At 41.6% G+C, this 105,674-nt stretch overlaps 1 protein-coding gene across 4 annotated transcripts; it reads right to left on the reverse strand.

Moving 5' to 3' along the window:
• Nucleotides 1-743: 743 nt before the first annotated feature.
• Nucleotides 744-92,863, reverse strand: ITGB6 (integrin subunit beta 6). 4 transcript variants are annotated; one of them, XM_054971855.1, is made up of 16 exons: nucleotides 92,755-92,863; nucleotides 55,058-55,120; nucleotides 54,551-54,627; nucleotides 46,469-46,673; nucleotides 43,724-43,970; nucleotides 42,848-43,013; nucleotides 36,839-37,000; nucleotides 35,420-35,515; nucleotides 27,816-27,905; nucleotides 20,829-20,963; nucleotides 17,150-17,567; nucleotides 12,941-13,163; nucleotides 9,436-9,533; nucleotides 5,910-6,029; nucleotides 3,470-3,636; nucleotides 744-2,146 (listed from the first exon to the last, which is right to left on the reverse strand). In XM_054971855.1, the coding sequence occupies exons 1-16, from the start codon at nucleotides 92,777-92,779 to the stop codon at nucleotides 2,048-2,050; spliced, it is 2,391 nt and encodes a 796-aa protein (XP_054827830.1). In that variant the 5' UTR covers nucleotides 92,780-92,863; the 3' UTR covers nucleotides 744-2,047. The 4 variants fall into 4 exon arrangements, with proteins under 4 accessions (XP_054827830.1, XP_054827832.1, XP_054827833.1 ...); XM_054971857.1 differs by lacking the exon at nucleotides 92,755-92,863 and adding an exon at nucleotides 53,831-53,910 and having other exon boundaries at nucleotides 54,551-54,790; nucleotides 55,058-55,092; XM_054971858.1 differs by lacking the exon at nucleotides 92,755-92,863 and adding an exon at nucleotides 53,831-53,910 and having other exon boundaries at nucleotides 55,058-55,085.
• Nucleotides 92,864-105,674: the final 12,811 nt, after the last annotated feature.

Genomic DNA, 105,674 nt, shown 5'->3' on the forward strand with positions numbered 1-105,674 from the left:
GATCACCTTTGAGGTCATTTATATTAACATTTTTTTAAAATCTGTGTGACTCACTCTGTTAAAGCAATTGTTCTTTTAACAATTTTTTTTAAAAAAAGAAAAGATTACATGTCAGTTTTTATTTCAATTTAATACATGCCATTCACAAATACATAAAACTCCCTTTGAGCTCCAAAGCAATGCCCAAGATTCCAGTGAGTAGCAGTATATTTACTGACAATATTTTGCCCCTGTTTAAGGTCCAGCCTTGGGCCAAAATTATTTCAATAAAAATAACAAAAAAAGTTCCAGTGTCTCCACCAAATATACGCGTACATTCATTGTTTGAATAACATTACGGTGAAAGTTTGTCTTAAAATATCTTCATAAAATGAAATGTTAGAATCTGGCTAAAAACCACACATTTCTCTTTTAACTAAAAAGAAGAAGATGGCCCGCCTTCTCTGGCTGATGTATTAGAAAGTGCCATTGAATGCTTGCACCTGGGATTTTAGTTGTTGGACTCTTGGATCAGTGAATCTAAGAGATGGATCCAGACAGGGCTTTTTTTCTGGAAAAAAAGGTGGTGGAACTCAGTGGGTTGCCCTCGGAGAAAATTGTCACATGGCTAGTGGCCCCACCCCCTGATCTCCAGACAGAGGGGAGTTTAGATTGCCCTCTATGCCTCAGTGGCGCGGAGGGCAATCTAAACTCCCCTCTGTCTGGAGATCAGGGGGTGGGGCCACCAGCCATGTGACCATTTTCAAGAGGTTCCGGAACTCCGTTCCACCATGTTCCCCCTGAAAAAAAGCCCTGGATCCAGAGATGTGTCAGTGGAAAGGAAATGTATTTAGTACAATTCCACTTGCACAAGCAGTAGCACATTGGCTGCAATGACACATAACACTTTAACGGAATTCTTGATAAAATACCAATGTGGATATGGAGCAATGGAATGGACAACAGATGGCTCCCATGATTTCAATTTGGTTTTGAAATTGCATCAGAAGAAATTCCTAGTGCTGTGTTGTGTGCACTTAGCACAAGCAGAGAAGGAAGAGTAATTTTAGCATTTCCAGCAGGACTGTTACACACATGGAAATCTTCTGTGGGATCCAACCCAATAAAACCTGCCTTTGTTGAAACTGGTTGCTTTTAGTGTTGGATTTTTTTCTTTCTTTAGCGGGCTTTAATGATACATGAGACACAAACATTCAACAGGTGCATCTTTTCCTGGCTTGGAGATGCAGTAATGATATATGGTTTTAAAAGTCACAGGAATCGTGCCAATAACAAGTGCCAACTTTATGCCTACCAATGCCACTGTTATTTCTGAGTAAAGCTACATCCTGTTTCATTTATTTACTACTGTGATTTCTATAGGTTTTAATTAACACTTTTTAAAGGCTTTCGAATGACGTATGTGTATCTGACTTAGTGAACTGTCTCCCAATTTGTATATTTTCAGAGCAAGTGCAAACTACTGTTTGCGATTTTGGATTTTAATTTTTTAAAAAACTTCATTTATACCCTGCCTTTCTCCCCAATGGGGACCCAAAGCAGCTTACATCATTTTCCTCTCCTCCATTTTATCCTCACAATAACCCTGTGAGGTAGGTTAGGCTGAGAATATATGACTGGCCCAAGGTGACCCAGCAAGTTTCCACGGCAGAGCGAGAATCTGAATCCGTGTCTCCCCAATCCTAGTCTGACCCTTTAACTACCACACCCCAGTGGCAACTTACGCTTTCCTGCAAACCAGAAAGTAACTAACTAGATTGCAGCATTTGAGAGGAGGAGGAAGAAGGTCTTTCCAGGCTTGTTCTTGTAGTGTCAAACTTTGATTTTCTATTTTTTCTGAACCAATCTACTGAAAACGGGCTCTCCGCCTCTGATTATGTCCAAGCACCAAGGGCCTTCTAGCCATGTACTCTCTGAGCCTGATCTACAGTGCCATGCACAATATGTTAACCAACCTTCATTTAAAATGGTCGGTTTAATATATCAGTATTTTTGTAACAAACTTTCCGCCCTCAACTGCTAGTTCAGGACTGAACTTTCCTGAGAGCTAGTAAAGATCTGTGGCAGATCCCACTTGCTTTTCTTTATGCTTGTATGTTACGTTTTTAAATGTTGTTGTTGAGCCTCTGTACAGTGGGTTTGTTCCCTAGAAAAAGGAAAAAAAAAACAATATTCAACAGGTTTATTTTTTACTTTGATACTGTGGCATGCATTGTTAGTTTTAGCCTAACAGTTTCAATACGACTTGCTACACTTTTTAACTTGTGTGAAGAATAATTGGCTTTGTGACCTAACTCATTCATAACACACTGTCTAATTGTCAAATCATTGTTTCTGTAGATTATAGTAAACAGTTTCTCTCTCCATGCCCCCTCTGGGTGGAATCTGATGGGGGGAGGGGGACTGTGTAGTCCAGCAACTAAGGAGTTAAAAGAGCTAGCCAAAAGCTTCTTTTCTTTTCCACCCCTCCCTCCCAACTCTTTATTTTACAAAAAGAGTGAATCTTTCTCTCTCTCCTGCAATCATTTCCAGTGGCACAGAGTGGTGCAAAGTGGTAAGCAGCAGTACTGCAGCCCAAGCTCTGCTCACGACCTGAGTTCAATCCTGGCGGAAGCCGGGTTCAGGTAGACGGCTCAGGGCTGACTCAGCCTTCCATCCTTCTGAGGTCGGTAAAATGAGTACCCAGTTTCCTGAGGGTAAAGTGTAGATGACTGGGGAAGGCAAGGGCAAACCACCCAATAAAAAGTCTGCCAAGAAAATGTCGTGATGCTACGTCCCCCCATGGGTCAGTAAAGACTTGGTGCTTGCACAGGGGACTACCTTTAAATTACAAAATCCAACACATAAACAGCACGTGCCAGGCATCACTGTGTGGTGAGACCCTAATCAATAACCTTCTCCACTATGATGGGGTATACAGCAGCTTTCACACTGAGCTGTGTACTGAACCCTCTTCTCTAGGCTTCCTTAATAAGGATATGTTGGGTTAACCTGTATGATTCTTATGTAACGGGGAGATTTTTATTCCTGAAGATGCCTTGCAAAAACAAATTGGTCCATGTTGCAGAGTTAAAGGTATAGTCAAGATAACTCAATCCTCCTGCTCCCAATTTCCCCTTAATGTTGGAACTTCAAAAAGTTAGCTAACTCATATGAATTCTTCAGAGATATGAATATCTTTTCTACATACCTGAAGGATTTGGGGGGAAACTCTGAAGCGCCCTCAGCTATCCCTAATTTTCTTTTAGCCTAAATGATGGACCTCAGGCAGGGGCTGTTCTTTCCCATAAATCTTAATAATAGTACTACCACACTGAATTATTGTTTAGGAAGTCAATTGATTGCCATGCAGAACATGTAGATATTTTCCAAAAAAGTGTAGCTATTTCCCAAAGTATAAGATGTAAGCTAAATATGTGGTAGTTATGAGTTTTCCGCTGAATATAAAAGATCATAAAATGCTACATACCGTTTGCCATCTGGCCTTTGATCTCTCTGCTTCAAACTTAGCAACTTCCTTGCGATCTTGAAATGAGATGAATAATTTCCATATGCAAAGTAAGACAACCCCAATGAGGAAGATTGCAATGGACACACCCAACATAATCATGGGAATGTTTGGAGGCTGTGGACAGTCTGCGGAAATAAAAAGGAAGCCGTGGTAGTGGATCCCAAGTGGGCCTTCAAGTTCAAAAGAAACTATATAATTTCTATGGAACAGAACAGATGTTCTGAACTGTTTTCATTTATAGAAAAGAACCTTGATCGACATTCCTGTGTCTTGCATGCTGTTTCCCCAGAACCATCTTGCATGTGACTGCCCCATTAATTTCAGGGGACAGAACAGTTCTGAGTGCATGCCCAGCCATAAGAACATAAGAGAAGCCATGTTGGATCAGGTCAATGGCCCATCCAGTCCAATACTCTGTGTCACACAGTGGTCAAAAAACCAGGTGTCATCAGGAGGTCTGCCAGTGGGGAAGGGACACTAGAAACCCTCCCACTGATTGCCCCCCCCAACACCAAGAATACAGAGCATTACTGCCCCGGACAGAGAATTCCATCTATACCTTGTGGCTAATAGCCACTGATGGACCTCTGCTCCATATGTTTATCTAATCCCCCAATCCACCCAAAATTAATAAACAGGGAAGCTCACGAGGGAGCCCACACCAAATCACCAGAGCGGAATGATAATTCTGTCATCAAAATAATCTGCAGCTATATAGATGTACAATTAAAGAAAGAGGAAATTAATAATATAATTAAATATAACTAAAGTAGAATGAAGACAAGATATGTAGAAAAAGTAATATACAGAATATAAGTTAAATTGGTTGACTTATATGAACGCATGGATTATATGGTTTATATGGTATATGGTTTATAGAAATATTTGAAATCAGGAAGTTATGAAATTATGGAAAAAGGGACAAATTGTTTGTCTAATACGGAAGAAGGGACTTAAAGATAGGGTACAGAGTTAAAAATAGTTAAAGAATTATTGCTTAGATTAAAGGGAAAGTATATGTTTGTTAGATAGACGAATTTAAAATGAGTAAGGGAAAAGGGACAAAGGGTTGGAAAACTGTTGGAAGTCTACAAAAAAGGGGGGAAAGGGAGGGGGTTAGAAATTGGGAAACGGGAATTGATTGTAATGTGAAATCAAATGATTCTAATTCCAATAAAAATTTTATTAAAAAAAATAATAATCTGCAGCTTTGATTGTTTTGGCCCTCTTTAATCTCCATACTGGCTATCTGTCACTTTCTGATCCCAAACAAACTCCTCAGTCATCCTTTCAAAGCCTTCCATGGCAATGCCTTCTTTGTAGTTCTGCTCTCCTGTTCTGTTGCCTATATCCTTTGCTCCTCCAGCTCTGTTATACTCAACCATCCAAAAGCCTCTGCCCATTATCTCTCACAGCTTCTTATTCTTGGAACTGCCTCCCAGGACGTGCATGATGCCACCTCTCCTTCCTTCCTTCATATCCCACATTTGGAATGACTTTTCCCCATAAAGCCAGTGGCACAATGCACTGAAACTAAGCACATGTGTGCTGCCTCCCTTTCCTCTCTTTCTCATCTCCCTGGTGTCAAAGTATAGATAGTAGGTGCTGCAGGAAAAGGATCTATGTTCTTGTACTGTGTTAAGTGCTACGCACATTGATGACATTATGTCAGAAATATATGACAATAAATTAGTCCAGCATCATCTGCATTTCTTCTCCATATGACTTTTAATCCTGCACATTTTCTATCTATTAACATTTTATCCCATTAGTCTTTGCACTATTTAACCTTCAGAACAACACAGTGACTAGGCTCCCAGAGAATGACTAACTAAGGTCATCCAGTGGCCAGGGCCAGCTGTCCACTAGTTGCAGCCAGGAGTCAACTATTGGGAGGCATGGTGCCACAGCCCTGCCCCCAGGGGGCAGAGGAGGACCTGCAGTAGCTTCCCCATGGAACAGGAGGAGGGTGGCAAAGTAATATGCGTAAGGCACCAAAAATCCTTGGGGCAGCCCGGATCGAGTAGGGACTGGAGTTCAAACCCAGGTTTCTGGATCCTTCTGGAACCTCCACCCCACAGTGGCTTGGATCGATTTTTGCTGATTTTTCCCCTCCTGCAGCAGCCCAATATTTCCCCTAAATGATGTTCTGTGAGTCGGGGCGGGGGGGGGGGGGTAATCTGAGAAGAAAACTGGTAAAAAGCCCCCTATGCATGCTTAGCAATTCTAGGCTGGATGCAAGCTACTGACACTTATTCATGATGGGCTACAACGAACAAGAATTTCAGGAGCATTTTGCCACTAAAGTTAAATATTAGACAACACAGAACACATCAAGCTGACTGTTTTAAGTTGGTAATGTATATAAGAGGTGATTTACCAAGGCCAAGCGACCTACCTTTCTGCGTTATGCTGTGAATGGTTGCTTTTCCTTGTTCATCATCTTCCATTACAAACGTGATAATACATTCATTCTCCCCTTGTAATAAACACTGGACAGATTTATCTTTGATGCTATCTGTGAGGGAGGAAGAAACCCATCCTGCAGGTCAGACTCAATTCATCAAGCACTAGCCATGAAGATGAAAGGATTTATAATACCAGGTTTGTGTTCAACAGACAGTAAAGGAGGGGAGGCTAGAATACCTAAAAGAATTCCATACAATACTTTTATCCCTAAAAGGTTTTTCGTTGTGATTTTTTCCTTGTTAGACTTTCCACTTAGATTTCAGATGAGGTGGCCCAGGTGTTGTCAATCTACCTTGACCATCAAATCTGCAGTAATTTGAAATTCAATGAATTAGAAATACTTCCAAAAGAGTTGTCATTGCTGTCTAGGGAATATAATAGCCCTGATTATAGTACAAAGTAAACTATATGTTCTCTTTGTCTTTTTGGTACTGGTAGAATGTCTAGACTGTGGTTTCAGTGTTGCATATTCCCACATCAAATGGATACTGATCCCTTTCAAAAGATCTGCCACTGCTCCCTAAATGCTGTTATAAAGGGTAATGCAACCTGGATTCTTATAACAATTAAATATACATTCAGAATAAAAAATGAGAACCACTGAATAATCATAATGATGTTTGGCAAGCAGAACATTAAAAGGAATAAAGACGACAAACTCCCCAGTTTTAGTTTCTTCACTGAGTTGAATGTAGTTCTGAGAGAGAGAGAGAGAGAGAGAGAGAGAGAGAGAAGGAAAGAGAACTTTTCACCTAAACTTTCCCAGGTAGAGAACCTTTGATGCTCATTCAAAAGGCCCTGGAAGGGGTGGGGTATGTGTGAGGGAACTGTGATAGATTACAAAAAGGACATGAGAAGAATGGAATCTGAAACTACTGGCTCTAATGCCAGGAGTACCAGAGCCACAATGTCTTGACTGAGGCTTTGGTCCACAAACTCCTTTTTAGATAGCAACCATTACTGAAGTTCATGTGAAATCTATAGCCAAACTAGGAAAAGTAACTTATTGAGATAATTCCATGGAAAATAGTTTGTGTCACCTCACCTGCAAGTAACTTCTTGCCTTCTGAAAATGTCGTGTCTCATACAATGTAGTGTTTTTATTTCTTCTATTAATTTTTTTTTAATTGAACACCAGTTTAAATAAAACAAACAAATTTAAATATCGGCATCAGTGAATTTTTGGAGAAGTGAACAGAAAAATATAATTAAAACTTTTTATTTGTAATAATGACATTAGACCAGAATATAAATATCATTGAATTGCTTCCACCAGTGTCTCTTAGAAATTTTGGGCAACCATCTTTATATGGCAATACACTAATAGTGCAATCCTAAGCAAAGTTACTCCAGTCTAACCCCATTGAAATCAATAGGCGTAGACTGGAGTAACTCTGTTTAGGATTACACTGTAAATGCACCTAATTTGGGTGTTTGACCTAATTATTATATGTCTGATATAAAGGTGAGATCACGTCTGTACGGCATGGATAGTATCCTTGACTGTATTGCAATTACGTCTGGTATTCATAGTTGTTAGCAATGGAAACAGAATGTTGTTTCAACAGTAGATGAGAAGAAGATAAAGCAAAAAGCCCTCCTCTTCTTTTCTTTTAGGGCAGTTGTTTTCGTGGGTCAGTGATTCAAGGTCCAGTGCTCTACTAGGAGTCCTTACTGATTCAAGTGAGATTATTATGTAACCTTTTGGGAAGAAGAATTTAGCACTTAGAAAGTAAAATAACTCTAAAGATGCTACGGGAGGGGGGGAGGAGAGACTCTGGCCATTTCCACACACGTTGAATAATGCACTTTCAATGCACTTTCGCAATCCTTTGGAAGTGGATTTTTTGTTCCACACATGGAAAATCAGTTTCAAATGTTCACTAAAGAGTATTGAAAGTGGATTATCCAACATGTGTGGAAGCAGCCTCTATCTGGTCAGGTAGGCACCCTTTTCACACTCCCCCCACCCCCACCAGTGCCAATGTGTCTTACTACTGATAATGTATAGGATCTTCTTAGTGCAACTGGTATAGAGATTTTTCCCCACATTGAGTGCAGGGGTCTCCATGAAGGCACCTGCCATATGTGTACTATTACCAGCCTCTAACCAAGAAATGGCCCCAAAGACCTTTGTGAAACTATGTGAAATTAAAAAACACTGTGGCCAGGGGAGTGGAAGAGGTAAAAAGCCCCAAGGAATCAGAAAGTGTTCTTTTTTACAGTCCAATGGCCAGAAAGGCTGTTCATGTGTCTACAAGCATTCTTGCTGATCCAGAATGACTACTTATGCTCTTAAAATACGAAAATATGCCAAAGTAGTAGGATTGCTTGGAGACCTGTGGCAAAAAGTGTCCAAGTGAGCTGTATAGGGGCACATCAATAAGAACTAGGTAATATAAAAGATCTCTATCTGATGTCGAAGGCAAGAGGTAGTCAGGGCCGGCCCGCCCATTGAGGTCAGTGAGGCCACCGCCTCAGGGCGCTAAGACATCAGAGCGATGCCAGCCTGGGGGCAGGGGCGCATGCCGTGGAGCTGCTGCCGGCGCCACCAGCCAGGAGCGCGTGCTGGCGGCAGCAGCGTGGGGCAGCTGAGTGGGTAGCCTCCCGTTCAGTTGCTCTGCGGGCCAGGCGCAGCCAGCAGTCAGGGTGGCTGGCTGCGCCTGGCCCACAGAGCAACTGAACGGGAGGGCTGGAAGGCCCCCTGTGCGCGCGCCAGCCCCTGCGTGATGATGTCACACACAGTGATGTCATCACGCAGGTTGGTGTGTGTGTGTGCGCACGCACGCTCATACAGAGGCAGCATTAAGCTGCCTCAGGTGCCGGCGATGCTGGAGCCGGCCCTGGAGGTAGTAATGCTGCTAAGCAAGTAAGCTTTTAAATTCATGGAAGTAAATGAGAGGAACAACTTCACAGACTTCATGTTTGCATGTTAGGCAGCAGTGAGACACAAGAACAGGGCTAGTAAAAATGCGCTGCCTTACTTCTGAGCTGTTGTAGCCTAATTCTCTTTGACTAATGTTCTGTTCCCTGAACACAGCACTACCATTCAGGATATTTATGGATTCTAGATTTTTTAACACTGAAACATTTCCCCCCATCTCTCTTCATATCTGATCAGACTGTTGACCATTCATTTGGTCACACCCTATATGCCAGACTTAATCTTGGCTCAATAAGCTAGTCAGAATACTGCATTAGACTGCATTTGTATTATTTGTCCAAAGACTGCATTTATATTATTTATTTTATACATTTTTGAGTTACTTTAGATTGCCTTGTATCACGGCGTGATTGACATACAAATATAAAAACACACATTAAAAATGAAAAAAAAAATCTACTAAAACAATAAAAGCATAAGTAGCCGCAAGGGGGCTACACTCCCTTCCCAAACCCCACAGAAAGTCTCTGTTAATACAACTACAGAAATATAAATAAATAAATGTACCAACCTTCTTTGCTAATGATGGTCACATCAACCAATTTACATTTTTCAGCGCATTCTTCCTGTGACGGATCATTAGAAGCTAAATAACATTCTACACAGGTCCTGTGAAAAACGATGCAATGGCTCATCAATCTCAGTTATGAGGCCATGGGAACAAAGAGACTACATATGCAGCCTTCATCTATAAGAAGTACATTACATAGGATCTGGTGGAGGGCAGTCAATGAACAATAATGTTACATGAATTGCATTTAAAAAGCAGAATATATGTCTCATGGTACAGATTATCTGTGCTCTTTCTGTCCCTCCAAGCTCCCATTAGATATTAAACAAATGCATGGCAACATCATACATGAATGTGGTTATGTGAACACAACATCAGTTTCTAATGTACATTATATTTTTTGTGTTATTAAGAGGTTTATACAGAAAACTTTAAGAAGACAGAAGATGACTACAATGGAATACATTTCTTCCACACTTGATTGTACCCACAGAAAGTGATCATAAGCTAGTCTTCTTAGATCTTACTCAGGTCTACTCAATGGAGCTTACTGTCAGTAAAGTATTCTTAGGATTATATTGATATTTTTTTCCACAGTTTGTTTGTTTGTTTTATTTATACCCTGTCCTTCCCACGAATGGGTGGCTTACAACACCCATAAAATACAGTAATTTAATCATAAAACTATAAAATCAGTAACAATCTTAAAACAGTCATTAAAAGAGTCCAGGCACCTTATCCATAGACTACTTAAATAAACAGTCAGGAGTCTGTATATAGGCATACATATGGGCATAGCACATGGCCGAGAGCAGTCCCAGAAAAAGTGGTGGTCTTTGGTGGAAGACACTCGTTGGCCCTCAGCCAAAGGCCCAGCGGAACATCTCCATTTGATAGGCCCTGCAGAATTGTAACAGGTCCCGCAGGGCCTGGATCTCCAGTGGGAGAGCGTTCCACCAGGCCAAGGTCAGGGCAGAAAAAGCCATGGCCCTGGTCGAGGCCAGATGGATGTCCTTCGGGCTGGCAATGCCTTGCAGGGGACATAATGGGAGAGGTGGTCTCGCAGGTATGCATGTCCCAGTCCATGAAGGGCTTTAAACACCAAAGTTAACACCTTGAACTGGATCCGGAACTTCACTGGGAGCCAGTGCAGCTAGCACAGCACAGGATGAATGTGTGCTCAAATTGGTGTTCCAGTAAGGATGTGTGCCGGTGTTCTGGACCAGCTGTAACTTCTGGGTCAGGCCCAATGGCAGCCCAGCATAGAGTCAGTTGCAGTAGTCTAGCTTGGAGGTGACTGTTGCACGGATTACTGTAGCCAGGTCCTGGGGTGAAAGATAGGGCGCCAGTTGTCTGGCTTGTCAAAGATGAAAAAAGGCAGACCTGGCAATGGTCATGACCTGGGTCTCCATTGAAAGTATGGCATCCAAGGTCAGGCCCAGGCTCCTCACCATCAATGAAGGTTTCAGTTGTACCTCATTGAGGGTTGGGAGCTGGGTCCCCAGCTCCATCACCCCACGACCCAGACACAGAACCTCCGTCTTCAGGGGATTCAATTTCAAGCGACTCTGACATAACATGCCATCACGACCTCAAGACCGTTGGACAAGGAATCTGGAGCGAGATCAGACTGGCCATCAGCAGATAGAGCTGGGTGTCATCCGTATACTGGTGGCAACCCAGCCCAAAGCTGCGAACTACCTGGGCGAAGGGGCGCATATAGATGTTAAATAGCATCAGGGAAAGAATTGTCCCCTGAAGGATGGCGCATACCAAAGAATGGCAAGTGGACACATCTGTTCCCCGAGTGCCACCGTCCGTTCCCGATTGTGAAGGAAGGAGTTCAGCCATTGCAGGGCTTACCTACGAATCCCCACGTCGGCGAGGCAGTAGGTCAGAAGATTGTGATCGACCATGTCAAATGCTGCTGTAAGATCTAAAAGTATCAGCAGTGCCGACCTTTCCCGATCCAGGGAAGGGGGTTAACTGCACCTCATTCTCATAGCTTCTGACCTATTTAGTATCAGCCTGGGGGCCTAATTTACCCAAGTATAACAGCAGTGGAATAATGCCATAGTTTTTTTCAGGGGGCGTGTATGATTCTCTTAACAGATGTTGCTAATCTATTACATGTGTTGGAAAGTAAAAACATGTATGTTAAAATAAAATGAGATTGTTGATTAAGCATAATTTAACTCACTGAATGACTGGATGAATGACTAAGAGATCAAAAAAACAACGAAAACTCTGAATTACTCTAACACTCACGTAAGTTAATAGAAAGGTTCTAAATTATTCATCTGGGACAGAAGCCAGCTTAGGCTTCCTAGTGAAAAAAAAACCCAGTGACATTAATGTATGAAAGTTATTTTCATACCATATACCAGGAAAAAATGACTAATCAAACAATAACTTGTGCGGAAGTTCAAATTCAAGTAGAAGTCAAGCAGTTCAACTTCATCCTATGAGCAACTATTCCAGCAAATGTGTGTATGACTGTTTTACTCACAAAGCATCATTACCCGAGTTATGGTCTTGATACTGCAATCCGCAGTAGATGGTGACATAGACCAGTTCTGTGAACATGCAAAGCAAGTGAGTTATGTTTGCTGTTTTGATTGTAAAATTGTCAGTTATCAATGACTTGGATTCCAGTGAAGAGTTTCCATGGAGACAAGGATTTCTACATGCTGATCTCAACTTTCTCACTTCCTCCTTTCCACTGCAGCCCAAAATGCTCTCTGAAATGCTGTTCTGTTATAGAAATGGGCTTGGCTTGCGAAACTCCCATCATTTTGTAATTGACTCTTATGGCGGCCATTTTGTGTGTTGTCCTACCTTCCTTGGAGGCCATTTTATGGTTACAGCCACTGCTCTTTCACAAAATTCCAAAGCTACTGTCAGGATTACAAGATATGTATATGGGGCATTTTGAACACTCAGAAAATATTATATAAATGGTAAACACTTAAATTAGCATTAGTTTTCAACTTTCCTAGTATTATTTTTAATAAGGTTTATGTTTTATCATCTTTTTATCATATACATGTGATGCTGCTTTTTTACTTCCCATTGTACTATTATAGTAAAATATTATAACCTTTTTAAAACATTACTTTTTATATAACTAAAAAGTGTTATGAGCCTAACTTTAAAATTTGGGGGGGGGGGGAGTTCAATTATTGCAGTTGTTCTCATACTAACCCTGCTGCTTCAAATACTAAATACGTGGGAGATAATCTAGTCTCATAAAAATAATAATAAATGTTGTCAACCCAAAATATTCAATTTAAGAGATGAGAAAAGGAGGCATATGTATGGAATGTATCAATTATATGGCTTAATGTGTGAAATAATTATGGGAAAAGATATGGTAAGCATAGAAAATATGAGGGGAAAATACTCTTCAGGTTTTGATAAATCAAACTCAGTTCCTCTAAAATATTCCTAGGCCTTTAAACATGAGACAAAAAATATTTAAGTATATATGAGAATATCCATTTACCGTTTGGAACTACAAGGATCGACATAGGTAGTATATTTTTCACATGTGCTTCCAGAAATCCCAGGATTCGAGCACACACATTTTCCACAAATACATTCACCTCTCCCACTGCAGATTGTGCCATCCTCAGAAATACAAGCTTCATTGTCAGTAGTACAGTTGCAGTATTCACCCGTCCAGCCACTGTGGCAGATACATTCGCTGCAGTCACAGTGTCCATTGCCTGAGGAAAGCCATGGAAGTTTATATATTATTTCTAACCTAGTCCAATCTAAGGCTTTGATGTCCCCTAATCCTTCTCTTGTACACCAGACTTCCAGATTGTTCTACTGTTACTTTTACCTCTGCAAACAATTATAAAATTACTTGTCCAAGAAGCTATGTTATTTGTCAAAATCAAAACAGGAACAGTATCATGTATCAGGACCAATTAAAATCACAAAGCTATAAACTGGGTTTTGAATCTCACAAAACTCTCCCTTAGGATCAATGTTAAATAAAACGACAAAGTGTGAGAGAGGCAGGGTTGCCAATTCCAGCCTGGGAAACTCTTGGAGATTTGAGGATAGTGCCTGTGAAGGGGGGAGTTTGGAGAGGGATTTCACCTAGAATTCGTGGCATTCTACAGAGCCTAATCTCCGAAGCTGCCCCCTCCCAACTGATCTCTGTATTCTGGAGATCAGCTGTTAAACTAGCAGAAATTCAGGCCCCACTTAGAGGCTGGCAACCCAAGAGGAAGGAGAGACAAAAAAGATAGTGTTGATAGACATATGATAGCTGTGCCATATGTTGCATTTTTAAGATGCTAAATCATAGATTTGAATAATTGCTTTTTTGAATATTTTCAAATTTAGAGAAGCCATTGTGTCACTGTTCCTCTGTGCCTTGTTCCTCTGTGCCTTAGCAACATGTGATCGTTGCTGCTGTGCATTAACCTACGCTTCACCACGTTAAGAACATAAATGGAACAGCATCAGTTTGATGCTGTTACCACGTTAAGACATAAACCACGTTAAGAACATAAATGGAACAGCATCAGTTTGCATCAGCTGGAATTCCAGGTTTTTTTTTTAATTTAGTTAAAAACCATTTGTTCATAATTTTTCTGTCTAAAATTTGAATTATATGAAATTATATGAAATTTGAAGTAAATGAAAAAGTACTGAAGCATTCAAAAGCAACATGGGAGAAATATTTTTTCTAGCATATCACACAGAATTTATTATGATTAATTTATGGAGTCCTTTCAATATTATTTTTGTGAATAGGTCTTTGTAGGGCTCAGAGGTTACCCTGTTGCAGGGAGTCCATAAGATATGGCAATGTGGTCCATTCTAGGGTAAAGAGGGCAAGTATGTCAAGGGATGGCTCAGATGAACTCCACAGTGAAAAGCAGGCAGACCATGGCGGTAGTAGGGGACTATGGCTTGTATCCTACCAATCCAGTCAGCAAAGTTTGAAGCCTGCTTCCAATCTAAGTAAACTTTCTCTGACAGAAGTGGGATACTAAATGTAGGCAGCTTGGCGGAATGTTGGACAAGTGACAGTTGAAAAGTCCATTGGACAGCAGTCAGAGAGCCAAGCTGCAAGACTAGGATGACTACATTTCCCATCAAAACTTGAGGGAAGCTGACAAGTGTCCAACCTGTGCCTTTTGTCACTTGTAGTTCCGCTCCTAGAGGAAGAACTACTTCCTTAAGAAAAAGATTCCTTAGCCTGGAGAGAGTATTCAAACTGTCTTAGTGGTGGGATATAAGCCTATGTATTCCTAGCAGCGAAAACCACTCTCTCAGCCAATGTTCCAAAGTCCTCCCCCGCCTTTTTTTGGTATGCTATCAAGTCGTTGCTGACTTTTGGTGACCTCATACAGTTTTCAAGTCAAGAGACATTCAGAGGTGGTTTGCCATTGCTTGCCTCTGCACTGCAACCCCAGCCTTCCTTGGTGGTCTCCCATCCAAATTCTGACCAAGGCTGACCTTGTTTAGGTTCCAAGATCTGTTGAGATTGGGCTACCTGGACCATACAAGTCAGGGCATCCAGGGCTTCGAGACCATTTTTACATCGATTTTTGGGGGGGAAGCTAATTTTGAATTGATTTTTTCCTTGTGTATAATGTTTCAGTTTTATTTGTCCTGTCCATTCCCATTCACTTACAAACTACTTTTTGATAATTGAACATTCATCATTGTCAAACCACTCCTCCCTCACCTTTCTTTCCCTCTAATCTGGACTCTAATCTGGAGAACTGGGTTTGATTCTTCACTCCTCTGCTTGAAACTAGCCGGGTGACCTTGGGTAAGTCACAGCTTCTCGGAGCTTTCTCAGCCCCACCCACCTCACAGGGTGATGAGGATAATAATAATACACTTTGTAAACAGCTCTGAGTGGGCATTAAGTTGTCCTGAAGGGTGGTATATCAATAGAATGTTGTTGTTGTTGTTGTTACCGCTCCTCCTGGTTTTGTTTTATATCTTTTAAGAAAAAATAGTTGATTTCATATCTCTGTATTGACCTGCCATTGTAATAACAGATGTAGCAGGTTCTCTGGATACTCAGCTTTCTTGCTTTCTTTTTTTAAAGCTTTCTTCTTTTTTTAAAAGTAAGTCTCTAGCCCATTCCATTGTGGAGATCTGCCTCTTTCTTTATATTGCCACAAGGGAAGGAGCTATAGACTTGCCTTTTTAAAAAATGAAAGTTGGGAATTCAGAGAACCTGGTGCATCTGTTATTACAACAGTAGGTCAATATAGCAATTGTCATTGCTGTATTGGCCTCTTTGTTATCTCTAAGAAATATGCGCTTTCACTTCTGAGTGACCTTGGGCCAAAGCTGCAGCTGTGTACTGAGATGTATCTTTTCACAGGTGGGAATGATTCCACTCTGTACTTTGTCTAGACTAAACTACTTTGTTCCCATGTAACTTTTTGGGTTTTCGCGCCTGAATGCAAAGGGTGGGAAAACATTCCCTATATCAGTAGTTCTATTGTTTGAATAATCACTTCTGCCAGCTTCTACCTATGAGTGCATACCTGAACTGAATAGATGTCTAAATAAAGTTTCTTCAACCAATGCACCTGCCTGCTTGCTGTGAGGGACTTGGGGATCTAACTGCCAGGGACTGCCGCCCTAGGACTGACAGCAATATGAAAATGATGACTTTAAAAAAATTGCAAAAGCCCTGGTGGCCTAGGGACATGTGGCCACATATGGTGCCCAAAAAAGTGTGTTTTGAAAAGCTCATTGCCATTTCTATTTCATTCTATTTAATTTATATTATGTATAAATGCAGTATACACAATATATTTGGAGGGGGGGACAAATACCAGTAACCAAAATGGATGAACTGAAACCATTCACAGTGACAACATAGCAGGGTGGGGTATGAGATGAAACAGGACATAGTGGAAGATCGGCCATTTAACTCACAGAGGAAGTTTATGGAGAAGCTCATTGGTCTTCATCCTAACAGAGGTTGGTTTGCCCCACCAGTGCCAGCCTGGATGGAGCTCTCGAGTTTGAAACATGGTGGTAGGGGTGGATACTCAGCTTTCTTTCTTTCTTTTTTTTAAAGCTTTCTTCTTCTTTTTTTAAAAGTAAGTCTCTAGCCCACTCCATTGTGGAGATATGCCTCTTTCTTTATATTGCCACAAGGGAAGGGAAATGGTGGAGTTGCTCCTGTTTTAGGCAAAGTTCATTTTTGATCTTTTTTAAAAAAATTCAGCCCTTATATCGATATAATGATATAAGCATATGAAAAAAATACAAAAGAGGGGGGGGGTGCTGTGATGTCACTGGTGATGATACCACTCATGATGACAGCACCCTCACTTGAAAATCCTGATTATTTAAAGCCATGTAGAACAAACCAACTCCACAACTGTAAACATGCAGAGGGAGAGCAGACATGCGGAAGAATTGTACCCAAACTGATTCTACAGTTTGTGGATTGACTGCTAAGAAAATCAGGAATAAATGGAGTGTGTGGAAAGGACTGCAGACGTGTAGAGATGCTTATAAGTAGCAGAAAGAGGGAGAGGCTTTGAAAAGGAGATCTCGTGAAGTGCTTGAAGATAAAGAAGTGTTGTGTTTGTCAATTCCTTTCTTTCTGAAGCCTGGGGAGGCCTCCTAATCCACACAAACTATATTTTGAACTGCTATTTATGCTCTTTGACCTGCTTTTATCTTTAAAAACATAGATAAGGTGACCTACCTCCACAAATCAATCCTCTGAATCTCACACAAGAGAAATTGTCGCATTCACAGTACGGTCCATAAATATGCCCATATGCCGATAGATGGCAAATGCACTGTCCACAATAGCAATCGCCTCTGCCACTACAAGAGCTCTGCTCTGGAGAACGTCTACAGGGATCTGAACTCGGTGAGTCGTTTTCACCACATTTGCACTGCGGACCCATGTAACCAGGGTTGCAAGCACATATACCACACTCCAGAGATCCGCTCCCATTGCACATGGAACTGTTCGCCTCAGCTTCCTTCTGACAATTGCAGCTGCATTCTGGCTGGATTTCAATTTCCACAGCTTCACTCAGGCCCACAGGCCTGATTATGACATTCCTTTTACTTTCCTCACAAGCAGACAGACTTAATGTCACATTGAAAGTCACCTAAGAGGAGGAAATGCACAGTATCTGTATTTAATTATTTGTCACTTTGGGCACGTGAACTGCAGAGAAGTCAGAATAAAAATTTAAAATCTAAACTAAAAAAAAAATCACAGCAAATTAAATCAGAGTGCTGCCCAGATCAAGGACTATAAAGGTGGTTGTTTAACCACACAAAATGCACCCAGGAGACAAGAAGCATTGGTAACACCAAAGAGTGACATATGAGAGAGACCTGAGGGAGTTTCATAGTTTTAAAAATCATTGAATGAGCTATCCAGTGTGAAAGAAAGAAAAATTTTTTAAAGGAGGGACTATAATTTGGGAGTCAGAAATTATATGTTGTATGTTCAAAACAATGCCAGCTCCGTCCAATGTCTGAGGATCCTCTGCTGGATGTCTGTGATTGGAATTCCAGTATCTATAAATAACAATGATTAGAATGGGAGTAAACCCATGGCCCATACTTTTTCTCTAAGGTGGAGACAGCATTTACCCTGGTAGGAGAAACATATAGGAAAGGTACATTTTCTCTACAAAAGAAATACTTCCCCTTTTCTTTGTTGGGACAATTTAATTTGGGGAAAGGGCATGGGAGGGAAACAGGGAGATCTCCCATTTCAGCAGAGACATTCCACCCTCTGCCCATTCTGCCAGCTGCTGCTTAGCTGGGCAGGAGAGGAAAAATGCCAGAGAAAATGGGAAGGGGTGATTGGCGGTATGCCAGTGCCATGACATCACTTCCAGTGCATCCCAAAAGTGACATCATGGTGTTGGGCGATACTGTAGCATTAGCCAAACCTCTATGGTTTAATTACACCAGAAGTGACATCATGGCACTAGTGTGCCACCAGAAAGGTAAGTTCCTGCTCTCTGCCATGATCTCCCACTGGTTGCCAGCCCTTAATGGGCAACCCTAGAGAGAAAAGTTAATCCTTTCCTTATCCAGTGCTATGATCCTAATCCAAACTGGCTCCCTTGCTGTTTAGAGAAGGTTAAAGAGCCAGAAGATCCAATCTACAATGCTTGCTCTATTTTTGCCTTAAGTTCTCTAGCTGTGGAAAAATGGGGATTGTGCAGATAGTTCCACAAGTGGGAACTGTTGTAGCATGTGAAAGTAAAACAAGGTAGAGAGCATTCCCAGAAATCTATTAGGGAAGTCTGTTTGCTACTCTAACTATACTATATACAAAATATTTTTTCTGGCTCCACAAGTAGGCAGTTGTTATTATAGCTTGAGTCAACAAATATACTTTCAGTTGTAGAAGATTTTTTCCCTTTTTGCACAAAGAAGTTATGCCCTGCTTGCTAGCTATCATCAACTTGTTAGTAATCAATGCAAATTTTGAGCCTATATAAGTAATTACAAGTTAGAATGGGAGGCATTTCCTAGGTGGTGAATGACTGATGACTTCTGAATATAGTTAATTTAAGATAACAGTGTACATTGGCCCAAGGTACTGGAATTATGAGAGCGGGAGTTTCCTGAGACATACATGCATTTGTCTTTTTATTTTAAGAACACTTTGTTGCTGAAAAGCTTATATATAGTATATAAGCTTTTCAGCAACAAAGCTTATTTTATATTCTGTACATTTATGTGCAACATTTTTTTCTTTTCCCTGATATCAGGCTGTAAGTAGGGTTAAGGTGAGAGGCAATGTTGTGCAGTCTTGGACCAGGTTGCGGTTCAAATCCCACACAGCCATGAAGTGTGGGTCAAACACATTCTTGGCCTAATACACCTCCTAGGGCTGTTGGGAAGATAAAAAATGCAGAAGGGAGAACCATGCTTGCTGCTCTGGTATCCTTAAAGGAAAAGTGGGATAAAACTGCATTATGACATGAGTCATCACAAAGACCCAACCTAGATCCAGCCAGATATCTAGGAAGTGGAGATGGGGGCTAAGTGGAAATTTAAAGTGCAGCATGGGCAGGCAGGCAGGAAGGTAACACACACACCCCATACAACCCAAACAGCCTTTTAAATCTATTTTTCTCCTGTCATGGAATGCCACGTGATAAAAAAATGACCGAAAAGCCATCTGGGAGGGAAGGTTCAGTTGACTCCTCCTGCTTGCACATAAAGCACTTTAAATCTATCTCCATCTCCTACTTTTTAGGGACTAATCTATTACTGATACACAGGGACTCCAGGTCCCCTGAAGGGGGTGGGGGAAATCCACCACTCCCACCCTCTGCCCTGGCCACCACTCTCTTGACTGACATGGGGGAAAGATGGCGGAACAGGCCATATGGGCATGCTCCCAGAGCGGCGCGACAATGTCACTCCCCGAGAGCACTCCTGGGCCTGAGCAATGATGTCACTTCCTGGAGCAACAAAAAAGTGAGTGTTCAGTCCCCCCTCCCACTGGGAGGGTAAGGGGACCTGGCAAACCAACTGACATAGGAATCTGCTACAGTCATGTCTAGTCTTGCCTTCAAACTCAGCCCTAAGCTCTGGTGCAAGCAACAGTGGTCTTGCACAGCTCCTTGAAGCATATCATTCTCTTTTTCCAGAACCATGCACATGCCATGTGCGAGTCCTTCCATGGAAATAACAGGATGAAGAGGGGAAGAGAGAGCAGCCTGAGATGACCCCTTATATGTCATTCTAGACGGCTTTCAACCTTAGTTTTAAAAGATGGTTTGTTTATTTAGGGAGTTCAGCTGGCACCTCTCCAAATTTCTGTTTGAGATGGCTTCCAAGCTTCCAAAATAATAAAACACTATCCATTATCAAGATAAAAAATAAGCAATTAAAATAAGCTATGGGTTTAAAAACAGCATGAACACCCATTAAGCAACCTTAAAAAATTCATAAAAATAGACTTCAAACCAGAACAGAAGCAGACAACTGGGGAGATAGAACCACTTAATCAAAGGTCTGGGTAAAAAAGAAATGTTTTGGCTTGGTGACAGTGTGGTAGGTGCTAGAAAAGCCTCAAGAGGGAAACCATTTCAAAACCAAGGTGCCACCACTGAAAATGCCTTGTCTGTAGCTGCCATCCATCTCACCTCTGAAAATGAGGATACAGAGAGCAGAGTGTGTCAAGCAGATTGCAACTGGCAAGATGTAAAGTATGGGAGGAGACTGCCCTTCAAAATAGATCAGAACAACACTACATCCATTTTTCTTTGGATTTGCTCAATATGTTACTGCTAATGTAGCTCCTTTGCAGGATACATATTTATAGGATCTATCTGCAATTAGTTTCATAATAAGAAATGGCATGGAAATATACGAAAATACAATTTACTTACTGCTTCTCCCACTTTAACATGAGAACACTTTTTCTGGTGTGGAAACACAGTGCCATTGGTACAGATTGCAGTAAAAGTAAGATTTAGTCCATCTGTATCTCCTAAGATTTCCAGCTCAATTTCAGATCGAATTGCCTTAAAGACACAATATTGGCAAAATATCACTGGGAAATTAATGCTTTTCAGTTGGTTTGACAGATAATTGTAGTTATCCTCTTAACTATTCATCCTGGAACAGAAATTAAATCATGGAATAACGCTGCTAGTATTATAGTATAAAGAAAGAACATGCAATCTCATTTCCCCATTCCCTTTTGTTTTTCTTCTTTGCCTAACCTGGCAGTACCTACAGACTCTCCCTTTTTTCCCTTGCTATATTTTTCTGTTTCTACCCCTTACCCACCTTTTCTGTTCTTCAGCTTCTCTTACCCCCTTTTCTCCTCTAACCTCCAGCTTCATCTTCTCTGTCTCCTATCTTTTATCTTATTAGGCCTGTCTATTTCTACCCTTCCCCACAGTGACACCAACTGCAGCTTGGAAACCTTGGCCAGGTCACTTGGGAGAGCTGCCAGGTAATTCCCAAAAGGACCACCAATCTCACACAATGTTGTTTTGCAAGATTTCAGTGGCTATATTTCCTTAAAGAAGCAATGTAAGAAATGTAAAAAAAAAGTTTAAAAATGTAAAGAAGTATAAAAATCTAAAATATGTTTAAAAACAACAGAGGGTTAAACCTGTAAAATAATAGAAAAAATATGTAATTTTCAGAGGTTTCTTTTGCATTTCCCTTTTTTATGCAAACCTGGGGTTTTCCACAAGCCAGTAGAAAAATTCTATCTGTACCTACGTGGCCCCATTTTGTGGTTTTTTTATCATATCCTGAGGCCCCTGTTTAGAATTAGACATAATGATTACATGCTCCAGCTTCTCTAAACAGTGGGACATTCCAAGCACTACCTGGACTGAGTGTCACTGGAGTAGAGAGCAAGAAAGTGTTACAACATTTTTGTAATATTTGTATTTATGTACAAATATACAGGCACCATTCCAAAAGCCAACATGCCCTCTTTTCCACATCAGATCCCTGAGGGGAACAAGGAGCTCTAGCCAACACACAGCTGGCTCTGGCTCTTTTCTCTGTGTTCCTAGTTCTGAGAGCCAAGCTACAAGTGATGCCTGACACAGGTTGGACACTTGTCAGCTTCCCTCAAGTTTTGATGGGAAATGTAGGCATCCTGGTCTTGCAGCTGGAATGGAGAGCCAAGCTGTAAAACCAGGACACCTACATTTCCCATCAAAACTTGAGGGAAGCTGACAAGTGTCTGACCTGTGTAAGGCGTCACTTGTAGCTTGGCTCTCACACACACTTCCCTCCTTTTGTCAGGTCAGGTCTGCTGTTTGGAGCTCCTTGGAGGAAGTGTGGCATAAAAATTGTATTAAAAATAATAAATATCTAGATCTTCTCATTGCATACTCAGGGTGCAAGCTCTGGATTGTGAAATTTTTGGAGATTTTGAAGGTGGAGCCTAAGGAAGGTGGGCTTTAGAAGAATATAAAGCCATAGTGTCTATCCTCCAAAGCAGCCATATCTTCTAGGGGAACTGATCTCTGTTCTCCAGAGCTCAGTTGTAATTCTGGGAGATCTCCAGCCACCACCTGAACGTTGGTAATCCTACCCACACAACACTTATATGAATTAGGAATAAGAGGTTTTTCTTCAGGGGATTCAGGGGACTCTGACCAGGAAAAGCAGTTTTCATTGGAAAAATTAAGCATGGATTATAAAATCATTTTTTTTAAAAAAAAACTTCAATTAGGATGATTCTGTTTTGCTGCTATATCAAGTCTTTGTTTTGACTTTTCAAAGAGTTCATTGCCTGGTCACAGGGTTAACACTGGGGGGTTATCATCCTGAGAGGTTTTTAAAAAAATCTTTATGTGAGAAAGGCTAGAAAACCAGCTCTGAACGTGTTAGTTCCCCTGGGGAAGGCACTAGAATTTTTCTGGCTTCCTGGATGCAAGTTATCAGGCAGCAGGAAAATTTTGCTCAGTAATCTGACTGTCAGCATTCCCGAGGGCCTGTTTATAGCTGAAAGAGTCTTGAATGAAACAAGAACTCGCCTTCCTTCCCACCAGGGCTTTTGTTTTCAGTTGAACTTACTCCTCTTCATCCTTACATATCAACTTAGCTACTAAAGGGACCATGGGCAAAGAATGGAGCTCTTTCCACACTTATTTTATAACTTGTTTTTTTCCAGCCTAACTTTCACATAGATTTTGATTGAAATGAGGGCTCTGAAAACACAAAACATTAGTATAGGATTCTACAGCTTTTAACCTCTCAAGGCACGTACCGACACGCTCACTGAAGGCTGTGAGTCACATTAGAAGGGAATATGAGAACACCTTATAACAAATATTTTGACAGCTCAGACTTCCCTCGTACGCTTACTTCCTCAGAAGAATTAAAAAGCCAGCACATCTGTGAATAATAATACCTTGCGTTTGCGCCACAATTTTCAAGTAGAAAGCCCTAAATACTTTAAAAACTTTTGGCATGATTATCCCCTGGAGGCAAATGATTGCGATTCCTTTAAAAAAAGGCAGGGGTGGAATAAGACAGAATGGTGAAATTATGTTTCTTAGATCATACTGAATTATGATGTGGGGGAAGGGATGGGAAGGGGAAAGAACCACATCATGTTTCTGTTTGGACTACAGCGAAGTGAATGAGAATATTGATATAAAACTGCCCAATCAGTCATAGTTAGAATTTCTGAAGGAAGGGTTCAAATATTCCAGCTACCCTGCTGACTCTGCCAGTCGAGCTTGGCAGGTAATACATTTTTTCATTACGATTTATTTATTTGCTTCATTTATACCTCGCCTTCCTTCCCACCAGGGACCCAAAGAGGCTTAAAGTGTCTTTCTCTCCTCCATTTCATCACAACAACTCTGTGTGGTAGGTTAGGCTAGAGGCTGTGTGACTGTGTCACCCAGCAAGCTTCCACAGCTGGCTGTGCTGGCTGTGCTGGCAGCGTCACCCAGCAGAGTGTGGATTTGAATTGGGCTCTTCCAGACCTTAGTCTAACATTCTAATCATTACCACACTGGCTGATGAGAGTTAGGTCTAGGTGGTATGTGTGTGAGGAAGAAACAATCTTCCTCTGGTAAATTTCAGTAGTCTGGTCCATTGTTAGGCGATTGAGAGCACTCTGTGGAATCTCACGCCCCTCTCTTCTTTATCCTACACACAGATATTTTCTCTCTTGTTCAATAGGATTAAAATGTCCTGCACATTCACAACGATCACCTTACGTGATCGTGAAGTGAAATTTTAGATTTCTAGAAGATGTCAAAACCTTCTTCCAAGAATGAGGGAGGACTGAAACCAGTCAGACAATGACATAGCTTCAGTTCTTTGCTATTTGAATTTGGCCAAAGAAAGAGAACACTGAATGTTTAAATTTTTATGGGGAAAAGGCCTCTAGCTGGTAATATAGATGCTCTAGAGGTACAGTGATTTGGGAATAGGTCTGTTTACTATGGCTGAATCCACATTACCTCCGCGCGTCCCAGTGTTGCACTAAATGTTCGCTAAACACCCGGAAGTATAGCGTCTTTCTAGCGAGATTCAGAAATCGTGCTTGAAAGACGCTATACTTCTGGGTGTTTAGCGAACATTTAGTGCAACACCGGGGCGCGCGGAGGTAATGTGGATTCAGCCTGTATGTCTGCTCCCTCGTCCCTGCTTGTTTGTGTGTGCTTGTGACACAATGCACTTTAAAGAAGGTTCCCTAAGTGCAGCACTCAGAGAGATGGAAGGGAAGGAGTTAACAATTGCCTGGAATGAGAACTTGATTGCTCTCCCCTCTTTGATTGGCCAGTCAGAACTAGCCTTCAGGATGACAGTTGGTTGATGACAGGTTTTTAAGTTCACTAGAGTGTGTGTGAGAGTCTGACAGGGAAGATCAGGTTCCCCTCTGGCATGAGGGAAATCTTTTGCCCTAACTGTAGCATCATTGTCTTGAGGAAGAATTCTAGTTAAGAATTCTAAGTGAAAAAGCCAGCACAAGATGAAACCCATTTATACAGCCACAATAGAATGGGGGGGGGGTGTTTTTGGCACTGAGTGATTGGGTAGTAAGTGAAATCTCTCATTCAAACGAAATGAAGAAGGGTTATATCTTCTTAGATGAAGAAGATTAATTCCTGTCCAGTGTCTAAAGAGGGTTTGGCTCTGAGAAGGACCCCATATCTGTTGTAAAGGGAAAATAGTTTTGAACTAACATCAGGAAATCTGAGTTGTAAAGGGGAACTCTGTGAAGAAACGTAGTTGCTGTAATCAAAGCATTAAACAAAACACTTCTCGCTTTTAAGGAGTAAGAACATAGAAATTAAGCTTCAAGAAAACTATTTTGCCTGTGACTTCTGTTCTACCAGCAATTTTTACCTCAGCTCTTTCATTCCCTGATTGCCATTATTCCATCCCTACCAGTTCAATAAAGTTGTTTCTTTTTAACATTATACAGTCTCCAGTGCCATTTCCTGTCATTCCTCCATCAAGTTTCTGAGCTGGGTTAAAATGCCAAAATTATAACTACTTATCAGGGTGGGACACAATGAGCTTTCAAACCACAAATAGAGGCACACTACTTGGGGCTGCTCAACCAAAGCAGACTAACTTGGATTTTGGCAGGAAAATCTGCCTCAGAGTGGGAGAGTGAAGGGGGGGGGGTCTGTTATAGTACTCTATAAATAAATAGGCATTACCAAAAAAATAATGTTTTCTGTATTCTCTCTCTTTATGGTGACCTAAGGGGAGTCAGTTTGATGTAGGAGAGCCAGCTTGGTGTAGGAGAGCCAGTTTGGTGTAGCGGTTAAGAGCGTGGGACTCTAATCTGGAGAACCAGAATGGATTCTCTACTCCTCCACTTGAAGCCAGCTAGGTGACCTTGGGTCAGTCACAGCTCTCTGGAGCTCTCTCAGCCCCACCCACCTCACAGGGTGTTTTGTTTTGGGGATAATAATAACATACTTTGTAAACCACTCTGAGTGGGCATTAAGTTGTCCTGAAGGGCGGTATATAAATCGAATGTTGTTGTTGTTGCTGTTATTTGGAGTGTAGGGACAAAAGGTGTTAGATAGCCAAAAAAAAGTGGGGAAATCTTTACTGCTTTCAGCAATAAAAACCTTGCATGCCATGTTTGTTTTTTTTTAGCCAGGACTTTTAAAGCAGAGGGGACCTCTGAGGAAAAGCTAACTTCCATTGTTGTTTTTTAATGTAGTACTGGCTCAGCAGTTTAAGGGTAGAAGCTGACTGCTCAAAGAAACGTAGATAAAAGAAAAGAATTTATTTAGAAACAAATAGTAAAAGCACAGATGAGATTTGGGGATAGGCACAGTTCAAATTGGAGAGCCAAAGGCAAAGGCAAAGGTAAAAATAAAACTCAAAGAGAAATAAAATGTAAGTATTGTTTTACCAGATGGACTACACACATTTCCTAGCCTTAATCTAGTGCATCTTGATGCCGATGGAATAAACACCAGAATTCAGCCCCCTCCTTGCTAGCCCAGTGATGATCAGAAAAAGAACAAAAAATAATGGCTCGGATGCCCTTTTTGTTGATTATTTGAATTCTATGGGCACTATTCAGAAGTTAGCTGGGCCAAAACTAATGTATTTCCTTGGATTGCTAGACTTTGGGGCATTTCTGTCACTCTTTTTGGAAGGTTACTTCAGTCTCCTCAATTAACATTCCTTGCCTGCTTAGATGCAGGTGGGGCTTATTTTCAGGGGGAACGTGGGGGAACGGAGTTCTGGAACCTCTTGAAAATGGTCACATGGCTGGTGGCCCCGCCCCCTGATCTCCAGACAGAGGGGAGTTTAGATTGCCCTCCGCGCGGAGGACAATCTAAACTCCCCTCTGTCTGGAAATCAGGGGGCGGGGCCACCAGCCATGTGACCATTTTCTCCAAGGGCAACCCACTGAGTTCCACCACCTCTTTTCCCAGAAAAAAAGCCCTGGTTGCAGGTACCTGAGGTCTGCAGACACAGTCAGAAGAAAGGAGCTTTGGAGAGGGTCATGGTCCTTGCCACATTCTCAAAGAATACTGATGTTTGAAAGTTACTTTTGAACACTCCACTGCTTAGGAAGTTTGAAACAAAATGGAAAGCTGAGTAAGTATAAAGCATTCGTTTATATAGAGAGACTTACTGAAGTGCTTCTGAGCCCAGGCTGGCCCATTCACTAGGCAAACTTAGGCGATTGGCTAGGGTGCCTGCCAGAACTGGAGGGGGAGGGAGCTGTGCCAAAAGAATTAAGAGGACCACAGGCCACTTCAGGGGTCCAGGGAGCAGGGCAGAGTGGAAGCCAATCTAGCACTCCTCCTAGCATGCCTACTATGCCTACTATATCCAAAAGGATTTACTCCCTGGTAAGCATTCTTAAGATTGCAGCCCTTGGAATGAGCTGGTTGATGTTTCATTATTTGGATTTCCGCCCTTGGAATGAGCTGGTTCTGATGTTTCATTATATTTGTGCATATGTATTTTGAATAGGTTTTTTTTTCAGAATTCACCACCGGCTTCAAAAACCCTTGGGTCAGCCCTGTTCTGGATGAATAGGCAAAAGTATGCTTTGCAACTGGTTAAATGTAGAAGGGACAGAAAGCTGTATACCTCCAAGTCCTTTTTTGGCAGACAGCTATAGGCAGATAATTATCTGGAAGAATGAAACAAAGGCTACATACAAACAGTTTATCAGAAGTGAGAGCTGTGAATTCCCAAAATTTCTGCCATCCTACAATTTTACCAGCTGTAATGCTATAGCCATACTATGATAACCAGTCAAATATTACAGGAAGTGGCCTTCTTCCCCTTTAGCCCTTCCTTCAACATGGAAGATCTTCAGTCGTACCTATCAGATTTTGCCTCTAGGTTGCAGAGCTGTCTAAACTCACATTCAAACAATATTGTTATCATACCTTATATGCATCAATAATCAACTGGAGGACATTTCCAGAATCCTGCTGAAGTAGTCCAACAGTAGCCCCAGGAATAAGATCAGCATAGTTCTATATACAGAATTTTGGATCAAAAATAATATATTAATTAATTGAAAATATGAACTAATCACAATGAAAAATTAAATACCTTTGAATTCCAATGAAGACAATAATTTGTGTGATTTGAAAAATATATGTAGGCTCTAATCCAGCAACAGTTACTTGTGACGAACAGTACAATCCTCAGCAGAGTTACTCCTGTCTAAGACCATGGATTTCAATGGGATTAGGCTGCAGTAACCCTGTTTAGGATTAAGCTGTTTGTCTCCATTGAAATTAATTGGAAAAAAATTAATCTCAAGAAGTACCATCTCAAGTATCGTGGAATGAACAATCTGTTCTTACCAACACTGGCTTAGAAATAAGTCTAGTTGAGGTCAATGGGTTGGGTCCCATGGAGGATTTCAAGAATGGGAGGTTATTTTCACCAATTCCTTCTGCCCACTGCCCACTTCCGACTCCCCTCTCATGCTTTTGCGGGTGTCCCTTGTCCCCTCAGAATATCACTGGGGGCATTTTTGGTCATAGAGCCTAGGACGTTTAGCTCCACTGATGACAATTCTTTCTGTCAGTGGAAATTTAATGCAGGGTTCAAGGTGACAGAATTTGCATCATAGTAAAGTGATTATAATTGGAGATTTTTCATGACAACTTTAGGAGAATTCAGGTCAAATTGTTTAGGAATACAAAAGATGATTAGAAATAAAAAATATTAACAAAAAGAGATACTAACATAACGGAGCTGGAACCTGAAAACAGTATCTATTTTCAATGTATCAAGTAAATCCCCAAATCTCTTCTATTTACAGATCTGATGGACATTCTCTTCTGTATAGCAGCAATTACATGGAAATAAGTTTAACATGGATCAGCCCAAAGTAGTTGATACAACATTGTGGCAAACAAAATATTTTGCTATTTTTTAAAAATTCAAAACTTTTGAAAATAGACATTGTAAGAGAATTTTCACAACATTAATGTATCTTTGAGCCTCTCTTACACATTACTTGTTCATGTGTGAATGCTGTTAATGTCGACTAAAATCCACAATGCATTCTAGCTAATATAATATATTCACATTTCAGATACAAATGCAAAAAGCATGGAGAGCATTTCGTGACAAAATACCCCAAACATGTCTGTAAACATGGAGAATTTGAATTCCTCATAGTCCTCTTGAGCTTTACACTGTCAACAGTGTTATTATTATACTATAAATCTAGGGCATGAAATACCATACATTTATTACATTGCTAAAATGGTATGCTAAGTCAGCAGGATTACACATATTTTATGTACAAGCAGATAGTTGTGCATGCATGCCAAAATCTTGTGACTTAGTACTCTGAAGGACGATTCTTAGGATATATTGCAGCTGCATTTTGGAAAAAAATGACTGTGCCTAGACTGACTGCAAATAAGAAATTGTGAAGTTAGACCTTGGAGTATAGCTTATTTTTATCTATATTTTACCAAACTCATAAGGGCAGTTAATTTACATTGCTTAAGTGTTACCGAGCAGGAATTCACTACTTGAAGTTCCCATATTGGACATACTGAAATCCATTTGAGAAAACACTTCGATAGGCATAAACACTTCCCTATCTTGTGTATATCTGTAGGGCAGGATCCAGTGAACCACACAATTAATTTCATTCACATAACAGAGGCATTAAACTTTCTTTCCTTCAACTGTAGCCTTCATGTGCTACATGAAAAACTGCTTGAAGTGAATTTTGAAATCAGTTTTTAAAAACTCAGAACAATCCCCCTGCATATGTGGAGGATTTGGATATAAATAAAGTACACCTTTGAAAACTGGTCACCATGAGGTTGGATGGAAGAGACAAAGAAAAATTGCAGGCTTTTTGCAGCCTCAATACTCCTCAGGGCCATGCAGAAAAGATAGAGTTAACCCTTCAATTTCTGCTTGGTTTTATGATTTAAATCAGGTGTTCCTCCTCTGTATTAACATTTTAAAGGGAAAGGATGAGTGTTTCAAAGGACATATTTTTTTCTCCTTTAAAATGCTCATAACAAAGTGAGGAGCCTAGTTTCAAAATAGTAAAAGAGCAGAGGTTAAAGAAATACCCTGGTTTCTTCTCTATGTAGCCTCAAACCATACTGAGACTGCATAATTCTATCATTTGCTTTTTATGGAGAACCATTACATGATCTTCATCTTCACCTGTTTGAGCCCTATATGGCAATGTCCCATCAAATAAATACCAGCCTCAGGCTACTGCTTTGGGGAGGACTGTGGCTCAGTGGTACAGCGTCTGCTTGGCGATCACCTGACATATCCAATTAAAAGAATCATGTAGAAAGTGTTGTGAAAGACCTCTACCTGAGACCCTGGAGAGCTACTGCCAGTCACGTAGATAATACTAGCCTTGATACACCAACATTCTGACTCAGTATAAATCAGCTTCATGTATCCAATATACTACACTACTCATGAAGGCTAAAGAAGAAAGCGCCAAAGCAGGATTACAACTGAACATCAAGAAGAGAAAAGTAATGAATACTGAGGAATTACACAATTTTAAGGTTGACAGTGAAGAAACTGAAATTGGTCAAGATTTTCTATTCCTTGGGTCAATCATCAACCAAAAGGGAGACTGTACCCAAAAAATCAGTTGGAAATTGAGACTTGGAAGGGCAGCCACGAAGGAACGGGAGAAGAACCTTAAAGACAAGAATGTGTCACAGGGGACCAAAATGTACTATGGTGTTGGCAGTTGCACAGCAATTAGATATAAGTTTGCAGAGTTGCAGAGTTTGATAATAGCGCAATGGAAATAAGTAGACAGACTTCTGTGATTCTAGCTCTATAAAAATACTTTACTACATAATAGGGTAAAAAAGGGTACATTTGGTAGGAAAAACAGCAAACAGTTTCTGACTACATCTTGATAGTCTCAACTAGGTCCTAGAGAGAGAAAAACTTAGACTGCATGGTCTAGTGAAGTAGTAGTAGTGTAGTGGCGGCAGATGACCGAACAAAGAGCAATAAAACCTTAGTATATATTGCTAGCTAATTGCCCCCCAATAAACTGGCTCATCCAATAGACATTCCTGGATTCCCTCATTAAGATTAAAGACACTCACTTTCTCTGGCGGGAACTTCTCTCGAAGCCTAAGTGGTCCTATGTTAACTAGCTATCTGACTAAACAAACAGAATAACAATTTAACTCTTTCATGACTGAACATAGGACACTTGCAAAAATTCCAACATATGGTATTTCCCATTACTATGTATGATTGTGAAAGCTGGACAGTGAAGAAAGTGGACAAGAAGAAAATTGATTCATTTTAAATTCATTCATTCATTGATTCATTTTAAAGAGAGTGTTATGGATTTCATGGATGACCAAAAGACAGATAGGTGGGTTCTAGATCAAATCAAGCCTGAATTCTACCTAAAAGTTAACATGACGAAACTTTGGTCACATCACGAGAAGACAAGATTCTCTGGAAAAGTCAATAATGCTAGGAAAAGTGGAAGGTAGAAGCAAAAGAGAAAGACCCAAAGTGAGATGGCTGGACTGAATAAAAGAAGCCACATCCTCCAGTTTACAAGATTTGAGCAAGTCTGTTAATGATAGGACATTTTGGAGGTTTTTCACTAATAGGGTCACCATAAGTCAGAAGCAACTTGACAGCATGTAATGCACACATTTTCTACTTCTTTTTAAACAGAAGCCAAGATGTCATCCTCATCAACAGCCAAGGGGCACGCCACTCAAGTTAAAAGAGCAGCGACAAAGAACAAAGAATCTAAAGGCTGATAAATAATGTGGAGGAAGGTAAAAGGATATTATTGAAATTATCTACTGAGAGAGAAAATGTATCTTAAATCATGTCACTCATTCCTTCAGCTGGTAAACAATTCTGTGAACAAAGCACGGAAAATAAGACTGTAATTAGTTCTTCTCTTGACAGGCCAGCCCCCATTCAAGTGCAGACCACCAAAGGAGCATAGTTAGCTGTATGAATCATCTGATTTATTTGAACAAGTCGGAAGCATGTACGAGTTTGAAAAGCAAGGCTTTGATTTCAACAAGGTACAAAAAATTACAAATGGGAGTCACGGTTTAATCTTGCTTTAGAATTCCCAGGGTGGGGGGAGAAAAATGTGTACAAGTGCCCATATTCAGATGTCATAGTAAACTGGAATTGACTGAAGACTTTCAAAACCAAAAGGCTTCAGTCATGCTTTACACAAGATGGAAAGAGGTAGAGAGTGTATGAGTACAGTAACAAGACAGAATTGTGTCATGCTTCATGAGCACACTTCTGTTTGTTTGTGATGTCTAAATGCACCAACTGATCCAGCCTCAGCTATGCAATGAAAGGAACAGTTGTAGCAACTGTATTCAATTGTACAATGTGATTTGTGGAGAATTCTGTATCAGCTACAGTATAACATCACTCTCAACCATTCTTCAGAAAACAAAATCTTCTCAGTGCTTCTGATTACAATTTCTTTAAAACGTGTTCAGAATAGTACATTTTCAAGCTCTTAAGATTCAAGACCCTTGGAGACCCTACCCGTGTTTGGTCGGTTTCAGTCTGCATTGGTTTCTAGGGAAAATATGTATGGGAAGGAACTGTGGTTAGTGCCAGCTCTTTACAAAGATAGCCTTCTTTATGTACAGAACTCCTGTCACATAACAATACAATCTGATTGACACTAACTGGAAACTGAGCTTTTTGGAGGCAAACTTTACAGTTTACATTCATACACGGTGGTCTCCCTGATATCTATTCACAGAGATATGCTGAGGGCTTCCATTGAATCTCTCTACATCTAGAGTGACAACTATCGTCTAACTGCATCTGTTACTGTACCTTACTGAATAATGAGTCCTTTATTCAACAAAAGATCCTTGCCCCTGGTTGTAGAAGGGATATAGATTTCAGTCTCCTAATGTCACAGTTTTTCTCAAAATGGCTCTGCTCCTAAGGTCTCTTTTTTCCACATACAGTTTTCATTAAAATGTCCCCAAATCCACTCATAAATAACAGATAGACTTGTTGGTTAATTGGCCCCCAGTTTTTCAGTGCACCACATGCCAACAAGATATAGTATCATAGATGCACAAAATTGTTCGGCTTGCGTTGCGTATGAGCTGAGATTGTTTGAGAACCCTGGTTTGTTTTGGTCTTTTTTTTCTCTTCCGCCCCCCCACAAAATTCTAATTCATTTCTATTACCAGCCCACAGAGATAACAAAACAAAAATTGCTATTTTATGTCACTATCTGTTTCTTTAAACATGCACCTAAGCTACCATATCTTAGTTGTCTTTTTTCTCTTGACATTGACTGATGGAAATACGCTCAAAAGGATCAGGTAACAGGCAATGTGAAAGATATCTACCCAAGGTCCTGAAGAATCCCTGCCAGTCAAAGCAGACAATACTAACTTTCATGACCAATGGTCTGATTCAGTATAAGGTAGCTCATGTGCTCTTATTACAAAAATATTAAAATGTGATTTATTTCAATTAGCTCAAAATATTTCACATACATTACCTTAACCATCTAAGAATAAATCTACAAAATTGGTCAGTGATATAGGATTGAATCCAAGATCCTGCAAACTGAATGAATTTCCCCCCAGCAACCCCCTGTACAGCCCACACCTTTGAACTGGCCTTCTAAAATGATACACAAGGGGCTGATGATGATTATGGGCACTGTGATAGGCTGCGTATTTGGGGCTAAAATACACAATACATTTGTTGATAAGTCGTCTCAGCGTTCACCACTTTGAGCAGAGTCAGCTCCAAGAACGTAACTCTAAAAGGTGATGTTGCTGATGACAGGCAAGATGGGTAGAGGGCGGCATGGGTGTGACACTGTGCCACTCCAAAGTTATGCAAATAATTGCCACGGGGGGGGGGGGGGTTCTTTAGGCTCAGGAAAAAAGGAGGAAGCAGGAGGTGCTGGCATATCTCTGAGTTACACCAGCTTTATCTCCACAGCACGTTTCCACATTATGTTGGCATGAAGCTTAGTTGCCATCCTGGGTTTTACAGACTGGCTTTTGGATTACTCTTCAAAGTAATCAATTTTTGAGCATATGCCCACAGCAACTACCAACTTGACTGATCTTACAAATGCAGACAATTCAGGCATAAAGTGGGACATCGCCTTGCATCTTATCGCCATGCATCGCCATGCATCTTATTAATTATTAAGGGAATAAGAGTGCACAACTTGCCATTTAAAGATGTTACTGGAAGCAGTCAAAATTTATTTTGTGTGTTAGGGCAGGAAGGTGAGAAAGAAATAGTTCAATGCCTTGCCACCAAGGACTATCCATCCCCTATTTTCTACATACATACAAAACCTGCAGTGGAAGGCAAATTGGTTTTGTATTTCTTTTGTTTAGGCACATTCTTTTGTGCATTGTGCATTCAGAACTGAAGAGTATTGGGCCGAGAAATTCTTAGATAAGGAGTTGCTGGCTCCTTAACTACAACAAAATCACTCTTTCCTTTGAAAGTTGACATCTCTCATTCCCTGAGTGTACTACCATTGTTATAATAAAAGTCATTGTATTTGGGTACATTTTGGTCAGTTTTATCCTATTACCAGAGTTTCCAGTGACCTTTGTTCTGCAGAAATACTATACCAAGTTTTTATACCAAATTCTCATTCTATTGACATATCAGCGTATCTACGGGACTGTCCCTCCCCATATATTTCCCGGAGGACACTCCGATCAGGGGACTAACAGCTGTTGGTGGCCCCTGGCCCCAAGGAGGCCTGCCTAGTGTCGACTAGAGCCAGGGCCTTTTCGGTCCTGGCTCCCACCTGGTGGAACGTTCTGTCTGCTGAAATCAGGGCCCAGCAGGACCTACTATCCTTCCGCTGGGCCTGCAAGACAAAGTTGTTCTGCCAGGCATATGGCTGAGGCTGGGCCTCTGCTGGCCTGGAAAAAAAAAAGGGGGTGTATAAAATCTTAACCCTCCCTGTGAATACTGTCCACCATCCTGTTTTAAATGTATATGGATTTTTATTGTATTTTAATATGTTGTTTTTTATTGTATTTCGTATTTTAATATGTTGTTATCCGCCCTGAGCCCGCTCGCGGGGAGGGCAGAATAGAAATTTGAAATAAACAAACAAACAAATAAATAAATCATTGATGCCATTTCTATTCTCTTATTTAAAACATCACAGCAACTTTTTGTGGAACATGCCTCTGTTGTACTCTTGGTTGCATATTTTTATTGTTGAATTAGACTGTGTTCCTGTGTGTGCTAGATTTGTCCCACTTTAATGAGATTAGGATTTTTAACTGGGGAATGCTGGAACCTTTACACAGCCATTTTCATATGAAGGTCATATGAAAATTTTAAAAAATCATAGTTCGAGACCAATTGAGAACTCCACTGGAAAGCATTTTGTGTTATATTTGAATTACAGAGAAACCAATCTGGAGAGCCACCATTTTTCTTTGTAAGGTGGACTACACAATAAATCAGTAAAGACGATTTGTGCTCTTACCTCATACAAGTGAATCTGCTTCTCTGTTACTGCAAATATTACTAAAATATTGTTTTTAACAATCTTGTCTATTAACTGTCCAAGGGTTGGGTATTCCTGAAGACAGACATAAAAAATAAATGAATCCTAAGAGAATGGATTAACTTTTAAACAATGATTCAAAAGTACTGTATATCCACTGCCATTTTCGGAATGCTTCCCTGGATGTAAGCCCAACTGAACATACCCAAGTAGGATTCTGAGTAGATCTGCTTAGGATGGCATCGTTAAAAAGGTCTACCCAGGATCCTACTCTGGCCTATTCAATGGGGCTTACCCCCAGGAAAGTGTTCTGAGGATTGCATTGTAAGTCTTCTCTGTATTCTCATCCTCTCTGAGGGCTATTTGGAACGGAGAAGATCCTCCACTGCCCTATCCTCCTTTGACAGAATACTCGGCTTTTTTTAGTGGTCTTGCTTTTGGCTCTTTACTATCCAGCTTGCAACTCATTAATTTATCAGGTGAAACATCCCTCAGTTACCTATCTGCCTAGAAAAGCTGCGCCTGCTAAATTTCAGACTCAGAGCCAAGCTACAAGTGATGCCTGACACAGTTTGGACACTTGTCAGCTTCCCTCAAGTTTTGATAGGAAATGTAGGCATCCTGGTTTTACAGCTTGGCTCTCCATTACAGCTGCAAGACCAGGATGCCTACATTTCCCATAAAAACTTGAGGAAAGCTGACAAGTGTCCAACCTATGTCAGGCGTCACTTGTAGCTTGGCTCTCAAGTCACAAAAACAGGTTTGGGAACAGGGAAAAAAAACCCTAGGGATGATTGAGCAAAGCACCTGAGGAATGAGCTTATAGAACTTCTACATTTGAACAACAGTGTGATCTGCAGGGCTTTTTTCTGGGAAAAGAGCTGGTGGAACTCAGTGGGTTGCCTGCATAGGGGGCAACTCCTGGCGGGAGGTGGTGCCCCTGGTACCACATGTGCATGCACAAAGTGCGCACATGCTTCCGGGACCACGCAATGACTTCACTTTGGGTCAGCTGGAATAAGGGGGGAGTTTTTAAAGTTTAAATCAGCCTCGGCGAAAATGGTCACATGGCCAGTGGCTCCGCCCCCTGATCTCCAGACAGAGGGGAGTTTAGATTGCCCTCTGCGCCAGTGGTGTGGAGGGCAATCTAAACTCCACTCTGTCTGGAGATCATGGGATGGGGCCACTGGCCATGTGACCATTTTCAAAAGGTGCCAGAACGTTCCACTGCGTTCCAGCTGAAAAAATGCCCTGGCGATCTGTAAAAGAAAACTTGGTTGCTACTTCTTTAAAATAGGAATCTTGATATGCAGTCACCTTGTGAAAATGGGTATGAAATATTTCTTATATGAGGTTTCTCTAGATTTCTGTGATTGGGGGTCACAAATAATTTCATACCAGAAAGGTTGACATGGAGTATTCATTATTATGGTCCAAGTGGCATTCTCCATCATTTGGAATAACGATTCCAGCTAGTTTACTATCCATCCCAAAATGGGAATCAGCATCAGTCACAAACACCAACAGATGTAATGAAATGTTTCTCCACCCAATTCTTTCCTGGAATGAAAATGTAAACAGTTTTGGTTAACAGTAACACTGAGATGCTGATACAATATATGATGAATGACAAGATATGATGCAAATGTGCATGGCACTTACACAAATATATAGGGAAATCTGTCACTTCTGTTAAAATAATGCCATATCCTACACTACATAAACTGAGTATAAGAATCACAATTACTAGTAGTCTCATGTCTCAAGACATGAGACCCAAGAAATATGCATTTCATATTAACAGTTATTTATTTAATATTTAATAATATTTTCGCTCTTTATACATCACTGTGTATGTTGAACTCAAAATAGTTTTCACTGGCAAGAAAAGAGGCCATCAACTGTTCTTTACCTCTGTTGACTGGCCTGTTTATGTATTTCTGTTCCAAGGAAGTTGTGTGCTACTGTTGGCATATCAAAATCTGTGTTGCTGTTTTTAACTGGAACTTCAATACCAGAAGAAAGGCAGTCCTCAGGCTTTGAGCAGGTCATGCACCTGGTGTGCAGACTGGTGCTGGCTTGCTTGTCCACTAACATACTGTTTTCAGCAGGATATACGGTTGCCAGGGACCTAGAGTCCCTCAACGGGGGATCCCCAGGTCCCTGGACTCTCCCAGTGGGGAGTTGGGAGCCAGTACTTACCCCGGCTTCCTTCTTTGAGTGTGCACGCAGCACGTGTGTGCTCCCAGCTCACGTGATGACATCATCACATGGAGAGTGTCATCATGTGGGGTCAAAGGGTGCCCCCAGTCAAAGGCCCTTGTCCTCACTGCTACCGCCCACTCTCGCCGCGACCGCGGCTCACTCTCATTTGGCACACAAGGGCCACAGCAGTGAGAGCAGGCAGTGGCGAGAGCAGGCGGCAGCAAGAGTGGGTGGCGGTGGCAGCGAAAGTGGGCAGTGGTGGCAATAGCGGCTTGCTCTTGCTGCCTCCACCCGCTCTCAACACTGCCGCTTGCTCTCACCACCACCATTCGCTCTCGCTTCTGCCACCCGCTCTCATGGCGTGGGAGTCTGCCCTCCACCTGGGGGCATGCCATGCTGCCCGGGGAGGGGTGCCCTAGGGAGCGAGCTCCCCCACCAGCCAAGTAAGTGAGCATGGGGGGAAAGGGTGGGGTCGAGGATTCCCCCGCCCCGGGTGGGGGAATGGCAACCCTAGCTGGATATTTAGCTCATTAGGACAGCGTCAAAAATGCATTATCTCACTTCCAGACAGAGAGGTTCTTCGCCCTTGCCCTGGAGGCCCGCTGGAACCCAGATCCCTTTCCAGAGGACCTGTGGCAGCTTGATGTCACACCATAATCCAGGAAGTATTAGCTTTAGTTGCCCAATCTACTCTGCAAGCCTATCAGGGGGCTTTAGCAAGCTTTCTGGAATTTTCTGGCACAGTTGGGGGTGAGGCCTCTCTGCCCACATTTGAAACCATGGTTTTGCTGTATTTGGCTTCCCTTAAGAAGTGGGGTCTGGCTCTTAAGGCCATGCACAGTCACCTTGCAGCCATTACCTTTTTTATCAAGGCCGAAGGTTTCCCCCAACCTTTGCAGCACTTTTGCCGAATGCCAGGCCATTGAGGGCTGGCAGAGGTGCCACCCTCCCCCAGCAGACTACAGCAGGCCCATCATGTGGCTTGTCCTCAATGGCATCATCCAACAGCCCCGATGGTTTGCCATTCCCCATTCTCTTTAAAACCGCATTGATGCTGACTTTCTTTGGGGCCTTCAGGCACAGGGAACTGGTGATGGATTCCTGCCACGACTCCTCAAGGCATGCACTGGTGTATGGGAATGTGGCCGTGTGGGGCCCTTGGGCCTTCATCTGCCTACACCAGTCCAGGACTGAACAGTTGGGGTGGGGAGCGCTCTTCTCCTTTAGCTCCATCTAGGCATAGCTGTGCCCTCTGCGCTTATTGACGGCCTATCTTGAGGTCCTCCCAGCCAGTGAGGGCACCCTGTTGATCCATGCCAATGATTCCCTTCTCAACCGCTTCCAGTTTGTCAGCATACTCGGGCCCTCTCTGGCAGCAGGAGGCTTGCCTGTGGGTGAGTTCAGGGCCCACTATTTAAAGATGGGGGTGGCCATGGTGCCTTGGACCTGAACCTCACACATGAGCATATTTAGGTGATGAGTAGGTGTAAGTCGAGTGTGTACAGGACCTACATATGTCTGGATCTCTCCCTTATTCCTTCTTGTTTCTAGTTCCTACAGGGTGATGGAAGTCATTGTGGATTTGTGGTCACTGCATTGTCCATTGTGCTGGTCACTATGCAGTAAAATCTGGATGGGGGAGGCATCTGAGACTCCAGTGAGCCATCATCACCAAGTGGACTGGCATGCGAGGGATATGTTGGGATGCCTTCATCTCCATGGTGCTTTGGCATGTACAGAACTCTGGGCCGCTGGATGTCTTGGTGATCCAGCAGGGAGAGAATGATATGGGCATATGAATGGGCTTAGACTTATTGCACGGCATCATACAGGAGTTGGGTGTGGTGCCTCAGCGTTTTCCTGGGATTCAGTTGCTATGGCACTTGTGGCAAGGCACTGCTTCACCAGGGAGAGTGGACTTGGCAAGACAACTGCTGTCAAAGGCACTTTGTAGAAGCGGAAAGGGTCTGTGTTATTTACCATCTGGACATTTCATTTCAACTCAAGATCTTGTACTGTCCCAATGGGGTGCCTCTGTCTACTTGGGGGCAGAACCTTTGGTTATAGGACATTCAGGGTGGACCGAGGAGTTGGTTGCATCTTTAGGAGCTTTGGTGGGAGCCATTTTTGGCTCTTGTGGTGGTTGGGCATTGGGTACGGATCCATTTGGGGGGGGAACAGCCGGCAGGCACTGTTTCGCCATATCTGGATATCCCCTTATGGGATCTTGAGGGCGAGGCAGGGCAGTGACATGCCCAGCTCAAGGGCTGTTGGGGCATGCTCACTCTCAGGTGACAGGAGAACCACGCAGAGGTGTATGCCCAAGTGGAATCCCACTTATTATCATCCCATTGTGCTTCCCTCAGCTAGCGGTCTGAGGGGAATAGGGGGTCATTGGCTGGCAGGCGGGTCGGCCAATCCTGGATACATGCCCCATGTGGCACCAAGGCTCCTGTAAGCTGTAAGCAATTAAGTTGTGGCCTTTTAAATTCCATCCATGGTCTCTGTGTCTCTGCCATTATCCTCACCCCTCAGGCTGGCTCCACAAAAATAGATACTGTCATAGAATAAACAGGATTCATGATGACTAAAATGATGCCAGGAAGTTACATACAGAGATAGATCACAGACTGCTTAGGGGATGGGATTCAATTTGCATACTAAATAACTTAAATAGATAGGTCTTGCTCCTGCTGTGAGCATGTTTTCTGGGAGCAGAGAAAAGCCAGGGTTCTGATCCTGAACTGGTCTAATTATGTTGTTTGGAAATATATAATTGGGACTTTAAACAGTAGCTGTGCATGGTAAGTATGCCGTGCTCTAAAATAAATGTCAAAGCTTGAACCATGAACAAAGTAACCGATAATTTTCTATTATTTTCTTTAAAAGCCTCTAGCTAATATGTCCCTTTCAGTTTCTGAAACCAAGTAGTTCTTGATTTGATGGATTTGCTGAAATGCTCGCTGTAGTTCTGATTCTTTTTCTTTGATGTGAGGTAGTGTTCTATAAGAACTGGAAGGTAGAGCCTGCAAGTTCTGCAGCTACGGCCTAGATCCTTTGATGTGTGCTAAGTGCTTCTAGTTGATGTTTTCATACATTTGGGTTGCTCAATGGTATCTAATTTACTTACAACAGGGGTGTACACTGGTGTAAATCAAGTATAGATCCCATGGTAAAACCCAAACACTGAATCCTCCTTGATTAGAATGTAAAAGTCCTACCTGAGTTTCTTGGGAATTATATGGTAATTACCTTATTAGGAAGTGATTCCATAACAAAGAATGAGAATAATGTTTCAGACATTAAAATAATGTTTCAAAAGCAAATTTGCTGTGTCTAAGAAGGCACATAAAACAGCAGAGAAAAGAGCAAATGGACACACATCCCCATTTCTTTGAGGAAAGCTGTTCTATTTCCATTGATGTCTTAACTCCAAATATTAACTGGTTTATTGCTATTTAGCATCTATAAAAGTGGATCCCTCTAAATAATGACAAATGTATAATGGTAAAGGGCATAGGATGAAGCAGCCTACAGATAAAACATAATATTGATGCTGTTATAATATATAAGAAAAGGAAGAGAATTATTACAATGGTTGTTGTGGGTTTTCCGGGCTGTATTGCCGTGGTCTTGGCATTGTAGTTCCTGACGTTTTGCCAGCAGCTGTGGCTGGCATCTTCAGAGGTGTAGCACCAAAAGACAGAGATCACTGTGACACTGAGAGATCTCTGTCTTTTGGTGCTACACCTCTGAAGATGCCAGCCACATCTGCTGGCGAAACATCAGGAACTACAATGCCAAGACCACGGCAATACAGCCCGGAAAACCCACAACAACCATCGTTCTCCAGCCGTGAAAGCCTTCGACAATACATAGAATTATTACAATTTAAATAGATATTTAGTAATGTCATGATTCTTTGTAACTTTAGTACGTATATATGTTTTGATCTGTTCTCTTTAAAGTTATAATCGAGCTGCTCTAAGAGAGAAAAATCTAATCCAAATCCTATTAAACGGTTAAGCTAAGACAAAAATGGTTGGAAAAGAAAGCTACCTATGAAGGTAAAAGCTGTAGCACAGTGGTTAAGTGGTTTGCCTGCGAATCATCACTCTACTGGTTCGAATCCCACTACTGCTATAGGTGGTCTTGGGTAAGCCACTTCTCTCAGCTCCCCAGCTGTATTGTGGGGATAATAATAACACTGACTTGTTCACCACTCTGGGTGAGGCACTAATCTGTCTAAAAGAGTGGTATATATGAGAGCAGTTGTTGTTATTCGAATTACACGCAACACAATCAATAATAAATAAAGATTGCATGTTATCATTGGTTGGGTTTGCTGAGCTGATACAAGTTTCCACCAGAGAACTAAGTATCAGCCAGGTATCGGTGCAATACGTACACTGTTCCAAGTAATGCTGTCTTTTGCATTTCTGTAGGTGTTATGTCAGAAAGCTGCAGTTTTTCCATATAAGTTGCAAAATTTTTCAAAATAGTTCCCAGTGTACCAATGACAATGGGTACTACTGTTGTATTCTTCATCCATAGTCGAGTGGTTTCTGTTGCCAGATCTCTATATTTAATCATTTTTTCTTGTTCTTTTCTTCGACACTGGCATCTCCTGGAACTGCAATGTCTATTATCCAAACTTTTCAATTTTCCACAACTGTTATGTCTGGTGTATTGTATTCAAGGTGTTGATCAGTTTATATTCTAAAATCCCACAAGATCTTGACTTGTTTATCTTCTTCTTCTTCTTCTTCTTCTTCTTCTTATTATTATTATTATTATTATTATTAATTGGGGCTGGTATGAAATTCTGAATGCAAGGATGTGGCCTCAGAAGTCTTAGATTGCCACTCTTGCCTGAGTTGACGTGAAGGCTGAAGAAACAAGAACCCACTATCTGAAATTTTTCTGAACATGCCCAGTATTTATATTTTCATGCTCAAAAATAATACAGGACTGTGATATTAATTACAATTATTATTATCTATTTTGGATTCTAGCAACGCAATCCAAAGTCAAGTTACATCCATTATTCTAAACTCTACTGATTTCAATGGAGTTAGAAAGGTGTGACTCTCCTTAGGATCTCAGTCTCATGTTTGGAATTTCTGGGGCAGTTCTTGAATGAAGGGGAAACAGCATGAACTTTACAGTTACAATAAATATTAAATACATATATTTCCTTACCTTACAAACAGCTGCCTGCATAATTGCATCAAAACCTGCCTCTGGAGTGTCTATATTCGCACTAATTTTCTGCTTTTTCACAATTTCGTTAAATCTTTCTGAGTCATTTGTCAGCGACAGAATGTGCCTGTATCCAAACGTGGGTGAGCAGTCATCTGCAAAAGCTCTGTAAAACAAATGGCAAATATACCTTGGGGTAATGCTGCAAATCACATGAATCAAAAAGGCAGTATGGTCACATTCAGTGGTCTACATATGCTTAAAGAGTGTCATATGCTACTGAATAGCCCTAGGAAGCATTTTAGACTTGAGATGTTTTTGGTCAGCAACAGAACTGAACGAGATCTTTAACATTTTTATTATTCTGTTTATATATTTGCTCTCAATATACTATGGTGTCTCAGTATATGTAGCAAAGACTTATGAAGCAAAGACTTCCAAAGGTTTCATCTGTAGCAGAGACTTTCTACAGTGACCTAGTATGCCACAGCTGAAGTGAGATTTGAACCGATCACTCCCATGTAGAAGACTAACATAAATTATCCACCAAACTATAATGTTTCTTCTAGCTTTGCCATTTGTCAAAGCCCTAAATTAATAACTAATGTTTTGGATAATCATTCCCTTCCTCCTTCAGATAAATTGTATTGCAAAAAGTTTTAAAACAAATCCAGTCCAAAACATATTCCATCAGGGAAGAAAAGTTTCTCAAAGAAAGAAGAAAAGGGCAAAACCCTTGTCAAAATGATTAAAGCAACAAAATCAGTCAAATTATGTTGTCAGAAAAATGCACTTAAGTTCAGAGGAAATACTTGATAAGACCGAAGAAAGATTATGGCCCCAACAGTAATTGATGTCGATCCCTTTGCTGCCAACCTGCAAGGATTCTGTATTTCTTCTGGCACAGTTTTGATGAATGGTGAAACTGGTTTTTCTACAAAAGACCCAAAACCTAGCTGAAAGTTACTCGTGAGTTTAGACATTTCTTTAGAAAGCTTAGAACCTAATTCCTTTATTGTATTCAGGTCATCGATCATGGAACCCGAAAGATCCATGAGGTAGTAGAGGTCAACTGGATAATCTTCAGTTTGGCGAACACTAATTTGTATTGTTTCTTCATTTCCTAGAGAAAACAACAGGGGAAATAGAAAACAAATTAAGACAGCTGCAGTTACTCAGTGAAAAAGGAAGTTCAGTATTGATAGAATTAGTTTATTTTTGACACCACAAAGTATTTTTAGGGGAGGAGATTAACACAAAATAGATTTCAACAATATTATTGATACTCTACACTGAAGCTTACACTTAGGGTTGCCATCACTTGGTTGGAGATTTAGGGGTGGAGCCTGCTGACGATGGAGTTTGAGGAGGCAAGGGACATCATCAGTTCATAATGCTGTAAAGTTCACCTTCCAAAACAGTCGTTTTCTCCAGGGGAACTGATCTCCATGGCCTGGAGATCAGTTGCAATTCTAGATTTCCAGCCACAACCTGGAGGTTGGCAGCCCTGTACTTCACACATTATGCTGGTGGCATTGAGATCCCCTATTATTGATTAAATTAGCCCAGTCACATACTTACAAGCATTTAACCCAATTATGCCAACATCAACTAGGCCAAGGGAACATCTTTCTGCTAGAATAATGCGTAAAGCAGAGCTCAATCTAGGGCCATTTCCGCACGCTATTAAAGAGACGGCCAACTCACTGAACTCTGGCGGGTTTTTTTTTTCACTCACTCCATACATCTCCAGTTTCAAAGTGGAAGCAGGCAGTTTGGCTTCCATTTTTTTGGCGTCTTTTAGCTGGCACAGGAAAGTGTGGGAAATTCCGTTCTCAGAAAAGTTGCCGAAAAAACCAACACCTGGGCACAGCCCTGAGGATCAGCCTGTAGTCACCCAGCTGACTCACCCTTTTCCTGTAGTTGCCCAGACAGCTCAACCTCAGCCAGATCCACAGGAGATTGCCAGCAATTCGAGCTGGGCAGGCACAGGCCCTAAGCTGCCAAAGGAGCCACTGAAGAGGCTCCAGAAGCAGCAAGGGCAAGCCAAGCAGAGAACAGAGCAAACACCCTGCCCTAGGCAGGGATGGAGTGGGTGGGGCTAGGAGACTGCAGAGTCTACCCAGCTCTCACATCAAATAGGCTGGGGAGCAGGGCCAGTCAGGGAGGCTAGGGGGAGATTGGGAGAAGAGCCAGGGAGGTGAGACAAGGGGAGGCCTTTAAAGTCAGGTTCCTGTGAAGGCCAAGGAGGAAGTGTAGGGAAAGGCAGCTGGAACATGCTGTCACTCCCAGGGCAGGAGAAGGAACAAGGTGGTGCAACCCCTTCCCTGCCCCTCTGAGGTCAGAGTATGCACTCCTGGGGAGCTGGCAGGATTGCAGACCGTCAGAGGGGGGTGCCAGTGAGGGCAGTGTCTCACAGTAAGACATAGATGTGCACTTAAGAAGCCCTGAGCGTCTAGTTAGCTTTCCTAAATCAAATCACTAAATTCCTGGCCAGAGGTACACCCACAGATAATGTTTTTGGTTCATTACTGGATACTGTACACAAATAATACTATCACAGAGCCTCTACTTCCATTCTTAGCTTTTAATATTACAACATGATTATTTAGCATTCTTAATAACAACAATCAATAGAAAACCATACCATAATAGATCATTAAAGGAGGGTCCAAAAAAGTATCTCCCCCAAAGATAAGAAGGTCACGGGTAAGGAGACCCTTTTAAGAGGAAGCTCCCAATCAATTCAGCTTGTCATATTTATAGGGTTTCAGAACCCTCTCCTTACAATAGCTGTTTGATCTGCTTCAAAGGGACTCACATTGTTGGCTAACTTATTATCATATAACTTCAACCACCAGACTAGGTTATCCATATTTGAAACATCTTCTTAAGATATATAAAAATATTTAGTTCATTATTTGTGGTTCTTATCTTAATCAAGGCTATGTAAAATTAGTGATCGATTACAAGTTTCTCATACAAATGCGTATCTTTTGGCTGTCAACCAATACAACTATCCTTGCAATGGGAACGGATGTGCCCACTGCATAGATGCAAAATTCTATGTCTAAAAAGAAAAATCTCTTGTCTAAAAAACTCCCTCTTAGGCTTGCCAATCCCCTGGTGGGGCTGGGGGATCCTCCGCTCCAACCCCTCCTCCCCATACCACCACTCACCTGGCTGGCAGGGAGTAAAGGTATGGGAATGGGTCTCCTGGGGCACACTCCTGGTGTGGCACAACAACGTCACTTCCAGGAGTGACATCATTGCGCAGGCTGCAAGAGTGCTCCTGAGCTTCGCACCAGGCTAAGCTGGGCCCCAAACAGGCCAGTTATCAGCCTGGTGTGAAGTGTGGAAGCACTCCCGTGGCCTGTGCAACGGCCTTCGAAGGGTGAGTGCCAGGTTCCCTCCCCTGCCCTCCGGGAGAGTAAGGGAACCTGGCAATCCTACTCCCTCTGTCTTACACGTATCTATTCAATTTGTCCTACACTCAGCAAAGTGTTCTTAGGAGGGCACTGTACATCAGCTATGTTACTGTGACGGCTCATTTCAAACTCCTGGATTTAACCTAAACAAAATGAAAGCTACAAAAGTAAAAGTTTACATTTATGAACTTACCTGGCCGCAGTAGAAGAGTTAATTTTTGAGGAGAAATCTGTGTAACATCTGAGTTATTTTCTTGCGGCCCTTCACTAAGGGGCTTGTTTTTGTGGATTATTATTTTAGAAACAGGAAATTCAATGAAATTCAACTGGCATCCTTTTGACACAAGTTTCTCAGGAGTGTCGCATCTTATATGGATTTCAGATGTGTCAGTAAAATTCTAAAACCAACAGGGTAAGAATAAGCAAAACAAAGGGGAAAGAAGTGGATGAAATTACTGTACTACACAAAATGTTAAATGTATTGACTTGATTGCAGAGATGCTTTAATTTTATTGTTTCATTTTTCTCTTAGATCACCTTTGTCAATAAACAGGGATACATAGAAAAGTGATATAAATATAGCACTTCAAAATGATCTAGTGTACTTTACTGTTAATTATTGGCTTATTTCATTTATTAGTCTTTTGGCTATGCCTCTACCTTTCAACAACTCACTGTGCACTCACTGAATAGATAAATCAGTACATCATGTTATTGTTTATAATCACATAAGTCATGTATCCTTTTCCTTAGCACATGAAATCGGTCACTGATGTTTTCAGTGCCCTAGAATTCAATACATGTTACGGAACTTACAGTCTGCAAATGGTGGCTCTCATCTCATTATGATTTAAATCTAACTCTCAGATTGTACCCAACATCTGGTTTCCAAAAGCAGAAAACAAAGAACAAGGGAAAGGCCATGCAATAACCATCATGAACAGAGGGGTTTTGGGGTGCTTAATGTTGATCTCAGCTGGGTGGAGATGCTGTGCCGTTCCAAATACATGTTCCATGTAACTGTTTATTCATAGAAACTGTTGTGTTTGTTTTATAATCATTTCAAAACTTTTTTAAAATCTTAAAACTCTTGATATAAATCAGCATAGCAGGTATTATTATTTCTGCAAGAAAACTGAAGCTGACAGGGCCAGCAATCTATATTAAACTACATGGATTTCTGAGTTCCTTCTGATAAAACATTTTACATTTGGAGGGAGTCTTTGAAGTATCACAAGAGAGCAAACGTGAAAAAATATTATGTCAGCAGGTAGTGAATATTTTCTGGAAAGATTCATGAGCAGTAACAGGTGAGGCCTAGTATCCCTCAGCCTTTTTCTGGGAAAGACATGAAAATGAACAAATTTTTATATGTGAGATCTGTGAGAAGATCCTCCATAGGAATAATTATAAACATATTCTTATGGAAGAATGTTTATATCACAATCAAAATTTTATTATTTATGGGTAAAGGTGCTTATTTTTCCCATTATGATTTTTTTTTGCAGTTGTACTGTGATTATACTGCAACAAGACCCAAGTACATCTGGGTCATTTTAAAGGCCTGGTATGAATAAGTGTGTGGATACCATAGGGTTATGCTTACACTTAAATATCAGGCTGAAGCATGTTTGGCCTATGATACATTTCCTCTTTCTTACAACAATATACCTGAAGAAAGAACAGAATGCCCCTATACGTGACTGTTTGCCATCCTGCTTTTCTGTTCGTTGGGAGGGTGATAGGCTTGCCAGACCCCCACCATAGTGTGGTCCCCCACCCCCAGCCTTTGCCACACCTCCACTGACCTGGCCGGCAAAGGGAAGGGGCACTGGAAAGACCAGAGGCAGGCCTGAGGTACATACATGAAGTGCACGCCCATCCATCACACCAGAAAATGACATCATTTCCAGCACAACAAAGTTGCAAGAGGTCACGCCAGGGGGCAGTTTTCTAAAAACCAGCCCCAAACACCTACAGCTAGGGCTGATTTTTGGAGAATCACCCTCCTTTACAACCTGTTGCTTTTGCATTGTGCTGGAAATGTTGTCATTTTCCGGTGTGAAAGGTGGATGCAGGAGCAAGTGTGCATTTTGTGCACAAGTGGGGTAAGGGCCTGCTGCTCCCACTGCCCCCATCCCCTGGTTTGGTTCCCAGGGGACCTGGCAACCCTGGTGGGTGACCACAGCATCTCTTCTGTGGTGGTCCCTGAGTTGTGCTCTTCCGTTCCCATAACTATGCACATGGTGTTATGTCTATTTTGCTTTTGGCACTAGGTTAACATTTTTATTTATTTTGGCCTTTTCTTTGTTTTTTTTTTTTAACGAGGCTTCTTCCAATCTAGCTTTTTAATAATATTATCATTGGCCTCTGTCCTCTGCAGCCTCTGAAGTGTTTTTCTTCTGGGTTTTTATTATTTTAATGGTATCTATTCATTATTTAATGACTGATTTGTTACTATTTAAGGTTATTGGCCATGCTGTTTTTAATAGTGGTTTTATACTGCAACTAATTCTTAGTGTAATGTTTTATTGCTGGTTATTTTAAATGTTTTTGTATTTATCTCCCAATATTTGTTTAAACACCTGCTCCTGGACTATTTTAATGACTTTTTAAAAATTATTATTGATTTTATGGTTTTGTGACTTTTAATGTATTTTTTTTAATGTTGTTAGATCCCTGAGCCCATCTGTGGGGAGGGTGGGGTATAAATCAAATCAAATAAATAATAAATAAATAATAAATCTATTTTATTTATCTGTACAATCTGCAAGTTGCTTCAAGAATATAGCATGTGCATGTTAAAATCAATTAGTATTTTACAGTCTTCTAAGACTATCAAAGAAAAAAATCCCCATCAGAAGATTGAATTAGAAACATTCCCTGATTTCTTTAATTGAAAACAAGCACTGTCATAGGGTTGCCATCCAGTCAGAGGTTGCCACGTGCTGGCAACAGGTGGTAGTTTGGGGGAAGGGCATGGGAGGGTCCTGTTGGGCAACAGCATGATGTCACTTCTGCGGGAAAGAAGTGATGTCACACTGCTGTAGGAATTGCTGGAAACCATAGTTTCCATAGAGTTTCCAGCAATTCCTAGAGTGGACTGATGTCACTTCTGGGGTTTCTCCAGAACTAACATCACACTGTTGCCCAACAGTGATGTTTTAACATTATTTTTCTCCCACCAGCCACTGGAGCAGTGGTGGAAAACAGGAGTTGGGGAATCCCCCTCCTCCAACAGGAAACTGGCAAATGCTTGCTCATGGTACAAATCTAGAATGGACAACCTCCTTAACACAAAACAATTGCTTTACATTTATGTTTCTGTTCCTCACATTTCGTATGGAACCAAATTTTCTTAATGGAATTATTTGCAGACTGCTTTCTTTAGCAGTCATAAATTCTCACTGTAGAATCAAACCCACTATATATAAAAATCACCTGTTGCTATTTAGGGCTGTGATACAGAAACATATGATCATCTCAAGCCAAACACCCTGAATTTGCTGACTTAAAAAGAAGATGAAGGAGTAGTATTGTAATGTAAGCCCTTATTTTAGGGATACTTATGGTCCGTATTATTATCCAACAGACAACAAATGCTCTAAGTTGTGTTCCTTCAGTAGAAAAAATTCAAACTGCAGTCATATCTTAATACTTTTAACAGAAACAGCTAAAGGACGTAAAGCAGTGAGCTAGTTTTTCTTTTCACAGGACTTGTACTATAAGTAGCTGTTGAACAAAATAAAATAAGGATAGAAGGGGAAAATGTAGCTGGAAAGAGGCATCCGTTACGATGGTGATTCAAAAAGCTCTCTGCAGATTAATTAAATTAGCTTGCGCTCAGTAAAAAAGATTTCAGTTTGCACCAAAATATGATATAGAGTTGTTTATATAGCATCAGGTATTAGGCTTAGAGACTCTGCATTTTGTGGTAGTTAAAGTGTCAGACTAGTATCTGGAAGACCCAGGTGTGAATCCTGGCTCTACCAAGGAAGCTTGCTAAGTGATCTTGGGCCAGTCACACACTCAGCTTAACCTACCTCGCTGAGTTATTGTGAGGATAAAATGAGGAGCATGAAGAAAGCTGCTTTGGATCCCCTTTGGGGAGAAGGGTGGTATATAAATAGGATTGCCAGCCTCCAGGTGGTGGCTGGAGATCTCCTGGAATTGTGACTGATCTTCAACTGACAGAAATCAATCCCCCTGGAGAAAAAGGCTGCTTTGCAGGCTGAACTCTATGACATTATACACCACTGAGGCAACTTCCCTCCTTGAACCCTGCCCTCTCCAGGCTCCACCTCCCAAATCTCCTGGAATTTCCCAACCCAGAGCTGGCAATCCTAGGTATAAATGAAGAAAATAAAATAAATTAAAACCTCTACTCAAAGACCCTGGAGAGCTGTTGCAAGTCAGAGTAGACAGGGATGGCCCAAGCACAAAGAAATTGCTTAGAATGCCAGATATTCTGAGGCGCCGAAAGGGCAAGAGGAACCTTCTCTAACGATTTGAAGAGAACCTTGGAATTCTGGCTTCTAGAATTATGATATCTGTTGACTCTGGTCTTCTATAGCTGCCATGATAAACTATTATGGGCTTTTAAAGAGCTTTATCTATTTTTATTTTTACATTGTTCATTTTGAATGAAAAGTTCATTCAAGACTACTCGCTTTTCTAATAGTTTGTCTGGGGGCCAAAATACCTTAGGCCAGCCCTGAGAGTAGATAATACTGACCATGACAGGCCAATGGTCTGACTGATCACATATTTGTTCTTCTTTCTCTTGACAATATAATCAAATTTTTAGTAATTGAATATACAGATTGAGATCTCTATCATTCACAGATGAATCAATCAAGAATGGAATTATAACAAAGTTTAGGGGAAAGCAAAACAGCATGAAAACTGGCATGGAACTGAGACAGAATATTAGATGGGGATGGGGGCGGTATGAACTTCTCATTTGTTGCAACAGCTTGCAGCACCACTGCCTGCTCATTCAAGCATTTATATTGGCGTGGATGAAGCTAAAGCTGGGATCTCTTGAATTCATTGGGACTCCCTCATGCAAGGCATTGCACTGGTGCTTGACTGGAAAAAATGTAAGTTTTTTTTCTTCTGAAATCAATGCAGCGAATTTTCAGAATTATAAAATGTATTCCTTGCAATGTAGTCACATGAAGAAATATTAGAGTGCTTTAGACGGTACTCAAATACATTCCCATGATCTCCATGGCTTGCAAAAAGCAATGGCTCAGCTGAAGAAATTGCTGCCATGTAATGCTTGGTTCACCATACTACTCTCCAATGCAATAGAAAACCACATGTATGGATGAGAACAAGGATCAACGGTGTGCAGGCTAAGGAAAAGCAAATGCATGAACAACCCTTAGTATCTCTGACTGCAGCCTTCCCCCCCCCCCCATTTACTGATAACAAGTTAAATATAGCATTGCTTATGAAGCAAGGAAATGTTGATATAAAAATCAGTGCTATACATTATAAAAAGTCTAAGGTTTTCCTAATCCACTGAAGTGAACTTAGAAGGGTGCAACGTTACTCAGGATTGTGCAATAAGAAACTGTACTCATTATCTTTCACTAGTACCTCCGCTCTATCAATGAGATTTATACTTTCTTAGATGCCATCCTGATATTCTGAAAGTATATCATAGTTCCCTTGAAACAGGTACACAAAATTGTCAAGGTCTGTCATTCTGGCAATGAAATTCAAAGAACAGAGAACTGAGCAATGCGTGGTAGGCCATAAGTTCTTCACCAACCACTTTTGAAAACAAGAAACAGATTTCACAGAACTGTTTTCTCTGACTGTTGTATATGTTGTGCAAACAGCGTCTGATGCCATTACTTGGAAACTGTCAATCACAGCCAAAGGTACTAATTCACTGCAATTTGGAGAATGCGTGTTTCCACATGGAACTCAGAATCTGGCACAAAATATGTGTTCAGCAAGCTTTCACTTCAATATAAATGGAAAACTGGCCAGTCAAAGTTAGGCACATGATTTCAATGGGATAAGGTTACATTTCCCATGAAAAATCAATAGTACTGAAAAATACTTAACTGATTGGGTTCTAGCCTTTTGATTGCAGAGACAGATTTGAAAATATGGATAGAGTGTGCTTGAGAACTAAACAAGAGATTTCTGCATGCAATTGTTTCTAGAGCCCTTTTAGATGTTCACTGTTGATGCACCAACAATGAGTAACAGAAGCGAGAGCTACCTGTAGTCCTTCCAATACAGACAGTGGCTATTAGGTGTGAATAGAGCAACACACATTTTTTCCAACTTCAGTACATTCAAACTGAACACTGGATTTTAAAATGTATGCATTGAGCTGTACTTATATGAGAAAATGTGTGTGTGTTTCCTTATTCACACAAAATGGCGACCAAGTCTATTGGAAGAATAATGGGTAGCAGATACTTCCATTAGGTGAAGTTGGCGCACCAAAACTGAATGTCTGAAAAGAGCTTATATGTGAACAACTACCTTTCAGTTTCTGGACTAAACTTTTTTTTCCTAGAGCTCTTCTCAGAATGCTTTGTTTGGGCACCCCAACCATGTGTAAATGAAGCACATTTCAACCTATTTCTGCCTATGTCACTTAGCTTCTGTAGACTATTTGATTTCCTCTTCTTTTCCACAGATTCTAGTTATATCTGATGTCTCTACTTCATGCCCAGTTGGAAGGCCTAACTGAATTTAACCAGGTGTTGATTAGTGCAAGATATGAGATAACACATGAACCCTACAAATACCTCCTTAAAATTCTATGACAGGAGATAACAACAACAACATTCGATTTATATACCGCCCTTCAGAACAACTTAATACCCAGTCAGAGCAGTTTACAAAGTATGCCATTATTATCCCCACAACAAAACACCCTGTGAGGTGGGTGGGGCTGAGAGAGCTCCAGAGAACTGTGACTAGCCCAAGGTCACCCAGCTGGCTTCAAGTGGAGGAGTGGAGAATCAAACCCGGCTCTCCAGATTAGAGCCCCGCGCTCTTAACCACTATACCAAACTGGCTTTATCTTTCTTTCTGTCATCACATTTCTGCATGACAAAAGCCCTCCAAAGTCTGCAAAACCTGAGTTCAGATTCAAATTCAAATGGATATTTTGATCAATATTTGATTTATAAAAATTATTTTGGTTAGGATTTTGTCAACCAACTAGTTCTACAGCGCGTACTCACACAGGCACTGGGCTTATATTACTTGAAAATCAGCCTTCTTTCCCATGTGAAAATAAAACTGCTTTTGAAATGGGATGGGATTTTTTTAAACTGCTTCTGATGAGGTCTGAGATAGGGCAGAAGGTTAGCTATTCAAAGAAAAAATAATAAAAAATGCCACCAGGTGTGTGCAAACCCCTTGGGGTTGACTTTAGATCCAATCTTGTAATAGAGTCTCCAAGTGAAGAATTTGTCTTCCCCTCAGGGCAGGATTTGTATTGGAGCAGAAAGCTCAGGCCTTGCCATAATGACTTCAAGTATTTGCATTATACTTTTCAGAGAATTTACTTTACCGCTTGAAAACACCAGGCACAGTGCGGTCCGGAAAGCAAACAGTCTTCACAATTCACTGCACTCCCTGAATTACAATTTCCTATATTTCAAATCAAGAAAGTACAGTGGATTAGCACATGGTATAATTATTCTAGGTACAAACTGTTCTAGGTAATGTCTGGACTTTGTCAAAAGCAGACTTTCAGTTTTGGCCATTTATTCAAATCTGTTTCATAATTTAAAAAGGCGGCAAAAATGCTATGCAAATTATTAACAAACCCCCACCATTTTAATTGGAATTAATATTTAACTTTGTGAAAATAGTAACAGGCATGGAGAAAATACTAAAATCTATTGACTAATCATTAACTTTTGTTTCCTGTGCTTGATATTGAATCCAAAAAAGTTCACACTTCCGATGTTATTTCTCCCCGTTTTTCAAGTTGTTTGTTCAGTAAGTTAAACTGTAGCCCTATCAGAAAACATGCAATAGAATTGCAGTTATGGTATAAATGATTGTGCTACCCTGTTTGTACAATTAAACAGTCCCTGGATCAAAGCAGTGTGTGTGTCCATCAGTACTGAAAACAAAAAATACAGCCTAGACTCTGTTTTAAAACATTAATCAGAAAGAAAGGTGCAGCAGCAGGCGCAGGGACAGCTCATTTATCTAAAATGGAAAAGAAGGTAACAGTGTGAAACACACGTTCAAAAAGAAGTTTATCACCTATTAGCCTTACCTTGTACATTGTTATTTTTCTGCAGAAATAAAAAGAAGAGGCAAAGCAATTCAATCCCCATTCGCTCTCAGTTCTGGCTGCACATACAAAACATACCAACGTTAATTACGTCCAGCGTTAACAAGATCAGTGCAGAATCTTTCATAAGTCATGAATTCTTCCAGTGTTTTATGTTCTTCAGCTCACAAAAGTTTTAGGAGATACTTCCAAGCCACTGCATTCATATAAACAAAAGAGTACCTGGATAGGTAGACAGCAAGCTATGCATAAGGAAACTTCAGCATGGTTATGGAATTCAACACAGTTCTTTATCTTACTTCCTTGTTTCCCTTATAAGGAAGACAGGTAATACAGTCAGACAAAGGTGGGGCAATTCATACAGGTATAGTGCTTTGTTTTCCATCCAGAGACATCCTCTTACAGAGCTATGGAAGTTTCACCAGGCCCAGTAACATGTTTTTAATTCTGCACAGTCTATTAGGTGAATGATGATTTAAGTGAAAGTACCTGGAATGGTGGGTGAGCCCCATTTTCCCCTCAACTTCTTCCTCGAAAATGAATGTAGCAAATCTGGGGGGAAAAAATTACAATCATGATGTAATCCCAGTCAAGAATCAGAGGCATTCAGAATTCTACCTGTAGAGAACATAGAGTTTTCAGCACTAGAAAAATGATAACAAATGTGCATAATTGATAAGTAAAAGTATAACAGTTTCAGCTTACTTCAATGAATTTTGAAATCAAGTACAACTGTAGCTATTTAATGTGTCTTTGGATGCTTGCTGAAATGTGGTTTGGCTCATGCCACTTCCACACATATATCCTAGGGTATATGAGCCACTTCCCTATAGTATGATTTCACTTTGCAGGGGGGAGTTTGTCTGTCAAAACCACAAAAGGTAGGTCTTAGACCCACCGTGATCCCATAGGTCGTGATATTTACACATATACATGGAGTAACTAAATCCTTTGCCTCTCTGACTTTGTGTGAAAGAGGACTGAATGTAGGTTGACATGGGGCTTAGCAGATGATTGGTTCTTTGTGTGTCCAAGACTCATTTTGATAATCCACCAGCAGAATTTGTGGCAGCGTTGGTACTGATGCATTTGAAGTATCAGGACCTGGTTTCATTTTCTTATTTATTTCTTTAAATATTTATTTTGCCTTTTTTCCCAGCTTAGAGATCCAAGGTGATCCAATCACTGCCATGATTGCTTGACCATATTTCACAAATTTAACTAATATAGTCAATATATCACTACATACCAATGTCCTGTCAGGATTTACAGTTTTATTTTAAGCGTAAAGGTAGTCCCCTTTGCAGGCACCAAGTCCTGACCCATGGGGGATGTCGCATCATGACATTTTCTTGGCAGACTTTTTGTTATGGGGTGGTTTGCCATCACCTTCCCCAGTCATCTACACTTTACTCATGGGTACTCATTTTACCGACCTCGGAAGGACGGAAAACTGAGATGCAAAGATAACATCATAAAATAAGTGCAGACTGGTCTGAATAATCATAAATATCAATTCAAGCATTTGTTCAAGCATAAAATATTATTTTATTTACTTAAAACATTTTAAAGCCACTTAGGAACCCCAAGGCAGCAAACACCAGCAACAACAATAATAGTGTGCCATGGAATCATAGCAGACTCATGGCGACCCTTCATGGGGTTTTCAAGGCAAGAAACAAACAGAGGCCATTTATGCACGAGCGATTTTTGCTTTGGTTCCCTGTATCTATTTAGGTTTTCTTCCAAATTCTGGATTCTCAACTCTCCCTTCAGATTTCAATGCAGCACTTCAAGGGTTCTGTTCTGATTCTGCCTGTGCTGTTTCTGTGTGGGGAGAAAATTCAGAAGAGAAATCTGAAGGGGGGGTTAATTGTCCAGAATTTGGAAGAAAACCCAAAGAGGTATGGGGCCAAAAGCAGTAAAAATCGCCCGTGCAAAAAAGACCAGAGATGATCTGCCATTGGCTTCATCTGCAGAGCAACCTCAGTCTTCCTTGGTGGTCTTCCATTCAAGTACTAACCATGGCCAACCCTGCTTAGCTTCCAAGCTCTGACAAGATTAAAAACACATAAAAATATATAAAATTAAAAACAATTCAAACAGAACACATACGCACGAATGACAGGAAGAGTCAATGATAATCTGTGAAGGAACTACTCCGGACAAAACAAAAATGTCTTCACATGCTGGTAGAAGATAATGATAGAAGGGGACAGATGAATTTTCCTGGGGTGGGAATTCCATAATGCCATAATATGAATTAGCCACTTGATAAGAACTATCTTGTTACATCATATACCCGCCACAAACCAAACTCATCCCTAGTACTATCCTTGGTCATGTTGAAGCATTTGAGGGATTCTCCCCTCCCCCCAATTTGGTTATGTTTCAAAGCACTTTGATTGCTGGTACATTTTAAAAGTATGTTCTCAGACAGTGCGTTTTGTGCTCAAGCAAGTCATTTAGAAAAAAACTTCTCTCTTGTTAATGCAAAAAAGAAGCTCTGCTTACAGCTATTTCCATTCCTACCCATTTGCTTTGCCAGTTCCCTCCAGACTATGCCCTCCTGATTTAGCAGCAGCCGGGTCATATAATAAGCAACAACAGGCTGGGTTTACGCTCTGGTAATGAAACTCTCATTTGCTAGAATATTTCCAATGGATTTTCAGTAGTTTATAAAACTCTATCCTTGGCATCAGTCAAATCAGTAACTATATGTATCGCTTAGGGGTGATGTTTGTGAAGTTGATGAAGATATATGAAATCCTATTTGCAAAACAGATCCAATAAATCTTGTAATCCAACCCGCAGAAAGGAGTGGCAGTTCTTTGAAAAGGAGTGTCTAATTTTTCACACTTTAAAAAAAGCTTTCCATAAACCCTGTAACATATGTTAGCTGTGATTGTTGCTAGGTAGGGTTGCTAACTCCAGGCTGGGAAATTCCTAGAGATTTGGAGATGGAGGCTGGGGAGGGCAGGATTTGGGGGGGGGGGGAAGGGACCTCAGCAGGGTATAATGTTATAGAGTTCATTGTTCAAAGTAACCATTTTCTCCAGGGGAATTGATCTTTGTAGACTGGATCAATTGTAATTCTGAGAGATATCCAGTCCTCACCTGGAGGTTGGCAACCTCACTGCTAAGTCATGCTAGACTGTGCACATGTCAGATAAAGCATTGTCAACTCTGCAATCCAATGAAAATGTAACTTCCTCTCCCTAAACTACTCAGCTATTCCAGTGATTCAGCCACAGGAAACACTTCCTGCCTACCATCTCATCGTCTCCCACATTAATCACTGAGTTTTGATGCCGGGTCAAGGCCATCCTGTTTGCCCCTCCTTTTACTGGCATCAATATTCATCATTTGGAATCACTTTGCTTTCATTTTTACTGCTGCTATATATATATATATACTGGATTAGATCATGCCAGCTTTTCTGCCGCTACAAGATGGAAGAGCTCTCCCAGTTCTCCTCCTCAATGCAGTCCCACTCTGGGTTACTTTTTGTCCATGTGGACCCCATGATTTCCCACATAACTTTTTTGGAGTGCAAAGGACCCCCCCCCCCCTTCAATGAGCAGAAAAGCTGGTAAGATGCCCACTATATATTAGATTTTAGGTCCAGAACAAGTTGGTTTTTGTCAGGGGAAGTCAACCCTAGATCACTGTATTGTGCTAAGCCATTTGGTGAATAAATATACAAAAGAGAAGAGGCTTAAATTATATGTAGTTTTATCAGATCTTAAGGGGGCCTTTGACTCCGTTGATAGAGATCTTCTGTGGAAGAAACTAAGGGCCATGGGGATTGAGGAGAGATTGCTTTTTTTTTATTAAAAAACTTTATTCCGAAACAATATGTCACGTTAGATACTTCAAGGATGGTGATCTAACTCCTAAGATTCCAGTTAATATTGGAGTTAAGCAAGGATGCATCTTAGCCCCCTTTCTAATTAATCTTTTTTAAAATGACTTCGCCCCCTTTATGAAAGGAATTGATGGCCACAATCCAAAACTAGGAACAATGCAAGTACCGCTGCTTTTGTATGCAGATGACACGGTGCTCCTGTCTGTCTCAGAAATAAGAATGAAAAGGATGTCATCTCGCTTTTTATACTATTGTGAATTGAACAAATTGACTTTAAATTTTGATAAATCCAAAATCATGGCTTTTGGGAAAACCTGGAAACCAGTTAAGTGGAATATAAGAGGGAGAGTGATTGAACAGGTCAAAAGTTTTAGATACCTAGGAGTCTATTTCCACCATAGAGCTAGTTGGGTAACTCACAAAAAAGAAGTGATAAAATCTGTAAACGGCAATGTATTAGCGATTACTCACTTTTTCTACACTAAGGGAAATCAATATATCCCAGCAGCCTTTAAAGTGTTTAAGCATAAAATCAGTGTTAAACTGCTCTATGGCATTCCAATATGGATCACAGCCTTTAATAAAGAAGACGAACAAATACAATCTAATTTTCTAAGGAAAATTTTAGGACTGCCGCCATGTGTGCCCTGTGCAGCTATATGTTTGGAGACAAACCAAAGACACCTAGAGAGAAAAGCCTGGATTCTAACAATTAAATTCTGGCTGCGTTTGCACTTCAGGAGCAGCCCCAATAGTCTTATTGCATACATGCTAACTGAATCCCAGTCTTATGCATGGTTAGCTGATATAGTGGGAAAAATCTCTAATCGGGCTTTGCCTCGACGAATTAGTTTTTCTTTCCGAGAGGTCTGCATTTGCTTTGATTAAACAAAGACTTGTAGCTATTGAGATGCAAGAACTTATGAGCCTCACCTCTGGTAGATGCTCCCCTCTGAGATGGGGGATTTCCTCTAATGGTTCTTTGGCAGAGTACTTTTCTTGTTTGACTTCCCCTTACCTCCGGAAAGCATTTATGTTAGCACGCTTTAATGTTCTTCCTTCTGTGGTACTGCATGGGAGGTTTAAGAAAATTCCTTGCTCGACTAGGTATTGTGCCTGTGGCTTGAGGGATATAGAAAGTACTGAACAGGTTTTCATGTACTGCTGTACAGGAGAACATGTTCTCCTGTATTGTGATATTCGCACCATTTATCTAGAACTCTTGCTTCAAAATCATGAAGGTCAATTGGATGACAGTAAGACACGTCTTTTACTATCCACACATAACCCTGAGATCATTGAGTCTGTGAGCCAAGCTACAAGTGACGAATTACACTTGCCTGGCAAGTGAACAGGGAGGAATACACGTGAGTCTGTTCACTTGCCAGGCAAGTGTCATTCATCACTTGTAGCTTGGCTCTGTGGCTAAATTTCTTTGTTGTGCATCAAAGAAGAGAGGAATGGTTTAAGTGATGGGGCAAGGGATGTTTCTTTTTGTCTCTTTGCTGACTGTGCACATGTATGTCCTGTTATGCCAATAAAGGTATTCAATTTGCATTCGAGTCACATATTAGTTTTAGTGTGATTTAATTATTTTTCATTGATATGGCATATTGTTTTAAACAGTGTAAGTGGCTCTGAGGGTTATAGTAGTGGAAGGAAAGGTTAAACAAATATTCTTAAACAAAAGTTCTTAATACCCATCTTTTTTGCAACTTTTTAATACTCAGTTGTGCATATACCCCTAGCCAGCTCACTGGTGCTATACAGAGCGTACTTATCATTATAATCACACAATCCTATAACAGTGCTTCTTATACTACTGAGAAACACCGCTTATCTGGATCAACAACACTGGGAGAGCATTTCACTGTTACAGCACAGGTGAAAAATGTAGCTGGAGAGAGGCATCTGTTATGATGGTGATTCAAGAAGCTCTCTGCAGACTAATTAAATTAGCTTGAAGCCAGTAAAAAATGTTTTCAGGTGGCGCCAAAACATGATATAGAGCTGTTTATATAAGATCAGGTATTAGGCTTAGAGAGAAAGCATAGTATAGGGGTTAGAGTGTTCAGCTAGGATCTGGAAGACCCCTGGTTCGATTCCTTGCTCTGCCATGCAAGTTTGCTAGGTGGCCTTGGGCCAGTCACACACCGTCTGCCTAACCTACCTCACAGAGTTTGTTGTGAAGAAAAAATGGAGGAAGAGAGAACGATGTGAGCTGCTTTGGGTCCCCATTAGGGAGAAAGGCAGGGTATAAATGAAGTAAAATAAAAATAAAATTATTATGAGGTATACGTGAGAAAGCAACGCAACAGATGTTCTTAAAACACATCCATCTATGAATACCTCCAAAAGGGAACCTCTCACTATGCTGAAATATGCCCCTCTTAAAGCCTCTTTATCCCCAGCCCCCCTTGCCCAAGCAAATTCACCTCCCCACCCTAAATATTAAGCCAAGCGCAAACCTGCTGCTTAGTTACAATATTATTAGTTTTTAATTTGTCTTTTCTATATTTATTTTGTTTCCCCACAGTTAGACTTTCTTGACTCACCAACAGAGGACTGAATGATTGGAGATGGGCATTGCAGATGATACTTCTCTCCCTGTGTTCAGAGTCTGGGAAATCTGATTTTATAGAAATGGTAGGAATGTGAGTCGGGGTAAGAGTCATGCTAAGTATCATGTCACAGAGGAGAATTTAGAGGGGATGGTCCCTGCAACTCCAGCATCTCTCCGTTGTGTGGCAATATTGCCTAACATGCATAAATAGCACAACACTAAAAGGGCAACATGTCAGTGAGAATTATCCTGCCTACTACAAATCAATACCAAGAACAACAAGAAAAGCGTTGAAAACCACATACCTGGTGAGATGAAGTCAGATGACACCAGTCCAAACTATGTCCTGGAGATACAGTTTTTTTAAAAAAAGCATTTTCTTGCTTGGTTTCCATGGAGCTTTCCTCACAATCACTATCTTGTTTTATTCATTGATTTAACAACACCCAAAAGAGCAGTTACTGATCAGAAGCAAAGACACCTTTACAATTTTAAAACTAAAGATGTTGGGATATTATGGCCACAATCTACTCCAAGTTAAGCAATAAAGGTCTCACCACACGAGACAAAATACACTCGAATTACACAGGTAATTCGAGTGTATTTTGTCTCGTGTGGTTTGACCCTAAGTCCCATTGGTTTCATATGCTCAATTCTATTTCATTTATAATGAGATTAAAAAGTATTTAATATAAGTAATGTGATTCAGTTATATATGTGGTGCTTTACAGAGTTTTATATGCCAAATTTAGAAAAGTCTGTCTGCACAGAGCTTACTAATACCAAACACGAGAATAATAATACTAACAACAATAACATTCAATTTATATACTGCCCTTCAGGACAACTTAACACCCACTCAGAGCAGTTTACAAAAGTGTGTTATTATTATCCTCACAGCAATCACCCTGTGAGATGGGTGGGCCTAAGAAAGCTCCTAGAAGCTGTGACTGACCCATGGTCATTCAGCTGGCTTCAAGCAGAGGAGTGGGGAATCAAACCTGGCTCTTCAGATTAGAGTCCTGCTACTCTTTAACCACTACACCAAACTGGCTCTGAGGGGTGGGGGGAGAAGTACAGTGAAGGGTTCATATTCATTAATGTATTTGGGTTTAGAAAGGATTTTTTGAGGAGAATGTGAAGTATAAATGAGATGACACCATGTACATGTGAAGGGTGATGTGTCAAATATATAAATTACAAATGAATTCCCAAATGAAGGAATGTAAATTTATGGTACATGGTAGTTTAGTGAATATACATTCCCTCATTTTTTTGCATGTTTCACTTGTAATTGTTATACGCTCATCTGGATTTATCAGTTTTATTGCACCGTCTTTCACTCTTCCTCCTTGTTTAGGAACACAAGTGGAACTCGGTTACCATCCTCAAGTGAGACTTTGAGTTTTTCCAAAAATACAACTGTGCGGCAGGCTGCATAGATCAGTTCCCCTGGAGAAAATGGAAGCTTCAGAAAGTGGGCTGGCATCACATCTCCAATGAGCTCCCTTCCCTCCCCAAACTCTGCCCTCCCCACCAGACACGACTGCCAAATCTTCAGGAATTTCCCAAGGCAGAGTAGTCAACCCTAAGCTGGAATCAGGTGATATCTACAGCAGAGACCCAGTTTGGTGCAGTGGTTAAGAGCAGCAGGACTCTAATCTGGAGAGCCGGGTTAGATTCCCCACTCCTCCACTTGAAGCCAGCTGGGTGACCTTGGGCTAGTCACAGTTCTCTGGAGCTCTCTCAGCCCCACCCACCTCACAGGGTGTTTTGTTGTGGGGATAATAATAACATACTTTGTAAACTGCTCTGAGTGGGCACTAAGTTGTCCTGAAGGGTGGTATATAAATTGAATGTTGTTGTTGTTGCTGTTGTCGTTGTCGTTATTATAGAAATCTGTCTCGCTCAGAGGACAAGCTGTGAATCTAAAGTCTGCTGCACAGTTACATTGCTGAAGTCCCACAGAAGGTCCTGAGAATTAAGCGGCTTCATGGTGAGCACAGCCATTCAGTTACTACACTTTTGTTATCTAAGCAAATTCACTGGAGGGCTTGCCACCTTTTCTGCTTAGAATGTGACCGGTTATGGAAGGTGGCTATTTTGATTGCCTGTGAGGAAGTGGGAGGGAGTACATAAGGGGAGAGGTAAAATGGGAAAAGCGGTGCTTTCATGCTGTTGAAAGGAACAGCTGCACATACAAGAAGTGGTGCCAACTAACTAAGAAAAGAACGGCCTCACTGGGAGGCCTGCTTTTAAGTCCGATGCCAAATAGCCAAAGCACGAGGCTTTGAGATCAGTCACCAAGCTAGAAGTCACCAGCCTCTGAATTTGTGATTTTGAGAAAGAGCTGGCAACTGTGTACCCAGCATGGCTTGATACACACTCCCTCAATAAAACTGGAGAAAGAACTGTCGCTCGTAGCGCTGAAGGACATGTAACTATATTTTGTTTTATAATAGTTGGAAGAAGAAGATTGGCCAGTCATGCTCTAGCCTTTGGCAAACAGAGTAATCGTTGAGTATAAAATGGAAAAATAGTTAAGAGACGTTTCAGTTTACACTTTGTGCATAAGGCACACCGGGACTGTTTCAGAACAAGACCTGTATGAACATGCATTGTGCATAGGTTTTTCTGGGTAAGCATCTCTAGTGAAGCTTTTTTTAAATAGTTGTATGGAATGCTTCACTGTTTAAAAGGCAAACAGAAGGACTCTAAATTCTCTGAAAGACTGAACCCCAAAGAAAGAAAACAAGAAAAAAGTGGCTAAGATGTCATAAACAAACAAACAAAGTGGAATTTCTGTATACATACTAAAGCATTCTGTAATTAATTCTCACATTCCAATCTTGAATATTGGCACTGAAAACAAGTTCCTAATTATAAACCTATGTGTTCAGGGAAGACCATTAACAGCAGTTATCTCCATGTGTGCATGACAAGACATGCAAACCATTAACACCTCACTCTTTGGCTGGATTCAGTTTTAACCCAGTAGTTTATATTCATCCCCAGATCACAGAGTTTGGGCTGGATAAAGCGGAGAGGAAGAGCTGAAGCATCATGCTTGCACAGCAGGTTCACACACAGCTTCTGATTTGCAAATCCCTGCTGAATGCTCAATAGTTGTTTCTGTTTGTAGTTCCAGATGCAGAGCAAAACCAAGAGTTTGTATGACCAGTCGCCATACATAGCTGGTGGGCTGTCTTCAACTTGATGAATGGTAAAGTATGCATTTTGATAACAAGGGGAGTTTTATCACCACCAGCATTCCCACAAGCAAGTCATCTGGCTATATTATTAATGTTCCTCTTATACATTGAATCTAGATTTGCTTACGCTAGAAATTGGATTCCTTTCATTCTCCTGGCTGCAGTTCATCTGTCCCATTCTGCCCAGTTTGGGTTTTGGTTGAGAATGAGTGGGTCACTGAAGAATAATCCTGCAAATGCTCAGCAAGCCAACTAACATATCCTCATGAACAAAAATGACTGAAATGATTGAAGATGAATAAATTAAAACTACAGGGGCATTCATCAGTATCATGTTCAGTTTAAAACACAATCCAGTTAGAATTTAAAAAGGGTATAATAATAATCAGATGCTTCTGAAAATGCAGAACTGTATACAGTTCAACCAAAGAGAAGCTGTGAAGATCTGAGACGGATCTTCCAGGACATCTGGACTATAAGGAGTTTTACAAGAACCTTTAAGACCTGGACCATTTTCACACTATTAGCGATGTCACACAAAACTCTCACGAGAAAACGCTATCTTCCGCGTTTTTTGTGCAACGTTGCACAACGTTACGGAAGCAGGTTAGTAGTGTGAAAACAGCCCTGGTATCCAGTTAACCTCAACCTACATTGTAGCTCATTTACATTTCCCCCCCAGATATGTCCACATGTCTCTCTGCTTCCCTTTACCTTTATCTTTCTACCCTTCTTTTTCCTTCAGTTGAGATTAAAAAGAAGGTTTAGTGTTGCTAATGAGATCCATCTTACGATGCCACTTAGTTTTGGGTTGGCCCATCAGCTGAAGATCGATCAATGATCTTATATGAGTTTCTGGGTGTTAATAAATTCCACATTGTCCACTCAGTTGATAGAGAGCCAAGCTACAAGTGATGCCTTACATAGGTTGGACACTTGTCAGTTTACCTCAAGTTTTGATGGGAAATGTAGGCATCCTGGTTTTACAGCTTGGCTCTCCATTACAGCTGCAAGACCAGGATGCCTACATTTCCCATCAAAACTTGAGGGAAGCTGGCAAGCGTCCAACCTGTGTCAGGCGTCACTTGTAGCTTGGCTCTGAGACATAAGGTCATGGGAAATTGTACTTTCTGCCAGACACTGGATCCACAGATAATCCTTGTACTTATTATATCTGTAGCAGAAGTTTCTTGTGTAGAGTTCTGAATGCTTCTTAAAAGACCAACATACACAAATAGTTTTACAAAGATCTTACCAACTGACTTTCCCACATAAATGTCCAGAGTGTGAGAGAGACATTATTCATATCAGTCTTTATAACTTCCTCAAACTATCTTACAAGCGATCACATTAAATACTGAGTTTTAAAGTAAATTCCAGGTTTTCCCCATGCAGATTATTTCACACAAGAAGTGCTCCATGAAAAATGTGAAGAAAAGCTTGCATGTAAGGGTTATAATGAAAGGAAAACAAATTTCTCAAGGGGTGGAATGGCTTAGAGCTACTTGTATCACCAGACTTTTTGTGAAGACAGTGGAATATGTTCCTATTATTTACTAAGGTGGGCCGTTAAAGCAGACCAGCTATGATTTTAGATACTTTCTTGTTACTCATGGTTTTGCATGGTCTTCTTTGGTCCAGTGCACCCCTTTGTCCTGTATCCATGGAGTGTGTGTAGTGCTAAAGTATGAATTATCTGTTTCAGGCATGTTTGGCTACAGTCAGGTTTTGTTTACATGATGTACTGCCATCTGCTGGTGATGAAAATGCTTAGTGGGTGAAAATACCTGGTGGTGCATTCAAACTGGGGGAATAGTTTACCACCAGTATAGACTTGTAATATTAAGGCATTCTACATTATTAGGGTCTTAAGGTGGCTTTTCAGACCATGCTAAGTTTAATGTTTGGTGACAAGAATGATGAAGAATCAGGTTCTAAACAAACATCATGTTCAACATAGCTCCTTCCTGAGACAGAAACTCGCTTTGGTTTTTGTGATGAAAAGAGTACACTTTTTTTCTTAAAACAGCTGCTTCCAGATTGTTGAAGGAAGTTCCCATATTGTAATTAAGAATGTGTTTGAAGACAAAACTAGTCAGATTATATCTTGGAACTTTTTATATACTTTTTCAAAAACCTTGTGTTTCAGCTCTCACAAAATCAAATTAAGATGTTTAAAATATAGATTAAGTGGATTCATGTAATTAGGTGAAGCTGGTATAATTGCTTCGTCTATTATTGGTAAGAGAAATTCTCTTAATAACTCTTTACTCATGTCCTCCATGAAATCCAACAATCAATTTCTGTTCCTTCTGTAAGAAATTTGGGGTCTGTTCTGAATCAATTCTGTTTCGATCAAAAAGAAGACAGATGAGGCAGGAACAGAAGTCCTGCAAAATTTCAGAATTTCACTTTGTAGATGCTCAGAGGTAGGAAATGTCTTCTCAAACCTTCCTGTTCTCCTGCTAGAGCACCACTCTGGGGCATGTAATATAAAACAGTTACAGGAGCTGAAGTTAGAGAAACAAAAGAAAAATCCCTTTATTATAAGAGAAAAAAGAATAAGAGGACTCAATGGCTATATCTAAAAAGCTCCCGGCCCCAAACTTACTGGAGCCAGAGTTTGTGGACCGCTTGGCAGGAGGCAGGATAGGCCTCTTCTCTCAGCTAAGCCCAGATATGACTCCCAGAGCTGCGCAGGGAGCCATGAGCCAACTGGGGCTGCCTGGCTGGGTAAAGGAGATCATGGCTCAGTCCCTGGACCTGAGAGACTAAGTTTCTTCTCAGGTCTCCCTTCTTTTCATTTAAGGAGGGGCCAGCTGGGGTATTCTCCGGCCAAGCTCTGGCATTCTGGGACATGTCTATCAGCATCTCCAGAGTGATCATTCTCCCCCGTCGCTCCAAGACAGACCACGGGGGTGGGGGAAGCCTTGGGCATTGTGGCCCATGCCCCCTGAATGCATTGTCCACCTATATGGCTGTCTGCTTGCAAGGCTGGGGCTTATTTTTCATTCTCAGGAACAGCACATCCCTCAAGCGCTTTCAGTTAGTGAGCATGCTACACATGGCTTTATCGGCTGAAGGGCTGCCAGCAGGGGACTTTGAGCACATTCATTCCAGATCAGGGCAGTTACGGCGGCCTCTGGGATTGGCCTGCCACCTGCCTGGGTTCAGGCGATTGGTTGCTGGAGCTCTGGCACATTCAGGACCTACATCAGGCCCGAGCTGGTGATTAATCCTCTTTCCTTTTACTTCCTTCAGGTTGTTCCAGGTGGGTGTGGCTCATGGGACACGGCATCGTGCACTGGGCGGCCTGTCATACCTGGGACTCACAGACTCAGTTTCCATCACATCCATCAATTCACATCCATCAAACGGATCAGCAAGAGGGGGATGACAAGGGATTCGCTGCTTCCTCGTTTCCTGAGACTGGCTGAGCAGCTGGGGCCGCCGAATACAGTAGTTCTGCAACTTGGGGAGAATGACTTGCCCAAGAGGACCAAGCTGGACTTATTGCATGCTATGTTACAGGACTTGGGGACATTACTGGTCTGGTACCCAAGCATGTGCATTCTGTGGTTGGACTTGCTAGAGTGCTGGTTGTGGTGCAGGGCCCGGGAAAAAGGCAAGGCTGATCTGGCACCTAGGTGGCTGACCAAGACAGTGGGGCGCTCAGTGTTGTCAGTGGGGTACCTGGTGATCCATCACCCGGACATTTCCTTTTGGTTGGAAGCACTGCATCACCTGGATGGGATGTACCTATCCAGCTGGGGACAGGATGTATGGCTGCAGGACATCCGGGACAGCTTGTAGGGTTGGTTGCAGCTTTAGGAGCTTTGGCGGGAGCCATTTTGGGCACGGATCCCTTTGGGGGAAACAGGGCCTGCATGCACAGTTTCCCTATCGATGAGGATCCCCATAAGGGATCTTGTACCAGGCATGGCAGTGGCAAGCCCAGCTCGGGGTAATGGGGGAACCACGCAGAGACTACTGCCCACCGCGCATCACACTAATTGTCATCCCAGGGTTTCCCCTTTCAGCAGGCAGGCTGAAGGGGCAAGGGGGCCATCGGCTGGCAGGCGGGTCAGCCAATGCTGGGATCCACGCCCTACGCAGTCAATACTCCTGTCACTGTAACCAATTAAGTTGTGGCCTGTTTTTCTCCACACACTGTCATGGTATTTCTTAGCCCAAGCACCCTCAGCCCTTGAGCTGGCACTGCAAAGGGAATTTTGGAAAACAGAATTCCTCTCCCCATATGGTGTTCGGTTCCTTCCCATATGCACTATCAGACAAAGTTAAGTTGGTGTTTTTTCAAAGAGCCTTTGGCTGCATGTTGATTTTATGTTGGCTCTTTTTGTATTTTAGTATTTGGTGATGTTTTCATTATTCATTATATTCAGCAATTCATGTTTGGAAACTAATTTGAGATGTTAGAAAAAGCACTATAAAGATATATTAAATAAATATTTGTATAGTATCAAAATGATGGCTCAAAGGTGAAAGTGGTACTAGATTTTTTTTTTTAAAAAATAGTTGATTAAAACAGGCCACTTTGGAGATCTCGAGGAGAAAAACATGAGGTAGAAGCTCAAGCAATACAATGGGCTGACTAGTAGGATTGATTGATTGATTGATTGATTGATTGATTGATTGATTGATTGATTGATTGATTGATTGACAAGATTTTAACATCACCTTTTTGTCCTCATAGGACCATCAAGGCAGCTAACAAATTAAAACATACAAACCAAAATCGCATCTTAAAAACAATTAAAAACCAGCACACAAATACATCATTTTAGTAATCCAAACTCAAGTAATTATGAACTGAACAACCACACAATGACTTCATCATGTACCAAATTTTGCATTCAAAACATATTCTCAAGGTGCTGATTTGGTTTGCATGAACTGGCCCTTATAAGATACAAAAAATCCCAAACTATGGCTTTACTTCAAATACATAAAAAGAAATGTAGCATCTGTCAAATCCCACTGTAGCTACAGAGGGCAGTGGAGTGATCACTGATCTGCCCAATTAGAGTTCTCCATCATATTTGAGGTTATTCATCACATAGCCCTCTTTATCACCAACATATTTTTTCAAAAACTCAGAGCAACTTTTTGATGTTCAGAAATCTGAAGGAGAAGCAGCATAGTTTATCTCTAATTGGGCACCTAATTTTGATAGCTTGCTTCCTGCTCTTTGTATACACTCATCTTTTAAAAATCAGGTTTCCATGGTGAAATTCCACAGGCATGTACAAGTGTACTTTGCATGATTTTATTTTGCTATACTCCTTACTGTTGATTTCACTAGAACATTCAGTGTTCAGTCAAAGAATATTACATTTTATTAGGGAGACTAAAAAAGAGATCTTTAATATATCCTAAAATAAAAGTCCCAAGTGCCAAATGATGCTTGATTGGTTGTGCATACAAACTGAAAAGTGATGCTCAAAAAGCCATCTATATCTTATGCCATATGACAGCTATGGTAATGTTTCACAACAGCAGCTCACAAACATGTACCATTTTCTACAGCACTATAGAAGCCCGATATTCAAATTGATATTAGTGACCAAGGCATCCACAATGAGATGAAAATCACATCTAGACTTTAGATTCACATCACACACAAACAGGGCTTTTTTTCAATGGGAACGCAGTAGAATGGAGTTCTGGCACCGCTTGAAAATGGACACATGGCCGGTCGCCCCACCCCCTGATCTCCAGACAGAGGGGAGTTTAGATTGCCCTCCATGTCGAGCGGTCCGGAAGGCAATCTAAACTCCCCTCTGTCTGGAGATCAGAGGGCGGGGCCACCGGCCATGTGACCATTTTCACCTAGGGTGATTTAAACTTTAAAAAACTCCCCCCCCTTGTTCCATCTGACTCAAAGTGACATCATTGTGCGGTCCTGAGTTCCTCCACTGAGTTCCACCACCTCTTTTCCCAGAAAAAAAGCCCTGCACACACACACACACACACAAACTGCCTTATACTGTGTTCAATTATTGGTCCATCTAGTTTAGTGTAGCCTACTGTGACTAGCAGCAGTTCTTCAGGGGTGCTAAAGTTTTTCCCCAGAAACTTCTTCCTGAAATACTTAAACAGGAGATGCCAGGGACTGAGCATGGATCCTTATGCACACAAAGCACATGCTCTTCCATTGAGCTATGCCCTCGTACCACCATGTATCATGACATGCCACTTTTCCTGTTTTTGCTATGTGGGCTTTTCAATAAAACTAAAATAAAAAAAACAACTCACCCAGATTTCATAATGCTGAGCAGGATGAACTGTACATTTAAATGTAGTGATATGCATACCCTGCTTCTCTGAAATACTTCTTTGTACTATTTAATGTATTTAGAAAAATACAATTAGAACACAGGTGAAGGCATTCCTACAGGGCATCAGATCTATCCCTTCACACGAAATCCCGAGAGATCGAGATCCTCCCACCCCCAGGTGTTTGAGGCCTTTCCTGCAGTAGCTGGAACATCTAAACTGCTCTTCTGCTTTGTGGAAACACATACACACCTGCCCCCTTTCTTCAACTGGGAGGACATCTTGCCTAAGCCCTACTGGGAGGCTTGACTGGAGCCATTGAAAGCCATGAAAGGCACCTCTGTAACTGTCACAGTGACCCAATCTTAGTACAATATCCATGCACACGTGTATATGCAACAAAGAACGTTGCTGCTACTTCACTGGTGTACGATACACAGCAAAGTAGCATGCACCATGGCGGTGTTTAAGAAATGAACTAAAACCCATTCATTTTTTAGTTGCATGTCTGAAGTCCTACTCTGTAGGTTGGATCCAACCAGCTTTTCTGCAGGTGAATATGGGAGGGGGGGGGGTCCCTTGACACCAAAAACGGCTATGCTGGGGGTCATGGGACCTGCAAGGATAAAAGATATGTGGGGTGGTTTGTAGAAAGGAGGGGAAACAGGTGAGACTGAGTGAAAAAGTTGGCAGGAGGCAACTCTGTCAATTTTATTTATTTTTTTTAAGTTATGTTTACGTTATGTTAAATCCAGGTTAATAGTTTACTTAGTTGTTTTTGCTTTGATACTTGTACAGATGTGATCAAACCTATTGTTATAGAAGGTCATCTGCCTGTGTAGCTTGGACAGCACAGACACATTATCTCTGTCTGGCACGTTGGCGTAGTTTGTGTGCTCCAGGCAATGTGACGAACATTCCTAAAGTTGGTAGGGCTAGACAGGGGATTTCCTAGATTTCATTTATTGCTGTGAACACACAGCTGAATCCATTCTTTCTTTAGTGTCTTGGTGGCTGCCTTCTGCTTTTTGTCCACCCACATAGAGATCAAACACAATTAATCGCTTGATGTTTCCTTGCGCTGGATTGTAACAATATTGTACTACGAGCTCTTTGATGTACTATTTGGCCAACACTGTTGAAAGTGGCTGTAAGTATTTGCATTAAGTGGGTAATCTTTCCCTTTTACTCACTGTGAATTAGCTGCCTCTCCAGTCTCTCTGCAAAGCTCAATAGCTCACACATGTCAGAAACAAAATATTTTTTTCATTAAAAGTTCTCATACTATCTAAGTGTCTTTGACTGAGGATGCTCATCTGGATTAACAGAATACAGTGTTCAGAGAAGAGATAAGAATGTAAGCCAAGCTGGACCAGTTCAGCAATTCATCTAGGCTATTACCCTAGATCCACAAGCAAATCACAAAGGCCTCTGACTGTTGTTCCAACAATGGGAGGTTGTTGCCCCTCCAACTATGGAAGGAATTAAACAAGCCCCCTATAACAGGCGTGTCTAGAGTTGCCAGGTCCCCTCACCTGACACTTACCTTTTTGACAGCTCCCGTCATGGTGTAACAACATTACTTCCGGAAGTGATATCATCTTGCAGGCCCTGGGAATGCTCCTGGGCTTCACACTGCGTGATTCAGCCTGTTCAAAGGCCCAAATTGGCCTGGTGTGAAGCCTGGGATCACTCCCGGGGCCTGCGTGATGATGTCACTCCCAGAAGTGACATCATCACACCATGCTGGGAGCTGTCAAAAAGGTAAGTGCCAGGTCCCCATTCCTTGCACTGAGAGGGTAAGGGGACCTGGCAACCCTAGACAGGCCTGTTATAGAAGGCGTGTTTAATTCCTTAAAACAAGGTTCTTACCCTATTCTGACCCCCCAAATCCTAACTAAAATGCCCAAAAGATAAAGCTTAACTCAGCTTAATGCTCTTGTCCAAAGCTTTGACATCCCTGTCCAAGAGGAAATGTATCAACACTCCCCTTTTTAAGCTGAGGTAGCTCATTCCTCCACCCAACCAATGAAGATCTGATTCATTGGCCAGTACATGGAACTTGTTTAAGGGCAGAAGCCCCAGGACTGGTTCAGAGCACTGGAGATAAGTGGAACTGTGGGACTGATTGCCACAGCTTCCTTCTCTTCTCACCAAGCAGCCAAACTTTACCTTTATTTGCCCCTCTGTCTTCAGCTTTCCCTCCTTTCATCCCCCTTGTTAGACTTTACCTGGGAAAAAATTGGCAGAGTTATGCAGTGCCAGCCATTGGGCTGTGCCCAGTTGAGCACTGCTGGCCACTGGGTCCAGCTGTGTGGTGAGGAATCCGCAAGAACTTGTGCGGGCATCTCATTTTTCCTTGTACTCTCTCCCACACACTGTTCCCTCTTTTTCTCCTCCTGGCAGCCACCATATACTTATCTTTCCCTGCTTCCTTCTCTTCTTCCCCCCCACCAAACAACCTGTCTTTTACATGCATCCCACCTTCAGCTATATTATTTATTACTTCCATTTAATTTGTCCACAAGGCAGCTTAACAACATTCTCTTCTCCATTTTATTCTCACAACAACCCTGTGAGGTAGGTTAGGCTGACAGTGTGCGGCTGGCAGAAAGTTACCCAGTGAGTTTCCATGGTAGAGTGGGAATTTGAATCTGGGTGTCCCAGATCCTAGTTAGAAAATTAAATCACTATACCATGATGACTTTTGTGGATCAGTAGCAGCAAGCGGCCCGTCCTGGATGAGTCATACAAGTCATCTGGTATCTAGTCTCCTGGTGGTTGCTGTCAGGCCTAGTCCCAATGAATCCTCTTTCAAAGGCCAAAACATGCCTAGAAAGGGCTCCACCCACTCTCCCTTCCTTTAAATGTTAGTAAACCAAGTTTGAAAGCTGACAATACTGTTGTGGTTGCCTAGCAATGGCCACTGAGAGAGTATTTGTTTCTTAAAGTTGCAAGCTCCGCTTCTATCACTGAGGGGATTTTAATTTGTTTTTCTGCACACCTGACACTTTTTCAGGTTTGTAGAATGATCTGTCTTGTGTGTTCATGGCTCAGATACCTCAATTTAAGTATCCACAGATTTGGCTGTATAATTAGATATATTGATGGCAACTTTAAAACAGAAGAACCATCACAGGTATTTTTTTTAAAATCTGCAAAACTATGGTAAAGGTAATGATCCCTTTTTTCTCTTTTCTAATGCATTATTGTGTAATGTTTCACTATTTCTTCTGAAAGCATGTTAGCCATTTACAGTTAATCATTATCTGACAGTATTCGGAAAATCAATTCAAAGTGAGTTTCTGTTAGACAGGAAATGTGGGCAGACAGTTGAGTCATAACTTCCACATATAATTTGACATAGTGGTTTGGGGTATTGTTGTCATGTTGGCCCCACATAATTTAATTTTATGCTGTTCAAATCTGCTTGTATTGGTATCCATATTTACTTTTTAGTTAATACCAACTGTTGTATGGACTACAAACATTACCTTACTTCTACCACTACTTCAATCTACCTATTAGCCCTCATTGTTACTCACTATTTCAGCTTTTCCCATGATACCTCAGTAGCCAGTTTTCTACCTCTGCTCTATCAGGTAAGGTAACTCTTCCTCCCTTCCACTTGATGAATCTGAACAGCTAGAAGACACGTCCCTTTAGAGTTTCAGAGGAGTCTGGGCACCACACATGAAATGCTTGGGAGCTTCCAAGCTACAGTTTAGTGATTTCTGGTATAATATGTAGATAAAGGCTTAGATCTACTGGGTTTTAGTTAAGGCACGTTAACTAAACAAACTGCATGCATAAAGCTCTCATCCAATTTAACCAATAACTGTTTATTTATCTAAAGAAATATATTTACATAAGTTTAGTGGAGAAAAGAACTAGTAACTGATCTAACTAGCTAGAAATTCTTTAGATTAAAAGTAGGCCATCTCTCTCATGAGGAGACACCATGCCACCTCTCCTGGTGCATGCAGGGAAGAAAATAGAGTGGAAGAGGAGAGAAGGGAAGGAAGTTCCCCTGGCAGGAAGGAGACTGATAGCAGCCTATCTATCTAACTGATGGTTGTTGCCTTCCTTTTTCTCTGTTGGCGGTCCTAAAGGCCTGAGCAAGAGACATCACCAGTCCCTTCTTCCAACAAGATCCACCAAACATTTCTGCTGACAGAATTGGAGGTCTCACCTTTTTGCCCCCAAAGCCTCCCAAATGTGTTTTCTGGAAAACAGGGAAGAATCAGAGGTCTGAAAAAGAGGTGGAAATCAGCAGAAATCATACCCACTATTCTATCCACAGAAATCCTTCACTGGAACCAGCCCACATAAACTTATTCCTATATTATGTGATTTTACACATGCCCACACACATTTCCTAGCAAGCCTAATGAATCAGGAAACATAGTACAAAGCTTTGTGATTGATTAAAATTAGCAAAGATGGAAAGTCTTGCTAGAACACTCACTTATCTCAGGTTAGACAGAGAAAGATTAATTTTTTTCCAAAAGAAAAGTAGGACAGTAAGCGTAAGATATTCACTGTGTTCATTTGGCTGTCATAATAGTCTCTACTACACACTTAAACAGCAGATTTATTTTGGCAGAAAAATTTATAGATTAGATTAAACCACTTTGTCAGATGCCACACGTTGAGGAGCACATACACAGAGGTGGTGCCATGATTGGACTTTGGGGCAAAAGTCCATACCGCCGCCTCCCCCCCCCCCCCACCAGCTCATGGGCTCAGCAAGAAGGCCTCAAATCTGGTTGTACCTTTTTATATGAAGTATACATTATCATCTAAATGGAGCCCCTTCCCAATAAGACAATTAAGTGCAGTCTAAAATTACCTCACAACAGAACTGCACATACAACCTCTCCCTGGTGAGAGATTTCTAGATCCAAAAATCTAGCCTGAGAAAAGGGAGTATGGGCAAGTTTGAAGCCATGTGGTAGAGTGGTCGGACTGGGGAGAGATATATTTTCTATTTTTCACTCAGCCACTGAACTCACTATGTGACCTTGGACCAGTCCTTCTCTACCTAGCCTACTTAATAGCATTGTGAGGATGAAATGAAAGAGAGACAAACTTTATATACTGTCCTAATCTTGGAGGAAAAATGGAGTCAAAATGTGCTGGGTAGAAAGAATTATCCCTCCTCCTCACTCCCTTCAACATCTTGTGGAACCGGGGCCCTTTTGAGTGGTTGGCTCCATATTTTGAGTACAGTTAGAATAAGATAGGTACAGGACTTTGTGGGTAACTAGTAAAAATGAAGTAAAAAGCAGCAAAAGTCCAGTAGCACCTATAAGACTAACAAAATTAGTGATAGGGAATGAGCTTTTGTGAGCCACAGCTCACTTCTTGAAGAATTGAGCTGTGGCTCATGAAAGCTCATTCCCTACCACTAATTTTATTAGTCTTTAGGTGCTACTGGACTTTTGCTCTTTTACACTGCTACAGACAAACACGGCTACCCATCTTGATCTATCTCTTTAATAAAAATGAGTGAGGTTAAAAAACTTTTTCATTTTCTTCTTTAAACTATTCATTACTTACAACAACAAAAAGCAAAGCAAAGCAAAGCAAAACACCTTCCCAAGACTGCCTCAGATGTATCACCATTAGTTGATCTTATATACTAATAGCCAAGTGCCCTGATCTGTAGATGCTTAAATCCAGAGACTGGAGCCATGAATGGACAAGACAGATCTTCCAACACACCTGAAAAATGCTCCAGGTTTCCAGAAAAATCTGAAATCTAATTTTTTTTTAAAAAAAGCAAAATAATAAAAGGAGCCCCTGTAGCTTTAAGAATAGTATTCCAGGCTTGGTTTCTGTCAGTAAAAGGCAGGGGGAGGGGGCAGGGCCATTTCCAGGGCTGTTCGGGCCTTTGAGGGAGGACTCATTGGGTCCAGGCCCAGAAGCAACAAGCAGACAACTTGACACAACCTGCAAGTCTCACCAACACCCAGCTGCTTGCTACTGCTCAACAGCACCCCACCCCCAAAAGCCACTGTAGTTTAGTGGTTAGAGTTTCAGAGTAGGATGCGGGAGACCTGGTTTAGAATCACCACCCTGCTGTGGAAGTTCTCTGGGTTACTTTGATCCAGTCACAAACTCTCAGCTTAACCTCCCTCTCAGGGTTGTTGTGAGGATAATATGGAGCTAAAGAGAATGATGTAAGTTACTTTGGGTCCCTATCATGGAGAAAGGCAGTATGTAAATGAAGCAAATTAAGAAATATAGATGAAGATGGGGAACAGGTAAGTTGCTTAGAGAGTTTGAGGGAGAGAAGGACGTAAGGAAAGGTGAGCATATGGAGGCTGCCAGGACGAGGGAAAGAGGAAATAGTGTGGGGAAGGGGATTCAGAGAAAAGCAAAGTACCTTCCACAAGTCCTTGTAGATTCTTCACCGTGCAACTGAGCCTGACTCAGCCAGCAGCACACAACAGCCCCTCAGGGGAAAGGCTGTGGGGTGTGTGTGTGAAGATGGGGGCAGACAAAAGTGGGTGGCAAGGAGAGAAGGAAACAGGAAAAGGAGAGAGGCTATAGGGGGCAGGAAAGAGAAAGAGGACATGGTGGGGGAAGGGAAAATGAAATGCCTCTCTAAAGTCCTTGTGGGTCCCCTGTTTGTAGTTATGATTTGTCTTGAAATGCTTTAAAACCATCTAGCTCTTCCTATACTCTTTCCATGCAAAAATTAGGGAGACATCCAGCTGGTGCTAAATCACCGCTGCTTATTAGGTGTGTTGCGTCTATTGATCTCTGATCGCTAAATGGAGTTAACTGAGCTCTGTACTTCTTTTCCACAGTATCTCTGAAAGCTTTCAGCAGCAGGGGGGTGTGCAGGGAGAAAGGTTGTTAGTTTCCTTAAATCATCGTAACCTGTTGTCTTTGTGACTTGGGGATAAGCTAATTTAGTTCAAATTTGCCAGTTCTTCAAAATTTGCTGGTAATGAGACTTGGCTTTCTGCCTCTATTCTTCTTTTATAGGATCATAATTTTCATGGTTTCACAGGGGATGCATTCAGATACACTTTAATGTTCCAGATTCTGTGCTTCATTAGTTGTTATGGTGATGTGCTTTAGGAAGAAGGAGAAAAGAGCCCTGAGTACAAGGTTCAGGGCTCAGCAGGGCCGGCTGCAGCTGAGAAACAAGATCAAAATATACTTTTTGCTCTGAGCATCTTTTAAACTGAAAGTAATTTCTCGGACAATTTCTTGAGCACAATCTTCAGGCAGTGATTTCCTATATCCTTATCTGAACTATTTCTATAGAGACATTCAACAGAAACTCTGTCCATCTGTCTGTCTTTCACTATATGCCATAACCTTGTGCTCTGCCTGTGCATTTGTGCCCACATGGAGGCCTATGTGTATGCTTACTGCCAGGACCCAAGCAGTGCAATATTGTAAAATGCCCCCTGCCACACCAACGCCACAATCCATCATCCCATACATACAATATCATGAACCATGAACAATTTTTGTTTCAGTGATTAAATTAGTTATTTTCTACATTTCTGAAAAAATGCCCACTTTTGCAACTTTTGTTTAAATGACACTGCCCCCTCAACTTACCTAAAGGAGCCAGTTGCAGGCCATGCGGAGTGAGGGGCATGGTGGCCACCATGTTCCCGAAAGCAGTGAGGCTCCCTGCAACCTCCATGGGTTGTCCCACACCACCCTAGTTCAAATCCCAGGCCTGCCAATCAGGGCAGGCAGGCCTGGGCAGCAGGAGGCAGGGAAAGGGACTTGAAGGGTGAGTTTCTCTCTTAGGTCTGCAGCCAGCACTTAACAGGGACTGCTAACCCTGCCCCTTGTGGCATCCCACTAACTGTCATGCCATGGTTCCCCCAGCAGGGGTCTGTGGGGAGGAGGGGTTATTGGCTGGCAGGCGGGTCAGCCAGTGCTTAGATCCTTGCCCTATGCAGCACCAATTCTCCCCAAGGTGTAAAATCAATTAAAATTGTGATCTCGTTCAACTCCATAATGGTCATCTGATGTATTTTGTCACCTGGCCCCTTGAGGGCGGAATATAAATATAATAAATTAAATTAAAAATTAAATTGCTGCTGCTCCTCCCCTCGACGCTGGCCTGCAACAACACCCATCCTGAAAGTCCTATAAACTCACTATCTACTTTATACCTTTTTGGTCATTAAACAGGGATTATCCTGTCCATGTCTTTTTTAAACAAAAAAAAATTCTAATGAACCAGCCTTACTGCAAAGATTAGGCCAATTAACTCGATTTTTCTGGCTCATTCCATTGGAAAATCATGCATTAGCCCCTCTAAAGTCAGTTTCTCTTGGAAATTCACACTCAGTAGACAAGATGGCTAGGTGGCTTGACTGTTCTTTCCTCCTTGCAGAACACCTGCAGTTTTTGATGAGTGCTAGCTAAGCATGCTGAAACTTCTTTCAGTTTCTTCTGCAGTCACGGGCATTGTATAAGGATCCATACCACAATGCACACTTCAGTCTCTGCTGAAATCATTTTTATTTGGATTTTGTTCATCTGCTTTGCTAGTTACTGTATTGTTGCCTGACTGGGCCTTGTCTTGTTTGAAAAACTGGAGCATAGGTGGGTAGCTTGTTTGTCCCCCCCCCCTTTTTTTTTACCTCCTTACATTTCTGGTTGCATGATTTGTATTTTACAGGCACCACCAGACATGTTGTGTGTGTGTTTATGACTATGAGTTAGACACATATATTTGGGCCTGCAAATCCTGCCAGAAGCAGCAGCAGCACTTTCTCCCACTGTTTTAGGGTGTTTGCTCCGCCCTTCCCACTAGATGTCCCTCCCTCCTACCTGTGCGAAGGGAACTCTGGGACCGTTAGTTCTTAATAGACCCAGGAGGCCCTGCAATTCAGAAAGTTACTTGAAACTGCTGCTCTAACACTGCTTCTGGTTGGCTCCAGCAAATGTTCACAAGATCAGGATAATAGTTAGGTACATAAATACATGGAAATAAGTTTCTATAAATTTCCTCAGGCTTGATCCATAGTTCATTCTCATTTTTTTGCTCATTGTAATGGAGATTGCACCCTGGGCCAGGCCCCTCTGGACCTCTGGGTCTCAAAGGGTACCCCCTCATGTGGGATCCCTGGTTACTGTTACATTTCAAATGAACAAATGTGTTTTCAAGAAATCACAGTCACTGAAGCCATAGCTTTTACAGGGGGCACCTATGTGCCTTCAGAGTCCTGCAGTACAGTTTTTAACCGAGTGTTAAAGAATTGACTCTGATGCGACACTGTTGCTTCAGGATTGCACCAGATGTATTGTCATCACTCCCTCCAGTAAGTTCCCATCTCCCACCAATTGCCAGGCCATACCTGGCAACACTATTTTCCTGTCATGCTGAGATTTATATGCTGCAATGTGTGTGTTATTTGCTGTCAAGTTGCTCCAGACTTATGGTGAGCCTTTGAATTAATGACCTCCCATGCATCTTATCATGCACAGCCTTGCTGAGGTCTTGGAAACTTCCTTTATTGAGTCCATCTCATGGTGGGTCTTCCTCTTTTCCTACTACTGTCCATTATTGTCTTTTCCGGTGACTCTTCTCTTCTCTGGATGTGACTGAAGTACAATAGCGTCAGTTCAGTCATTTTAGCTTCTAGGGAGAATTCAGGCTTGGTAGGATCACTGCAATGTAGTCAGCATTCATCTTAGGAGAAGAGACATAACCCTTCGGTGAAGATGCCTTTTAGATTCTTGGTACTGCTTTTCCCCCAGGAATCTGTCCAGGTTGTGCATAGGGTTGCCAGCTCCAGGTTGAGAAATTCCTGGAGTTTGGGGGGGGGGGTGGAGCCTGGAGAGGGCAGGGTTTGGGGAGGGGAGTGACCTCAGCAGTGTATAATGCCATAGAGTTCACCATTTGAAGCTTCCATTTTCTCCAGAGGAATGGATCTGTATGGCCTGGAGATCAGTTGTAATTCCAGGAGATCTCCAGCCACCACCTGGAGGCTGGCAACCCTAGCTGTGCAGCAGATGGTGCCTGATTTGGGCCCCTTTCAAGTCATGCCAGCAGAATATACTGGGTTGTGACAGGCAGGCTATGTGTATTCTATTTATCCTGCAATTGCTTTATTGGCTACCAATTAGTTACTGAATTCGGTTGAAGCTGCTAGTTATCACTAAGAAGGCTCTTCATGGTCTAGGGCTGAATTTTTTGCAGGGTAGCGTCTACTGATATACTTCACTGGGGCAGCCTCACTCAGCTGAGCGAATTGTCCTAAACGTGCCACCCTGCAAATGATAAGATTGGCAGCGGCCCCCTTACCCAAGCATTCTTTGTTATGGTGCCCACCTGGTGGCCTGCCTGATGTGAACACTGTCCAGGAGGGCATTCTTATAAGAAAGAATAAGGTTGTAAGTTAATGTCTGTGAAATAGTAGGGAGGGGGGGATACCAGGGGAAATAAGATGCCTCCTGCAAGTGCTTGCAGGCTCTCTTTTTGTTTATATCTACACAGAGGGCTGGGTGTGCAGTCTTGCTTCCTAGATTGTCAACTAGGAGCCAAGCTACAAGTGACGAATGACACTTGAATGGCAAGGGAACTACGTGATCAAGTGGAGCGCAAGCGAACAGGGAGGAATACATGTGAGTCTGTTCACTTGCCGTTCAAGTGTCATTCGTCACTTGTAGCTTGGCCCTTAGCTGCTGAATCACTCCTACTTAGCAGCACTATATAAAAAAGATTCAGTCAACCAGAGTTAATGTTTAACCTGATTAATAGGAAATAAATGTCTGAATAGGTAACATAGATAAAATGGATAATAGAGCAGAGCTCTTTTCAAGCAAGATTGATTCAGGCAAAATTGTCAGACAACTGAGTCAGTTTTTATGAAAGACGAATGTCATTTTTTTTGTCCTTTTGGTTTTATAGAAAAGATTCAGACATGAAGTCATTAAATAAATACACAAATGTTCTCATTGTATCATGATGCTCTTAAATGCCCTTGGTGACTGCTGTTTTTTTAGAATATTCTTTTTCAGCTAATGATTTACTATCAATACTAGTGCTCCAGAGGGAAAGTTTTCTTAGGTTTCTGAAGTTAGGCAGCAAAAAGAACTAATTAAATGGCCTATTTTTCAGGTACATTAAGTATAAGTACCACAAAACATCACAGAATTTTGCTGAAATCAGTAGGTGTAAGAGTTATTTAATGTTGTATTGAATTTTGGCTGTAATGTTCTTTTGAAATAGTAGAAGTTTTTCTATGAGCTTAGCCATACAATCTTGCAGAAAACACCAATTTGTTCTTTTGTGGGACCCTCCTGATCTCCTCAAAACCCACGGCCCCACAGGACAAGAAGTATATTAGACAGAAATGCCTTACTGTGAAGCAATGTCAGTTTCAAACATTCTGTTATGTACATGTTACATCTGAGATAATTCAAAGAAGACATTACTGGTGTAATAGATAAAGTGAAATTTTCATTTAATTCAGTTGAAAATTAAGACATCTGTGAAAGGATAGGAGGCCATTATGGGACAACTTTGCTACTGTTTCTATTGGTTAAAGAAGTTAAGTGGCACATATTGTCCAAAAGGGAATACAAAATTGCATGGAGGTGTGACATGCCTTGGTTCTCATATCATGGGCCTGAATGGCATTAGTGGTGCTTGTATAATTACATACAGAATGCTAGCAGATGGGTGTTTTTTTCATCCCTTGACTGGACATGCTCTAAGGCAAGCTGTTAATTCCTATGCTTTGATGTATTAAACAACTCTGAAACGTTCTGTGTTCTATAGTCTGTTGTTATGTCAACCTGGATCCTTTTGCTATCAAGCGGCTAGCTTCCAGATAAGATTTTTTTTCTAAAAAAGGTGCACACATAATTGCCATTGATTTTCTTAAGTTGTTCTGTGGTATCACCCTTAAACGAGTTGCAGGACAAAACCCAGCCAGCATTTTCCTATGGGCCAATTTTGCACTGATAGTAGAACTGCAAAAAAAATTTTCAATAGGAAGGGAATCAGTAGTGAGATCAGTGGTTTATTTATAAAAATATTGCCTATCATTCAGGCCTCGTACATGATCTTTCCATATCTTGGCCACCAAATACCTTCCTCAGCAACCAGTCAGACCATCCAAATGTCCTTTTCCCAATAGCCAAGCAATCCAATAGCTTTCATACCATTTTAGGGGGGGCACAAATGCTAGCAAATTGCAGACTCTGTGGTCCTTGCTACTTTAAATGAAGTGATGGAGAAACGGAGTTGATCCACACAGTAGCAGATATTGGAAGGTCATCTTGCATGCCTCACTGAGGGTGTCCCCACGCTGCCATGGAAGCTCGCTGGGCGACCTTGGGCCAGTCTCACATTCTGAGCCGAATCTACCTCACAAGGTTGTTATGAGGATAAAATGGAGGAGAGGAGAATGATGTAACCTGCTTCCGGTCCCCATGGGGGAGAAAAGTCAGGGTATAAATAAAGTAAAAAAAAAAATTTAAATCAGCTTCTTAGCCATGAAGATGGCTCAGCAAATCTATACAGAATGTGGCCAGCAAGGAGGACTTCGTTATAAGGAGTCCCACAATGAACTTGTGATAAATCTCAGTTTATATGGTGGCATATACTATTGATGCTATCCTTTTAGAATCTCCCATAGAAACATACAAATGCAGAATTTTTTCAGTACTTCTTGCCATATATCTGAGTTGCATTTTGGACAAGTAATTTAGAGAGGGAGACTAATTTTTTAGAATGCGTGCTTATAGCTCTTCCTCTGTCAATTACACAAACTGTAATGAAATATGGTTGTTGTGGATTTTCCGGGCTGTATAGCCGTGGTCTTGACATTGTAGTTCCTTGTATGTAATGAAATACATATTTCTTGTTTCCTGTTTTCTGATCTGCTCGGATTCAAACTGTTCCTCTTCTGTCTGGTTAAAGTCAGGCCTTTTTTTCAGCTGGAACATGGTGGAACGGAGTTCCGGCACCTCCCGAAAATGGTCACATGGCTGGTGGCCCCGCCCCCTGATCTCCAGACAGAGGGGAGTTTAGATTGCCCTCCGCACCACTGGAGCGGCGCAGAGGGCAGTCTAAACTCCCCTCTGTCTGGAGATCAGGGGGCGGGGCCACCAGCCATGTGACCATTTTCTCCTAGGGCAACCCACTGAGTTCCACCACCTCTTTTCCCAGAAAAAAAGCCCTGGTTAAAGTATTGAGTAAAGTTTGATAATATGGCAAAATTTAACACTGAGAGACTGAAAATCCATGAGAACTGCCTATCTACCGATGAGGATCATCTCTATGTACCTTACGTTTGGAGAATGCAGCAACCAGCAAGTTATGGTGGCTTCCAGACTTTGGAAATCTTCTTTGGATACTCTGCTTTTTATCCTCTGTGGGAACCCCTCCTTTATTTATCTTCACAACAACAACCCTGAAAGGTAGGTAGGCTGTAAGAGAGTGATTGACTCAGGGTTAACCAACAAGCTTCTGTGATAGAGTGGGATTTGAACCTAGGTTTCCCAGATTCTGGTCCATCACTCTAACTACCACAGCACAGTTGTTTCAGCCAGGAAAAATCTGTCCTGTTCTCTCATGCCTTTTACAATACGTGAGGCCCATTTATCTGGTCTAACAACAAGTTCTTTATTATGTTTTAATCCTTTGTTGGCACTACATTAACTTATAATGGTAAACCATGCTGGTCAGGCTATAATAGAATCAGTCACTTGATCAAAGTTAGGGACAGTGTGGTATAGTGGTCAGAGTCCTGGACTAAGATCTGGGAAACCCAGGTTTGAATCCCCCTTCCCATGGAAGCTTGCTGAGTGCTTGAGTCAGTCACACACCATCAGCCTAACCTACTTGACAGGGTTGTTGTGAGGATAATGATGCAAGCTGCTTTGGTTCCCCATTGGCAAGAATGGAAGGATATAAATGAAGTAAATAAATAAATAGTCACTTTATAAAACTTAAATTACAGTTTTATCTTAACCATTTCCTTTCATGTTTAAACAGATGAATATTTAATTTCCGCAATGATTAATTATATTATGAAATATATAGATGTACTGCATGTTTTCTGTTGCTGCTATTATCATGTCTGTACAAGAGGACTGCATATATATCAGCGTCCTTGGAAGGGTGGGGTAAAAACATATTACAACAAATACAAAACAGCGCCCTCTGTTGTATGGCCAGACAATAAATTCTTTCCAGACCAATTTTGTATCAGTAAAACTTCCCACCTCTTGCAGTTTTACAAGTTTGAAGCTCTAAGTCTCACGCCTCAAGTTTAAAACAATTCCTCTTTTTGGGGTGGGTGGGGAGGGGGCAGTTAGTGCATAGAAAATGAAATACAGTGCAAAGAAGAAATGCTTTAACATCTGGTAAGGTTTTTTTTTTAAGTTATGAGTGTTTGAATATTGTATTTTATACATAGGCAGTTTTTCCAGATGTTTCTTTCTGACTATCCTCAGGCTACTTTATCATATTTTCTGGCAGAGGATTCCTTTCCTTCTGTTTTCACAGATGTGCTCTCACAAAACAAAACTAAAATATATGCTGTGGTCTATTAATATTCACCCCCGGGTCCCTTTGTCTATTGGAATTTTCTTTACACCAGCTGTAGGGAAGCATTTAATGTTCAGAAGATAAAATATTCAGCATCAGGGTGGCTATTTTATTTATGCCTTTAAAAGGTTCCCAGGTGATATTTTTTTACCTTTTAGTTCAAGCCTCAGAAAAGTTGGAGTAAGAAGCTAGAGTAATCCAAATAATTGGATATTAGGATACTGCTGCGCTATAGCAGTCCTTCACAAATGAATTATCACACGAAGCTGCCTTATCCTAAATCAAACTATTGATCTGTCAAGGTCAGCATTGTCTACTCTGACTGGTAATAGTTTTCCAGCATTTCCAATTGAAGTCTTTATCACACCACCAACTACCTGATCCTTTTTTATAATGGAAGGGATTGAATCTGCATGCAAACAGATCCTCCATGACTCATCTTGTCATGCATGGCCAAGAAATCCAGATGTGACTGACTGCTCAAATGCAGTAGAAAAGAGCATTGGTGCAGTAGCACCTATAAGACTAACAAAATTTGTGGTAGGGTATGAGCTTTTGTGAGTCACAGCTCACTTTTTCAGATATCTGAAGATATCTAACTAACAAAGGATTAAAACAGATTAACACGGCGACCCATCTTGCTCTAGTGCCATGATGGTGCAATACCCAAGGACATTTGAAGTCACCATCAATCTTGCCTTAGATGTTCAGGCCCAGGGATGACTGCCACAATCTGGCTCCCTACCCCACATTTATTTCACCATATATAGTATGGATATTTCCTCAAGCTGTATAGGAACGAGAAAATACGATCAATAAAGTGCATTCAAAAACAGAGAGACACGGTCATAGTGATATTCAGGATAAATAAGATGGGCAGCATAATGGAAGAAGAGATGAAAGCCTTAAGATAAAGATGGGGTAAAGCAATGAAAAAAACATTACAACAATCCATGGGGGACAAATAAGAGAATGAAATAAAACAGACGACAATGAATTAGGGTTGCCAGGTACTTGGAGTCCCTCGACGGGAGATCCCCAAATCTCTGGGGTCTCCAGATGGGGGATTGGGAGCCAGACTTACCCCAGCTTCTTTTTTTGTGCACTTGCAGCACGCAGCACACACACGCTCCCGGCTCGCATTATGATGTCACTTCCTGGAGTGACGTCATCAAACATAGGTCAAAGGACACCCTCATGTCAATGGGGCCCTTGTCCTCACTGGTGTGGGCTGCTCTTGCCACCATGGCCATGGCCCACTCTTATTTGGTGCAAAGGGGGCAGTGGCGAGAGCGGGCGGTGGTGGCAGTGGCGAGAGCGGGCGGCAGTGACGGCGGTGAGAGCAGGTGGCAGTGGCAGCGGCAAGAGCAGGCCACAGCACCACTGGTGGTGAGAACAGGCCACTCTCACCACCACTGCCGCCCGCTCCCACTGCTGCCACCTGCTCTCATGGTGCAGGAGCGTGCCCCCCCCATTGGGGGTGCACCACACCACCCAAGGAGGGGGTGATCCAGGGAGTGCGCCCCCTGCCAGCCAAGTAAGTGGGCACAGGGGGGGAACAGTGAGATCGGGGGATCCCCCGCCCCGGGCAGAGGAATGGGAACCCTACAATGAATCTGGACAGAAGTGGATCTACTGTGAAACTAATGAAGCTTAAACTTCAGGGTCCTTAATCCCAGAGGGCCCCTGAAGCAACTTTTTTTTTTTAAGTGAATTTTTCAACAAAAGTTAATGGAGTTTTTTAAAGTGTTTGTTATTAAAATAAGGCTATTTTAGTGATAGAATCATAAGCCAACGAGTTGAAGTACTTAATATTGACCTTAGAATGGAGCATAGTCAGTGTTGTAGCTTCCCCTAAAGTGGGCTGGTTGTTCCCAGCACCAGAGCAGTTCAGCTTGGTCCAGGAAGAAGTAACAGCAGCATAAAGATGGGGAAAAGCCTGCACAGATCTTCTTGTTTCAACATCTGCTTTGGACTATTAGTGCAATTATTAGAGATCATTTAAAACAAAGGTGAAGTTACTTCTTGGGGAGTTATTAAATGTTGGTTTGGAATTATTAAGACTTTTAATGGGAAATTCATATGATTGTGAAAAATATGTAATTTTATAGTTATTAATCCTTTTAAAACTGTTGCAATACATCTCTCTTAGTATTCTATTTGTTAATGCTTCTAAAGAGTTCGGCCTGGCTACAACACCGTTAGGGTGGAGAAAGGCCTGCACAGAGCTTGTTGTTTCAAGGCCTGCTTTGGATTATTGCAGGTAAATGCTGGTAACCTGTGCAATTATTAGAGACTAGCAACAGAGCCTGTTATAAAAATAAATACAGTGAGCTCTAGCAGAGGGCCCAAGGCCCTGCTGCTGCCATGGAGGGGGCGGGAAGGCCACGCGGGGCAGGGGGGTGGCTTCTCCACACTGTGGTTCCTGCCAGCTTCACAGGCAGGCCTCTGAGGGGTAATGAGGAAGCTGCAGAGGCGGTGGGATGGCCGCCTGGGGCGCTCCTCTGCACTGTGCCTTCCCGCCAGCTCTGCAGGCAAGCCTCTGAGGGGCTGTGGAGCCTGCAGAGAGGCCACGCAGGAGGGCTTCCCCACATTTCGCCTCCCCACTGTCTCTGTGGCCCCTCAGGGACCTGCTGCCACTGACTCACTTTTTATCCCGCCACAGGCACACCGCAGGGTCCTCAGTGCACCTGCGCCAAGGTAAAAAGTGAGTAATTGGGAACACGGCTTGGCTTTTATGTTTAAGGATGATGCATCATGCATGTATACAACGTTTCCCTAATTTTCATCCCCCATAACTCCGAACAGCAATTTTAATCAAAATCTGAGATATAGTGGTTAAACTTTTAAAATTTTTGTCGTGATCTACCATGGAACAACCTCATGGAAGAAGATAACAATGGTTACCCAGGCCTCGTTGCTGGTGGGAAGGGGCTCATTGTATGGTCCATTTTCAAAGACTCCACCCCACCAACCCATTCTCTGCCATTTGGGCCTTGAGGTCCTTGCAAAGGCAGCAAGACCTTTTGGACCTTATTGGATGTTGCCCTATTGTTGCTGGTTGTGAAGGGGCCCCCATAACACTTCAGGCTTCAGGGCCCCAAAAATGTAGATCCGCCTCTAAATCCAGAGGAAAGTGAGGAGACAAGAGGAAATAGCAAGAAATGGGTGCAAGCTTTTGGAATTCTGAGAAAAGGCATTGAGCACCAACACAAAATGGCTGCCATTTGTTGAGGACCAAGAAAACTTTAAGACAATGGGCAATTGTTCAAGTTTCTCAATATCTAATTAAAATACAAGTTGTTTTTTCTCCTATCTGACACTGCTGCATTTGTTTCTTATAGGGTCTCTCTGTTCGCCTTAGCAGCCAAGAAAATTGGGCTAGAGCTGTTTCCAGCGATAGTGATATCTGACTGGTATTTTCTGCCTAGACCATTTTAATCCTTTAATATTTGTACATATGATTGATTATTTGTTAGAGTTCTTATGTGCTTTATGTGTATGGATTGTAACGGCCTTTGGCCACAAACAATAAACCTACCTACCTACCTACAATTAAAATACAAAGATGGTGAGAAAGGTCTAGATACATATTACTGTGAGGAAAAATGGAAGGAGTTGAAAATGTTTAGCCTGGAGAAGAGATGTCTGAGAAATTATATGATAGCCATCTTCAAGTATCTGAAGGGCTGTCACGTAGAGGATGGAGTGGAGTCGTTTTCTGCTGCACCAGAGGGCCGGGCCACAACCAGTGGGTTAAAATTAAACCAAAAGAGTTTTTGGCTAAACATTAAGAAGAATTTTCTGATGGTTAGAGCAGTTCCTTAGTGGAACAGGCTTCCTCAGGAGGTGGTGGACTCTCTCTCTCTTTGGAGTCCTTTAAGCCTAGGCTAGATGGTCATCTGAAAACAATGCTGATTCCGTGACTCAGCATGAACCTAGGCAAATTGTGAGAGGGAGGGCAGGAAGGGCTGAGCCAGCGCTCAGCTCTCATGGCTCTTATATGCCCAGAGTAATCACCACTTTTTTGCTTTCCTCTGGGCACTGAGCATGCGGCGCTGAGGGAGTGGGGAGTGGGTAGCTGTCTAGATTCAATTTAATTTCATACATTGTGCAGGGGCTAGATGAAACCTGGGGTGTTCCAGCTCTTTATTTCTCTGTTTCTGTTTCTAAATTGTTGCGGAAAGAAGGCTACCATCTGTGTGGAATGGATCTACTGGAAGGCTTCTGCTTGCACTAGGGTCCTTGAGCTAATAGAAGCATGAAAAAAGCTCACGCTAGGTTCTTGTGTTCCTGAGCTGTATCCTGAGCTGTTTTTCTGTTTCCTCAAGGAATCACCTGCTATGTTTTTGCTGATTTTTAAAAAAAATATGCTTGTGTGCCATATTTTCAATGTTACACATATTTTGAAGTCTTGAAATGGCTGTTAATGAATAACATTATTGCATGCCGGCTCACAAAACCAGCTAGGTGTAGCAGTAGATCTTGTACAAAATATTGATGGGCAGATCTAGGGAGGAACATTGGTCTATACCAGGAGATGTGGTGCTTCTAGCTCTGAGGTTCCTTCTGTCATTTTTCTCCCCAGCTGCTTACTCGCCCAGATATATGTGAAAGATACAGCCTATCTTTAGTCCCACGTGAGGGAAAAACAGCGTGAAGTTAAAATGAATGGCAGGGAAAGTATTAAGGTGTTTCTCCCTTCACAAGTGCACGTGGCAGCTGAATTAGACACCTTTATTAAGACCCATTGGTTTTTATTATTTAATGGAAATAATTTGGGTAACAGAGTGCTTAACTTTGGCTAAATCGTGCTCATAAGGCATATTCCAGTCAAAGTTAGGTACAATTAAGACTTACTGATTTCAGCTGAAGAGATACAAGCATTTTATTAAGTTTCTCATTAAAATAAATGGATCATAGCTGATTTGTGCCTTTATTACACACACACAAACATACACACATGCCACTTACACATTGGTTGTTTGTCCCAGCCTGGATGCTACTGGCAAGCTGGCTTTTCCCTTGCTTCCCCACAGCATGATGGTGCTTCTGTACACCTCCTGGGCTTTCCTCATTTTCCTGTAATCTTTCCCAAACCTGCTTTTCTGCCGTAGTTTGGGAAGATTTCAGTAAAGCCAGCATGGTACCCATGCAGACAAGGAAGTCCGGATCTTCCAGGTCCCACCCATAGCAGTGCCATTTTCCCTGCACCCATCCAGTGTGGCAGTCGTTTTCTCATCTGCCAGTGAAGTAGGGTTGCCAGGTCCTCTACCCCCCTCCCCCGCAGGCAGGATGTGGGAGGCCCAGCATTTACCTTTTCCTTAGTGTTCATGCAAGCGTGCATATTTGAGTATGAGGGAAACTCCTGGAGATTTGGAAGTGGTTCCTGGGGAGGGCAGAGTACTAAGTGTGGATCTGATGCCATAGAGTCCACACTCTGAAGCTGCAGGTAGATTACATCCTTCAGGATAGTTTCTTGTGGCTAACTGTGTTGGTCTGCATTAGAACAGTAAAATTTGAGTCCAGTGGACCTTAAAGTCCAGCAAGAGGTTCAGGGTATAAGTTTTCTAGAGTATCTGAGGAAGGGAGCTTTGACTCTCAAAAACTTATACCCTGGAAGTCTTGTTGGCCTATAGGTCCTACTGGACTCAAATCTTGACCATCATCTCTCCAAGTTCTCTTCTGAGACCAATTAATACAAGAGCAGAAATTTAGGAATACACAGCAACTGTGACAAAAGTGATGTGCCTGCATGATTAACGGAAATCACCAGTTCAGAGCTAAGCTACAAGAGACAAATTACACGAGGAAGAGCATGTGAAGGGAGTTGCAATGTTAGCTGGGAAGCTGAATTTTAAAAGAGATGGAAGGTTTTGTCCATTTCCCCTCTCTACAGAGCCAGGGAGATCCCTGCTCAAAAGGTTTGTGTATTTCTTCTTTGCCTCCTAAAAGGAGAAGTGAAACTGACAGAGCCTTCAGTGTTGGATTGGGTGAACTATTTCTCACTGGAATCCTTTCTAATCAACTTTACTTTGAAGTAAGTCCAGCAAATTCGGTGGGACACTTCCCAGGAAGTTTACTAAACATAAATAATACTTAACAGCTTCCAGAGGTATCTGGATAAGCTTGGCTTAATTAACTGGAGCTCTGGGGTCTACTCTCTTGAAGAAATTCTTACATTCTTAAATATGAATATGAAGCAGTCGAGCCATTTCATATGACCTCTTAATAGTGAACAAACACAAACTGAGAAACGAGGTACATTCAAGGGAAAGAAAATTAACATGTAATAATATATTTAAAAGCATATGCAAACAAGGTGAGCACTTACTTGTACTAACATTGCTCATTATTAAATTTTCACACAAGATCAAGAACTGCCTCAAGATTTAAGAAAACCAACTCAAAACATACAGTGGAACCTGTATGTGGAACCTGTATGTGCCAATTGCCTTTTCTATACGGAAATTGCCTTTTCTATATGGAAATGGTCAAGTCAGAAAAATATAATAAACATCTAAGCGGACCTTAGAGTTTGTGTATGTGTACATGTATTTGGGGTAGGGGACTGGGGTCTATTAATACATACAACTATGGAGTGTAGAGTGCAGGCAAATTGTGGACGCGGTCCTAAGCAGGTAAATTTCATATTCTTTAATGGGGCTTATTTGTACAAAAGTGCCCTTAAGACTGCAGCCTGTGTCGTGTGAGCTAGGCAGGTTGATGCAGATACTGCCTCTCACTATTGACTGCAGTGCTGAGAACACACATTAAAAATAGAGCATTTTTTTATTTACATAGTACAGCATGAGATCTTTACTCTTAGAAGCATTAGCCAAAATACTTAGTAAGATTTGTAATATGCACAATTTCAATCCTTTGATGAGTTTATTGGAACTGAAGAAATTAATGAGAAATAAACTATTGTAGAATGCTATAAAGTTGCAAAATGTTACAAAAAAGAAGATATTGAATGGGATTTAATTTGTTTCTTTTAAGGCAACTTTCGAACAATAAATCATTGACTTTATTCACAAGGTGTTTCATATGATTCAAGTGTATTTAATAAAAGTGTTACTCAGAGAAATTTGGGTACTCATAAATAATAAATGTTCTATGATGTGCTTAATTCTGACTGGATTTCTACTGAATTTAGGTACATAAAATACTTTCTTGATTGTACCCCGGCATCCTTCAATATTTCATTCATCAAAACAAAGATTACATGAATCTTGAGAAATAAATCAAATCTGATAACTGGAATTAAAGACTTCATTTGCTGCCAGCTAGTCTTCTGGTGGACGAGCAATGAAGCTACATAAATCCTTTGATTTAAACTGCATCTATTTAATATCAAAAGCAGCTGAAAGATATCATTCATAGAAGCCAATGCAGTTCTACATAATTCAGAATGTAATATTCTTGGGAAATTAGCTTTCATAACCCACATTAACAAAACCTTATTTGTGGAAAATTCGGCACCACTGAAAATAAATGGACCAAACTTCCTTTTGCTTCAGTAATGCCAGGAATGTACTCTGGACTAAAATAAACCAAAGTGGAATTATTAATAAATACATTGATGAATTCCTCTCCAATGACCCCACTTAAGACACTCTGGGAGAAAAGAACACGGATCTAGCATTTGTGCAGCAAGACTGTAGCCATGCATTTCTAAAAAGTCCTTACCTTTCAGAGTGGGCAGGCCTTTCATTTTGGAAAGTGCTGAAACTCGTTAGCCGCATCCATGAGATTATTTATCCTTGGTGAAGTAATAAACAGACTCTCAGCATTCTGGTATTAGCCGTCTAGATTCAATTTAATTTCCTTTCCACCAGCTGAAAGGAATATGTTTATCAAACACATTAAGTTTCTAAAATGGATATTTTATATATAAAGACGACTACTCTGGGAAGACCAAGCCATAGGGAACGACGGGCTGCCTGGCTGATTTACAAGTGCTTGTGGGAAAAATGGTTAAAATTAGATTGATGAACAAATGTGTGAGCAGACTGCTGCCTGACAAATGGCAATGCTATGCCAATGTATTACTTATGCAGGAGAAATAAGGAGGAGGAGAATATTCAGCACTGAAACTTACCATAAACAAAGAACAATTGGGTGGACACAACAGACAACTGTTGGAGAGGCATACTTTGAATGGCATCGCAGCAAGACATAATTGAATCAGTTGCTGAGTGAACAGAAAGATTACTCATGTTTTGTGGACAAGTCAAGCAAGATGGCTTTGTTATCCGATTAATGGTAAAAATTCCCTTTGGATGAGTTTATAGCAGCTTGCAGATAAACCTGTTCCATTGAACCATTATGACTAAACGACGTCCTCCCCTACTCTTAGAGGACGTTTTAAAAAAGAAATACAGGACAAATAAAATTGATCAGATGTGTGCACGTTCCCCATGCCTTCTCTTTCAGTGCAGTCACAAAATCTGACTCTCAGGATGTTCTCTTCTTACTCTGTTGAATGCCACTTCAGGTCTGCTTATGGTTGGATATACAAATGTCATTACAGTAGGTAATTACTTGATGAGTAAAGAAGTTTTGCTTATTCTGAAGCTATTCCCCACCAACCCTATTGGGTGCCCTCAAGTCCTAGTATTACATGGGAGGAGAACAAGTTCTCTGTCTGCTTTCTCTATAGCATGCATAATTTTACAAACCTCTGCTGTAACCTCTGTTGCAATACAATCATAAGCAGCGTTTCACTCTTCTAAGTCCATTGCAGTAAATGGGCTTAGAAGTATGTAACTATTTAAAATTGCCCTGCTCATCATCTTTGTTCTAAACTGAAAAAACCCAAACTCTTCAGCCTTTCCTAACAGGAATGCTGTTCCAACCCTGTAATGGTTTCCTCTTCGACACTTTGTCCATCTCTGTAATATCTTTGTTGAGGTATGGCAACCAGAACTGTGCACAGTATTCCAAATGAAGCAGCACCTTAACTCTGTGCAAGGGTATTATAACATTAACTGTTTGATTGTCACTCCATTTCCTAATAATCCCCTACACTGAATTTGCCTTTTTCACCACTGTCACACACTGAGTCAATATTTTCATCAAGTTATCCAGTACAATAAAAATGTTTTAATAAATAAATAAAAATAGATGGGAAAAAAAAGTTATCCAGTACAAGACCAAGACCTCTTTTTCTCTCGATTTCCGCCAGTTCAGACTCTATCAGCATATATTTAAAGTTAGGAATTTCCCCCCCTATGTATTCTACTTATACTGGACAGAATTTGCCACATTGTTGCCTACTCACTCAATCTAGAGATAGTTTCAGGCAAGTAGCTGTGTTGGTTTGTAGTAGAAGCAGAGCTTTTTTTCAGCTGGAATGCAGTGGAATGGAGTTCCGGAACCTCTTGAAAATGGTCACATGGCTGGTGGCCCCGCCCCCTGATCTCCAGACAGAGGGGAGTTTAGATTGCCCTCCACACCACAGCGCGGAGGGAAAATCTAAACTCCCCTCTGTCTGGAGATCAGGGGCGGGGCCACCAGCCATGTGACCATTTTCTCTGAGGGCAACCCACTAAGTTCCACCACCTCTTTTCCCAGAAAAAAAGCCCTGAGTAGAAGACCAAGATCCATGTCCAGTAGCACCTTAAAGACCAATTCGATTTCCAGGGTATGAGCTTTTGAAAAGGGATTCTGACTCTGGAAAGCTCATACCTGGGAAATCCAGTTGTTTTTAAGGTGCTACTGGACCTAAATCCAATTTGGAGAGATCCTCTTGGAGTTTCACAATCCACTTTGGTTTTCACCATCCTGAATAAATTGGTATTTTTTGCAAACATGGGCCCTACACTGCTCACTACCAGGTCTGGATCATCTATGAACAATTAAGTAGCACCAGTCCCAATACTGATCATTATGGAATCCCACCATTACAAATGCTGACCATTTGTTTCATCTCTCTTTCCTGTTGTGTAACCAATTTTTACATGATTGCTAAGTTTACTTAGGAGCCTTTAGTGAGGGAGCTTGTCCAAAGCCTTTTGAAAGTCTTGGTGTATAAAGTCTATTGGATCACCATTATCTGTGTGCTTGTTGACTCTTAAAAAAACCCTCTTCTGAACACATTGGTGAGGCAGGATGTCCCTTTGCAAAAGCCATGCTGGTTTCCCCTCAGTATACTTAATAGTTCTGTCTTTAATGACAATACTAATTCATCCGGAACTAGCCTGTAACTTCCTGGATCTCTTCTAGACACACTTTTAAAAATCAATGTTACATTTACTGCTTTCCAGTCTCTCTGGTAGGGAGGCTGATTTCAACAACAAGTCACATATACTTAGTTAAACAACAAACAATTTCACATTGGGGTTATTTAAGAATTCTCTGGACCTGGAGAGATTTTACTTTTTATTTTGCCGGTTAGTCCTAGAACTTCATCTCTTGTCAACTCTGGACACAACTAGACATAAATAATATATAATAACTAGACATAAATAACAACTAGACATAAATAATAAATAAATAATGGTGTCCCTGGGCATGACCTGAGGGTGCTGCCTCCATGTTAGAGCTGAAGGTGGGCCACTGAAAAATCCGTGATGGCCCAATCCTGAGTGGCCCTACAGGGAACCAGGCATTCTTGTCCCCCTCATGCTTTCTCAAGTGCTGAAAAAGTCATGGGGGGCATGGATGTTTCAGCACTTGTAAAAATGTGTGTGGGGAAACAAGAGTGCCTGGTTTTCCACCACCCCCCTCATGCTATGGGCCTGATCAGGATTGGGCTCTCACAGCAGTTTTCAGTAGCCAGTGCTGGGCTCTGAAATGGTATCCCTAGGAGGCAATAATGTCTAATTGTGCCTTCTGTTCAACTCAGGGCCAAGCTAGATGAGATAGGTATCTCCAGGTTTGCCTCGGGGATATGCTGTTGTTTTAAAAAGGGATTTCACACGTGAGAAATCCTTTAAATCGTGCTCTTCAGGGCCTAGCTTCCAGGCATTACAGAGAGATTGGGCTCTCTTGATTCTCCCTTTCAGTATCCTTCTGACACGTCTCCTAATTTCCTTCCCTCTTTTGAAATCCAGTGTGATTGCTTTGGACTTTGAGGGCAACAACTGACATAAACGCAGAAGGGAAATAGCCTGAACAGATGGGGAGCTGTGTGTGCCTCAGTAAAAACCAGCTTGGTGCCCACAGTTACTCACCACTTCAGAATCCATGACCGAACACTCACATGTAATTCCTGGTAGCAGCTAATTATCATGCACCATACTTTGTGTTCTGAGGGGATAATGGCGCACATTGTTCTGATACTGGATGAAAGGGGCATTGCTTTCCCTGACAAAGTTTTGTGGCACCACTCATAAATACTTGGACATACCATATATGGAAGAGGCTGCTGCCTCGTTAATTATGGCATGTTAATTGATAGTGCTTCATTCCTAAAGTGAAAAGCATCAGAGCTCAGAAGCACCTAAAATTTGTACTGAGTACCCTAAGAGGCCCTATGAAAGGGCCGGTTTGTGGCTACCTAGTGAGGAATATACATGTACAATGTTTTTGCTATCTCCCAGAGCTGAGCTCTGCCATTGAAGATGACTTCTAGAATTAGATCCTATTACTTCTGAGTCATGTTTAGGGCACAACTAGATGTGATGGTGTCCCTAAATTAGACCTGCGGATGTCACTGCCATTTTTGTGCCTAACGGGATATTTTTAAAAAGCTGGTCCTGATCAAGACTGCAGTGTGACGGAACCGTGCACTGTTGTTCCCCACATCTCTTTTCAAGTATTGAAATGCTCCCTGCCTTGGCTGTTTCAGCACTAGAGTGCCTGGTCCCACGGCACTACAGGTTCTCACAGCTTTATAGATCTCCCATTAGGCACTGAACTGGTGGTGACCTCCAGGATCCCCGTGTCCAACCTGGGGACACCATCAGGTATATGTCAGTACATATAACAGAATGTAGTGTGGAAATCATGAGGTGGTTGAATGGAGTGTACTATGCCAGATTACAGGTTCAAATTTCACTGTGTTTAAAAAAAAAGGGGTGAATAAAAAAGAATGGTACTTCAGGGAAAATATTTCTAGCCAAGATTTCTTTCCTAGTTTTTCCTCACAGGAAGCTTTTTACATGAGTAAATTCCGAATCAAGTTCAAGGTATTGGTTCTTACCTTTAAAGCCCTGAGTGGGTTGGGACTGGCATATCTTCGGGACCGCCTCTCCCTGTACATTCCCCGGAGACCGCTTCGATCAGCGGATAAATGTTTACTGGTGGTCCCCAGCCCTAAGGAAGCCCGCCTCACTTCAACCAGGGCCAGGGCCTTTTCAGTCCTGGCCCCAGCCTGGTGGAACGCCCTGTCAATGGAGACCCGGGCCCAGTGAGACATATTATCATTCCGCCGGGCCTGTAAGACAGAGCTGTTCCGCCAGGCATTCGGAGATTGAAGGGGGCGGTGCCATGTCGGCCTCCCACCTTCAGGGGGGGGGGGTTCTCTCCACCATTGCACTTGGTTAATTTATTTCATTATTGTTTTGTATATTGATTTTAGTATTGTTGTTTTCTTGTTTTTATTGATTTTAAACTGTTCACCGCCCAGAGCCCCTGGGGATGGGCGGCATATAAATTGAAATATATATAAATAAATATAGATGAGGCAAGGGAGATCTGAAGATGTGTAATCTAAAAGTGATGTTAGTTGTTTATCCAACCTTTTATGGGGTCCAGTTTACCCCGGCTGATTCAGTTAAGAGCCACGGGGTTATATTGGATCCAGCACGGCTGCTAGAGAAGCAAGTAAAGGCAGCAGCGAAAAAGACCTTCTCCCAACTTAGACTAGCCTGGAAGATGTCCCCCTACTTGACATGGCTGATTTGGCCACCTGGATTCATGCCACAGTAACATCAAGACTAGACTACTGTAATTCACTCTACACAAGTCCCCCCAAAGTCAACTTGGAGATTCCAGCTGGTGCTAAAAGCTGCAGTCCATTTACTTTCTTTTCTTTTTATTTGTTATATACATTTTTATTTCAGTTCATTTACTTTCAGGAGCTAGATGGATTATGCATATCACTCCCATTCTGCAGTCACTCCATTGGCTACCCATCAGTTACCAGGCTCGATTCAATGTCATGCCTATTACATTCAAAACCCTTCATGGCCTAGGCCCCTGCTATCTGCAAAACCACCTCTTTCCTTGTGTGCTGCCATGGCAGCTTCACTTATCCAAACAGGGCCTTCGGCAGATACCACCCTGCAGCTGGGCTCAGTCAACAACTGCCCATGCACGTGCTTTCTGTGTGGTAGCTCCCACCGTATGGAATGGCCTGCCTGAGGAGGTCAGGAAAGCTTCCACTATCCTGGCTTTCTCCAAACTATGCAAGACAGAATTATTCAAGAAGGCTTTCTACCTAGATTAGAGGACTGTGTCATAAGAAATACCTCAAAGAAATACCTTAGTAAGGGACAGGGACTATAGACTAGGCTATTGGGTACTGTCTACTGATGTAGATACACTCCTATTGAAAAGTTTGATATCGCTAAAGATGTCATGTTAATAACTTATGCTTTAATTCAGAAACGGTTCATCTGTTTTCAGCTTTCTGCTTGTTTTCAAATTTGTGCTACCATATCCTACTCTGTTTTCATTTAATGTCCTGTTGATCATACCGCATTTTTGCTCCGTGAATGTTCTAGCTATTGATTGTATTGTCTTCCCTTATGATGTGTAATCCACCTTGGATCTCAGTGAGAAAAGGTGGATTATAAATAAATAGTAACAATAATAATTAAATGACAAAGCCTAACTTGACAGACCTCATCCCTCTTGTGCTTCTGATTCCCGTGCCCTCCCTGCCACCGAGTTAAATTACATTATCAAAAAAGGACCACACATTATCAGCTCTTAATCTCTGCTAAACGTTATGCATTTCCAGTCCCCAACCTGTATTTCCAGCTGCTGACCAGAAAAAATACAAACCTTTAAAAAAAGGCATAGTTAAGAAAGTATTACCTTACCCAGTCTGAACCTCTACACTAATTAAGAACTGTACATTCTATTATTTATACCATTTGATTCTTGACTTTACCAAATATGGATTACAGCATTATAAGATACAATACAATCATATATAGCTTTCCTCCCTATGACTGTAGTGGCATCAAACAAGATTTACCAGATCAGTTTGGTGTCCCTATCAGCCTATGACAACCTGCTGCACTCAAATTATCTCCATGGCTAAGAAGCTAATACCCTTAACTAGACAAAAGGACTGAGTCACTCACATACTGCTGTTATTGTTCACCATAACAAAGAGCTATGTATCCGTACATAATATCTTGTCACATTCATTCTACAAAAATGGTCTTAAAGGCCAAATTTGTAGGAATCATTCTCATTTTTTTTTTAAAAAAAATAGCATCTTACTGAGATGGATTTATAATTTTGGTATTATTTTGCAGAGAAACATCATTGATGTAATTCTTTGGGCATCTGCTGAGTTTTAACAAAGAGATTCAGAAGATATCTGAGAAATTACAAGCCAGTTAGACAGATGTAAATTGGCAAAACTGGATAACTTGGTGGGAGCCGTTATTAAAGACAGAATTGTCAGACACACAAGTTTCAGTCCTAAGGACATTGAGAGTAAGCCCCTTGAATAACATTAAGCTTACTTCTGAGTAGACCTGCTTAGGATTACTGTCATACAGGACAAGCCTGGCTGAGGAAGAATCACCATGGCTTCTGCAAACAGAAATCCTGCGTTATTAATCTTGGAATGCTAGCAAGTATATGGATTATGGTAGCTCATTATATACTTGGACTTCCAAAATGGTTCTGACAAAGTCCTTCACCATAGCCTCCTGAGTAAAATAAATCATCATGGGGATGGAAAAAAGGGGTTTTTTTGAGGCGTAGGACCAGGGCTTTTTTTCAGCTGGAACGCAGTGGAATGGAGTTCCGGAACCTCTTGAAAATGGTCACATGGCTGGTGGCCCCGCCCCCTGATCTCCAGACAGAAGGGAGTTGAGATTGCCTTCCGTGCCGCTAAGCACTGCGGAGGACAATCTAAACTCCCCTCTGTCTGGAGATCAGGGGGCGGGGCCACCAGCCATGTGACCATTTTCTCCGAGGGGAACCCACTTTGTTCCACCACTTCTTTTCCCAGAAAAAAAGCCCTACATAGGACCATGGCTCAGTGGTAAACACCTGTGTTACATGCATGAAGTCCCAGGTTCAGTCCACTCCTTAGTATCTCCAGTTAAAAGGATCCGGTTGTAAGTGATATGAAAAACCTTCCCCTGAGACCCTGGTGAGTTGGTGCCAGTGAGAGTAGACAAAACTTACCTTGATAGACTAGTGGTCTACTTCACTATAAGGCAGCTTCCTATGTCCTCTTGTGGACTAGAAATTGGTTAAATAACATGGTCTGGAGAAATTGGACCAACAGAACTTTTCTTCCTCTTCCCGAGCCTGGGGCACCAAATGAAATTGATGGGCCATAGATTCAGGACAACTATGCCTAATTAATTAGAAGAATCCAGTGCCACAGGATATAGCAATGGTTGCTAGTTTACATGGCTTTGGGGAAAGGTTCATTGAAGAAAAGTCCATCAATGGCTATTAGCCATGATAACTGAGTGGGACTTGCATGTTCAGGCACAGTACATCTCAAAGTCTGTTGCTGCAAGAGAGACTAGCTTTTGCCTGTGGGCTTCTTCATAAGTACTTCCATGGCATCTTGTGCTGGATAAGATTTTAGCCCTCAAATCCACTGAATCTGATATTCCTGTACAAATTATTGTTAAAGGAATGCAAAACCATAATCATTAGAAAACCATTTTTGGCTTTACTATAATTGGAGTCTAGAACTCTGTTTATACAACAGGAAATCTTCCAAACTTTGAAAAATTACGTAGATACCAGTGGATGGATAAAATTAATTTGAGCAAGTTTTTCTCATTCTAGTTTCAATTTTCCTAATTAGGACCCCTCCCCCAACAGTTACTGTTGGCTGGTTTGTTAATTGCAAGAATGATTAAATTTGATAAGCTGAAATTGATGTCTTAAAATTCTATCTATCATCTACAAGGAACTCAGGGTCATATTCTTGATTATTCCCTCCTCTGTTTTATTCTCACAACCGTTGTGTAAGAGTGACTGGCCCAAGTCCACCAGTGACCATGGGTGGAGATCTGAATTAAAGTCTCTCCACCGCCAGTCCAACATACTAATCATTCTACCACAACAAGGTTTTTTTTTAAAAAAAATGTTAAATTTGATTATAAAAAGAAAAGTGTGAAAATGTTCAAGATGCAAAGATCCTACCTTGGGATTTCTAAGATGATGCTGACTTTCAAATTTGTGCAAAATTTCCTTACACAACTCAATCTGCCTGCTACGGAGACCTTATTCATAGAGGATGTGGCAGGGCTTTGCCGTTAAGCTCCACACTGGAGTTTGGAATCTAGTTATATGATTATTATAAACATATAGCAGGAGGAAAGAATGGCAAACTCCACTCAAACTGGTTTGAAAAGGAATTTTATGTTAGGGTGCTATGCCTGTAAAAGCATAAGTATATCTTGCTTGCATAATTTATGACAAGTATAATAATGATTTTGACAGTGCTAGTATTCTTGTGAGTTAAACAGTTAATGCAAGGTCACCATTTTGAACCATAAGCCTGATGAACTGGTACGGAAACAAATTGTTCCATGAAGACATGTGAATCATAGGATAAATTTTTTAATGTAATTGTCCTTCATTGATAGGTTATTGTTGCGAGGCACTTCAAACAATTTTCCCGGACAAATATAAATGCAGCCTAAAATGCTCTAAATAAATAACCGAGAACATCCAGTTAGATGAATATTTGAAAAGCCTTTTAAAATGGGGTGGATGTTATATTCCAGACATACAAATGTACAAATAGCTTCCTTGATGAATTTTAATATAAGGAAGTTGCCCTCTAGTGGTAAGTGAAAATAAAGACTTTCAAGTTTATTCCCTTCTGGGGAAGAAGAAAATGAGTTTGTTCTCTTATCTTTCCTCCACCCCATTCCCAAAATAGCTCAGAGGAAAACCTGCACTGCTATGAGAATGAAAACAGTTCTCGGATATGCAGCCTGAAGGCAAGGAAGGCCTTTTGAGAAGAGCAGTTTTTACAGGTCCCTCGAGTCCCCATATTTATGTCGAATTCACAGCAGTTTTCATAAAAGGATTTCTTTTTGTATAGACTAGAGCTGGTCATGTGACTGCCATCTGGAATCAATGAGATTCACACACACTGACTGAAATACAGGCCACGGTGTGCTCTTTTTTGTCTTGAACCACTTTCCCAGAGATAGCTGAAGCATTATTTCATCAGCTAAATATTCCTAGAAGATGATTGACTGGAACTGTTAACAACAACATTTTTTAAAACTAAAGCAATATCCTTTCCTGCCCACAACAATCCCTTTACTTTTAACATTGTCTTAAGAAAATGAGGTGGATCATCTTTGGGACAGGCTTTCAAAGCTTCAGAACTTGTGGCAGTAACACAGCAGCAGAATATCTGAATAGGGTTTCCCTTATTAAGGAACAGCAAGTCATGCTTTATTTGGCCACTGTGAATACTGTAAGGAAACATAACAAGTCTTTCTCCCATGACTGCTAGGGTTCAGTCATGGCTGCTTCTACCTATATCACCAGGCCCACCTCATGGTGGCCTCTTCTGTAACCCTTTTTCTCTCAGGTCTACAACTGAGAATCTCTCCACGAGACCCCTGGGCATGTGTTTGTCAAGTGTCAGGAGATGCAATGTTAGCTGGGAAGCTTAATTTTGAAAGACAGAGCCGGCAGAGATTGCTCCGGAGGGGATGGATTCTCTCACAGCCCTCAGCCACTTCTGGTGTGCTGGACTGTCTCCCTTAAATAAATAAATTACCAGTTGTGTCCTTAGTACTATGGGAAGTAAATACTGGAAACCAAAACTAGGATCAGACATGAAGAGGGTCACTGGAGTTTTTCCTTCCAGCCCCTTCATAAGAAGCTGAGAGGTTTGATGCGGAGAAACAAAGTCAAGGAAGGAGGTGGACAAGATCAAGCATTCAAATTGGGATCAGGTGTGGCTAAGATAAATGGGCCTGACAAGACCATTAGGAAGAGGCTTACAAAGAGGCTGAGTAAATCCCAGCACACCCTATGCACCCTATGCTTTGCAAAGCCAGTCAACAGCCTCTGTAGGGCTGACCCTGCTTAAGGAAGTCCTGAGTTCCATTTTAAGAGGACTCTTGCCACAGTTCTATTGATGCCTGAGAATATTTATTTATTTATTTACATTATTCATAGTCTGCCTTTCTCACGGAGACTCAAGGCAGATTACACAGTGTGAGAAAGAGTCTTTCTGACATCTGTTCTTCACATGTTGGGAGTTGCAATGTTAGCCAGGAAGCATAGTTTTAAAAGAGAGCCAGCGCAGATCGCTCTGGAGGGGACAGCTTCTCTCATAGCCCTTTACCGCCTCTGGCATGCCGGACTGTCTCCCCTTTTGGAGCCTTTGCCCTGCTGCCTTCACTGCTTAAAATTTTGAAATAACTGAGCCCTGGCAGGGCAAAGGCTACAGAAGGGGAGATGCCAGAGGCATTGGAGGACTGTGGGGAGGGAATAGAGGCTGTGTTGAAATGACTTATAATCCAGAATTCATATAAAAGTCTGCAATAATTGGATCTGCACTCGGTACAGACTTAGAACCTTTTTGCAGGCTAACAGGTACATTGGGGAAGAGACAGGTGCACGTGAGTCACTTCCCAGGCACAGAAACCTCAGACACCATAGATACGGTTGAGGCTGGGTTATGGTTGAGCCTTCTGGCCAGCCATCTTGAGAGGGGGAATGTAACCCCTTCCTGTTTTTTTCTTTCCATCTTTTGGAGCATTGCTCTCCCTCGACCCGTAGAAACGCTTTAGAAATGGGTAATATGGGCTGCCTCTTAGAGCTGTTCCTGTCACTGCTGAATTTGTAAGTTCTTATAGTTTTAAATGGTAATTTTATGTAGATTCAAACATTGTTGTTATCTGCTCTGAGCCTGCTTTCGGGGAGAGCAGACTATAAGTTAAAGAAATAAATATGTGGATGACTCTAGCCAGAAAAGAACAAAGGCAGCCAAGGCCTCACCTAGGCTAGTCATGCCCTAGCAACAGAGCTTGGGAGGTCTAAAGAAATAGACAGTTCTTCCTTTGCAAGGCAGGAAAAGATATGTTAACCCACAAGGGTTCTACAAAGGGGAGATTATTTAGCCGCTGGACATAAGGTAGAAACTATTCTCCATTTACTGCAAGCCATTCTAACCAGGCTCCAGCAGTCAATCCCTTCATCCCCAGAGTGTGTTGGTTAGTCCCCACAGAAGAGACAAGAAAGAGGGAACTGCGGAAACAAGTTGGAGGGGGCCTGGCTTCAGACCGCTCTGGTGGAAACTCCTCCTAGTTCACAGTCTGTGGTGGCAGAATATATACCACAAGAGAAGTAGGGAGTAAAGAAAAGAGGAGACTTGCTGGGCAGAGATCCAGAACAGCTGAGGAACTTCTCAAGCTCCAACATAGGCAGAAATAAGGCTTGCCAGCTCTGGATACAGAAATTCCTGGAGATCTAGGAGTGGAGCCTGGGGAAGGCAAAGTTTGGGAGACAGGAGAGGTCTCAGTGAGATAGAATGTATGGAGTCCACCCTCTACAGCTGCTGTTTTCTCCTGGGGAAGTGATCTCTGTAGTCTGAACATGAGTTGTAATACCAGGAGATATCTAGGCTCCACCTGGAGTTTGGCAATTCAACTTGTGAAACGGTTGGTCTCCCCACAGAGGCAAAGAAAAGAGACATGCAGCAGCAGCCGCACGGCACTCTCTTCAACTCATTTTGATCCCATTAGCCTGGTCTGTACTGAAGAGCCAAAAAGAACATTAGTCAGGCTCTGTTTCTTCTGGGACAGTGGCTGTCATCGGAAGACCGATTTCCTGAGCAACACCCGCATCTTTGCAGACATGTAATTTGCCAAGAGGAAGGGCAGTTAAAGAAACAGCGGAGCAACATTTCTTTTGGGCCCTGTCTTCCCTAGCAAACTTTGTTGGGACCCAAAGGAGCTCCACAAGTGGTTCAGTTGTCCCTTCTGTTGGGAAACAGAACATTTCACCACAGGCTTATGTGAGGACGTTGGTGTGATTGTCCGTTTTTCAATGGCAGAGCTGTCCAGTACTGGCAGAAAGAAAACATCACACACCCATCTAGAATTCTGATTTCTTCAATGCTGCAGAAAACCTCTACTATCACAAATCCACTTCCACCACAGGGAAGGGTCAGCAGTTGACCTCTGCCGGTGTTTGAGTTTTGGTAGGTGTCAGGCCTGAGCTTTTTTTTGGCACAGCTGTAACTCAAAATGCCAATAAAGATATTAAAAGGTACCTACAGTACAGTGTCTGCAGGGAAATTATTAATTCACCACATACATCTCTGATAAAGCAGGAATATCCTTCAACATTTCTATGGATTTTATGTATCCTGCAACTTGGTTTAAATAGTTGCAAGCAAGTAATCTTCAACACTTGTTATTGTAAAAAATTTAAAATTTTCAGTGTAAGCTGTAGTACAAGCTCCCAAA

Source organism: Eublepharis macularius, chromosome 2, assembly GCF_028583425.1.
Source record: "Eublepharis macularius isolate TG4126 chromosome 2, MPM_Emac_v1.0, whole genome shotgun sequence".
Classification (NCBI taxonomy): domain Eukaryota; kingdom Metazoa; phylum Chordata; class Lepidosauria; order Squamata; family Eublepharidae; genus Eublepharis; species Eublepharis macularius.

Bases quoted from the DNA above. Each gene is read 5' to 3' on its own strand.
- ITGB6 (XM_054971855.1), bottom strand. From the start codon at position 92,779: ATGAAAGGCCTGCCCACTCTGAAAG. The intron at 43,971-46,468 runs GTAAGTTCATAA...TGTTTTCTCTAG, and splicing joins AACTCTTCTACTGCGGCCAG to GAAATGAAGAAACAATACAA. The intron at 17,568-20,828 runs GTAAGTAAATTG...TCCTCCTCTTAG, and splicing joins ATGTTAAAGTGGGAGAAGCA to GTGACTTTCAATGTGACATT.